We start from the raw sequence: 144,179 nt of genomic DNA, 5'->3' as shown, positions 1-144,179 counted from the left end.
AAACTTGACTGAACCATTATTTTTTGTCTGTAGTCTCCATGTTCTCATACATGGAGTAAGGATTTATTTTTGAGGTTTCCTGATTTGTGATTTGAGAATTCTCAGTATGTAACTATTTGAGATATCTTGTAGCACAGTAAGTGCTTGAGAGAGCTGGGAACATTTCTTGGCTTCTGCTATAATCACATACTTAAAAATTAATTAATTTGTGTTGCTGGCTGTGTTAGGTTTTTGGCTTTTGTCTTCAGGATTGCTGAAAAGCTATGGAGGAAGGAAGCTCTGAATTTTAATTTGGACCTCAAGAAGGTCTGAATTTTAATTCTGTCATACCTTCAGCTAGGTTAATTCTCTTTTCTGTTTCACTTCTACAACTGAATTAATATCTAGCTACACTCCAAGCTAAATTTTAGAACAAGGAAAACAAAAGCTAATTTCCATAGTTGTGTGTCATTGTACACAATTTGTGCATTGCCACTGGATTTCTTTATGTGATTTAAAATTGATATGTAACTAGTATTTGAAGGGAATATAACTTCAATTGGGTCCAGAGCCAGGTAAGCAAAGGGTTCAGCTATTTGAGGATATTTACTGAGTATCTTGGTTTTTAGGTGAAGATAACAACCTTTCTGGATATAAATAGAGAAGTATTCACGTCTTTCTCAGCTACATATTAGTCCAGCATTCTGTGAGGGTTACTTTACAGCATGTTTAACAGGTTGGGGAAATGTAAGGTTCCTGTCTTTGTGAAAGAATAAGCTTATCAGATTAAAAGCCTATTCGGAAATCTCTATCAGACAGTATAAAGAAGACGTTCGGGTGACTGACCTATTGAACCTATTGCAGAGCACACATTTGACATTTTTTCTGGTGGAAAAACTCCCTTGGTAAAGGAATCACACAACCCTATCGGTAATTCAACAAATCCTAGATTTTGAAGGATGACAGATTTCCTTCATGATTGTTTGTTGGGGAGGAAAACAGAACTTTTAGCATAAAATACTTCAATTTGTATTTAAAAACAGTACTCAACCTGGGCTGAAGAAACTATGTGATAGGGAACCCAGCAGAGTAGTGTCGTAATACGACACGAAAAGACGACACGGACACTGCTGCTCTCCAGGTGAACAAAAAAAGGGACCTTTATTTTCTGACTCCAACATTTATAGTTTTCCAAAAGTGACAGTGGATTGGAGGGTGACAGTGCCACCTCTCCAATGACACTGGACAGATCAAGAGTCCATCAATTCTCTCCTCCTCCATGAAAGAATGCAAAACATAAGTTGTTTACAGAACTGTGTGTGAGAAAGTTCGTTACAAGAATGAAAACATCAGAAGGCTTAGCAAAGTCTTAGAAAATCAGGGTGACAGAGTAGCTCTATGATCAAGAATTCTCACAGCTCACACAAGATTTCCCATTGAAATTTTCTAGATTCAGTTTCAAAGCCTGGTATTTATGAGTGTCAAAAAAAAAAAAAAAAAAATTCCTCCATGCTGGTAATGAAGGCAGTGAGCTAGATAGAACTTATGAGTCATGGTGTGCATGTGGGGACAAAGGGCATTGGTGGACCTCAAGCCTTGCAATGCATCTTTGATGTATCTTTGCACACTGCTTATTCTGCAGAAAAACTTTTAAAAATATCTGTCAAGTAATAACCTCAGTATGTGATGATAATTAATGAAAAAGTACTATTTCCTTATTCTCTTTGATCTTTCTCTAGTTATACATGCACAGACTACATTTACAATCTTAGCTAAAACTCTGCATTAGGAACCCGTGTTGAACTGGTTTTTTTCAAGGGATTAGCCTTTATTCGATTAGGATTTTTTCTTCTGTTGATAACCACATATCAGAAATAACTGTAGCCAACAGGAGCTCTAACTATAGCTTATCCATGTGAAAATCAAGGTTTGAAGGTGTCAGTTGAAAATGTAATTTTTTTCCAAAAATATTGATTTTTTTTGTATAGTCTACCTTTTGTGAATGCAAATTTGAGAATAATATTGATCTTTAGAAAAGCTTGGCTTAATGGTTGGTTGAATGCTTTTTTATGTAACTCACTATCTCTATTAAATTTAATTTGAGATGTTCATGTAGTGAAGCTGCTGATTCTGAGCTTGTTTTTCAAATAAGAATTTTTAACTTTTGAAGAAAACTTATACATGAAAAATGAAATCAGTTGTACTAGCAGAATATTACATAGATCAGAAATTTTCTGATTTGGGGAGTGCAATTTTGTGTTCTCCATGCTGCCTACCCTTGAGCATCTGGTTCAAGATGGGACTTTCTCTTGTCAATTTCCCTATTTTCATGCATGCTTACCCAGGCTGAAGAAGCCTGTGAGGCTGCTAGCTGGCACAAGATCTAGCTCTGGAGAACTGTGGTGTTTAGGACAGGACAGTTTGATGTTCTGACACAGATACCATATGAGCTGGGGCTCACCCATTGGCCTTCCTGGGCCCTGAAATGTGCTTTCTCCAGGAGCGCAGTCTCCTCCAGCACCTGTATCCAAGGGCTGTTCAAGCAGGCTGCTGACAGCCATGCATTGAGTGACAGCCTGCAATCATCAGACAACTGATGTGATCACTCATGTCTAGCATCAGCCCTGGAAAGCCAAACAGGAGACAGGAATGGAGGGAAGAATTCCTGGAGTGTAACTCAGACTGGGCTGAGACACTTTCTCTTGCTTTTCCTGCAGAGCAGATTTTCCTTCCCACTTCAGCCGAGCAGGCTCCCTTGGACTGCTTCTCTCTTAGCTCTGTTTTGATTCCTTGCTCTTTCTTGGCTCATCCTCTACTTCCAATATGATTTTCCAAGCCTTCACAGTTATGATTACTTGTCTGTGAAGTTAATGAATGTTTGTATGTCATTGTTGTGGCTATTGTTGCATTCATTTATTATTTTAGAAGCAACCTATATTTGATAAGAATGTCTGTGAAGTGTTAGTCTGTGCTAGAGCTCGTAAAAAATCGAATACATCAGTTCAACACTGACTGAAGATCCTGATCTTTAAAGACAGCAAAATGAAGTACCATGGTCCCTTCCTCATGGAAGAGATTCCACGGTGTGTCAGTTCAAAGAGAAAATAAGCAGTGATAATTCATTAAATGTTTTGCCAAAAAAATTCTCTCATTCAGAGGAAGTTTTTAATGGGGCTTTCCATGAAAGGAAGTGGCCACAGAGTAAGTTCTCAGCCTTCTAATATGGACACAGCCATTCCCTCCAGATAATATAGACTTGTCCTCCAAACAATGAAAAAAACAGGGAGCATATTGTTTGCAACTGATATGACTTGGCACTAAGAGAAATAGGAGTCAAATGATCTTTTATTTTTTCAGGACACAGAATTTCTCAGATCATTGTGATCCTCTTCCTTTTCTATGTTTATCACTTGCAATTCTGCAACAGAATTTAAAAACTCATGCTTCTATAAGATTTTTAATTAGTGTGTATTGGACATATGTGCTATACACTGGGAGAGGTAAATTAGGAACTGAAGTATTAAAGCATCAGATTGCTTTTTTAGGTAGATGACCTTGTGTCTAACACTGGATGGCTCTGAAGTACACACTATGGAGCTAAGTAGGGTACAGGAAGTGGCCAAGTTCCATTACAAAGCTTCATTCTGCATGGAACTAACTGGATAAGGGGTTTTCATAGTATTAGCCTTTCCCAAAATAGTATATCTTTAAGGTGCTATGCAAAGAGGATTTGTAAGTCGTTTGTGAGGTCTGATTCAGAATTTATCCTGGTGGTATGACAGAAACTTAGCAGGCACTTGATATAGTGACAGTTTAAAAATTTATATTGAGACTTCAAGGCAGAGTGCAAACTCTATCCTGACTAAATGTAGGATAAGTTTCTGTCTGGTTTCCTGTGAAGCTGTCTTACCTACTGACTGACATATGTAGTGAGAGATGAATATATGCCTTCTGTTTAAGAGGGATATTTCAATGTTCATTCATATGAATGATTTGCAATGGTGCAATCTAGATGAGGACATGACCTGAACATGTGCTGAATTTTAAGCACACTAGAAGTTCTCTTGCTTCAGAGCTGACCATATGAGAAGGATGAAGAACGAAGAATGATACTGCAATGCAAGCATCAGATGCCTGTCAAAGTCTCCTTCCTGCCTTCAGGTATCTGTGCCCACTGTGTATTCTACAGAAGAAAAGTCTCAAAACATTCCATTTTGGGGTGATTTTGAAGAAATCACTTTAAGTTTTGGTTTTTCTTAGTCTTAGAGTTTCTGTGTCTTCAGAAGTCTTGTATTTAGCAGAGTAGTAAAAGGGCAGGATCCTGCCTATTTCATACATGTCAAAGACCTTGTCAAGTTCCTTGTCATTTGCTAAGACACAAAGGCAATCTGCAGGAGCTAGGCTAATTCCTTCATGTAACTCCCTTTAAAAAAATCACAATATTTCTTGGTGTTGCAAGGAATACAAGTATGTTCATTGTTTTATTGTTCTTTTTGAAACCATAATGACTAATTTTTAGTCTTTTCCTTTACTGCGTGCTGTTAATTTTGATGCTTGTACTACCTTGGAATATGATCCTATATTTTGTCAGAGATACATAAAGTATCAGAGACTGCTCAGTTCATACAAAAAAATATTTTCTTCAAACAGTAAACATAATGCAGTAATAATATTAAGATTATAATTTTTATAGCAATCATTACCTGGATGACGTCTTTTGTAACAACTTTTCAGTGGCCTCCAAAACACCTTCTTCATTATGACTTCAAAGTGGGGGTGTTCTGAGTTGGTAACATAAACAAATCAAAACATAATTTTACTATCATTGTCCACAAATTACTGAGATCAGTAGGATTTTAACTTGTGTGATGGAGACTGACACATGGCAGCAGCATCTGGAACCGTACTAGCATCAGCATCTGTCTAGTAATTAATATTTAAACTCAATGACTAAAGTCAACACACAGATGTAAAGTAGTAGAAGGTCTATTAGTGTTCATGTCTTACATCCAAAAACTGAAATTTGGCAACAGGACTACTATGTCCATGCAGAGGTGTGTAATGAGTCTGTTGTAGTCCAAGACAGACATAAAAATCAGAGCTGTGTTTTCCAGTGCTGCATTACACCAGCCTCAGATCATAATAAGATATGAGAGCCTGTGGAGTTCTTCTTTCCAATGGGCACCCACACTGCTTTTCCTACATTTTAATTCTCCTGTTATGCTGTGTTGTTGCAGCCTCCTGTGCTGGCAGGTTGTACATAGATACCTAACCTAGAGGACTAGAGATTGCTTCGAATCTGTGATCAAAGAACTAGAAGTTTGTGCAGGTGCTGTGGTAAGAATGGGAAAACTGTCCAACAGGGAGATGAATTTAGAAACACTTTTTAGTAGTTAGGAATTTGTCTCTTACAAACAGTTCCAAGAAAAAAAAGCACAGAAATATAGAATATGGTTTTAAAATATATATATTTATATAATTCATAAAGTGAGAGGCACACACATCATAACATAATTTTTTATTATCCAGCAATAAATTCTAACATCAATGTCTCATTCCTTCACTTCCTAGTCCTTCAAAACTTTTACAAAGCTTTTTTGACAGTGGCAAGTAATGTCACTGCTCTATTCTTTTGAAACCTGCAGACTGAAAAAACAATAGTGACTCATTGTTCTAGTGTGTGATTCTTTGCTGCACAATATTCTTTGATAGTGTGTGAAACGCCACATCTATAATTCGAAATAAATATGCCTCTCCTTACGGTCTGTATTTTGAAGTCATAAATCCTGAAACACTGCTAAAACTACAGTGTCTTTCCTGTGAGTAAAAAGTGTCTCACCTTTTCATCAGCAGCTGATGTCCCAAAGTAAACAATTACTTCCTCTAAAAGGAAGTGTAGATGGATAGAAAAACAAGTCTTCCTTCTTGTGAAATATCCAATGGCATTGACTTCACAGGGGTTACACAGAAGTCTATCAAACCAGGGAAAAGAAAATAAATCAATTGTAACATGTCTATAGATTGTGCCACAAAATAATCCTGATCGATGCTCATGAAATTTTCAGTGTAGTTCAACCCTGAGAAGCCTTAAATTGTTTCTGACATTGCAGTGGTTTATATATCATTTTTATTGGCTTAATGAAATATACATGTGTACATTCTTCCTTGCCTGCCCTTGACTCTTCCTAATGAGCTCATCTTTTGTTGCTTTCATTTGCCATAACAACCACCTTAAAGCAAAAGGAACAGCATAAATAACTTGCTAACTACTGGGAGTTAAATTTGATATTAAGATGTATTCTCAGTATTATATGTATTCTAGACTTTGTACAGTCGCCCATTCAAGATATCTGTCCTAACTCTGCTTTTAAAAAAATTGGATTTTGTTGATTAAAAAAAAAATCTTAGATAAAATTATTTGACCACAATTATGTTTATCATCTATCTTATTATTTACTGCTTACTAGTATTTATATTAAAATTTTATAACCCACTGTAAACTCAAGAAAACGATCAGCAAGAAGAGGCAATTTTTAATGAAGAATAGGACTAAGCTTTAGGTGTTGATTCCTAATCAAACTCAAGTCACAGGATAAATGATTGTGTTCATTTTGAATATGGGATAATGCTGAGATCTTTGAATTTAAGGAACCAAAAGCAGCAGTGTATACCTTGCTGGTTGATCAACCCTAAAATGATGTTCATTTACACCATGGCTTTGATACTAGAGATATCAGAAGGGAATAGTGCGAAGAACATAATTAATTTATTTAAATTCTGATGGTATTGCAACATTAGGGTAAACTCATCACTTTATTTTATTTGCCTTCTTTACCATACTTTCTGTTTTGCTATGACACTGTTTTTGCCTCCATGTCTGATGCATGAGTGCCACAATTATACAGCCTTTTCCATTGACAGAGCTCACCTGAGCACATATATGTACAGTGAACATGCTTGGCTGATATTTGTAAACTTAAAAAATTTATTTCTTGGTTGATTATCTAGGTTAGTGAGAATTGAGAGAGAAAGAGGGAGCAAGAGGAAGTTACTTGATCAAGGTATTTGATCTTCCCAAGACATTGCCAAATGGGATGGGGCCCTACGTGGGAAGTGGTGAATGAATTCCTGGTTTTGATTTGTATGTGTGCACAGCTTTTTGCTTTACCTATTAAACTGGTTTTGTCTCAAGCCATGGCTTTTCTCACTTTTACTCTTCCAATTCTCTCCCTCATCCCTCAGGGTGGTAGTGAATGAGCAGCAGCTTGGGATTCAGCTTCCCACCAGGGTTAAACCTGGCACCTCTCTTCTTCAGATATTGTTTCTTTTCAAATTGGATGCTCAGTTAGAGAAGTGAAGTCTTGCGTAGCTTCATTACAGACTCTGACTTTCTGCCCCTGACAGTGTCTTATTGTTCTGTCAGAAATTCATTGTGTTCACCCCACCTCACCTAATCCATAACGTCTCTGAACTTCTTGTCCCAGAATCTTCTCCTGATCTGCTCTCTCAATAATTATTCAGTCCTTCAAAATCATAAGACTGTTTCTTTTTTCATGAGGTTAGCCACATGCTCTTTTTTGGACTTTCCTTAAAATAGAACTTTTTTCTTATATTTCACTTTTTGTATGAAGTACTATTGTCTCTGGTTGCATAGAATTCAGTTACCATTGCCAAACAACTAAAAGACATTTAATTTATCATGTGCTTCAAAACCAAATATCATCCTTAATTCTCCTTGCAAAGTGAGGTTTTGTTCCAACAGCCATGTCTACAGCCCCAAAATCTGTACTCATCTGTACAGATTTTAAACTATATTTGGGGTTTTAGCTGCTCCATCTTTCCAATTAGGGTTTCTTTCCTCTGTGATGACCAGGCAGTGTAGTTCTACAATCTCCCTAAACCAACAGAATAACTGGCTGCCATTAAAGGTAATGATTTCTCCGTTTTTTCCCTGCTTTGGCTGCACACCCTGCTACTGTCTGTGGCCTGGTGCTAGCACCTCTCTAGATAAATGAAAACTCAACCTTTTTTCTTTTCTTTGGCACCTTTTCAGCTGTGTAAGTTTCCTGATCCAGACTGTTGTACAGATGCAGAAATCCAGCCTGTCAGAGAAGGCCTGGGGAGGAGGAAGTGTCCGAAACTTTATGTCTTAATCTTTCCACTAGAAATCTATTTACCTTGTATTCACCTTGTACAGCAATATGCCCCATCCAGATTCAGATGTAATACTGAGCTTTGAAATTTCAGGATTTTCTATGTGGCAAGAATGAGAAAATGGACTAGATTCTTCTGACAACAGATGTAAAATCTCTTTTGATTTAGATATAACACAGATTTCACTTTTGGCAACACAGAAATCAAAGTAGTCCTTGTTGGTTGTTGTGTGCCTAACATCTTTCAATCTGTTTGGGCATGTTTAGACTGTGCAGGTGGGAGAAGATCCTGCAAGCATAATTAGGAACCTGTAGAAAACTAATTTTTATGTGACATGGTCAAAGTAGTACAGGCAAACTGGTTCCATTGTTAAAATACTGAATTTTATAAACATAGCCCTCAGTTTAGCCTTTGATTGTACAGATGGCTCCACTTCTGATTCAGACCTTGTGGCTATGTCTACACTGCTGATTTTATAGGTCACCTCACAGCAGTGTAATGGTGTGCTGGGGGTTGACTCTGGGTGAATACCTGGTGCCCTCCAAAGTTGCTCCATCATTCCCCCTCCTCAGCTGGACAGGAGAGAGAAAATATAATTAAACTCTCATGGATTTGAATCAGGATAGAGAGAGATCACTCACCAATTACAATCACAGGCAAAATAGACTCATCTCAGGGAAACTGACTTAATTTGTTGCCAATCAAGTCAGAGTAGGATAAAAAGAAACAAGAACAAATCTTAAAACACATTCACCCCATCCCTCCCTTCTTCCCAGGTTCAACTTTTCTTCACTTTACCTCTCCCTAAGAGCAGCCAGGTGCACTGGATATGGAGGCTGTGGTTAGTTCAAAACTCTTCTGTACAGTTCCTTCCTCCTGTCTCTTCCCTTCCTCCAGTGTGGTGTCCTTCCCATGGGAGACAGTTCTCTATGAACTTTTTCAACATGGATTCCTACCACGGGCTGCAATTCCTCGCCAACTGCTTGGTGTGAATCCCTCATGATTTGCCATCCTTCAAGAACAGGCTGCTCCAGCATGGGTTCCCTGTGGGGTCAAGAGTCATGCTGCATACCTGCTCCAGCCTGGGCTCCCTTCCATGGGGTCACAGCTTTGGTGTGGGATTTGCATCGGTTGTAGCTGAGTACCTCCTCCACTCTGGAGCACAGCTGACTCAACATGGTCTGCACCACGGGCTGCAGGAGAATCTCAGCTCTAGTGCCCAGAGCACCTCATCCCCCTTTTCTCCACTGACCTTCGTGTCTGCAGGGCTGCTTGTCTCACATGCTCTCACTCCTCTCTCCAGCTGCAGTTGCTGTTGCACAGTTTGATTTCACTCCCTGCTGTGCTCCCTCTCCCACCACTTCATAAAAAAGTTATCTCAGAAATGCTGCCACTGTCACCAGTGGGCTGGCACTGGCTCTGTCAGACAGGGACAGGAGCTGGCAGTTTCTCAAAAAGTCAAAACCAGCCAAAACCTTGCCAAGACAAATGGGAAAAGTACAGCAGGAGCATCACAAAACCTTCCATGTGCCTTCTACAAGTGTTCATAGAAATGCCTTGTGAGGTCCAAGTCCACAAAAGACAAATCAGTCTTAAATTTAATAGAAAAATTGTTGTCTCCAGGAAGTTTTGGATTAAGTAGTATCCAAAGTGCTATTTCAGTAAGTTGTTAAAATAGTGACTGCATCATTTAAAAAAAAAAAAAACAAAACAAAACAACAACAAAAAAAACCAAGAAAAACCAAACACAAGAACAAAAAAACCCACCACTATTGCCACAGCAATGTTAAAAAGTACTTTGTGACATGGAGTTTCAAAATTTTTTACTCTAACAGGACAAAAAAAAAACCAAACCTGTTTGTATCTAAAGAACTTTTCTTCCTTTCAAATCCATTTTCAAAACACCTAAGGAGGGCATAATTTTACTTTTCTTTTTCCTGGAGAAAGATATTAGAGTGCCAGAGATGTACAAAGAGTTCACACCCTCACTGCAAAGATCATAACGCAAAGGAAGAGTGCGCCTTGAGGTTAGTTAAGGATGTTGTAACTACTCTTAATTCAGCCAGTTGTTTTAATTTGAAATCTGAACACAGGACACTGCTGCAGAATTTGTAAACATACAGGCAATAGAAATGAAGGAAAAAGATTCTTCAAATAATTGTTTAAAAAGGCAAATAGAAATGTTTTCTTTCTCTATTTCTGGTTGAAAACCAAAGATGCTTATCCACTAATGACTAGATCATAGTGGATTCAAAGTGCTCAGTTTTCTCTCTGGAAACTTCATACAGATAATGATCATGATCATGGCACTAAGCAAAGAGGAGAGCACTTTGGGAACCATCCTATAATTCTGTCTTTCCTTTGGAAATGACTCACTCTTACAGAGATAATATTCTATTTCTTATATTTAAGGAAACATTTTGCAGTATTTAAAATCCCTCATTAATCTTTCTCTCATCCAAAATAAGGCAATATATGAATTTCTATCTGAAGCCTTGGCTTTTACACTTAGAATTAAAAAAAATATGTTGGTAACTATATCTGATAGAAGCACATACATTAAAATTTTACTCATGGGATGAGTGACACCAGACATAACAGCAATCCACTTCTTTTAGATGATAAAGTGTTTGGTGTCACTAATGCTACTCCTTTATCTCTCAAGGAACCATGAACACAGGCCATTATTTTTAAGGCCATTATTTTAAGGCCATTATTTATTTGATGACTTGGACATTATTTTTTCTAGTTTCTTCTCTACCTACTATCAGAAGGAAAGACATCATCCCAGGAGCATGTAACTTCCTACTGCATCCTCATGACTGAAGGAAAAGAAACATAAAGATCCAAGATGGTGTACAGATGAAGTAAAATCTGACATATAAATTGGAGAGCAAAACAGCTGGCAAGAAGAATCAAGACAAAAGTGTAACAGTGCACCAAATAGATAAAATATGCAGGGAAAGAACAATTATGAAAGAACAAAGAAAAAAAAGACAGTAAGAAAATAGTTTAGTGAAGGAGGGTCAGGAGGAAATACACAAGGGAAAACAGATTTCATGGTTGTGAATTTGTCAATGACTGCTTTGAAAACATATGTGAGAGACTGTTCCTTGAATGATTAATACAAGTTGGATGTCTGATATGATGCACATTTTTATCCTCTTTCTACAGTGGCATAACTGAAACTATCTAAACATGTGATAAAAATAATGCTAAAATAATGTAGTAGATTGATCACACAGAATAGGAATTGGAAAGATTTGGATTTGGGCCTCTTTGTAAGTACTCCATGGAATAACAATTGTGCTTGGTCTTTTCCCACATGCTACAAATAACTTCTGAAATCACGATGTTGAGACTTTGGAAGTGATCTAAAATACGGGTTTCTTAATAGCTGTAAGAACAAAGCTGAAAAATTTTTAGCCTAATATTCTTGGAGCACATAATTACAATATACAGTTTCAGTACTTTATTGTGCTGTTTTTTGCTTTCTAAAAATGTCTACTAATTGTGATGATAAGAGAGTTTAATGCATTGAGGGTTTTTTACTGTAAATGCTAATCCACTGACCTTAAGCAGCTTGAACTGAAGATATTTTTAGTTTGGCACTGTCTGAAATCTTGGATGTTGAATGGGAAAGCAGAATGTGCTTCCTTCAATTGTTTGTTTCTGACTATCAGCTTAGACTCTTGGCATTCCATCAACATCTAGGAGCAGGTGGCCTGTTTTGTCTTGTATTCACTAATGTTGCTGAAGTATTTAAAATTACATTAGTGAGAATGGTGTGATGACAGCACTGTGCTATATGATCTGTGATCCAGGGTCAGTTTCCAATTTTCAAGCATTATGACAGAGGCAAGTGCAGAGCAGTTCCGCTTTGAGCACTTCTGAAGAGCCTAGAGGGCTCTGAAAGACCAAACAACAGATGGAAAGGAGCATTTAAGCATTTCTCTTTGTAGCAGGCCTAAGGCAAGTCTTCTTATTCTTTTTCATTGTTCTTCTTCAAAAGAAAAGAATTAATTTTTAATACTTGGATGAATTTATTGCAGAATCTGTGGAGGTTTTTTGTTTGGTTGGTTTTGTTTCTTGTTTTTTTACATTTAACTTCATGAAACCAAATGAAATTTTGGGAGATAAAAGTGATTCTGCACAATTTCTATCTCCTCTGCAGCAGGTCTGACTTTCTCACTAGTCTTAAATTTCAGTTTGCAAATGTAACTGTCCACAAAAATAGGGATTCCTAAAATACGTCTTACTTTTAATATGGATGATTAATTTAAGAAGTATAGACCAATACATAGTACAAGAGTTTGGGGCAGAATATCAGTAATATATTATAGCTAATGCACTGAGCAAGGACTGCACCCCTGAAAGTTTAAAATCATATTTCAGAAGGTTCTTCAAGTCTGCATGGAAAGATAGTCCCTTATACTGGATCTCCAGACTCGCATACTTGGAAAAAGGAGCTCTCTGCAAAAAGTTATGGACACTTTAAATGTACCAAAACCTGCCTGATTTTACCAATGTTATTCTTTGTTCTAACAACCTACCTATAAAATATGGTCTGTGTGCATTTCAACAAAACATCATAGGTACTTAATTAAATACAATTTACCTTTTCTGTTTATGTTCATGTCTTATGGAAGTTTCACTGGGATTTCAGCAAAGCATGCCTCTGTTTGTTTAACTGGGAGAGGAGATACCTCCAATGTTAACCAGATCTCGCCTTCCTTCTGTTAGTTTACCTTCCTCATTCCCACATAATATTTCATTTAGAAAATATTTTCAAAATAGTTTCCACCAAAGTTATTTTTTAAAAATGCAAAATGTTTATACCAGCATATTTTTATTGATTTTGGGGTATTATTTGGCAGTTTAACAAAGCCTCAGTGTAAATTGCTGCAACATTTAAAAGACAAATTGACTGATTGCAGTGAATGTGCCATTACTAACAAAGAGGTTATGTTGCAAACATAACAAAGTCACAAATTATCTTTCTTTCAAACCATGAGGAAAAGAGATGATTAGAAAGAGATTCTTGCTTCAAAAAGTGTCATAAATTTTTAAGCTATTGTCTTATTTCAAGATTTTTTCTTCTAGAAGGCAGTCTTGCCCCTCTAAACTTACTTATTCAACAAGAAATAAAGTTATAAGTTAAAAAAAAGAAATAAACTTATAAGTTAAAAAAAATCAAACAAGTGGTTTGCTTCAACAATCAGCTGCAGTCTTCTAATGGGAAATTATGAACAGTATCTGAAATAGATGCAAACTAAAACAAAAGAAGTATTAATGAAAAAGGGGGAGGAAATTTCAGATTACAAGGATACCTCAAATAATATAAAATAGGCAACTCAAATTAAAATGCTTCTGCCTCTATTTCTATAATTAGCTCTTCAGTCTCTTTCTTTTTCCATCCATCATTATGAGGTTTTCAGGTTATTTTTGTAATGAATTAAATAATCTCTTTATAGTAGTTTGCAGTCTCTCTGGGAAAACAATAGCATTGGGAAAATCCTGTGGACTTAACAGGTAAGCAGTGAATCCTCTGCCTTGAAAACCTAACATTATCTGCTATGGGAGTGTCAACAACTGGTTTAGTTATATAACCTTCAGTTAGTAAAAAGTGGAAATATCTGTCTATATCTATCTCATTGTAACACTCTGTCTTCTGCATATCTTTTGTATTTTTAATACAATAAACAAATGTACTTCCCTCCCTCTACACAAGAGAAGAGTCTTCTACTCTGCCCCTAGCGGTACTAGAATTTGCAAAATGCCTAATTTTAGGCATTTAATCACTAAAGAGTCCCCATCTAAGGTGACAATCTAGTTATCTTTTAGAGACTCTTCACAGAATGGAAGGCAGTCCTGTCATCTGAAAACAGACAGATGAATCAGCTAACTTCCGATTTAGAAGTAGATCTATCTCTTCGTTAATTAAATAGAGAGATACAGAGATAGCTTAGATGTATCCTCAGTCACTTTGCAGATGACACCAAACTGAATGATGTAGTTGATACTTCAGAGGGAAGAGATGCCATCCAGGCTCACAGTGACAGGCTTGAGAGGTGGGCCCATGTGAACCTCATAAAGTTTAACAAGGGCAGTTTTAAGAAACTGCATCTATTTTGGGGCAAACCCAAACACAAATTAAGACTGGGAAATAAGTGGGTTGAGAGAAGCCCTGCAGATGACTGGGGGCTCTGATGGAAACAAAACTGGATATGACCTGTAAATGAGCACTCACAGCCCAGAAAACCAGTTGTGTCCTGGGCTGTATCCACAGCAGTGTGGGCAGCAGGGGCAGGGAGCGGACTCTGCCCCTCTGCTCTGCAGAGACCCCACCTGCAGTGTAGTCTCTTCATTCAGCTCTGGCACCTCTGGCATGAAAAGGACATGGAGAAAAGGACATCTGTTGGAGTGAGTACAGAGGAGAGCCACCAAGCTGAGCAAAAGACTGGAATGCCTGTCCTGTGAGGAAAGGCTGAGAGAGTTGGGGTTGTTCAGCTCAGAGAACAGAAGGCTGGCCTTATAGGAGGCCTTATAGCAGCTGTCCAGATCCTGAAGGAACTGGAAAGCTGCTCTAAGGGGGCTTACAAGAGAGCTGGGGGGACTTCTGACCAGGGGAATGGTTGGAGTAAATTAGATGCTAGGATTAAATTCTTTACTTGTGAAGTGGTGAGGCACTGGAACAGGTTGCTCAGAAAAGCGGTGGATGCCCCATCCCTGGCAGTGTTCAAGGCCAGGCTGGATGGGGTTCTGAGCAACTCGATCAAGGGAAAGGGATTCCTGCCCATGACAGGGGCTTTGGAAAAAAATTATCTTTAAGGTTCTTTCCAACTCCATATATGATTCTATGTCTCTCCTGTATATCTCTAAAGCTGGGTGAGGACATTATTATTCCTCTATATTTACAATTTATATTTTTCTTGTTTTCAATGCAATTTGCTTACAGGAATCGAGAAAGTTCATTTAGTTCAAAGTTCATTTTGTTGCACCGTAGGGATTTCCATAGCTTTATATACTGCAGCAGTTTCATGTAAATCAGAGTTGTACTAAAAATATAATATGGATTTAGCTTGGTGACATTGCACTTGAACACAAAGTAGAGGAAAGCTACTTTTATTGAAAAACTGGGAAAATGCTCATGAATTTACAAAATACTGTCTCTTTGGCCTGTATTTAATGCACCAATGACTTGTAAAAGACACTTTTTTCCCCAATTTTCATTTTTTTTGTGCAAGGCTTGGTGGTTCAAATATCATACACAAGACTACGAAGGAACAGAGAAATGTGATAATGGCATGTGGAAAAAATGCATAGTTTTCAAATAACAGGTGGAAGTGGTTCTGAATTCCTGCAACAGTTGGATATTAAACCTCTGGCATAAGAACATCCATGAGAGCTAGCTAATTTCTGAATTGTTGTGTAGCGCTATCACTCTCTGGGATAAAGATGATTGTTGTGGGTCTATATGTTGGAGGTAAAACAGGAAACAAAAAACTGTACCTAGTGGCTAGAATGTAGAGAGGAAGGAATGAAAAGAGCTAGCCTGTGCTTCAAAGACACTATCGCAGAATCCCAGAGATGATGTAATAGTATAAAATATTGTCTAGGCAACACTGATGACCCCTTTAGGATACTCAGATAAAGATGGGTTGAGGAGTTTGGAGAGGGCTCAAGATTCATTCTTTTCTCATTAATATTGTGCTCCCACTTCTTGTGGGGCATTTATATTTATTGCATTTTAAATGCTAAAAGGCTGAAGCCTTTTTGAATTGTGCTCTGACAGGAATCTGCTGCCTGCTTTTATGATGCTCTGTCTTGCCTACAATGCAGTGCAAACTTAGAAGAAACACCAGGAACTTTGCTGGTTTCACCTTGTCTTGCCTTCTGAGGTTGCATGGAGTTCCTCATGCAGGTATAGAAAAGGTTATGAGAAAATACAGCTTGATAATCCCACAAAATTTTTGTGAGTTACTTTGTCATGTTTTTGGGAAAAATGCCTGAGAGGCCTGCAGTAAAGAAGCACAAGCTACAGAGAAGAGACAAGTAATCTTTGTTTCTGCAGGGTAAGACTGGTTTTTGGGGGTTTTTTATAGTCAGTAGAGCAGAGGGACTTGTTTGTTATCTATTTTGTGTTTGTAGAAGCAGAAAAATTAAATCCTTTTTCTTCTTCTCTCTAGTTTAAGCATTGAGGTTAGTCTAAACAGTGGTTCCTAATTGATTAAAAATTTTTAAGGCAATTTCATTAATCGTATGATTTCACTCTAGCAACTGGAGAGGCTTTGACAGTCAATTCGTCACTTTCTGTACAACTGTACAAACTGTTGCAACTCAAGCCCAGTCATATAAATGATGGACAAAAAAACCTACACATGAATTCTGAAAGTCCCTCTTGTGTAGGGAAGAGACAGAATATTAATCATCTTGATAGCTGAGAGAAGTGTACCGGTTACTTAATTAACAGAAAGGAATCTATAAAGTGAAAGCTGTGTGGGTGATGCCAGGCTGTGGCTTGGATGCTCTCCCTGTTTCAGCTTCACTTACTCAGTGATAAGATGGAAACACAAGGCTGGGAACCTGGGACATTCTATGCTCATATTAACACTGATGCTTGTACAGTAGCAAGCCTAGAAAGGGTAGAACAGACCACTTAATAAGGGCATGATGTATGCAGAATAAGAAAGGCTTCTTTCTTTCCAGCTTGAACATCAAGGCTAGAGAACTCAAGGCACATGTGCTTGTGGTTGAGGTCCCTGGCTCAGTGCTTGCCTGGGATCAGCTACATGGTGCAGTACATAGCACAATTAGATAATAATAATTGCAAGATTTTTAGCGAAGCTCTTAATCTTTACATAACTGGTGGAAAGAAAAAACAAACAACATGAGCTCAGAATGCAACATCCAAAGCAACAGGTCAAAATCAAGATGTTCTAGGATCATCTTATTTCAGCTGAAGCAATTGACTGCACCAATCACTCTTGCATTGTTTCTGTTGTCCATTGTCTGGCCTTTTTGATCCACTCAAAAGTCTCAGAAATTATTCTGTAATTAGGTCAAATCCATGTTCATTTCAAGCTTGTGGAGCCATGGACTTGCTGTAGTGTCTTAGCTCTGCTCTTTCAGTAAGGACTGCAGAGAATAGGTCGCAACATCTGTGAACTTTGTTGCTAATCTCTGTCAAGGGTAACAGATAATTCTTCTCAGTACACCAAATAAGCACAGATGGGGCAGCCTCTAAACCCATGGACAGCAAGATGACCAACTGGACACAAGACTGACAGTTATTAAATATTCAATAGTACAGAAAGTCCCGTTGGTGCCCGAACCTCACACAGATTTGTGCTAATTGAAACACAAGTATCTGGGCAAGAAATTGTCATGACAGAGGTTAATGGCACATCAACGAACCAGAATTCATTGCTTCAGTGCCTGCTGCAAACCTAAGAGATCTGTTTGTTATTTAAAGCTCATATTCTAATATAATTTGTTGTAAAACTTTGGCTGTTTCATGCTGACTGCACTGGCTATTTGAATCTCTGAATATTACTTTCACTGTAATGAAGTCCCTAAAAAAGAGTACATTGGAAGATTCTGCATTTTCATCTAGTATTTCTGTGATTGCCTCCCAACACAACTTGCCTGTAATGTTTTGTCCTTACTAAACCACCTATGTTTCCATAAAAGAAAAGAAAATTTGAAAAGTGAGCAGAATCATAGATTCTGTTTGGATTAGAAAGGACCTTAAAGATCATCTAGCTCCAAATATCCTGTGATGGGCAGGAAAACCTTTTGCTACAGCAGGCGGCTCAAAGCCCAGTCCAACCTGGCCTTGGACATCTGCAGTAATGAGGCATCCAAAACTTCTCTGAGAAAGCTGTGCCAGTGTCTCACCACCCCCACAGCAGAGATTTTCTTTTTAATGTCTAATCTAAATCTACTACTCTCAGTCTGAGGCCATTTCTCATAGTCCTCTCAGTACATGCTCTTGTAAACAATCTCCATGTTTCTTGCAGACTCCCTTCATGTACTTGGAAGGCTGCAATTAGGTCATCCCAAACCCTTCCCTTCTCCTGGCTGAACAATGCCAATTCTCTCAGTCTTCCCTCGCACAAGAGGTGCTCCATCCCTCTGATCAACTTGGTGGCCCTTTCTGGACTCTCTCCAACAGGTCCATCTCCTTCCTGTGCTGGGACCCCAGAGCTGATGCAGCCCTGAAGGTGAGGTCTTACCAGAGCAGAGCAGAGGGGCAGAATCCCCTCCCTGGCCCTGCTGCCCACACTGCTTTGGATGCAGCCCAGGACACAACTGGCTGTCTGGACTGGGTCATGTCCAGCCTCTCATCCCTCAGCACCCCCAAGCCCTTCTGGGCAGGGCTGCTCTGATCTGTTTATCCCCAGCCTGCATTGACACTGGGGCTTTCCCTGACCCAGGTGCAGCACCTCGAACTTGGTCTTGTTAAATCTCATTACATTACCTTGGCTCCACTTCTCAAGGTTGTCCAGGTCCCTCTGGATGGCATTTCTAGTGCCCTAAGATGTTTTTTTCAACAAGTCGAGAAGAAATGGCCTGTCACTGATTCTCAGGCCTAACAGTCTCAAGAGCCAGAATTTTCTTTAGAAGGTATGCATTGGCTTGTGTTAGGTGCTTGTGCATCATAATGAGACAAAGAGAGTAGGCTAAAGTATCTAAAGGTTGAAATACTTAGAAACATCTCCACTGGGATTAAAAATCAAAGTAAATATAAAAAGTCATTTCAGTACAACTGGAATTACAGCACAGAATTGAGAAACTGAGTTAGACTTTTTCAACATGAATATAATTGTGATAAGTTCTCAGTCTGCATGATCTCTATCTGAACATATTGTTGTTGTACATCTATATGTAATGAAGCTGTAATCAGGCAAACAAATGAAATATATCACTATGCCCACAACAGATTAAGCCATCTGAAATATGTCTACCCTTTCTGTCGTGCTTTGTTTATGACAATCTTGCTGATATGGTGTTGCGGGGAACTGCTTACCAACACAGAGATCAGAAGGAGCACTCATTAATTTAATGAAGAACAAATGATGCTTACCTTTTCATGTGCTCAGTTTCCCTGGAGCTGGGGATGTGCCCGTGCTGGCATCTGTGCAGCTTAGTAGCTCATCATCTGTTGCAAGGAGACAAGGGACAGAACATAAGTAATTTAGCCTAACTGTTCTGCTGATTAAATTTTTTGATTCAGAAATCTAAGTTGGCTGATCACCTAAGGCATGCTTCTTGCTAGAGGGGGAAGTAATATCAAGGGACACGGTAGAGGTGTGGAACCAAGAGTTTTTAAGATACTCACCCCGTCCTTTCTATTATAGAAACCAACTTTAGGATGGCTCACAAAGCTCCCAGAACACCCCTGATACTCCTCATCTGCGCCTCGCTCACATGGGTATCTGCAGCCTGGATCGTTCAGCAGCCGAAGGAAAATATCTGGGTCACCCTTGCAAAGTCCATACAACAGGACAGCTTTTGCATGGCCATGGGAAAAGTGGACGACCCACTGTCCACATGCCTGGTGGGAATGCCCCTGTCCCCAAGAGATCATCCATATGCTGGTAAGGAACCCAACCCTGTAGACACCTGGGATGAGTGGACGAGGATCCTCCCGCATGCACCACAGGAACCCCAGGAATTGGACTTACTGGGCTCCTTCCCTGCCACTTACTGTGTCAACTTTTTCTATAAACCAAAACAAGAACATTGGCACATGATTGGACAATCTCAAGAAAAAATGGGAAAAATAGAAAGAAAAGATGTGTCCCCTTATTCCAGAAAATATACCAACTGGTGCAACTATACCAGCCACAAGGCATCTGAATCCACGTTTACTCCCAGGTTGCTCCCCAGAGGTGTGTTCCTTATCTGTGGGGATAGGGTGTGGGCAGGGATCCCATCTAAGATCCAAGGGGGTCCCTGCAGCCTTGGCCAGCTCACTACACTCACCCCGAACAAAACACAGATTCTGGATTGGAAAAAAGACAAACAATTAACGAGACAAAAACGTGCGTACACTCAATTCGACCCTAAATGCGATGACCAAATTTATGATTGGAGTGAGGGCAAAAGGATCGCAGCATCCATCTTTCTGCCATGGTACGCTGCTGCGAAAGCCCTCGGGGAGCTTTCCCATCTGGGGTGTTGGTTGAGTAAGCAGGCCAGCGCTACTTCAGCCGCCCTGTCCGACCTTTTGGCGGATGAAGAAACCACCAGGCACGCAACCCTCCAAAACCGGGCTGCTATTGACTATCTTCTACTCGCCCATGGCCACGGGTGTGAAGACTTTGAAGGACTCTGCTGCTTCAACCTTACCTCCAGAAGCACCTCCATCCACGAAAATATCAAAAGGATCCAGGACCAAGTATCCACCTTACTTACAGAGACAAAGATTTATGACCCTATGGACCGGGCGCTGGCGCAATGGGGTATTCCTGGGTGGGCCACTTCCATCATCAAAAGCCTAATCTGGGTGCTTGTCATTCTTATGATAGTTTCCATAGCCATCATGTGTCTTAAAAAGACCATAACTAAGGCATTCAAAAATGTCTTTTTAATTAATAGAAAGGGGGGAGATGTGGGAGGTGGGCTGAGAGAGGCATCGGGGATGCCTTGGGAGGAGGCGTGTGTGTGAGGCAGTCCCCACCTGTCAATCAGTGTGCCACTCACCTGCTCCCCACTCCTTCGTTCTAGAAGGTTCTGTTGTCCTCTGTTCCCCATTAGTCCCCTGCCCTGAACCACTCCCTACCCTCCTTCCCGTTGGTCCGTGCCCTGTCAACCCGCCTTAACTCCTCCTCACTCTCCGCCTTTACCCCCCTCGAATATATACCCGGACCCCCCCGAAGGTCGACGCTTATTTGCCTCTGCTGCCCTTCGGGGAGGGTTGTACCCCTGCTCCCTTCTATTCCTTTCCTGAAATAAACTCCTCCGGACTTAGCAAGCAAAGAAGCCCCCCTGCGCGTTATTTACTGGTGAGGCGTCGATACTATCCGGGCTTGGGCGGAAGGTCGGCTGTGGGCACCCATCCAAGGGACCTGTCGGGACCTGCCCAAGGACAAGACACCCCCGCACTTGCTCTTATGTATGCACACAAAGGCATATGTGTGCATGCATCTTGTCTGCACTAGAAGCAACCTAAAGATGTTCAAAATCCACTTTCAGGACTTCTGGCCTATTAAGACACCAATGCCTGGACAATGCATCAAGGATATAAGCAACTGTGTAAGGTCCTCCAGCTTTTCTGAAATTGATCTAGGTTATTCTGTGCTGCTAGGTGCCCTAGCTGTAAACTGGTGTTAAATTTAGTGGCCAAAGACTCTGTCTTCTCTGCAGGTATTTTTCTGATATTTCTTGGCTGTTATGCTGAAGTGGCTGCTCCTACAAAACATAGCTAAAAATTCCTATTTAAGAAATGAAGGTGGCTGAAAATTAAGTTTAGATGTGATTCTTAAAGATCTATTTATTATCCAGACTAGGCAGTAGTCAGTAAATGAGGGCTCTAACTATTTAATTTCTATTAACTATTTAATTTCTATTAACTATTTAATTTAAATGAGGGCTCTAACTTATTTAATTTCTTGCAAAATTGAAATTAAAGGAAATTTGAAGCTTGAAAAGAACCAGTCCATGCTCTCTTCATAGCTAATGGAGAAATAAACAAAAACTTACTAGCCTACTGCTGGTGGTTAACACAAAGATAAGATTCATTATCGCATTGTCCTGCATTTTTCAAGTATGTAATTATAATGGATGAGGCATGACATTCACACAGGACAGCAGGATTAATAGAACACCTCATACAACATGGACTAGAAGTAAATATGTATCTTTGGGAACAGATAGGACAGAGCTCAGCAATAATCTTATCAAAAGTATCCTGTCAGAAAAGGCTCTCATCGGTTAAGACAAACGAAAAAGTGCTTGTTACTTAGGTATGATGGAAAACAACACAGACCTTGTTTTCTTTTGATCACGGGGACAAAAACCTGTTGAGCTTTAAGGAACAGTGTTTGAGGAAGAATACTAAGAGTAATGGTATTGTATCCAGTCAAGTTTTATAAAGAAGAACTCTTGGACATTGTAGGAAATCTCATCTGTTGATCATCTATTAAGAAAGAAAACAGACATTATAAATTCATGAGACTGGAGATAAATGATTGGGAAGGGTGAATCTACCAAACCTGGATAATCTATGGGATGCTTGAAACACAAAAATTCAGCTGTTCAATCTATGTCTACTGTGGTTGGAAGAGTAATAATACTTAACTGATAAGAACAATGCTGTTAATCCTTCTTAATATTATTGGTTTATGTGAAACAAAATTAAAGGGTTCTTGTACTTAAAACAAAAGGATAGGGGTTATTGATATTTTTCTGCCTTGATTCTTTCCTTGTTAGGTGTTTCCTTCTTCCCTTGCTTAACAATGTTAATGTAACTTATTGCCTATGTTTTGTGGATGTTTTTATCTTCATAAGCCAACAAAATATTTCCTAATCAGTGAAGGAATAAATTTTTTAAGAGATAATACAATAACAGATTTTTTTGTTTGCTTCCTTTGTGTCTCACACTTACATGGCCATCTTTCATCCTTTTTAAAAGTAAGCATTATTTTAATGCTCATGCAATTATTCACTGCCTGCTGTTTTACACATCTTGGATTTAGATGTCTTTGCCAGCTGATCTGTAGTCGTGTAGCTCAGATTAGATTTCAAATGAGGGCTCTGATTTTTAATTTCTGGCGTAATTTCTGACTGAGATACACAGTTCCTGATCAGTTGTGGGTGATGGACCAAACCTTCTGTGGAGCCTTTCCTATTCATAAGGATGTTTATGTTTTTCTGTCTTACTCAAGTATTTTGAAAATATCAATAAATATTTCATGTAAAATTATTGATTTAGTACCATACAGAGCTTTATAAACACCCAAATTCTTCCCTGCTAATGAATGAATGCTCTAAGAATATTTAGGATTTTTTTTTGTGTGTTACTTACCTGCAAAAATTTGTATTCATAATGCTGTCGGGTTTCCTTTTTTAGTTTTATTATATTTACCTTTGGTTTTCAATGTGGTCTTATAACCTGAGTGCTGAACAGAGTGATTTGCTTCCACTGCAATTTCTTCAAGGACTTGGCATCCATGCCATCTTCTCCTGGAATTAGTTTTTTGGTTTTGCAAACACTTTTTGCTAATGCTTTAATTGTACTTTTAGCATTTTATTTTATTTTGGTAGGCAATTTATCAAGTAGATTTTATTATGCTTTACATGACTTTGTGCGGTTGAAATATTACCTACATGCTTTTTTAAAAGAAAAAATCTAAAAAGCTAAAATTGAAGTATGAATCAAATTCTTGAAGCCCTATCGAAGTGAATATTTCCATTTTTCATTTATAATTAATAATTATGAAATTTCATTTCATAATTAATTTAGTGAATTATTTCACTAAATGACTGTCAGAATGAGTATGCAGTTCTAAATTTGCAGATTCAACTGTATGTTATGAACTATAGTGATTTACAACCCAATGTCATAATAATCCATGAAACAAAAGGACTAGGCTTGCACCTACAAAAGTCTTTTTCTTTCCTGAACTTGATTATTTCTTGCAGCTGCAACAATGGCAATATTCTTAAGTTATTGTTTGAATTTTTCTTTCCATATGAAATACAAAGAAGTGCTTACCTATCATACTTATTCATTTAAAAATGGGATTTGGATTTAGAGGTATAGATCTCATAATTGCACAAAAATATTTTAGAATCAGTTGTGATACATTGTAGGCAAACATTTGTTTTCTGCTATAGTTTATTAAAACCAGAAGCTGTCTCAGTAAAGCTGATTTTTAGATTCCTACAGGAGAAGAAATCACAAATTACATGATATACCGAAGAGCAGTCACTAAATTAATTTCTCTTTGTCCAAGAACTGTCACTAATTTACATTAAGGGTTTTAAGTCCATTGACACTGATACACACGAATTGTGCTTTAACTAAGATTAATAAAGATTTCCACTCCCAGGAATATAGATATTCTAGAAGAAAAAGAAAAGGAAAGTGTGAGCAGAAGTAGAAGTATCTGATTAAGCTGTGAGAATGCACAGACAGTAATATCGCTGAGTCAGGACATTCAACTACAATTTGGGCAATGATTTAGCACCAGGTATCAATTCAATCAACAGGCAGTGGGAGCAGCAGGGTTTCTTATATCCTTGAAAATGAGGGATACCTTGTATCTCCAGCTCATCACCCTGATACTGAATTTGGTGGACATTTATATGTCTATTTATTTATTATATATTTATAAATTTTTCACATAAAATTTTTAGTGGACAGGAATGTATACTCTTTTGAAATAGCCATCAAAAGTTAGATCCTGAAATGTTACCATTGAAAGCCAGTTATTTAGTAACATAAAAATATATTCTTAATTTTATTTAAAAAATTCAAAATTATGGCATTTATCATAGGTTTACTTTTTAGTTCTCTCTGTGTTTCCAGACTGAATTTTCCTTTCCCAAGTACTAGGTACAATGGGAGTTTTCTATTAAAAGCACAATGGCTGGCACAAGAGACTCCCACTCCCTGCCTAGTATCTCCTTATGGTCTTATTTTCCATCCTTTAAAACCGTATTACTACTAGGGTGGATGGAAGTGTTTCTGTGCGGATCTGCACCTAGGCCAGAAAGCAGTGCCTCCTACTTATGCTCGGGACGAGGTAATTACCACCTCCCACTCTCCAGTGAGAAGAGAGGTATTCTTACTTTGCCATTCTTGACGATGAACAACTTTGAGAATGCTTCCGAAAGCACTCACAGGACTTCCATTTCAGATCCTTTTCTTCACTGCATGTAACTTCCAAGACCCGCACTGTATCAGCGATCTGGAGGCCTGGCTCTGCCTCTAGATGCCCAGAGGTGTGGTATCATCCCTTCCCCCATATCTGGTAAGGCTGAGATGGCACGAGTGCCTGAAGACTGCAGCAGTGCAGCTTGGTGAGCTGCAACAAGCCTGCGAGGAGCACCATGGCAAGCCCTCACAGAGTTTATAAACAGCTTTAGGTGCTTCCGAAAATGCTAACTAGCTCAAGTGATGAGTGTTGTGATGGAATTAAATGCCAGTGTAGCATGGTTGCCTTCAAACAGCTGAGGAGCTGTGAGTGTGCATCTCCGCTGTGCTAATTTGCAGCACACATATGCAGTGACTGGTTCAGCCTGCAGAGAAGGATCATTGTGTTTGGATCACATTGCTCATATTGTTTAGTCTTTTGCTGGCAGAGCCTAATAATTGCTAATTACTGTTCTGCCAGTATTTGTAACACTGAACTGCTAAAGTACATGACTTTTATCTGGGTGCTAGGCTTTTACTCTCCAGCCAACAGCCACACCAGAAGGCTGGAACAGGCAAAATTTATAAGTGCTTTTCTATGCATCACTGACAATCTGACGGGAGAAGAAAACAGCACTTAGTTGAAAGAATCCCAATTAGCCGGGGTTTGACAACCAACTGTGTGCTTCAGCGAGGCACCATCAGGCCCAAATAAGCTGACGTGGCCAGAAAGGTTTTTTTTTCAGAAAACTGGCCAACATTTTTTTTCAGAAAACTGGCCAACATTGACTCCGCTACTGCTTTCCTCTCTTGCCCCCATTACTGCTCCGGCAATTTCTTTTCGGGCTCATTTCCGCGGATGATGTCCCGCGGGGACGAGCATCCTGATCCCTGCCGACAAGGCAGCTGAGGCGAGACCGAGGTCCGCGCAGCGCGGGGAGAACGGAGAAGACCTACGCCTGCGACCGGGACCGACGCGGCGGGGGGCGGAGGCGGGTGCCCATCCCGGGGGTGTCCGCCCCGGACGATCGCTGCCTGCCGCGGGCGGGGCTGCGGGGTGCGGGTCCCCGGCCAGCGGCCGTGCGGCGGCGGCGCTGCGGCGGCGCGGGAGCCCCGCGGCGGCCCCTGCCGGCGCACCTGCGGGGCGGGGGCGGCCGGAGGCGGCGCGTCCCGCCCTGACGTCACGGCGCTCCCGCACCGCCGCCGCCGTCTGACAGCCTCCGCCGGGCGCGGGTGCGGCGCGGGCAGGCACAGAGGCTCGGCTCGGCTCGGCTCGGCTCGGCTCCGCTCGGCTCCGCTCCGCTCCGCTCCGCTCCGCTCCGCTGCTGCTCCGCGCGGCTGCTGCTCCGCGCTGCCCTCGCCATGTCGGTGGCCGGGCTGAAGAAGCAGTTCCACAAAGCCACGCAGGTACCGAGCCCTCTCCCCGCGTGTGGAGCGCGCTCGGCTGCGGCTGGCGTGTGCGTGGGCATGCACGGGTGTGCGCCGTGCGGGGTCGTGCGCGGGTCTCCGTTCGAGTGAGTGCGGGGCGAGTGGGTTTGCGCGGATGCTGTGCCCGGCCGTGCGTGATGAGTGAGCGGGCGAGGGGCCGTGTGTCTGGCCGGGTGTGCGCGGTTGCGTGAATGTGCACGGAGGGTGGTGGGTCTGCGGGGCTGTCCATCTGCGGAGGGCCGGGGCTTGGCGGGCCGCCCCGCCTCCCCCCACTCGGCTCCGGCCGCGTTGCGGCAGCGGGCAGGGGCTCCCGGGTGCGGGAGCAGCTCCTGGGCTGCCCTGACCTCCGCGCTTGAACCCGCGGGGGCAGTTTCTGCAGCAAATACCCGCCCTGGGCTCGGACCTTCCCCGGCGAGGTCTGTGCACCGTGTTTCCACAGGCGTTTTTTGTTTTAGCCTGACTTTGGGAAAACAGCAATAAACATGACCTTTTTGTTTCGTGGGTCTAGACCACAGCTGAAATCCGAGTAATGAGGTTTGGTTCTGTTGCTTTAGGCATGGTGTGATATTGCAGGAAGGTCAGGGTGAGTGTTTCACCAGTAGTTGAGTTGTTTCATAATGCAAAATCCGTGTGTGACAGTCTGCAAGGGTACAATTTCTGACTTAGTGGGCTTTAGGGCTAAATCTAAAATGGTTTCATAGAAGTCAGAGGAACTGATTTAGATCTAGACAGCTGACACCAAGACCTGTGCAGTGTAGGTGGGTTTTTTTTTTTTTTGTGTGTTTTGGGTTTTTTGGTTGTTGTTTGTTTGTGTGTTTTTGTTTTGTTTGTTTAATTTTTAAAATTCTGTTTTGTTTGTAACTAAATACAAAATCTCCAGTTATTTCCAATTGCTTGCCATTGCAGGCATCTTCAGCTAGGAGTCTTGATCACTGCAGGCGATCTGTAGATCATGGCACACAAGATACATTCAGCTGTTTGACTTTTAAACACCCATGTATTTCCCCTTCTCATGCATCTCATCTCTTGAGCACTATGGGGATATATTTCCTGAAAAAATGGTCCTTAATCCAAATATTTGTCCAAATTCTGATTTTCCATACTTTGTAGTTACACCAGTACGCATTATAACTCTGAATGCAATGGTTTTATACCAAGTCCTGCATGGGTGCATGAAGGCATTGAATAACACTGTGTCTCACCTTTCATGCCACATTGTGCTGCATCATTGGTAAAGCCTTGCAAGAAAACGGCTGCATTCAAAACAGATGGCAGAAGGAGCAGGTAAGGGTGCCTGAGCCCATCCAGCAGTGCCCATCTGCTGCTGCTTACTTTGTTGTTTCTTCCCCTGCTGCCCATGGTGCTATGAGCAGCCCAGGAGTCATCATTACGGCAATGAGTTCTGGTACTGAAAATAAGAATTTTAGTGTCTGTGCTGTCTATGTTTTAAGAAGCGGGCAAGATGAAGTTCACTTTTAGTACTGGAAATCTCAGTTCTCCATTTTTGTAAGCTAATGAGCATGCATCTGCAGCAGCAGAGGTAAACATCTTTTTTTGAGGGAGCATGGTGTGAAAGGTCTGTCCATGCTGTTTTGTCCTTCAGATGACACTCTCGCGCTGATTGTCAGCAGTACTGTCATTTAGAAGGAAGGCAGAGTTTTAGCTGTCTGGAACAAAAATATTTAAGTCTCTGATGCCAGATTTAGCAGCCTGACATCTGATGACCCAGGGATTTTTGGCCCCAGCCTTGACTTTCACAGTTTGTTTTCATGCAGGCCATGAAGACACATTCATGTATGAGAATGACTCACAAGTATGTTGAAGAGTGATCTGCTTATTGGCTTGTGTGCATTATGAGTGAGAAATCCGCGACATAGTTGTGCTGACCTTGCTCTAGGGAGTAATCCTTTTGACCAGCAGTTAAACACCAGGTGAAATACAGATTGACGTTGCTGGCATGAATGAAGCTTTCCAGATAGGACCAGACAATTAGGAAGTTTTAAAAAATTCTAAATTTTTGATTTGATTCTTATTCATGTTTATTTATATGTGCTGTTTTACTAGAGTCCTAAGTCATATCAAGAGCACATCTGGATTGTTTTATACAATGCAAACATTTTCTTTAATTTCATTTATTGTTTTCCGACTTGTGAAATGTCAAGCTAACCTGCATAAAGTACTGCCAGTTTAGCAGCCATGCTGAAGAACTTAATGCTGTCAACTTTCATGGACCAACTGCAACAGCAGTGAGACCTTGAAGAGCAGGAAGATACTTTGCACCTTCTGGAATGAGTCGAGTGTTCACCCTTTTGCCTTTCAGAAAAACTAATGGTTTTACCTCTGTGCAGCAGATAAATAAAGTTTAGAGAAATCTTCCTGAGTTTGTAAAAGCAGGATGAGTCTGGAAGTCCTGACATTAATACACGTTAGACTGACCAGTGTGGAGCAGGTTAGGTTGTTCATTTACCTCTAATATCCACAGGGCACCTAAGAAGGAGAAATTACCCCATTTGAGTGTTAACATGCTGATGCAGCTCTATCATACATCCTGAAGCTAGGAAGATCTAAAGTGTGTTTTTTCCCAGAAATGGGCAACAAAGTGCTGTGCCACCAAATGGTCCCTTTTTCTTTAGGCATGCAGACTCCTTTGCCAGTATTGTTATGCCAGTGTGACCAACAGAAAATTGCTTCCTCCAGGTTTATGTACAGTTATAAAACTACCACAGTCACTTTGGGTAATACAGATCTGACAGTCTGGGGCATTTAAACTGAGTTGTTTTAAAATAGCGCGAGCTTTGTTTCCACATGACTGCATTCATTGCATAATATGGTTCTTGTGAGGCACAGTCAAAATTAAGCTTTCAGAAAGTAATAATTTCATAGGGAAAGAGATTTTAAAAAATTCTGGGAGTGGCCACATCTGATGTTCCATTTGAAACAACTGAATAAATGTGACTGACATTTATATAGCAGTAAGAATGTGGTGATTTGAACCAAAAGCCTGTAGTATGGTTTCTTTTCTACCACTGTATTCTGCTTTCATGATTAAATTTGTCTCAACACCAAGACCAGATTAACCAGTTTATACAGTTTTATAGAGATAGAGAAAAATAAAAATGTTTGATACTGAAAGAAATATCTGAAGAAATGACTTCTACTCCACTCCACTCCTCATTGTCAGTAGCTTGTTAGATGCCATTACTTTAGGTGGAAAGTACTATGCTACTGTCTTTAACTATGCAACTGTGAATAGCACAGTAAGAGAATGACTCTGCTGGTTAATAAGAAGCAAATGAGACTCCTGCCTAGCTATGCTGTTGTCCGCAAAATTCTGTGGTCTTCCTAGGAATTCTTTGCTAATTCAGAGCCTGTCTACACAGGTTCTCTTGTGGAAAAGAGAATATTTGGGTTCATCTGCCAGAATGTTTTTTTTTAATTCCTTGGTCAGAAGTATGTAAAGTGTTTTTCTCTGTAATGTATGGCACAGTCCACTTACTAAATAAACTGCAACTAACCAATTTTTACTGTTCATGTTGATATCAGTATTTTCCCTAATCTCTAGCACACTCTATTCATAACATGTTCCTGACTGTCCTGCAGTGTTGTGTGGAAGCTGTGTTTGCTTTTCCAGTGATAGGACATCACCTGTCTTTTCCAGCTGACTGTGGTTGAAGCTGGACTCACAGTAGGTCTGCTTTTCTCCTTCCATGTTTTCTCACATGTAAAGGTACGTGTGGGAGTTGGTCTGGAAAGCTGGGCAGCATGTTTTCTTAGTGCAAGCGCTGCGCCATGTGTTGCTTTTGTGAAACTTAATGATCTCCCTTCTCATGCGGTGAGGAAACTTGTGAGCAGTCTGAGGAAGGTGGAAGGAGAGTTGTTTGCAGGGTGGTGTGGTTCTGAGGACAGAGCCCAAACAGGCTGCTAGAAACCTCTGCCCAAGAGGTGTGCACTACTGGCAGTCTGGTGGTTTCTGTCAGTGTTGAGCACTACCTTTTGAGATCAAGGAAAGGGAGCAAAATTTTGATCTGGAAATAAAGACTATTTTTAGAAAACAATACTTAGCTGCAGAGGGGATTATTTCCACAGCAGGTAGGGAAATTCCTTCTGTTTGTGCACTCTAGCTGATTGCCAGATACATTATTCACATTTGGCATCATTCCCATGTGTCCTTTTATTGATATTACATAATTGAAAGGGTGAAAAATTGACTTTAATCTAAATTGCTCTTTAGTTGGATACTGTGTAACCCTTTGAGTTGTTGATGGCTTAAACAGTCTGCACCAGTTTTAAACCCTATTTCTGAATCTGATTGGAGGAATGGCTGCTTTTTGTACTAAAAAGATCATGGCTTTTTTTTTTTTAATATTTCTCAAACATCTATTACTGTAGTAACTTTCCAACTGATGGATACCCTTTATATTTTTAGATGTGTATGTAAAAGTTGGAGCACAAAATGACACCCATCTCTAAGTTTTCTCCCAGTTATGTCTGGAGGCAAAGAATACCCATGGATGCTGTGCTCAAAACACAGCATGCACCAGATTTTTGTTTCATATCTTGACTGTCATCTTAATTGGAATTATTACATAGCAAGGAACAACTGGACGCTCTTGGTCACTCATGCAAAACAGTATTTGCATTTTAAATGTGTCCTCATGACTAGCATACTGATAGATAGCATGCTGCATCAAAGTGCTGGAGCAGCATAACCAATTTTAATTGAGGAAGATTTTGCAGAGGTTACAGCACAGAAAATTCTGTACTTCTATGTAGCTCCCAATTGCAAATGGAAGAGAGGTGCCAGGTTGGTCTGTCATATTTCTTGTGAAGGATGGAAGCTTGAGGAGCTTGAACATTGACTGTCATGACCTAGTAGTGTACCAGTGAAGTCTTTGGTTTTTAAAACCTCGACAAGAGGGACAGAATTGCAAATCTGCTTTGTGGGCCCCAAGGAGCTGCTGCCACTCTGTGAGTACATGTGAAGAGAAACTGCATGGACAACATTTAGTGGGAAGTGCTCTGATGAGGCAGATTCATGGCCCTCTTACCTGTGAAAGTCTGTGGTATGTTCAGGGACAGCCAAAACATCCTCCAAACCTCTTACCTTAGAACTAAAAGGTCTTCCTTCTGCTGCTTTCCAGAAACTTCTGTGACTCTGATTCTCTTCTCAGGCAGTGGCCCTTGATGGACAATGGTGGCGCTTATCCTTTCTTAAGTGTATGTAGATAATCAGACCAAAGAAAATAGAGCTACAGCATGGTATTATTGCAATGATGTTTGCCACAGCACAATTACCTGGCTTTCAGTGCTTATCTAATCCTGCACTTAATCTTGGAGACAAAATAGTAGTGTTTTTATAATCGGAGGTTATAGCACAGCACAGGAATCCATCCAATCTGTCATAGAAGTGCTAGAAGTTAAAATTAATTATTTTTCCTCCCAAAGTGGAGAAAAAAGAGAGAAACTGCTATTTACTGTGCTTACATTTTTAATAAAATTTCCCATTATGGAGGCTCTACAGACTTGCATGGTAGAAAATTGAAAATTAGGAGTGGTTGTTTGAAGTTCAGCATATTTTTAATTTGCCAGTAGATGGAAATCACTGTGATGGACCTGTACAGAATGATTTGTGGGTATGTAGTTGCACTTGACGTAATAGTGATGATGTTCTTGTGTCTGTGATGGAGGACATATGCTTATAAATAAACATATTTCAATTTTTTAAAATTCTGTACACTGAAATTGGACTGACGTAGTTGTTGCAGCATCATATGGTTCACACTGAGTGCAGCAGTTTACGCTCGTCTTCTTTTCCCATCATCATTTCTCCACAGAAAGGGAGTGTTATTGGATGTCAGTAAAGGTGCTGCTGAGGCAGCAGCAGCATAACCTTGTGGTTTGGTGTGATGCCAGAAGACTTTCTGAAAGAACAAGAAATTCAGCCACTCATTTGGCTATTGCACCTCTTACTGGAGGAGGGCTGGAGAATCGAATGCATATCTGTTTCAGAGTAGACATGTGCCACTAGCTGGGATCCATGTCAGCATTTACGTGATTTTCATCAGGCTGTGTTTTGGTCTTGTGTTCCTTGGATTCGTCTTCACTGTCAAAAGGGGCTGCTATGCTGAATCCTTTGTAAGCAGAAATTCTAAAATAGAGAAAAAATACTGGCTTTCCCTGCCTTTTGCCCCTCAATTCTATGGCAGCAGAACACTTCACAGTGTTAAAATGTTTATATTCCCCTCTGTCTCCATCATCTTTTTTTGTGGATTTTGTGGATTTATTAATAACTTGTGTTATTGTATATCAATTGTTACTCTTTTTGATTGCCTAATTTCCAGTTTCTATTGGCTGCAAAAGGTCTTTACATGTGAAAAGAGTTTATCTAAACATTTTGATGTAGAGCTTGCTTTTCACCTTTGGGTTATGAAGTTCAGTGACTGTTGTGCAGAAACACCAGACATACTGTTTATCTTTCAATTTAAAGTGCCATTATCACTAGACATCACTTTTGTTCTGCGTCTTTGGGAAAGAGTGCAACTACAGTGAAACAAGGTGGAAGGAGAACAAGTTTCATTACAGATAAAAACCTTTTTTTTTTTTTTCTAGAAAGAAAAATTTCCTGCAAATGTTCATTTAGTCTTTTATGACTTTCAGTAGACTAACAGGATTTGCTCTTTTAAGCAACACTTAGACAGACAGATATTACTGCTGAGTTCTTTTCCAATCTGAACACTTTTCAGCTTTAAGGTCTGTGCCAGAAATTCCTTTTCATGCAAAATCAATCTAGATGCAGAAAACCAATTAATAATTCATAAGGTATAAATGTCAAAAATAAATGGTGTTTGCCTTCCCAGATGAGTCACTTAGAGCTTGTCTGCCTTGGAAAGTTATGGCGTTGTAATTTAAGGCCTGAATTGGAAATGCTGCAGTTTTACAAGTACTCTGCAATGGATGGGTTTCTTTCTGCTTGTAGAAGAACAGCTTTTCAATTTAACTGGTTTTGGTTGTTTTTTTTTTTTTTTTTTGTTTTTTTTTTTTTGAAAAGGGAGTTGAGGGCATCAGACTAAGGCCTATCCTTCCACTACAATGAAGGTGTTTGCACAGAACTGGCTAAGGCATGAGAGGTGACTAGCTAGTGTATTTTTCTCTACTATTTCACCATATTAATTTTTTTTTCCTCTGGAAATGTTATCTTTGTCATCCAAACACTGTTAGCTAAAACTGTTGGTTGCTTCACTGGTCACCTGTTGGTTGCTTCACTGGTCAGGTTTCTTGCACTGGTCAGGAGTGGATGGAATTTGGTTTTATCTTCTACTGTTATGAAAGGAATTAAGAACTTTTAAAACAGAGCTGAGGCATGAAGAATGTTCCAACCAAATGCAAATGTTTTTAGGAATCAGAATGTTTAAATGTGGAAATGTGCCTTGATGTGCAGAATAACCACAAATTCACATTTACTGGCTAGACTCCATAATCCAAGGAGCCTTTCGCTAGTATTAACAAATGGAAGTTTATCTTTCAAGAAGAGTGGTTGGATCTTATCTTATTATTTGCAGTCGAGATTTGGGTTTTAAATATGCACATGGTATTCTGAGGCTGGCAGGGAATCTTCCTGTCTCACAAAATTGCTGAAAAACATATTGCCAAATATGAGGCAAATTCACCACTGTCAGAAGTGGGTATGACTGTTGCAAGTTGTAAACATAACATCCCTTCTAGACCCCCATAAGTATAAATAGGTAAAATATGAATTTTGGAAGCATGGGAAGATGTAATTGTCTCAGCTGAAAGCTGAGGCAAGCTTAGGTAAATTATATAATCTGTAGCTTTTCAATGCAGAAAAGTATTTTTTCCTCTATTAGACTCTTTCTGTTTTGTTTCACCTATGTAAGCTCCTGCAAAAAAAAAGCATGTAGGAACAAAAGTTAAGCTTTGCATGGTAGGAATGGAATTTTCTTGCTAGAGAGAGTAAGAGCCAAAATATATATAAAACATCAAAACACATAAAATATCAAAAGATAAATAACTTTTTTTGTTGTTTCATAATATTGTCATTCAAAATATATAAGTCAGGGTGATTTTGGACCTGTAACTTTTCACAGGCCTGAACTGGCATGTTTTAGGAAGGCTGCACTTTTATGGCCAAAAATCTGTAACACTTGGAGTAGAATAACAAAAGCTCTACAGCTTCTGGAAAGTATCCTATTCTTTTATTTAACAGTAGACTTGGGCAGGAGTAAAATATTAGAGAGGAAGATGAGTGAGGATGAAAGACTGAAGAGGTCCACAATAGGGATCCTTGAAAACTGAGCAGAGGTAAACTGTCTGCTCTGGTATGTATGGGTGGGTGACTGACTAGAGGGAGAAGGAATGGCAGATGTTCATGAAGGAAACTAGCACTTGCTGTTTCCTGCTTCATTAGCCTGCTAGCTCCAGCATTCCAGTTCCTGATCTGAACACAGTGATAATGTGTATTGTTCCAGCCCAGGAGCAAAGACAACTGCTCCCAAAACTCGTACAGCTTAAGTATCACCAATGGGTTAACGAGGTCAGCATGGATTTAATTGCGTCCGACAGTATAAGTGGAATTGAATGTGACTAAGGAGAAAAAGCTAACATTGTTTCTAAAATGACAACCCCAGCTGTTACAGATTTCCTGTCTCACAGGGAGAAAGAATAAGGAAAAGGCAATACTCTTCTGCTGCTCTGATTTCAGGATAGTCTTTTAACAAGAACTGCTGGACAGCCACTAAAAAATAAGCTTTCCATGACTTAGTGCTTTTGTCTTTCCCTAGGGAGAGTCTGCTGTTTTGAGTAGACTGACAGAGCCTTTATATTTTGTGTGTGGAAAGTTTCCCCAGCGCTGGCTGCCAAAGGTTCTGCTAGGTTTTGATCAGACTGCATCAAATTGGTGACTCATTCCAACAGTCCAGTGAAGCTCAAAACCCTCCTGGGCAGAAGCTGAGCTCTGGGCTAGTGTGTTCCTGGCGCTCCCTGCAGTGCCACGCTGGGCTGAGGCCCAAGGTGTTCTCAGTGACTCAAAGTACCCAGCCGGGCTGCAAAGGCAGAATACAGTAACAAATACTGACTATGCAGATGTACAGCTTTTTGGGATGAAAGGCAATATTGTCCCAGTGTGTCTTCCTTCTCCATAATCATAAGGAGGGGGAAGATGCTTGTACTTTAACATGACAAAGCATTGCTTCAGACTCCTGAGATGATTTTCAGTATATCTGCAGAAAAGGAGCTGTCCTTTTTGCATGTCTTAAGTGACTAAACCACATATGATCTCATTTGACAGAAGAACATAAGTCTCTGGACATGTGTGCAGTTGGGGCTCTTGAATTCTAGAGAGTCTCGAGGGCAGGAGCAGGGGTTTAGCTGTCTTGTTTCTTAAGTCACAGCCTGAATGTATTAGCCAAGAAAGGAGATGAGCATGCTTGGGTTGAGCTTCTGACTGGGGCTTGCTGGTTCCACTGCAGAATCTATTCTAATAATAAAAATAAGTTCCTGAGATAAAAACAAGTTGAAGTGTGGATGGACTTCTATTTGAAAATGTCTGCCAGACTATAGGAGAAAATTTCCGTCATGCCCAAGGGCTGACCTTACACTTATTTCTTTTGGGCTGATAGTATAAATGCTGATTTACCCCTCTCATCTTAAGAACAAGACCACTTCCCAAATTATGCATTAAAAACAGCTCTATGAAATTTCTAGCAACTTCTATAAAATGCAGGCCGTCTGCCTGAGCAGATTTGAAAGCTTCTCTAGAGACATACAGACATGGTGCTGTTATATCTTGCTCCTTGTAAAAGACTCTTTCTCTATTTTCTTCAACAGCACATTGGAGCAAGAGAGATTTGAAAATTTAATGAAGCTGCAATAAAACAGCCTATTCTAGTTCCATATTTTGCTCATTTCTGTTTGCAGATTAACTACATGTGTGCTCAGGGAAACTTCTTGATCTACAAACAGATTGACTGCTGTAGACTTTTTTCCCCTGATTTCCTCCTGATATTTCTTTAAAACCATTGGATAGTATTGTTACAGTAAATTGCATTTCCTTTAAATGCTATATTAATTTTCTTGCAGTAAAATTAAAGTTGGGAAGGTAAATTAAGCAGCTGAGGGAGAAGCTGTGGATGTCAAATGAGCTGTCTGTTAAAGAATGAAGACTAGATCAGGAGTATAAGTGACAGCCTTGTGGATGGCTGAGCCAGATAGGGCTCTTTGGAGCCCTTTGAAGCATGTGATGGAGCAGGTAACAGGGAGCTACAGTAAGTGGGGAGAGTGGGATCATGTGTTGTCTTTGTGTGCTGTGTTTTAGTAATTTTATTAACACTACACTGAGGAAGAGAATGTGATTCCCCCCCCCCCCCCCCCCCCCCCCCCGCTATTCTCTAGTGCAACGTTATGAATGTTATAAATTATAAGTCATGATACCACAGCACACCATGGCTGTATCACTATCAGAAGTCATCAGGTGTCTGGTATGTCCCTTGAAAGTGACTGGGTTTGTGGTTATAGGTTTAAGATGTGAAATATTGAGGCTTTAGAAGCTTTAACAAGCACGGTTGACATAATGCCAACTTGCTCCTTAGTATTTTCAGGTGAGAGATAAGGGTGCTTTAAAATGCTGTTGCCCTGTTTTTGCTTTTGGTCTTGCCTTTGAGGTTACTGCCTATACATTGAAGAAGAAAGTAGTAGTCATTTCTGGTGCCTATGCTAAGCTACAGGGAAGAATTGAGAGAAAGGTATAGGAATTCCATTCTATCATATCACAGAGAAACCTAAGTCTGACAGAAAATCCCAAGGAAGAGTGGAAGTGGCAGGGGAAAAGATAAATTAAAGTATGTTTACAGGTGCTTGGTTTCCTGCCACAACCCTCCTGAGCCTGAGCCAACAAGGAAAGCTCTGCAGTGCCCTCTTCTGCAACCATTCCTTTTCCCACATCTCTGCTGCAAAGTGACCAGGACAACAGAAAAAGTGACTTTTTGCTCTTTTTCTGTGCCATCCTTTAATAGCTGAGGAATTTCTGGTAGAGTTTGCGGGCCTAGTTTCCTCTGCAGCAGGTCAGGGTGATCAAGGAGCTGAGACTCAAGCAATTAATTTAATGTTTCTGTTATGAGTCTCCATGAGTCCTTGGCTCTGAAATAATGTATTTGATTAGCAGGCTGGAAAAGTTGGGTTTTGTTTTGATGCCTTATTTGTTTTTAAACAGCAAGAGTCCTGGCATTAACTATTGCTCTAAATTATAAAACAGTGTAGTGTAGCTCTTAATTATTTAATGTAATATTTTAAAAGGTGTATAAATCAGTTAAGGGAAGCAGAAAGCATTTATGTATTATCACAGGTTTTGTAAGCAAGTAGTGCATAATCAAGATTTACCCAGTATTTTGTTCCCAAAAGAGACTTTATACAAATGTACAATGGAGATGACCTTGTTTTTAGTATGACACATTCACTAATGCATGTGGTCTATGCCTTTACTTAGCAGCAAGAAGACATTCTGCAGACTAAATTCTGCCTATCTGGATATTTTTGCTCATTTATCTTAAACATTCAGAAATAATTTTTAACCAAGATTTTTTTTATTATTATTAATAACTGTATTTTAGCAGCATATAATCCCAAACATTAAGGAGGAATTACAGAATCAAGGTGTTTTAAAATTAGTAATGCATGAGCAAAACGTAGAGTTTTGTTATAACTGCATGGTTATAAGACTTAAGAGTTTTGAGGGGGAAACCACACCTAACAGCAGAGAAATGACAGGCACTGCAAAGAACCATCAGTATTTCCTCTGAGCCATTTTGTCTTCTTAAAGTTTACCTCCTTTGAGAGCTGTTCCAGTTCAAAATGTGTTCCAGATCTTTGACAGTGTGTGATTGTGCCCCTCCATCATGCTTTCTTTCAGACAGAGTGAGGTAGCAGCTGACCTGAACTTCTGAGGCAGTGTCTATATTGGAAAGTCACACAATGCAAAAAGCTTGTGAAAATTGCAGGCAATATTCCAGTTCCAGACAGGTTTTTCTATGTCATGTGAATATTTAAAAGTTTTTTTCAGACAGCTGTGAAGAGCTCTCTGTTCAGCTGATGGGTTGACTTGAGTTTTAAATTTAGTAAATTGGTTGGCTACTACTAACTTCCTTTGCAAGCAAGGGAGTGGGTAGTTGCCGAAGAAAAGTAACATCATCCACGCAGAAAAGAAATCATGTGAATTTATGGATCAAGAGGGCATTTTAAGAAATGTTGTAATAATTAACAGATGTGGCAGAGCAGGTTTCTTTACCTTCATCTCATTTTAAAGAACTAGATTGTATTTTCTGAAGCACAGAAAAACGGGACTTTAAAGAGACCAGGGTGGAACTCCTGAAACACTCCCTGTGATCTCTGGTGGTCTTGGTAGCCCTACTCATTTGCCATCTTCAGGAAATCAGAGGTACTGGGTACCCTGCTGCAGCACTGATTGTTCACATCTCCAAGGTTTGAATGATGCAAACCAGGAGGCTGCTGAGGAACCACTTCTGTGCTCCATCATGAGTTTTGATGTCTGCTGTAGCTGGCCTTCACTAAGAAGAGAAGGATCCTTAAACACTTTCTTTCTGTGCACCCAGACACAAGCTAGGCAGTAAATAGTTGTAGTAACCAAGGGATCTGCACTGGCAGTGCAAGCTTTGCTCAGAATTCCTCTCCCTGCTTTGCATCACTTTTATCTCGCCAGTGTGCAAAAGTTGTGACAGTGGAAAAGTAGCTGTAAACTCATGAGGAAACTGTGAATTCATGATCTCTGAGTATGCCAAAGAGGGTAGCTATTGTAAATGTGGTCCTGAAGGCAAATGTCTATTTATTCTGCTTTTTTTTGCTTTGTATTTCTTTGTATTTTCTCATCTGAGCCAATGACTAGAGTGGTGGATGATCTTGACTGATGCTGGTCTTGGTGAAGATACATGCTGTGTAGTTCTGACTTGCTAAGTTACCCCAGTGTGCAGTGCTAGTGAGTAATGGTACTGCTATACCTGTTAATTGTCAGTGGTTTGAAGTACGTTGTTTTAAAACCTCATTTTGCAGACAAAGATACACCTGTGATTTCTCCTTGACATGAAAACTTTGATTTTGCTGTTGATCAAGTAATCAGTGGGACTGGAAGATCTGATGGATTAAATTCATCAGATTTACACTCAACAGGCAAATCTCATTGTAGAAATTGAAATATTTTAGGTGAGTGTGGGAAAACCCCGGATTCTGCATCCCTCTGAAGAGTCAAGAATATGATGCCTCCTGGCTTCTGCAGGCTTATCTTTCCAGATACTTCCAGTAAAGCAATGCACTTCATCAGAGCCATATGCCATGAATTTTTGATCACCTTCAAATTCTTTATTTGCACCTCAACCTTTTTTGGTGTGTGGTAGGAGAAAGATGTATATTTATGTTACTTTTAAGGTCTTTTATTTAATTTCTTTGAAGAGTTGAAGATTTAAATGAAGCAAGTTTATTTGGAAAGGTAAATTTTTTGCACTGATAATGATAATGAGTTGATCATAATTCATCATCTTTTTTTAATTTGGGCTGTTCAGCTACACTTCCCGAAGTTCACACAAAAGCTTGATAAATTGTAATAAATACCTTTTCTCATGAATAATACTTGAATCAATCAGGGAATTTATAGTTTTGCTAATATATGTGGGTGAGAGCCATTCTATATTTAAACTGGTTGGTGTACCCCCTATTTAATCATAGCTTTGCTCATGTCATTGTGTATTTGTCTGGTTCTGTAGAGTCATTGTGATCTCTGCAGTTTTGCTTGGTAGAGGCATGTGCATGGCAAAACTTCCAAGGCTGCATGGACTTTTGAAGTTTTCAGAAAGCCCTCTTTGTTGTTATGGAGAGCCGTCATGTAAAGTGGATAGTCTGGCTTTTTTCTCTTTAAGTCTTCCTTAGGCAAATGTCATCAGTGGTGTTCTTCACTGTCATGCTGCAGAAAGAATGCTTGTCTGTACTTATGCAAACAGCCTTTGTGAGAGCTCTGTTCCTTCTGTTTACTTGTGTTTCTAAGGCTGTTGCAACTTTTCTTCCTATAAGACCTAATGACTTCACTAAGTGGCATTACAAGTGGTCTTCATCCTTTAATATGAACTAATCAGTAACACAAAATTGTCCAAGGAGTAGAGCACAACGTGAATAACCCGTGTTGTGTTTTTTCAGTGTATCGTTCAACAGCATTGCATGCAGCAAGGTCCAAGATCATGTGTCTAAATAACAACACAGAAATTGCTTTGCCTTTAGACTGCTATAGCTGATGCTGCAAGTGACTGTGAAGATTGGTGTATCCCAGTTGAATCCTACATATACACTCAGCCCTCTCTACCTGTGTACTTGCTGCTGTGAGGACAAAACTAGATGGTGACAAACTTTCTTTATACACTTTCTTCAGACTGAACATATGTATATATATATATATATATATATATATATATTTACTAACATGGTATGCACAGTTTTATATTTTGATTCCTTGAGTGACATCATGAAAAGTAGCTGTCCCCCTGCGACTAACCCAGCTCTGCCTGTGTTCAGATGTCTTTGTATTTGTCTGCCTCTGGGGTGACATGTATGTGGCAATTGCGCTTCCTCTCTTCTAGTCCTCACCCTCTCTCAGGCACTCTGAAGCTCTTAGGAGCCGTATAAATACATTACTTTACTTGCTTTTTTACACTATAAATGTATTTGGGTTTGTGGCATTTCTTCTGCCCACATAACCTGAATTTTTCCTGCTAATTTCACATATTCATTCTCTGTGGAAAGCCCTGTGAGTCAGTCTTTGCTTTTCTGAATTTGGAGATGAATTTGAAATTCTTGAATCCAATTAGAGTCTCCCTGTAGACATGCAAGCCTTTTTCATTTCATGTTCTTCTGCTTTACTTGTCCTTGTGGAACTAGCAGTGAAATTATTATGGAGCATCCATATTCACATATCTGTATATGATTATGTATCAAGCAGTCCCAGCCATTACGGATGTGAATCTAATGCTCAGAAAAAGGAGACAGGCAAGTTTGTGTATGGTCCATATTATTTCTGTATCAGCATAGGAGATACTTAGATATAGACACCCTACCCTGGTAATCTGAAGTTCCTCTTTAGATGATGAAGTAGTATGTCAGAGAAAATTACTAGCTATTTTTAACATCTGACCAGAGCAAAATATCTGAAAATGGTGCATGCATTATGCATGCATATATGTGTGCTGCAAACATAAGCGAAAGGGAAGATGTAGATACTAGTAGAAAAGGGATCATCAAGCTTTTTGTAGCCATCTTAAGCTTGAGCATTTAAATTGAGGGATGAAAGTGCCTTCTGAAGTGATAATTAATATTTTATGTTTTATATCAGATGAGAATATCATGTTAGTTTTATTGAGACAAGCAGTATTATTTTTACATATATAGTGTAATCAGCTGTGAACATTTAAAAATCTTTAGGTGGGCCATTATGATACTGAGAAGTTGAATTGAAAGCATGATTTAAAAAAATATACCAGACTGAGTTTGCATTGTTCTTGATTTGAAACTTTGTGTGTTCATGATTCCAAACCTTTCAAGACGTTCAGGGGCTAAATGTTTAGTTTAAAACTCCATCAAGTAGATATTTTCAAGTAAAGTATTTGCCTCCAAGTTCTGAAGCTTTTATGAAAATAGTAAATAAAATTGCAGGGTTTCAAAGTTTAAAAGTCATAGTCATTTCATAATCAAGGTGAATTCCTCTGTAGACTAAATGTAATATGTGGTCTTTTCTTCCCAGTGTTGGCATTGGGATAATAACCTTCCCAATAAGTGACATCAGCCGCTCTTTGTAAGTCTTTCTCTGAAGATCTTTCACCCCCCTGGTCACCTCCCACTGGACACACTCCTTCAACTGAGTTCCTAGAACTGCACACAGAACTTGAAGTGAGACTACACCAGCACAAAGAGAGACCATAATTTCTCTTGCCCAGCTGGTGATGCTGTGCCTGAGGGGGACCCCAGAACACCCCAGTTGCCTTCCTGGCTCACAGGGCACTGCTGGCTCATATTCAACTTGCCATCAATCCAAACTCCCTCTTATTTTTTCCATGAGGCTGCTTTCCAGGCTCTTGTCCCCCAACTTTACATATAACCTGGATTACCCCATCACAGGTAGAAAATCCACCACTTGCTTTTGTTCAATTTCATGTAGCTGACGATTGCCCACCTCTCGGGTTTTATCCATATCTCTCTGCAAGGCCTCTCCACCTCTGAGGAAGTTCACAGCTTCAGCAAAATACTTAGCATACTTTCAATTTTGTGTCCAGGTAAATTAAAATAAAAACATCAAATAATGCTGGCCCTAAAACTGAGCCCCACGAAGCCCGCTGGTGACTGTCTGCCAGCCTGATGTGATGTGATTTACTACCCATCCGTCAATTTCTCACCCAACATGTTATAGACTTTCCTAGCTATGTGCTGGACATTTTGTCTAGTAGGTTACTGTGAGAGACAGTATATTTATCATGCATATGAATGCTTTCATTAAGTGCTGTACATCGCATCTTCTCCATTATATAAGATCTCTTAACTATTTATATTCACAACAGAATGTGAAACCTCTTTAGCCAGTTCTTAAGACTGTTAAATAAAGTTTTCTTGAGTCCTCTATAAAATTTGCATTAAATCTCACCTCTTCTAGTTCTACTCTATGAATTGTTTTCCTATGTCTAACACTGCAGAGATGACTCACCCGTGCTGGGTGATATCTTGACCCCAATGAAGTAGTTTTATAAAACGAAAAGTATTGCATTTTTTTTACTGCACTGAGACAGGTGCAGGTGCTCTGTCTGTAGGGTGTTGTTCAGTGACAGGGGGAAAGAGAGGCTCTAGCAAACAAAGGGTCCCTGTATCAGTATGGAAATACTAGTATGTGGCACTGATAAATTGTGATTGCTGTATTAAAAACATGCTGGTATTACAGCCATTATGAAGCTCTTACAAGTGTAGAAGAAGAAATTGCTTTGCTGCTTCTGTGTGAATGGCTTCTTTTGGCAGAGATCTTTTGATCCGGAGTCAAGTCAGTTCCCAGCCAACACTTAGCTGTGTTAGGGCAAGTATGCAGTGTAGATCTGCCTGCATGCTGGGTGTGAAAAAGGAAGGACAATAGTGTGGTGACATAGTGTTATACATGCTGGCCAAAGAGCCTGAAGCAATAGTGAGTTATGAGACCAGGCTGCAGGAGGCTGCTGACAGCGATAGTGTCAGCCTGTGTCATGGAGAGCAACACAGATCTTCAGGTTCTTGGAGGATGCAGGGCCCGGTCTTCAGGTACTGTGTAGTTAACAAAAGAGAAGGCTTTCTGAAACATTCTGTTCTGCTTTCAGATTTTTCATTTAGGTTTAAGATTTTGATTCAAGGCTAGGATGCAACAATGAAGTACAACAGATACAACAATGAAGTAAGTAGAAGCTTGTGGCATAGATATTTATACATAACATATCAAAATTTTATGTATAGACACTTTCTCTAGCTTAATTCCAAGTGCAGATAACATGTGGATGTTTTAAGTTCTTAGTATCCTTATTTTTATTATTAATTTATTATAATATATAATAGGACTTCTGTTTTACGTAATTGGGGAAAGAAGATACATTATTTTTCTTACTCAAGTTCTGCACATTGATTTTCTTTGAACTTTAATTCTCCTGTAAGTAGTTCTTAAGCTACTTCAGACATGTTAAAGAACATTCAAAACCCAAATACTTTCAAAATTTGGTGAGAACATGAAATAATGTGCCCAGTAATGATGGCAGCTATTGTGATTGTAATAGAAACAACTGTCTGTGGTTCTGACAGAAAAGATAAGTTAAACAGAAAGGTTTATGACATCTTTCACTACTAAGTGATAATTGAACAATAGTTAAAGCCTCGTTATCTTGTGGTGTATTTAAAGCACAGATAAGTGCAAGAGATTAAGTGTGTTTTTTATGTCTGTGAGAAATACAAGTTGACTGTTAAGTTCCTTATTCAGTGTTTCTTTTTCTGGTGGAGCCACTAGCTGATTTGTCTTGTAGAGATGGTTCTTGCTGATGACTAATCACATCTTACAGGAGTAATGATTTAACACCATCTGTAGAATGAAGCAGTTTTGTTAAGAAATACAAATTATCACAAAATTTTTGACAATTATTGATAAACTGCAACATTTATCAATGAGATGTAGAGGATGTAGAATAAAGTCTGTACAAGAATTTTATTGGGGAGCAGAAGTTTCTGTTTGTGTTTCAACCAGTTTGTAAGCCAGTGTTTCACCAATTTTCTGCTCTTCTTTCTTAAGCAGCTTCAGTTACTTAGAGTAGAAGAGGTAATTTGTAAGTGAAAGGCTCTGAAAGCAAGAATGACCTCCAGTGATACAGCCTACTTCTGAGCAAGTAGGGATGTAGTAGTATTGTAAGACAAGAGAAACTTACCTGCTGAAAAATTCTGTCTCTCTTTCCACACTGGCAAAGAGGACCATATCATCTGGACCTTTGCCTGAAGTCTTCATGCTGCTGCCATCAGCAAAGTCAGTTTTGCTTCAGATGTCCAAGTGAGGGAGCCCCTCACCATTAGGGATGCAAGTGGCAGCAGAATCACTGTTGGGAGAAAAGAAGAAAAAGGCTTCATGGAGTATCACTCTGGAAAATACTTGTCAGGAAACAAACCAGGTTAATGATGAGCACAACAGTGAGGATTAGTGGACAAGGCTGATTAATGAAGCCTCATTGGCATTTAAAACTAAGTAACGGTATTTATTATCCTTCTTCTCAGCACCTCATGGGGAAGCTCTCTAGTTTTGCAAATATGAGAACTGGGGATTTAATTCTACTAAAAAAGAGATATTGAGTAAGCCCTTTCGTGTAAATAATGGCTTTTTCATAGCAACAGAAAAAAAGACCTCTTTAAAATTTGTGTTTTCATTCTAAGCTGACTAAAAGGGCAACACAAACATTCTAATGACAAATTCTGGGATTAAAAAATGCATTTTTTGGAGTTGTTTTGAGGGAGGAAAAATGCTAATGCATTTCCAAATTGGAATACAGTTTTATAGGAACTTCTGACACATCACAATAATCCCCTTAGTGTTACATTCACACAAGTAACTTTAGGAAATGGTAGTAAACAATTAGTTAAGAAATGAGTAATGTGTGGTAATAGACAAATAGTTTTGACTGTATAGTCCAAACTATACTGATAACAATTAGTCTTTCAATAACAGTCTTGTTTTGTGTGGTAAGAGTGCCTTTGTGATGTGATGATGGCTAAAGTTCTGACACATACCAGCCTTTGCAACAGTCAGTGATGCTCTTTATCAAAATGCCACAGCGCAGCTAAGCCACAGTGACTGTTGTACTGCATGTGTTACTCTGCAACAGGCCCAATCCAACTTAATTTGGTAAATTACTGTAAACTTCCTTTGAGTACCCTGCAGAATCAAGTACTGTCAAAGGGATTGTTTAAGGTTCCACTATGCAGAAGAAAAATCTTCAGAGGAAATCTGAAGAAAGTAGATCTGGATGGAAGATTCAAGATAGCTATGTTTTGTAGGAATAGCATATCTAATTAAGACATAAATGGAAATACTTTGTGGGGTGTTTTGAATGTTCAACAGCATAAAAAACTAATGACTTTGTAATTGAACTATATATAGAAAATTCCATTTGACATTTCAGTCATATTCAAAATACCTAATTCTCAGTGTGCAACTTGAGATTTAGGTAGTTGCCATGCCAAGTAGAGGAATTATCAGTGAAGTAAAAGTTAAATGAGCTCTGATTTATTGTAGTCCAAAAGTAGAGGAACACTAAAAACAGTTACCACATTTGTCACAGGAGTTTTCAAAAAGACAGTAAAATAAAGTACATTGATTTGTTGGCTTTATAGACAAGATTATAAACATAAGAAATTTTTATTTTGAGCTTTGGCAATTGAGAAATCACTGCAAAAGATATTCAGCAGAAAAGCCAATACTGACCTTCAACTTGCATCATTATGGTAATGATCCCTGTCTGTGGGACATTTCAAGATCAAATTTCTTCTAGGCTTCCCCAGAACATTGCTGATTTGAAAATTGAGTCTTCCACTGTTTTTCCCTTTCTGCTTGCTTGTGCAGACGTCAGTGACATTGGAGCAGTGATGCCTGTTCTGGCACTCCCATCAAATCTGTGGTTTCCAGAATAGAATGTGCTATGTGTTGGAGTCCCAAAGCATATTGCTCCCCTGTGACCTCTCCTTCAAAGAAGCTTCACTTACTTTCAGCTCCTGCTTTTGTTTATTTCAGCCTAAGGAATACTTCTCTGTGGAGAAGTTTGTCTTTAGTCTACTTTTGGCTTCCTTCCAGCAGAACACTATTTTACATTCCTTTTCCATTCAGATACATTGAAAATGTCCACTAAAATAGGGACACTCAAGGAACTGCTGTCTTATATTTCTCTGTTCCATCTTTCCTTTGAACTCCCCTGACACTAGTCATGAGGAGGCGGGGAGAAAGTACTGATCAGCAGGAGACATCATGTGCTAAGAGAAGAAAAGTCAGACTTATTGAGAAGTCTATCTAGACATAATAATGTTGCAACAGACTGGAGCTGACTACAAGAGTGGCTAGTGCTTTGAACAGCTGTGTGAACTGGGGCTCCCTGAGGGAAACAGTGACATGGTCAGTGTAAATGAGTTGTTCAATATTATTTTCCATTCAAACCTCACGCACTTGCAAAGGCATAGAAAATTAAAAACACTTTGCTGTTCAGACATGGAATTTTCAGGATACAGAAAAAACATCTACATGTTATGAATGAAATCACCAATCTAATTTTTTAATAATTTGCGAGAGCCAAATTATGATGTAATAACAAAGTACAAAATTTATTTCGCATTCAAATGACAAAATTTTGGTTAGCCACGGATCGGACAGAGTCTAGCCCGGGACTAGACCCTGGGTGACGCACTTACACAGCTCTGAGCCCCTGCATGCATCAGAGTGGTAGTGGCACACCATGGCCTTCTCGAACCTAGGTTTTATCCTCTTTTTCTTGCCGCGGGCTAGGAAGTCCATTGTCCTTTTCTTAATCAAACAAGTCCCAAAGGTTTCTCTGGTCTAGTAGAATGCTATCTGATGGAAGATGGTCTAGTCCTCCATGTCTTCGGGAATAATTCATCGACTTCTGGTCTTGTGCTAGACAGGACTCAAACAATCATGCTTACAATCCACACCCTTCCATACCGAGAGAGATATTCTTGTTAACATTATTCATTCCTTACTGGAAGTCCCTTTTACAAACTAAGAGATTTCCCAGAAGCAGATTACAAATTTGAATAGTGTGAGCTCCTTCCCTCCGGTCTTGAGTAGTCAGGTGTGCTGTCGATGGCGTAATTCTTTGCTTAACTAAAACGTCGAAACTCAGAGTCACTGCTGTGCTTCACATGTAAATGTAGCCTATTGGTGAGGTATGTGTGTGTGTGCTGGTTTCTCAATCCTGCCGGCCGTTTTTCCTGGCTTTTCTGAAACATGTCCAGATGCAATCCCCACATCAATTCCAATCCTTTAATATCTAAAACTACTTTTAATATACTTTATACTACCTTACATTTGCTTTTTACCTAAATAAAATATGAATTTTGACATTCATCCATAACATACAGGTCCTTATCCTTGCTATCCCTTGACTTGCTTGGAAGCAGAAACATTTGGAAATTTGCAGATAAACTGGTTCCAGCAAGGTGTCACTAAAGTAAAAGAAGTTCTCTGCAATACTTTGCCTCTTTGCATTTCTGGCTATAAATGGATGAACACCACATTCAAGACTATATTTTGAAATGAAAATATCACTTTTTCAGTGTTAAGTGGTCAATTAATTTTATATGCATCTAATCAGAAAGACTTACTACAGTCTCAGCCAGAAACCTTGGCTCTGACTCCCGCTTAAATGGTGATTACTGTTGTGGCTGTCTGGTGGGTGACTAAATAAGGAACATCCGTCACTAAAGGTGCAAGACGGTTTAGATTAATCTTGGATCTGTAGGCTCCTTGTCTGGTTTATTGTTGGTTTACATGATGCAGAGATAGAGGATAGGAAGGAGCCATTGTTATTGGATCAGAGCTGATTCATTCTGTTCATCCCTTCAAAAAAAGTTGTAGTCTTTGTGGCTGGCTCAAGCCAGGATGGTGACAACAGAAAAAAAAATTGCCATTGTGTTTCTAAAAGGCACAAGTCATTCAATTGCTGATGAACTGTTCTTAAAACATATTTCTTCTGTAAAGAGTTTGTCAGCATCCTCATCTCCAGACAGTCAGACATGCTGTTGAGGCTGTGTCAATAGCCTAATTAACATGTTCTCTCCTGCTAGGAGTTACAGCAACTATGCTGAACTCTTTCAAACTCATTTCTCGAAGACCCACATTGGTCCATTTTTAGAGAGTTGAGCAGCACATCAGCATTGTTAGGAAAATTTTAAAGATGGCACCTTTGGTACCTGCAATGTCTGTGCCTGTATAAGGTGTATTTCCTGTGTTTGGTGTGAGGAGAGGTGGCAGGAAGCAGGGGCTGATCGCTGGGGAGTGGCACTGCATTGCCTGGCAGCTGGGAGCTGCTTAGTGACTTCAGCACAGCATTGGTTCAGGCCCCCACTTAACAAATTTCAGTTATCATCAGTTATGAGCTCCTACGAGGGAGAAGGGGGGCACAGGAGACACCCTTCACCCTGTGCCTGGCCTTTTCCAGTTGATTTAAGAGTATTACAGTGGTTATATAATGCAGTGTCCCGGGGGGCATGGGCAGCAGATTGCATGCAGGAGGTTTCCTGATCAGAGAAATTCTGGCTTATGAGCCATTGTTGGGCAGCCTTGTCCCCTACCCTCCTGAACTGATTTATTGTCAGCTCACAAAGCAGTATATGCTACTTTTATTCTCTCAATTTGTCTGATAGTATGTTAAGATTGTATTTAGTCACAGGGTAGATAAGCTCTATATGGCTTATCTGTAGGTTACATAATGCTCCACAAACACAGGCTGGGGTCTCAGTTGGTCCTGGGCTGGCTGTGTAGGGCTTGTGCTGCAGTACTATTATCATGGCCCATGTTTATCCATTTGTTTAGAAATAGCTCATCCATTTCATATGATCTTTATAAAAGATGCTAAGGACAACTCTTAAGAAGCCAAGGCATCTGGAATAAGTCCTTTTTCCATTTTTTTAAGCTATAATGCTACATAAATAGAAAGTGAAAAGGTGATATAATGAAATAGTTGTTCTCAGTGTTTTGCTATTCCTAAACTTTGATGTACCTTGGTGAGAGCCATTTTAAAATATTTAAGAGCATCTTTGTTACCGATAGCTGATACAGTATTGAGTAATAAAAACCCGAATTCTTGAAGAGCTGAACTTAAAGATAATTTTTGAAATTTAACCCTGACATTATTGTTAAGCTGTTTTCTTTGTCCTTTTGAGCACTGCTCTTTGACAGTTAAAAAAATCTGTTTAATAAATGTGAACTCAAGCCAGATATTGTTGTATGTATTTATAAACTTTGTATTCCTTCTGCAGTTCATATATTTTATTTTCTTTGTAAAGCACTGTTTTTTAAGGCAACTTCAGTATTTCCTTAAAGTACTCAAAGGCTGCTTAGAAGGCTTTTGTTCTTAATTAAAAGAAAGCAAATAATAGGTATGGAAAGAGAACAGTAGTATTGAGAACAATGATATTATACTGTTTGGATATTGTTTAAAGACATTTTTCCTGAAAGAAGCTTGTATATGGAAATGTTTTTCAATACGTATTTTTCTCCAACCTTGTACACACTGCCTTATGATTGTATACCTTTTGAAATATCACTGTTTTTGAAATATGTTTCTTGCAAATACAGCATCTTATGACATAGCAGTACTGTAATGACGATGAGGAAGAGGCTGTGGATGTTGTGGATGTTGTCTACCTGGACTTTGGCAATATCTTTGACACCGTTTCCGACAGCACTGTCCTGGAAAAGGACAGGTGCAGCCTTCATTTTGTTGAGATGGCCAGGCGGGACTGCCTCGCTGAGAGTGGTGGTGAACTCAGTTTGCATTCAGCTGGCATCAAGGCACTGGTGGCATTTCCTAGGGATCGGTGTTGGGCCCAGTCCTGATTAATATCTCCTTCGGTGATCGGGATGAAGAGAGCGAGTATGCCCTCAATAAATTCATGGACGACACCAAGCTGGACAGAGGTGTTGATGTGCTGGAGGGCTGGGAGGCTCTGTGAGGGGATCTGTTTAGGCTGGAGAACAGCACCATGACGTTAATCAAGGCCAAGTGCTGAGTTCTGCTCTTTGGCCACAACAACTCCAGGCAGTGCCACAGCCTGGGGGCAGAGTGACTGGAAAGTGGCCCAGCAGAAAAGGGCCTGAGGGTGCTGGTGGCAAAGGCTGAACATGAGCCAGCTGTGCCCAGGTGGCCAAGAAGGCCAATGGCATCCTGGCCATTGTACAGCAATAGTGTGGCCAGCAGGAGCAGACAAGGGATTGTCCCTGTTTTCTTGGCACTAGTGAGGCCACACTTTGAATCCTGTGTTCAATTTTGGGTCCCTCAATTCAGGCTGGAAACTGAGATACAGGAGTGTATCCAGAGAAGGGAAATGGATCTGGTTTGGAGCCCAGGTCCTGTGAGGAGTGGCTGAGGGAGCTGGGTTGTTCAGCCTGGAGAAAAGGAGACTCCGGGGTGATCTTGTCTCTCTAACTACTGCCTGCGTGAGGGTCAGCCTCTTTTTCCAGGCAATTCCAGGACGAAGGAATGTAGTTCTAAGGTACACCAGGGGAAGTTTAGGTAGGGCATTAGGAAGAAATTCTTCGCAGAAAGGGTGGTCAGACATTGGAGTGGGCTGCCCAGGGAGATGGTGGAGTCACTATCGCTAGAGATGTTTAAGGAAAGACTGAATGTGGCATTCAGTGCCATGATCTAGTTGACCTAGTGTTGTTCAGTTAGAGGTTGGACAGTGATCCCAGAGATTTTTTCCAGCCTAATTGGTTCTGTGACAATACAAGTATCACCCCTAACAGTGTCCTTTTAAATCTGGTAACTCTTGCCATTTGCTTGAGTAATTTCTCCTGTTCCTAATCTACTAGAAAATGATGCTTCAGCCACAGATCACAATAGCAGTGTGACTACTGTGAAAGATCAAAAAATTTAAGAATCTGCTACTGTAATACAACCAGTTAACCAGTAGTCAGCAAGTTCCTTGTGGGCAGCAAACATTTATTTCTCCCAGGATTATTTCCATTGCAGCCATGAGCAGTGATAGAGCAGTGGCCCTTCTTGCAGCTACTTATAGATGGTGAATAATGTTTCAAAAGCTTTCAGATCTTGTAGAAGTTCTTTTCATCAGGTTTTGACAGATGAACTTTTGATAGCTGTAATACTAGTATGCATTGGGAAAGTACAATATTTAAATGGAAGTGAATTGCTTACCTTTGAAGGTTTACCTGTGAGCTTTCTGTGATGTAAGTGCTTATTTATGTTATGCATATACTGCTTTCTGTCTGAAAGAGGATGTTCCTGTGTTGAAAAGCTTCTGTTATGCAGATGCTGTTAAAATCATAGTTTCCAGGGAAGTGCTACTAGAATTTACACGTGAAAAGTAAGAATTTGTGATAAAAATTATTATTGTCCTCTAATTTAAATCATTCTCAGATTCAGACCCAGAAACCAATACAGGAAGGACTACTTGTTTCCATTTCTGAATATATGGAAACTTTGCAAACTGCAGCTGCGCTAAAGTGACATTCTAACTTGTCACGGACTCTCTACTCTGATTCTTAGGGTACTGGCTTATTAATTAATGTTATTAATTGATGCTTTGAATACAAGTTATCAGTATGCAAGCATGGAGATATAAGATTTACAAATAAGATATTCCAAAAGTAGCTGTCATGATTGCATGAAAAAGTGAAAGATGAGTAAGCAGTGAAGATGTGAAAAGTTAAAGAAGAAGCTCAAGATGTCACAAAAATGTTCTGTCCATATTAGAATAGGTGACATCACGTAGGCATTGATCAAGTTACAGGAGCCACATTTTTGTGCGGAACTGTTGCTTTAGCCATGCAATAGTTTTATTCAGTCACTCCAGCATTTGTAAATATCTTCTGCAAATAAATTAAACTGCAGTAACACACTTGGATATTCTTGGAACAGTATTGGTACTTTTCTTTCTTTCTTTTGACTTTTCCATGTCAAAATATTCTGAAGTGTTACCTGTGACAGGATGAGGACTACACACTAAAGTGGACTCTCGATAAGTTAAAATGTATAGTGAAGATAGACATGTGGAAAATATTTGTAATCTAATATGAGTAATCAATGAACACATTTTACCATGAGCTATTTCTGCTATTACCATGAGAATTCATTTTACCATGAGCAGAATCTGGTATCTTGCCTACTGTATTAAGATGCTGAAAGACAAATCTCGCTGAAATCAGAAGATTGTTGTAAAAAGTTGATGGACTCATAGCAAACTCTAGGACTTGTACTTTGAGCAAAGATTTTTTCAAATATCCCACTGAAAATACGACAGTGAATCTTCTGCTGCTTTTGTGCAAGCCAGTGTATAACCTTTTGAGATTTCTCACAGGGAAGGATGCAATAGACATTGAAATTGAGAGAGCTAGAAAATGGAAGTACATAGATTTGGAGACATCTATTTTACTTGATAGAATACGTGATGATTATAGAGCTTGGGATGTGTCTCAAGTAAACTCATTTCCTACCAGAACATATTTTTGATCTACATAAGAAAAAAAAATATACCATTGTCTATAACAATTGCTCCTTCACAAAGTCTATTCACCATATACATTGATTTTAGATGGGAAATAACAGTTACAGAGTAAAATATAGACAAGGTGTGCTCTACAAAAGTCAAGAATGTAAAATTTCTGTGCTTTTAATTGCCTTAAGAGAGATTAAAATGGGCGTTAAGAATGGTAATTATTTTTGATAAAGAATTGTTTAGAAATAGTGTCTTTTTTCCACGGTAAAACAGTAGTCTTTTAGAAATATTTCCTTAATGTTCTAAACAGAAAAAAAGCTGGACATATCAGCGGGGCTCAGTAATGGCAGCAGTTGTGGCTTTCACCAGCCTTACAGTGGTTATCTTTTTGCGTGTATGAGTAATCTGCAACCTAAATTGAACCCAGCTGTCTTAGCTTGTTATTTAACTGCTGCAGCTTCTGGAATAAGCATGTGTTCGGCAAAGGCTTCCTGGGGATTATCCATGCCTGTGAAAGGGAAATTGCAAAACTCTGATATGTGCCTCACAGTACTGGAAAAATTAATTTTTGATTAATGATCTGGGCCACATAGGTAAAGTTAATTCAATGGCCATCTAATTTTAATGTGTTATGATTTTGCCACTCATCTTGAGAGCTTTTCTTTACATGCTCTCTTCATAGGTCCTTAGTTTTTTGGTTTTTTTTCCTTAGGGAATAAACTTTAAAAAATTCTCCTCATTTGAAAAAAAGAAAAGAAAAAAAAATAAGAAGATGAAAAAAGAAAGGATAAATTTTGAAATCTCTGCAACTAGCCAAAAACAAAATTCTTGGAAAACTGATGTCTTAAAGATGCCATTCCCTTCCCTCTCTGGTTCTCTGTGTCTGCTGGTATCAAAATGGAACATAGTCTCCAAATAATTCCCATTTTTTTAATTAAAGCACAGATTTTGAGGAATTCCAGAAAGTCCATGTTTTAGAATAATTTTGCAGGCTTTCTAGACTTAAAAATGTAAAAGCTTTTTTTATTTTAATTTTTGAGTCCGTGAAATCTACCATGTGTATAAATAAATGTTTCTCCAGCCTTCTCATATCTCACCTGCAGTATATGCAGTTTAAAAGAACATTCCTTTAGAATGGTTTTTGTAGTCTTCCTAAGCTCCTGTCTGTTAATTTCTTGAAAGGATTTTTCCCATGGTTTGTCTTCATTTTAGATTTCTCAATGGAGCTTCATTTTGAAATTATGTTTTATAGCAGGAACTCTGTGGATTGCATGTCAGTCCCTTATCAGTTAGTGATGACTTCTAGTTATTGGCAAAGTTTGACTCTTCCACTCTGTTAAATTTTTAACCTGCATATAAATCAGGGCCACAAGAGGATGTTTTCCCTTCTTATTTCTAAAATTCCAATTTGTGTTTCATCATAATTAAAACCACAGCCAGAGGAGAAGTTAGAAGATGATGACTCATACAGGTTTTCCACTTTACGGTAGTACAGTTTGTGTTCTTTACTTCAAAGAATACATGGTGATTATAGAGCTTGGGATGTGACTCTTTTACAGACACAAACAACTTTCTTCAAGATTGGTTGTTTTGGGGTTTTTTACCCCCCTCAGCATTTGAATAGAGGTTGTATTTTGAACTTTTGGCTGGTGGGAGGGCAGGAATCTGTTTTTGTCACTTAGTGCAGGGTCAGTGATCTTCTCTGGAAGATAATTTACAGACCATCTTCAGTCAAGCTGGTAGATGGGATCAAGCAGAATTGACGTACTTGTGATAAACTCCATTTCTGCTTAAGTTTTTTATTTTTCCTAAGACTAAAACTCTTAGGTAAACTTCACTTTGACAAGAACTGTCAGCTTTTGAAGTAAAATTTTAACTTCTTATATTAAATATAAAAAATTATGATCAGAAAATTTCAGGGAATTTAACTCCAGGAGGTATATTTCAGATCTGTTTTTTCCTCTATGGGCTAAGTTCTCATGTGAGATTTAAGTTGTGTGAAAATGGGTATGGTCTGGTATGCTGTGAGTTACTTTGCTTAAAGGGCCTTCCAGAGAAGGTGGGGCTGTATGAGGCTCTTAGATTTTATTTCTTAAGGACACCATAGCACCTTTTTTGAGTTTTCTATCTAGAAGATTGTGAAGATATGACTATATTTGTAATGATGCTACTATGAAAATTTTAAGGTAATTGTCAGACAGTAAAAGTAGCTTCATTCCTCAAGTCTACTAGTTCTATTAAATTCAAGACAGGGAAAGATGAAGATGATACTTTGAAAATTATGCAAATGTTACTTCTTAATGAAGTCTTTTGAATTAAAACACTAGTAAATATTTTTTTTCTTTTTGCAGAGTAATGCCTTTTATCAATCTTTATACAGAAAGCAGATCAATTTGCTTCAGTAGAACCTTGCCACTTAGTAACTGAGAAAAACTGTCGACAATTTATTTATCCGAGAACATGCAACTCTGAGTTTAAATCACCTGGTAAAGTGGTGAAAACATCACTTTTGTGACATAGTATTTTACTGTATTTTCTTTTCCTTGCTGCTGATTTGTTTTTCAATATATGCAGACAATTAATGACTGTGTCATCTCTGCTTTCCTAAAACATAATAGCTGCTAAAATAGTGTGTCATGCAGATGTCTTTCAATGTCTGCCATCCTGTAATTTCTGCATTTATCTTCTGCACAATAACAGAAACAGAGACATAAAAAGAGACTAGCCCATTTTTTTCTTTTACACGATGGCTTTGGATTTACCTGCAAAAGTCACAAAGTCAATGAGTGTATCTTTCACCTTTGCATTCCCATACTCAGGTCAAGTGTATTCAAGTACTTGGAAACATATTTGGATGTTGGAACCTGGGTATTTTGAGGGAATGTAGTGTTATTTTGAGTACAGAATTGTTTAAGTTACCTGGATGAAGTGATTTGAAATCTGCCACGAGATATATCTATCCATTGCTTTATTCAGACACAGGTAAGAAAAAACCTCAGCTAATGGGAAAAACTTCTTTTCAGCACTTAATATTGTAATCTATTAATAGCATGCTGCTGATTTTATATCCAAGAGCAAACCAAATCATCCATCTTTTCCCCCACTTTCCCACTTGTAAAACTAGTGGGATGACAGTTGTTCATCTTGAAATCCTATTTGCACTTATGCTTGGATGTCATCCACTGTACCTCTAAAATGAGTCTTTTACCACTTTCTGCAAAGAAAAATATAGACAGAAGTAATACTAATGAAATCCCTCATTATATAACATAATGTGATGAAACTGTGAAAACTTTAGGGAATACTGCAAGATATCTGCTGGATAAGTAATTTTAACTGCTTAAACAACTAAGCATAAGCTTCTTTGTAGTTCCTGAAAACTATAGAAAAAACTTTTGGGCTTTTCTATCCTTAATTTTTTAATTTTGTAGGTTATTTGTTGTTGTTGTTTGTTTGTTGTTTGTTTTGTTTTTTGCTTTGTTTGCTTGTTTGTTTTTTAAAGGGGCACTGGAAACATGGTTATTTCATTGGGCTTTTTGTTCAGACACAAATCATAATTGAAAAGCAAGGAAGAAATAGACATTTTTACTGCTGTGAAGTATTGTGAAGTTTACAGATTCAAAACATCCTTGTATCATCTGATACAGTCTTTTCTAGGCTCCTTTGAGATCCACACTTTCTACCATTTAGAGACTTTGGTAAATGTTCATTTTGAATTAAGAAAAAGGAGGAAAAAGTCTGAAACATTAAGGATACTCCAGAACAGATCTCTGTGCTCTACAGTAAGAAACTTTTTGCCATGGCTACTCTGTTAGGAGGGAAATGACTTACCATACTTGTAAGTTATATCAGAGAATCCATCACTTGTTATGAAGTAATTAATTCTTTTAGACTAAAATAAAGTGTGGTTTTTAGATATTTAGAGTTTTATCCAGCAAAATAAAAATGTGCTGTGGAGAAGGTGATATGGAGTTTATTGCTTGGCTGATGGCAGTATTTCAACAAATAAAAAATAAATTTAATTAAAATGTTGTAACCCACAGTAAATCATTGTCTCACTACAAACTAGCATGTTTCGTCTCGCTAAAAGCTTTCAAGTTTTTTGTTAGCTGCTGTGTTAAGCAGACAACAGCTGCTAGCTGGGATGCATATAGGTCTGTACTTAGGCTTGTAACGAGTCATTCTGAGTATGCTTACCTTTGGGTTACTTAAAATAAATTATCTCACCCGTTTCCTATTTATTCCTGTTTCTGACACTCATCTGCTTACTATACCGTTTCTTAAGTCGGAATTTCTCACTGGAAGATACATTATAATGGCCTCATAGCAATGCATCTTCTTAAATTGTTGTATTTTTCATTTCAAGGGTTAAATACTTATAATTCTTTCTCTATCTAAGTTTTCTCCATCTAAATTCTTTTACCATCTAAGATGGTAAAAATACTGCTTTCAAACTGCTAATAGAGCAGACTGTCCACTTAAGCATAAGGTTTGAGTAAAAATTTAGGATTTCCTAGGAATTTGATAATACACAATGGTTTATAATGCAGATCCAATGGAACCTGAAGCAATACATACTCTGGATGTTTTGGTATTGAGGACTAAGAACAGAAAAAAACCCTGTCTCATTCATTAGGCTGGTTCCCCTTTGATTTTTCCTGATCTTTCTGGATGCAGTTTGCACTGGTCTTGGACAATAGGTCATCACTTCTTTTGGCTAAAATCATGTCACTTTTTCTTCCTCCAGTCAGAAGATGAGTCAGCCACAGTTGCCTGACACTTGATGTTTGGGTACTTCTTAGAGTAAGGTCAGTCTTATTTTCTTTGACTGAAGAGCATGTGCTCAGGCATTGATGAGCACAAAGATCAGTAATGAAAAAAAGCCATCTGTATTTTTCATTTGGAGCACATCAGGGATAACAGATCATTAGTTTATAAGCAAGTTTTATTACTACACAGGTTTATCCTTCTCTGAGGGTATGGAAGTATCTTGACATTCTCTATATAATAGGACTTCTTGGCTAGGTTTTGGGAAGGTGCTGCGTGACGGTATTAGGAGATGCTTACAGTGCAATTGTTGTTTGACTTTGTAAGGTAGCAAAAATTATCCTTTATAGTTTGGATTTTTTGACATCCTAAATGCAGTGATTTTTCTTACTTAAAAATATCAGGCTTTTTTTGATAAACTGAGACAGATTCGCTTCTGGAGTACATACAAACACGCGGTAATGTTACATGTTTTGAAGGCCATTTGCCTTTGCAGCTGTATCTGAAAGCAGATGTAGCTGAAAGCTGTCTCTAAAATTTCAAAATTTAAATCTTAAAAAATTCTATTCTGCCTACTCCTGGGCCAGAATGCCTGCAAAATTTTACTGGCTTTTAAATCCTTGTCTCACCTAGTCTTTAGTTTATTGACTACAGTCTGTCAGGGACTTTGATTCTGTTTCTACAACCAACCAGCTGAATTCTAAGCTTTAGGCAATTTAGTCACTGAGCACTTTGCTTATAATTCTATAATTCAGAAGAGCAGGGGTTAAAAAACTTGACTCTTGTCTGTCTGAATTAGTAAATGCTTCATGCCTTCCATGCAGTAAGAAGATTTGGTCTCATACTCACTTTGGGAATGTCATCTTTCTTTTTGTAGTGGATTCCTTGGACCACTGGTCTTACTAGGACCTGAAACACTCATTCAGAAAATGAAAGAATTCTTCTTAAGAGTAGTAATGTTCATTGTCTTTACCTCCTATTTTTTGTTAACAGTCTTTCAGTCACTAGAGTGGGAATATTTTACTTTATTTCTGAATCATGTCTTAAAAACAAACAAGTGATCTTTTGAGTAACTGGAGACATGGTTGTGAGATGTGATCTTCTCCTACCTGTTTTCTCCATATTGGATTTGGCAGATTTGTCTAGGGACTGAGAGTAGAGCAGTGAGTCAACATTTGTAAGATCTCTGGCTTAAGTTATTTTACTGCCATATAAGTTCTGTTATACCAAATTTTAATTTAATGCTAACCAAGACTCTGCAAACGGTCTTATGGGTTAGTATTATAATTAAAGACCTGACATAAACCATAGATGTGCACAGTTACTGATTTTTTTTTTCTGTAGTTCCTTCCCTTAAACATTCTCTGAGAGTTTGGAAAGCTGCAAATGGAATAGAACCCTGGCTGTAGGTGGACGGTGACACGCGGGAAGAACAAACAAAAATTGTAGTTTGAAAATTGAGCTCACTCTGGTGCATATGGGTGTTAGTGGAGCTTCAAGTGGTCTCCAGATAAGTGAATCAGTACATTTTCCTCTTCAGTAAAGCGCTATAAATAGTTTATTTCACAGGACACTAGGGCCTACTAGCATCTGTAGGGGTAAAGCAAGCGGGTTTTAGTAGTAAGTGCTGAGGTTTGGGGTGGGGGGAAGGAAATGGGATGTTTTGGCTTCCTCACAACAATATTTAAATGCTGACTGTGTCCTAGGCCAGCTGTCGACAGTTAAGCCTGTGCATTTAGAGTGATTAGGTCAGACATGTTCTGGTGATATCTGCTGCTGTATATGAGCAGGACAGTGAGACAAGGAGGGAAGTCAGTTTACAGAATATGCATCAATGTGTCCAGATCCTGTGGCCCAAAAGGTACCCTGTCTGTCAAACAGTCAAGCAAGGAATATATATATCTTTCCTATGCTCTTTTATCATGCTGGTGTAGCAAGGCCTCAGAAGTAGAACTCGACTGCTTTTCCTCTTTTTCTGAGAGGAATGTGCTGCACCACTTTGCAAAGTTCTAGAAATCATGTGCAATCGTTTTTGTAAAGGCTGTTTTTAAATAATGAGAAATGTGGAGAAAATGGCATCAAAGGAGACTGGGAGATTTAATTGAGCCAATACTCTTTCATAGAGGAATAGTACTTTTCTCTTATAGGGCCTCCTGTGACAGTGTCTAAAAGATTTTTACCTCTTTTCAAGGATGAGGAAACTGAGGCAATGGTATAGGCTATTTATTTGGCTCTCCTGTGCAAATATCATTTGTATGGGATGTGCATTTTAAATGAGTAAAATCAAAAGCTATTTTTTTAATGCTTTTAGTGGGAAAATGGGTCATGCAGAGCTCTCTTAGGATTTTGGACACAGCCTTACTGAGATTAATTTATGTGTATGTAGAAAACCCTAATAAACATGGTTTGCTTAGTAAAGGTATATCATTGCTGCTGATGTGCAGGCAGTGAAAATGCTTCTTATGTAGTTATTGCTTTTACAGTTTCATCTGTAGAGTTAAAAAGCAGAATAGGTTAATGAAAGAAAGATTACTAGCCTGCCAGTTTTACCCTCCTGGACTTGTAAAGAACTTAACAGGGGAATTGATGTTGCTAATAATGTTTCAACCTTCAATTTAAAGAGATTGCATATGGAGAAAGAAAGAGAAAGGAAGTACTCTTACTAATTCCTGGTTTTGTTAAAAAATTGGGCTTTTCCATTCTGATACTGTTGTCATGATCACATAGACAACCTGCGCATTTATCACTGTTTCAGTTAAGCTGCATAAACTTTGCACCAGGCATAATCACTCTAACAGAAGTTTTATTTAAAGAGTACCATGGGCCTGATAAAATCTGTTTTCAGAGGAAAGGGACAGACATAAGAATGCAAGTGGAGGTGTGATTATCTCTCAGCTACTTACATCTGTGTTAATCAAAATCCCTGGTAAAATGTCCAAACGCTCTTGTTCCTTTCCAAATAAACAGACGTTGCGTGTAAGTGAACAGCTTGTGTTAAGAATGTCAAGCTGCTAATTAAATTCTGTAATACTCTTCATGTTTATTTCATTTAATCACTGAGTGAATACAATCCTAAGAAGTATCTTCCAAGAAGGAAACTGTACTTTGTGAAACTTCATGTCTCTGATAGAACCAAAGCAATGAATGGTTCTTGACATCCAGTTATCTCCCCACCTGCTTTAAAAAAAATAGAATTTGCAAGTACCTAACCTTACATTTGATTATTCATGTATCATCCATTACAAACAGAAGCAATAAAATATGTCCGACTTGGATGATTCTTTGTAATATTTATAACTTCTGAACCTGGTTCCTACCTTAAAACTTTGTAAAAATAACCATTCAACAAATGAAAGAAGGACCACTCTCTTTTCTCTGGTTTTTCTTTATGATCATGAACTGGATCAATGAGTTTGCAATTAACTAATTTAGGCACTGAGAACTCATTAAGAATTCAGTCTCTTTGAAATTGAACATGAGTAATGTCTACCCCCCTTACGGACTGTGCCACTTGAGGGTGGCAATGACAGACTATGATCATAGGAATTGCCTTATGATGAAGACATAAGGCTGTGTAATGGAAGATTGTATCTCTGTTTCTCTAGACCACTGGAGAGTATCAGCACCTGTTACCAAAAATTTTTACTTGTTTTTTAAAGAGACCAAATATTCCTAAACAAATCAGTTGAGTAATTTTATCACATGGAATATCACAGGAGAGCATGGTATGAAGATAATGTAATGCAGATAGGGAGTCTTGATAAGTATTGTTTCTTTTGGATCTGTCTTTAGCAGAAAGATTTAATCTGTTTCTTTTCAAGGAAAAATTAAAATACCTATCTTCTGAAAAACATTGAGGACTAGGAAGTGGTGCTTTTTCACATCTTGCTGTTACATATTATGTCCTTATTTTGTTTTTCCCCTATTGCACTGTATTTTGAGTGTGTTACTCCACAATAAAAGGAAATTTATGGGAAATTTGAAAAGCATCTTATGTCTCATCTTTTAAATGCAAGTGAGTAGATAATGAAAAGAATATCTGCTGTTGTGGTGTTGTATTATATATCATAAATGAATTACATTTGTACTTCAAGCACTGGCTTCCATTTTGGCTGGCTACTATGATGAATGGCATATTTCCATATGGAGCCATTAAGAAAGAATAACTGTGAAACAGGTATTTTGTCATTCATCCTTTATAGAGGAGGTGATGACATCAGATCTCCTTTGAGCAAGACATCCTTGGGAGCTATATCACACCAGTGTAAGTACAAGGTCTTTCTAGAGCTGCAAAGCACAGTGCCCTACTCCTGCAGACGGCAGATGGCTTACCTAGATGGCCAGGAATGTTTTAATATGTATTTCAAATGGCTGGCTGGCTGAAAACTCAGCTGAACAGCAGTCAGCATCCTTGAAGCTGACTCTGGATTTAGATGAGGAGGACAGCAGTTTGCCTGGGCTGCATGTCGCTAGATTCTGCTACTGGCCGTGAGTTCCAGCTGCTGCAGCACTTTGCTTTGTGGTGGGTTTTTTCCTTTAATGAGGACAGGGACCATGGCCAATATGATCTCTTTCTGAGACAGTTTGCCTCAGCTGAATTCTTGACATTTTTAAAAAAGATAATGTAGGTGTGAATAATAACAAGAAAATGCACATTTCATGGAGTAAGTGCAGATCTACCCACAGCCTTACCATCAATAATAGCCACTATGAACTGGCACATTTTTGTCCAGATAATTGCGTCTGGAAAGAAGAACTATTTTGGTGATGGCTCTTCCTTGTCAGGACATTCACAGCTAATTAGGATGCAAACTCCTCTTATCTGTTACATAGTGAGTATCTGAGTTAATGTGTCCCAGAGAAGTTAGTTTGTTTTTGGGTGCCTTGTTCATGTTTGTTCTGGCGGGATCCTGAGAATGACAGTATCTCTAGGTCGATATGGTCTTAGCAGATTGAAAAAGCAGCTAAGATTTTACTGCTGCAATGGGACATTTGGGACCCGGAAACTCTATTGCACTTTACAGGAGCACCCAAGCCAGACAGTGGAATGGGACATTGCAGTGCAGTTACTTTCACTAGGACCAGATGGAGCTGCATAGTCACACTGCAGTTGCCAAGGGTAACTGCAGTAAAGGCAAATTCAATCTCTGGGGGCCTGAGTTCCAGATCTCAGTATTCCCATGGGGTGTCTGGACCCAGTTTGTCTGCTGTCCTCTCCCTCCTGTGATCTATCAGTCACTTCCTGTGCTCTATATTCTTACAAAGTAATGTTTTAACTCACTGTTATAGTCTTTCAATGATATCTAAAGGTATTTTGCACTGATGTGAGGAGCAAATACCAAATGATCATTTAAGATAATGAATGAACATAGTACAGTGCTGCTGAAGTTGTAAAAAACATTATGGTCAAAATCAACTTTGCGTTGTACCCTTTGCCTTCATCCAAAGTCAGGAGTAGCAGTTGAAGTTAGCTCTTAGGATTCTCATTTGCTGTTTGTATCAGGAACATTTACATGCCTAGCTTTTATTAAAGCTGATCAATCTGAAGATAGATGTATACTGAACAGGCTGCCCTTTTGATACAGTTGGTAACTGCAACATCCTGATCAGAAATTAAAATGTGTAAGTATTAAAATTTATCAAGATATAAGATGCTAAGAGTCCTAAACCAATGAAGAAATATGCCTTTGCTGCACCTTTATTTAGTATGTCTCTTTTTCTGTGCTTTTGAGCATTGTCTCCTAAACCAGAAGAAAACAGAACAAAAAAGGAAACATAGCTTCTGCATGGAATAGTTTCAAGCCTCCACAGCTTAAAAAAGCAACTAGTACAAACATTTTTTTAAAAGCATACTGCATTTTCAGGTTAATTGTTCCATTAATCATATCATAAATCATATTCAGAAGTGCAGCTGCTTTTCAGCCTTTTAATGCTGAAGTTAGATAGTTCTGGTAGACCTTCCTGTAAAGTCCAACATGCATCTACAAATTTAACAAAACCTTGACCTCAAGTGATTTGTTTTCACCTCAAAATGTTCATCTTTGTTGAGTAGTATCCTCTGGCTTTTCTGTATGTTAATATTCAATATGTCTCTAACAAAGATAATGGTTACTGCAGATGTCTAGCAGCCATAATATCCTAACACGTTTCAAAAATTGGTAGTTTTGTGCTGTACATCCATTGAGTAATAATTATTTATGTAAATTTCCTGCAAATTATATATATGTTTAGTCACAGATCCACAATATTTCTGGAAAATACTCTCTTTAAAGAAAGGCTTGTTTTGGTTTGGTTTAAGTAATTGTAGCTCAGCTAGTTTAAAATCCCATTGAATATTATAAATACTGCGGCCACATATGGTAGACAGACTCTTCTTAGAGCTAGATAATCATTTTGATTTTGGTTTGGAAACCACTGCAGACCAGGAAGCAGAGAAGAAATGTCTTGACCTTTCCTTTAATACTCAAAGATAGCCCCCCAAAACTCACAGAAATGTTTCTGCACGGCTCTTACTCATTGTTCTGCAGAACATACCTTCAGCAGGAAGGCAAGGGAAAATCTCAGCAAGGAACAAAAATAAAATAGCATAAATAGTTACCAGCCTAACTGAAAAAGTGGGTTTAGGTTCTCTCCAGCTGAGACTTTGTTAGAGTTCAACTGATGCAGAAATAGTACAACTGAAATTGGTATCACAGGAGATGGAGTCTCACAGAACTTCAGCTGGGAATTGAACTCTCAGATTCTAAACCCTCAATTTACTGACTGTGGATGCGCTAATAATACCTTTAAGAGGAAGAAATGTGCATTGAAAAGAGTTGAAGGTAAATTAGGGTCAAGACGTAGGATAGAGTAATGTACCTCAATGTTGTAGTGTGTAGCAAGCTTTTACGTATTCCATTAAAAGGTAATGAGGGCTCCAAAATTGGCAATTCCATAAGGGAGACATCCCCATGACTCATCTTGCGTAAGCAGAGTTGAGTCCTCATGCCAAAAATAGAATAAAGTACTCCTATTGTATGAAGTGAAAGCAACATAGTTGAGGAAATACAATTTTTTCCCTTTTTTTTCCTTTTAGCTTTATTTTAGTTTTGATTTTGTTGCTCTCAATTTAACAAGATTTTCACAAACTCATAAAATCTCAGTATGGCATTAAAAAAAAAATCAATCAGATGTTCTTGTATGTGTAAGTAATTGTTACCTTAACCAGATCATTCAGTACCACCTATTTTAATTGTGATAATTTTCAATTTAGAGGGCATCTTATTAAAAATGGACATTAACTGTGAACCATCATGATTTTAGAAATTGTGTCTTTTTAAGGGCATTAAGGAGTGCTTTTGTTAGATGCATGGAAAAATAATCCAAGTAAGTTTTTTTTTATATTGTATGACTGTAAATGGTTTAGAATTAAAAAAAAAAAACCACCATATTTTTACTGTGTTTTCATACCACTATGCCCAAAGATGTATTTTTTTTATCTCTTATATATTTTGTCACAGTATTATTTTTAAACATAAGATGTTAGTCATAAGAAGTCAAGACTTTTGAAGTAGCAGTAGCCATGACAACCTTCACTCTTGGGGGTGCAGTACAGGGTCTGTCGCTGTGTGACTGGACGTACACTGCGTGTGACTGGATGAAATATTAATGTGTATGGTAAAATTACTTATGACTTCATTAAAGACTACTTTTTCTAGGTCATGCAACAAATTAGCTGCAAGCTGCAATTCAGGAAACTAGTTGTCACTGCTGTGCTTGTTCCATCAAACAGTAGATAAAGACACTGCTGTGCAAGTAAGGTCTATTAAACAGGGCATGTTTTGTGAATTATTCTTTTTATTTCTTTCTATTTTCAGTTTTGTTTTCTCATTCTGCTTACTTTTCTTTATTTTCTCCCTTTCTTTTGCTTATTTCTCTGTTTTTTTTACTTTCTGTTTCTCCATTTTTTGCTCCTGATCATCCTTTGTACTTAGAACTGGTGAATTTGTAAAACAACTAAATAGACTTTTTTTTTACTTTCTTGAAAGATGCACATGTTTTTAACCCCGTCTGAGTTGTTCTGATCTTTAACTGCATAGTTCTCACTGCAGTCATTTGGAATAATTGAGATGTCTTATGATACCTATCTTTAAGTATTTCAGAATTAAATTACGCACATTTTCTGAAGATGTGTTTTCCCTGACGACATGTGGGGCAGTATTTAGATGAGTGATGTTCTCTTGAGCACCATCAGTATTCAGCAATGCAGTTAGAAATGTCTGAGTGAAACTCTGAAGCCCCTGTCGCTACTACTGTACAGCAAAAAAAACCCTAAACATTCTGTGAGCAGGGTTTAAGCTATGTGCATAACAGCAAAGGTGTTTATGATCATGTATGCTTGCCAATCTGTGAATACCAGATTAAAATAATATCAGGACTGTGTTTAGCAAGTATTTAAAAAAATAGGGTTTTCTACAGAGTTTTTATCAAAATAAATTCAAACATGCTTTCAGGTAATAACTAATATGGTAGGAAATGATGTTTTGAAGAATTTTATCTTTATGCAGGTTATGGTTTTGTTGTAAGACAGTTCTGTACAGATTGCATAGTAGAGCAGAAACAAACTAAAAGCCATAGGTTTTTTAAGGTGATGCTGCCCATTCTATATAGTGAATAAAAAAATGATAATGAAACTGCAACTAGTTCAAAAATAGTAAAAGTTTATATGCCTTAGTGATATATGCAGAGAGAATATTAGGAGCTAAATTAAAATTACTTAGAAAAACTAATTGTGCCATGTTTTGTATTTTTGAATGCATCTATAAAACCTTCCTTATCTGCAAAACAATTTTATGCATGTGGTTTAGTTTATGTTTTTATGTCTCTGAAATATAATTAAATAGTACTTTAACAATAACTATAGTGACAGTATTTCAGAAAAAATTTTAGATTGCAAATAACTTATTAGAAATACAATTTTATATTAAAAATTCATTATGGTTATATACTATTATAAACTTACATACTATTATAAATCTAAAATATTTATTTAATAAATTTAAATTTTTATTCATATATATCAAAGAATCATATACATATAAATCAAAGAATACATATCTTCAAGTTAAGACAACTGCTATATTACTTAAGAAATTTTTACTTTTCAGTTGGACAACTAGAACAAAGCTAACCTAGATTTTTTTTAAAGTTGCTTGGGAATGAAATAGGAAAAAATTGTATCCAGGCAACATCACCTTAATAATTTTACAGCATCTTAGATCTACTTAGTATTGAAACCAATTTCTGATCAAAAAAGAACAACTCACATAAACTACTTGTTTTGTATGTTGTTCATGTGTCTGGATTTCTGGTAAATATGGGAGTTCCTGCACATTAATACACAGCTAGCAAGAAGTTAACTGTTAGTTCACTTGTGCCTGTATTTTCACAGGCGTATATGTCAAGCTGCGCTGACAGCAGTGTAAAGTGAGATGTTTTGACAGGCAGTGACCTCTGTACTTGAATGTAAATATTACATTGGTTTTCAAATGGTAGGAGGAGTTTAGTGTAAAAACTGTCCTCCCTCTTAAGAATGTGGTGACACCTGCTTCTCAGGGAAACCAGTGGGAGTATGTTCTATTCTTGCTCTGTTGAGGTAGCAGGGACCTGGGGTCTCCTGTCCTTCAGCCTGTGCGTGGTGACCCTGAGTGCTAAGAGAGAGGACGGTGGGGCATTTGCTGTAGTCCCCAGAAACAGACTTGGAGGGCAGGGGGCAGGGTGATCATGCACTGTGGGTCATGACATTTAATAAAGTTATGTATGCTAAGCAAAACACCTGTGAAATGCCAGACAGGAAGGGAGAAAGAATTTGGGGAAGAGTTAGGTTTCACATTATGTAGTGTGGGGACAGATTGGGCGTGGCAGCTTTTCCCCGAGGGAAATGAAGGAGAGCCTGGCAGTTTAGGGTGCTGCTGTCCCAGAGCTGTCAGTACCAGCTTCTCCTTTGGCCTGGTCGGTTTGGTCTCTAATGCAAAGAATAACAGAGGTGACAATCTTGCTTGTGATCCAGCATCTTCCACTAGTTTGCTTTTCATTTTTGTTTATTTGTACAAATTAAGATATAAATCTGGTCCCAGGAGAGCTTCTTGTGATCAGCACAGAATATTCTCATGCACTGCATTGGCCAGTTACATGCTGCATGTTTGTATCTCACTTGACAGTGTGAGCAAACTGACCAATCAGATGATAATAGTGTTACGTCTGGCATGTTGAATTATGTTATAAGCCCTACTTCTTTGCTGAACTTGGACATAGTTATGTCATGTTCCGGTATGTTTGACTTTTTACCTTCAAGATAGATCAGTAATTTCTGTATTTGAAGAAAATCTTTTCTAAGGTATACAGTACTTGAGCATGTCGAAGGTGAGCATGGACTACATTATGTTTACTCTAAAAGATGGTAGTTGGATTTTTCTTCTGATTTGTGGCAGATGTGACTACTCTGTTCCTTTTCTTTGGCATTTGTACAGATCAGAAAGTCAGTGATAGCCCATGTGTAAATGTATCTGTGATAGAAAGATCAAAATTCTGATATTCCAATATTGATTCCAGTGATACATTTTGTGAGGACTACCCACTTTTGGTGTGTTTTTTTTGAAACACTTAGATAAAGTTCTATATGCAATTTTTTTCAATACAAGACTGTCCCTTGAATTTGGAGGTAGTAATTTTTAATATTTTTTTCCTAAACTATAAATCCAGCTGAACCAGCATAAAAGAAACCTGTTTCATAAGCCAAAAAGAGCATCAATCTGGAATGCAAAATGTGGAAAAGGATAAGTACAGGAATATTTTGAGATCCTATGCTTTTTCATGGTAAAAAGTTCATTATTTCTTGAAAGGAATACCGTAGGGGGTTTTTTTTAGCCTTTATTTTTTGTTGCTGTTTTTTTTAAAGTTAATTTATTGAAATAAAATGTTCTGAAATTTTTCTGAGTGTTTTCTGAACTCAGGAAGCTTATTTAACAGCCTAGAACAATGCTGGGGTACAACAGTAGGGGAAAAAAAAAAAACCCTGCTCATAAATAAATTATATTTGCTGACGGGAAGTCAGTGTACTTCTCTGTAATGATTCTAGCATGATAATGCAAAGTATCCTGTAGTTCTTAAAGGACACTGGAATTTTCTTTTTTTTTTTTTTAATTTTATAGCTGCTTGAAAATATCTCATTTTGTAAGAATTCCTTATTTTGGAAGAATTTATTTGTATCTTAACTCTTGTGTGAAATATTTCTTTTGAACTCCACCTCTTTAAATGCTTATAACAAAGCCACACAGTAAATTTAAAACACAAATTATTTATTAATTATCAGGTAATGACTTCTTTTTAAAAGCTGATAAAAACCTTTTTCATAGCACAACTGATAATGTTGAAGTTGCATGTCTGTATAGACATATGCTGTGTGCTGCACGCACCAATCCCGTGTTATTTATTTAGAATAATTTGTAGAAAAGAAGGTCAGTGAAGCTGGTGAAGGGTCTGAAGCACAAGTCCTGTGAGGAGTGGCTGAAGGAGCTGGGGGTGTTTAGCCTGGAGAGGAGGAGGCTCAGAGAAAACCTTATTGCTCTCTAGAGCTGCCTGAAAGGAGGATGTGGTGAGGTGAGGGTCTCTTCTTGCAGGCAACCAGAAGCAGGGCAAGAGGAAACAGCCTCGAGTTGCACCAGAAGAGGTTTGGATTTGATACTAGGAAAAACTGTTCACAGAAAGCATGATCAGACATTGAAAAAGTCTGCCTGGGCTGAATCACCATCCTGAGAAGTGTTCAAAAATCATGTGGATGTGGTACTTAGGGGTGTGGTTTAGTAGTGGACTTGGCATAGCCAGGTTAACTAGTTTGGACTTGATGGTGGTGTTTTTTCCAACCTAATGAAATCTATGATTGTAAGACTACCTGTGAAGAAGATGTATTTTTAGTAGTAATTTACCTATGAGCATGGAAAATTGTTGCTAAAAGAAGGCTATCCAAAACTCAAAATTGACTTCTAGGCATCTGTGCCTGCTTTCTCACTGTTTTGAAGGTGTGAAGGATCCATCATGGGACAACATTTGCTTCAGAGACTCCCAGTGCTCACCTACCCTCTCGCTCACCTACCCTCTCTGCTTTGTATCTGCATGAGCGACATTGCACTGCACATCACATGAGATTCAGGCCTGGTGGATTAATTCTCAACTTTAGTGGGCCACATTCTTGTTTTGCAATGTGTAGAGCTCTAGAGCAAGAGCTTACTGTATTCTATATGTTTTTTTTCAGATAACCTACTTCCTTGTGACGTGTATGACTCCTAGGAAACTATGCAAAGTTATGAGGGAGATGTGGGACCTCCATAACTGATAATATCACAAGACAATGATTTAATCTTAAAGAGAGTTCAAAACTTCAGCAGAAAAGAGAGAACAGACCTGACTTGCTGTTCCTGGTGAGGAGCTGATGAGCTGTATCATGTGTGACTGGGGCTTTTGAAAGTCCCTCTGAGCCTTGCAAATACTGAATTGTGGTAGCAAAGCTGAGAAATAGCAGGCTGTCAAATCACTGTCTCAGGACAGTGCCAAATAGGCACCACAGCTTGAAAGCATTCTGCAGTTGATTAAAGTGCTCTGCTCAGTGCTATGCTAGAGAGCTATGAGAAAGCAGATACTTCCTGAAGAAAACAAAGCAGAATTTAAAACCTCTTTAGGGCTCCGAGTTCAGCATCCTTGTTATCTAAGTCAGAAAATTTTAGAAGGTGAGAACAGGGACCGAAAGTTTATTGAGGCAAGAATCTGTTTGATATAAAGAAAAGATGACTTAAGACTAAAAGTCTATACTATAAAGAAACAAAAAATGCTTGTCTGCTTTAGCTTTTATGTCATCAGCAGTCATAGTGGGTGTCTGTAAGCAGAGTAAGTACATTCTGTGTATAACGTGATCATAGTTATTGCTCTTCTTTTTAGATAGTGGTAGGAACAAAATTGATTTATGTTTCTGATTTTGTATTTCAGGAAAACACAAAGGTTTTCATTCATACACTGCTACAGAAGCAATATTAATTTATAGTATATACAGGAAGAAAATATGGAAAATTGTTCCTATAAGTTGAATTGAAGCTTATGTGTTTGAAGAAATTACGTCAGGAAGGCTATGTTATGGGATGATTTTGTGTTCTCTAAAGTGGATGTAAAACAAACCAATTAATGTAATCTAGGATGACATATGATCTGTGAATATATTGTTATATGAGTTATTAAGGTAATTAATGACTTGTCTCAAGGTGCTTAAATAACTCAGTACCGGTAATGAGGTTAACAATAAGTCACCAGCTTGTATCAAGATGAATTGTGTAGGTGGGGCTAAAAGTAATGGTGCTCCAGGCCTAATGCAGAGCAATCCACTAGCCTGCTTTAAAACAAAACTGACCATGTTCAGGGAATTGGTCTTCTAACTCCCAGGGATGTTGCTGTGAACACTGTGTGACGTAGCATCTTCTAAACAACCTTCAGCTGTTACCAGTCCAGGAATTTATGGCCCCAGAAAAAGAAGAGTTTCTCTGACAGTTTATATAAATTTTCAATTAAATAATAATGAAGTGGGTTTTTTTTCTAATGGATTTTGTTTAATAATTTCTCTGGAATTGTGTGTTCTACTGTGTCAAAAATATTTAGTGCAGGGTTTTTCCTGGGCTTTGTTAGAAATAGAATGGGGTAGTTTAATATAATTTCATGGCTATTTGTGGCATGAATTTGTTTTGCATGATATATTAATGTACCATTATATCAATAACCTGATTCAAAATCTACAGAACAAGGGCACTGTTTTTAAAGTTATGTTCCCTCTGGGCCAGTTTCATAAATTGAAATTGCTTGCTAATGACTTGACATTTTGTGGTTTTTTTACTCAGCGATATTGTATATAGATCCAAGGTTTCTCTGCTATGCAAACAGATTGGTATTAGCCAGAAGCATATTCTAATCTTTTGTTTACACTGCAGAACTCAAAATATATTGTTTACTTTTGGACCTTTTCACATAGACCTCCTTACATTTTTACCTGTGGATAGAACTGACCCTTGCTGAGTTAATTGGTAAGAGAGCCAGCATTTGCTAGACTTATTCCAACAACTGGACAATGAATTCTCATTAGAGCTAATATGATTTAGGAAAATTAATCCAACTGTATATTTAGTTGCCAAAATACATAAACAAGTTTTAACCTTAATATTTATAAATGAAACTGAAGCTATTCAGCTTTCAGTAATAAAATACCATTAGACCCTTCCGAATTGGAACAGAATGCTCGTACGAGAAAACTGTGGTGTTGGTAGATGTGATGTGTGGAGGCACTGCATCATTTTGTCACAAAGGTATCTTTTTACCAGTCAGTCGGTGAAGGAAGTGTTTATTGTGGCCTTCAGTTTCCTCTCATTTTTTTGTATGAGCATAGCAAAGTGAACAACAACGTTTATTTTCTGAACTGAAACCCTATGGACTTGCAAACTGATACAGAGGTTGCAGGAGCTTTCTGCAAGACAAGTGATGATAAGGCCAGTTATATAGGTCATGCTTCAGAGTTATTTAATGGGTTGGCAGTCGGTTGTTTTGGGACATTGGTATGATCTAAACTTTCCTGCTAGCATACTCTGGGATTGAAAATACTCTGAAATATGCTATAGGAACTATAGGAGAGTTGAGAGGTTTCAAGTACGTAATGGAGAAAAATTTGAGGAAGGTTTTATGGTGTAATAACTCTGGGTTGGCATCGTTTCAGTTCTACCTGCAAGCTGCATGCTGTGCTTTGTTTGTGAGGAAACGTATGCTCTAGTGAGCAGCTGTTGAACTGGTACGTGTTAGCCTGCTAGTTAACTGCTCATCACAATAAATGCAAAAACCAACCAAAGATAAGAAAAAGATCAGAGGAATAATGACAGGCTCAGGAACCCTTCTAACCTACTGCAAAGTACACTGAATGACTTCTCATCATAAAATACCAAATAAATACCATCAGAGGGGAAATGTTGGATCATTATACTTAGTGCAAAATCTAAGATGATTTAAAGAAAAAAATACCTCATTTACTAATTGGGGGACATTCCCCATGTGGTTTGAACAGACAGCAGAGAGATCCTTTGTTTGGACAGCTCTTTCAAAACTTAGTTTGTTCCAGTCTATGTCCCTTTGAAAGATAACACTTGTTTCTTGGACCTGGAGACTTTCCATCCACTGCATACATAATTACCCCTCTTGCGGAAAGTCTCTGAAATCAGCTAAAATGCATTGCTAAAACCATTGCCAAATGCTTAGATGAAGGTAAGACTGCAAATGTTGAAATACTCTTCCAGTTCATGGTCTTGAAAAATTGTTTTTATTGCCAGAAAGCTGTCTTCCACCGTAAGAAGAAAAACAACAAAACATTTTTATAGTGGAAAAGAGCTAGATGAATTTTCTTTCATACTCAAAAGCGAAAATGTTGTATGTAGTGGTTTATTTGATTATACATCCAGTGCAGCTACAGCAATTACTTTGGTAATTTCTCTATGCAAAAGTCCTAACTTTAGTACTGCAGAAAGACACTGTTGTAATGACAAACACCTTTTCTTGCTGTTATTCAGCCAGCCAGTGCACATGGACATAAATCTGAAGCAGAAACAAAGTTGAATCTATTCAGGATATTGAATATTTGCTTGAGATATAATCCTTGCCCAGTGGCATTAGATACTGCTCAGAAAAAAATGGTATGAGTTAGTGTGAGACTGAGGAAAAATAGTAATTCGAAATTTGGTTTAAGTGGTTACTAAGAGAGGGTGAGAGTTCCGTTAAGAGCATTATAAAGCATTTCAACACAGTATTTATTCCTTTTAGGTCCAAGTTAAAAGAATTAAATAATTGCCATTTCTCCAACATGTACTCTGTTGTATGTGACTACAGTAATAGCACAAAAAGATCCTGATCTTTGTGGTTGTGATCCTAGAGACCTAGGGATTTTTAAATAATAAAACTCCTTATTCCTGACTCTCTGTCAACACATACCTTTCCCTTTTATTTTCTACTTAATAGAATTATTTTAATTCCAATGGTGCCTCTCTGGCAACCTTAACTCAGTCACAAATGAAAACTGGAGTGTGGAGCATGTGAAAGATTCACCTCTGTGGTTCTTCCATACTTTTGAAAGTGTTAACTCATGAAAGTACAAGCACTGCATCTTTCTGTAGACATGTGTGACTGGGTCACGGCTGTGGTGCTGCAGGTCTCAGGTCTGGCTGCTTGGACCTATTGCTGTCTTTTTCTAGCTGAATTCCAGCCATTCCATCCTCACTACCAAGGCATTTTGATGCCTGCTACAAAGGTGGATTTAGCTTCTTACTGAGTAAGTTGGAGTATTAGTGTTAGATGATAAGAGTGTGGTGAACTTCAGATGAATCAGTGGTAAATCTGAGAGTTAGAATACCCACCACCATCTGTGATGAGGAAAGAGCTGTGTCTTGATTATGAAAAAAGGCTCAAAGCTAATATTCTCTGAGTCACAGCTCCATCAAAGTTTGTATAGCTGGTGTAGTTGAAGCCAAACTGTGTACAGAGATATATCTACAATTTTTTAAGTGAAGGATTAGGTTTGCCCGGGTACAAACACAGCATCTTGCAAAACAAAGCTGGAGCATAATTCTTCCTGAACAGTCTTCAGACATAAAGACTTCTAACGTGTCTCTAATATATACATTGGTCAATAGCAAAGTATGATCTGTGTCTCTAAAATAATGAATTTAGAGCTTCACATAATGGTGGTACTGTCCAAGAAAAAAAGATCTTCTCCACCATCATCTTGAATATCAAAGAACACTTACAAGGTCTCCCTGTTGCTCATAGTAACTGGCAAAATTGACAACAGCCATTACAGACTGTACATCCTTACTATGCAATTTAAAGTTCAGTGAACACAGAGTTATTTTGAGGAACTGTCTGTAACACAGATTCCTTGTAATGGTGCCCCTGTAAAGAGGTAGGAGTCAGATACTACAGTCCTGAAGAATGTGAATCAGCTAAGAAATAAAGTTAGGCCCCTGAACTTAAGAAAAGCAGAATTTAGCTCTTCAAGGAGATAGTCAATGGGATCCCCTGGAAAACTGCCCTCAGGGAGAAGAGAGCAGAACAGAGCTTGCAGATCTTTAAAGAAGTTTTCCGTAGAGCACAAGAGCTGGCAATCCCCAGGAGCAAGAATTCAGGCAAGGAAGGCAAGAGACTGGCATGGCTGAGTAGGGAATTTCTGTTCTAACTAAACGAAGAGAAGCAAATGCAGACAGTGAAAACAGGGACCTGGAAAGGGTATAGAGATCTCTAGGTTCAGTTGGGTAGGGACGGAGTGAGGAAGGCCAAGGCAATGCTGACCTGAAATTGGCAAGGGACATAAAGAGTAAGAAGGTGTCCCTCAGGTATGATAACCTGAAGGAAGTGGCGGAAGGAAGGAAGTGGCGGAAGGAAGGAAGTGGCGGAAGGAAGGAAGTGGCGGAAGGAAGGAAGTGGCGGAAGGAAGGAAGTGGCGGAAGGAAGTGGCGGAAGGAAGTGGCGGAAGGAAGGAAGGAAGGAAGGAAGGAAGGAAGGAAGGAAGGAAGGAAGGAAGGAAGGAAGGAAGTGTCGGAAGGAAGGAAGGAAGGAAGTGTCGGAAGGAAGGAAGGAAGGAAGTGTCGGAAGGAAGGAAGTGTCAGAAGGAAGTGTCGGAAGTGTCGGAAGTGGCGGAAGTGGCGGAAGGAAGGAAGTGGCGGAAGGAAGGAAGGAAGTGGCGGAAGGAAGTGGCGGAAGGAAGGAAAGTAAGGCCAAAGAAGGTGACCCCCTCCCCCCCTCATAAACAGTGCTGGAAAACTGGTAACTATGGATAAGGAGAAGGAATTTTGAGATACTCAATTTTTTTTTTTTGCCTCAGTCTTCAATGGCAACCTATCTTCCCATAGCTCTCAAGGGGATGGACAGCAAAATGGGACTGGGGGGGTCTAAGTTCTCCCAGCTGAAACTAAATATCAGTTTCATGATCACCAGAGGAACCTGAATATATGTAAGTCTGTGGGACTTGATGAGCTGCATCCCAGAGTCCTGAGGAAATTCACTGATGTAGTTGCCAAGCTGCTCTCCCTGATACTTGAAAAGTTGTGGTAGTCAGGCAAAATCTCAGGGCACTGAGTGAAATATTGAAAGATTTTACCTGGCTTCAAAAAGGGTAGAAATGAGAGCCTGACAACTTTCCCTCTGTACCTGTGAATATCATGGAACAGATCCTCCTAAAAGCTGTGCTAAGACACAGGGAGGATCAGGAGGTCATTTGAGATGTTGAGCATGGCTTCACCAAGGGCAAGACCCCACGTGGATTGCTGCGTCCCGCTCCGGGATCCCCAGCACAGGAAGAATATTGACCAGTTGAAGGACTGCCACTAAGATCATCAGAGGGATGGAGCACCTCTCCTGTGAGGGAAGGCTGAGAGAACTGGGATTGACCAGCCTGGGGAAGAGAATGCTTTGGGGTGACCTAACTGTGGCCTTCCAGTGCCTGAAGGGAGCTGCAAGAAATATAGAGAGAGACTCTTTACAAGACCACGTAGTAACAGGACAAGAGGAAATGCCTTCACACTGAAAGAGAGAAGGTTTAGATTAAATATTAGGAAGGGATCTTTTACTGTGAGGGTGATGAGACACTGGCACAGGTTTCCCAGGGAAGTTGTGCACGCCCCATCCCTAGAAGCATTCAGGGCCAGATTGGATGGGGTTTTGAGAAGCCTGGTCTAGTGGAACATATCCCTGCCTTTGGACTTGATTGAAACTGAGAAACTAATATCCACAGGTGAAAGAATATGCCAAAGCAATGAATGCAGCACTGATGATTGGCTGAGACTTGACACAGGTATTTAAATATTTCAATGCCATCTTGCAATAGGTTTCCTGAATTTCCTCTATGCACATGTTTCATGTGTAAAGCAAACAAGTAGAGTGATGTAGTTTTGATAACTAAAGTTGCTGGTTACAGCATGTTTGATGCCTACTGTACATGTAAATGTTTCAGATATACAATTAATATGTATCTTTTTATGTTAATTTATTATTCTTTCTATATGAAACTTCTTTATGTCAAGCTCTGATTTGATAAAAATCATTCTGTCACATCTTTGCAACTGTCTATTTGGTGTAAATCATGTATAAATATGAGCAAACTGCACAGCCAATCTGAGGATTTCAGTGCATTTCCTTCTGTATCATAAGAGCAGCAAATTGCATATTTGGAGTGTTAGTATTTGTGATTTCTCTTTCTCTGGTGTCATTTCTGCTGTACATAGGTTGTTCACCAGAAGTGTAGTTAGTAAAATATTTCAGTAGGTGAGATCAGTGGCAGATAATAATTTCAGGGTTTCTTTCACGCATTTGTTTTAGGGAGAAAGACATTTGAGAGGCTGGGAGAGAAATGTCTGCAGTACAGGGCAGCTGAGATTCCAAGAAAGGAAAAGTAAGCATGTGGAATGGCTGAAAATAGAATGGGTATGTGTGAACAGTAAAAAACTACAGAGGAAACTCAGGGGGAAGACTAGAGTTCCACAAGCACTGGACATTGGATTATTATTTTACCATAGGCTAGTGGTACCCTATGAAGAGCTAAGGGAGCTGCCTATAGCTAAAACTTTATGGAGGTGAATGTCAGGTATTCTCATAGTACCTGCTATCTTGCCTCTTCTACAAAGATACCTTTTAAAAACAACCTGTGCCTCCTGCTTGGAGTAGGAAAAGGTCAGAAAACAATTACTTCAGCAGTAAGTTTGTGTACAAAAACTATTCTAGGATCCATTTTGTATCAGGACTGGGACTGTTTCAAGGTCCTTCAAAAGTTATCCACAGAGATTGAGCATTTTTCTGCTTTTTTTCCCCTTATCCTGTTTTGTTGGGTTTTTTTTCACAGCACTGTATAATATCTCCCTTATGACTCATGGTTTATCTGACATCTTCCCAAACAAAACTACAACAGCTGAGGCTGACCTGATAATAAATTGGACTAGCTAGTAAGAAATGCCACTTGTGTGGGAAGTGAGAGCGTTTGTATAAGACTGGATTATGGTACCTCAGAGAATATCCCTCAAATCCAAACACTGGTGGGAAAGCAATGTCAGAATGAATGTATAGCTGACAGCATACCTGGGACTTTTCTGCTCTTTAGCTGCCATTGAGAGTGCTTGAGGAAAAACAAAACCCCGTTGTGGTGTGGATAGTGGAACTAAGTCCTTATACTTCAATATCAGTAGTATGTTTCTTCTCTGAGAGAGTAATATTTATAAAGCATAAAATTGTACAGGTGTAAAATGTGAAAAAAATTTTGAGTGATGATACATTTTACTTCTGAGTTGTTACAATAAAACTCTATGCTGAATTCTGTGCAGTAAAGGTTATTAAATACATGGCAAAAACCTCTATATGATGAATACTGTCTCCTGGCTTTGCAGTCCTAACTTATATCTATCTGTGAGTGTTTTGTTATTGTTATGGTTTTTTAATATAAATTCATGAGCTGGGATGCAGCTCATCAAATCTCACATTTGAATTAATATATAAATTCAAAATTACAGGTAGATTTTGAAAATAGAGCACATGTCCACTGCTTTTCTTGAAAAAGAATGTTTACATGATTTAGGGAGCTTTCTGGTCAAGACTTCACCATTTCTTAAAATAATTAGTGCTCTTTTAAGAAAAAACATGAAAAAGTTCACTCTTCACTCATTTGAGGGACCTGTCTTATCTCCTAGGGTTTACAACAGGCATCAGTATTAGGAGTACAGCTGCTAAAAAGGTGGTTGCTTTCAGGATTTTTCAATGCCTATAATTTTGGATCCTAGAACTCCTTTTTTTTGTTGCACCCTCAATATCAGTAAAAATGTACTGTGTTTCTAAAAATTTATATTAACTTGTAGTGCTTAGTGATTGTCAGCCTTGAAGCCAGCAGATTTCTTTTTCTGCATGCATTTTGAGGTGATGCTTTTGTAGCTCTGCATTGCAGCTGGGGCTTAGTTATACACTGCTTTCTTAAAATTTCTTCTTCTCTAAATATTTAACTTGATAAAAAGGTGGTGAACAGATGGTGAGCTTCCGGGACAGCCCCTTGATCGTGTCCAATTGTTATCAGCCTATAGGTAGAGTATGAACTATTACCCTGTGAGACTGATGGTGCCATTTTTTCATTCATCTGCTTGATCATGCAGACATTACTGGGATAATCTCAAAAAACATCAGTACCAAGATTAGGAATGCCAAGCATTCTGGCTTTATCCACACCCTTTACAGTTGTTCCCACCCTGTTAAGCAAGGAGTCTCCATTTGTCTCTTTATTCTAACACAATGAAAGAAGCTTTTCCTGCATCTCTTGGTGTTTTTTGCCAGTTCTGGCTTCAGCTGAGCTCTGAAGACTTCCATTGCTGTCCCTGTATATGCAGTCAGGATTTATACATTCCTTCTTTGCAACCTCTCATATTGCCACATCCTGATCATAGAAGCTCAGCTGTCAGTGCCTGTTTAGCCGAGCCAAACCCCTGATGTGTTTGCCTGTTCTCAGTATGGAGATCCTACTTGTGCTCTGAGGTGGCTGCCCTTCAAGGCATGCCAGGCTTGCTGCACTCCTCTGCCTTCCTATACTGCCTTCTGTGCGATCACATCTGTCATACCGTGACTCTTATTGATGAGCCAGCTTTCCCAGAGACAGTTGGGTGTATTTGTCTTGGGGCTACAGTGTGCAGTACAGACATACATGTGTGCCTCGATGGTGCCAAACAGGTTATGTTTGATACTAATTTCAATTTTGCAGCTTTGTCAACACCCTTAACATCATCAAATTTTGTTGCCTCTGTTGGTGCAAGTATTTCCATGGGTTAACTAGGAATATAGTAATGAAAAGAAAGCATGGGAGTGGTATGTCTAGACACAAAAGTTTCACTAACTGACTTAGTAGTTAAAAATTTTTACAAATACTGCCTGTGATAAAACCCAGCAATCCTTTGCACTGCACTGATGCAATTGTCTCAAATATCCATGAAGCAGCAAGACCTGTCTGAAAACCCTTATTACCATTTTCTCCCTTGAGAAGACTGACAGATTTAATATGAAATTACCATTATTACGCTACCCTTTATAAAAGTAAAACCTTTAATTAGGTAAGCAGACTACCATGCAGTAATTTTAACCTTTCAGTACTATTAAAGTACGTAGCTTTTGGTTACATACAAAAGAAAGTAAGATTTGCTGTGTCTTAGCAGCAGCAAAGTCGGTAATGACAGCCAGAATGCCTTTACCTGAGTAAGAATGGTTGGTAATTTAACTCATCAAGAGCTATAGATGAATAGATTTTTAGTATTCTGAGGCAGCAAAGAAATTTTATGGAAAAAGCTGACAGCAACCTACTTGAATATGTACTGTCCATGCGAATTTCTCCTGTGCACTAGTTGATCCTAATAATTTCTTTCCGACCTTCTCCACTTTGAGTTCCTTCTTCCCTTCATTTGCTTCAAAATTTTAATTCAAACTATTTGAGAAATTCTTAAACATACCTAAACCTACTCTCTACACTCTCTAGTGTACTGGCAGCTGCTATTTATAGGTATTGTTCAGATGCCCTGAATTACAAAAATCTTTCTGCAGTTATTAATGGTGCTGATCTTCTGGGTTCCTAATGTCTTTACAAAGGGCATCTGAATCAGAAGCTGTTACATAGAAGAGATGCAGGGAAGAACAGAACATCATCATGCTGTATCATTTGATCTGTTTGAACAGTGCTCAGAACAGTCATCTCCTTGATTGTATCATGTATCCATGAGATGGCCAGTCTCAAAAAGCTTCAGTTTTATTGCTTTTGTCTGCAGCTTGCAGGAGGCTTTATAGCTTCATGAGGAACATGAGAGGTTTTTAGACGTATCCTTTTGCTGCATTTTGTATGTCAAAATTGAGGTGTACCTCTTCTCAGCACTAGTGCCTCAGCAGTGGCAAGCATAGATTGAACTGACAGATTGAACTAGCATGATGATGTATATACTGTGTTTAAAAATAGTCCCAGTGTTCCCCAGGCAGACTTACAGCTCCAGGATACGAAAGAGAGAAAAGTTGAGGAAGTAGGTACTACTCTTCACACAAAGAACAGTGACATAGAAACACTAGCAGACTCATTTCAAGAAATGATTAGCTCTGTCAGTTTGTAGGTTAATACATCTGGTCCCAATCCTGCAGTATTTGGAGGTAAAATTTCTCAGAATTTTAACTATTATTTTTTCCTGTGTCAGGATAACAAAAATGTAACTTGATATTGTTTTGTGCTGATTTGTTTTTACAGTTTCAAATTTTAGGATGATTGTTAAATTTTTTTATCAATAAAGCTATGTCAGGGCATAATGTCCTTATTTTAGGGTGTTTTTCATACTTACAATTTAGGGGATTTTTGCTTTTTTTTTCCCTGACACTCCACAGTATAAGAGAAGAGAGTACTCATTTGCAATTCTAACCATTCATTTTGCTGTGCTTGACAGAAGCAAGATCGTGTGTTAAGAAAAAGTGTTTTGGAAAAAGCCCAACTTCACAAAAGAACTTTATACAGCAAATAAGAATTAGAAACTTATCGGTTACTCCTAAAGATAAGTAAAATATTTGTTGTAAGAGCAAATTACATATTCTTTTCCATTAAGCACAGTAATTCTTTCTTCAATTTCCTCAGTAATTTAAAGTAGCATTATTCCTCAGAATGGCTGTGCTGTGGTGAGATAAGCTTGAGAATGAAATATAAACTGTAGAGCAGAAAAGCCTTTTCATCACCCCACTTTTCCACTAAATAAAATGGGTCATCAGTCATGAAAGTGGCATGCACTACCAGGTTATCTCAGCAAAGGTTGTACTGATGCTGAAACTGTACAAAACCAAAGTCAGGGTAGCTTGTGACAGAACTAATGCATGAACAGATGCTATTGTGTGTATAGTGATCAGAAATAAAAGCAAATGGTTGGGTGGCCACCAGGACAGGAGCTTGTAATGATTTTTCTGACATGTCCACAAATAGATGCTGCCTCATGTTTGTGAAGTACAGGAGATAGTGTATAGCTGGGAGCAGCTTTTCTTCCCTTAGAAAACAGACTTTGGGCTGTGCATCATTTGATATCTTTAAAAGGAGATCTATTTAACTTTGGTTTTCTTAATATCACCCCACCCTCCACACACACACACACGCATACCACTGTCCCCTTTCACAAGTGTAATGGAAGAACAAGTTGTGCATTTCTGTTGTGCTGGAAAGAAGTCTTCTCTAAGCTCCTGTTTTCCCACCACTGCAACAGCCACAGCTTGCTTTCCCATATGTCTCTTTTGAAACTTCTAATACAAGCAGGATTCAGTGGATCATGGCCCACCTTGTCATGGTCCACATATTCATAGTGGGGAACCTAAGGGATGAAGAGTAAGAAGTAAAAACCTAAGGACTGAAGAGTAAGAAGTGAAAAGTAAGTCTTGAGAGCAGCAATAGTACAGTTATCCATACAGTTTTTTGCTCTGATTTGTCAGATTGTGTTTATCAAGCTAATTTTCACAGTGATGTTCTTTTAGCTTTTGAAAAGTGCTGCTAAACCTGTGTGTCAAGAATCTCTTTCTGTACCTCTTGTTTGCATTTGTCCATGTTTATATTGGCATAGAGTGTCTGGATGTGGGATTCTTGGACCATAATCAGGAGGCACAACATGACAGATTTGTAAATCCATCACAACTCCTGCATATTTTAAGAAGATATAAAAATGGTTTATTTTTCTGTATCTTGCCAGTCACAGAGTAGCTAAAGAATTGGTTCAAAGTGAAAATGTTATTCACATTTCATCCATATTCACAACATAATTTATTTATTGTACACCAGCCTACACAATTTCAAAGTGATTTACATGTTAAGCATAAGTGGATTATGAAAAATGAGATATTGCAAAATCCAGTATGATTTATCTGTCCCTGTACTTCCTAGTTTCATTTCTAGATCATTTTCAACCACTAAAATTCCTCATTTTGAATTGCCATTAGCTAATGGCGAAAGAGAATACTAGTACTTATATGTCTACATTTATATATATATATTTTATATACTATTCATGTATTTTTTATTATTAAAAAAACCCCATTCATCTGTATTGATATGTATCGTAATGCCTGTATTACTCTGCCCCCAGCCTGTGGTACTGCCTGGGATTGTTGTAACCAAAGGGTGGGACCCAGTACTTGGCCTTGTTGAACCACATCCACTTGGCCTTGGCCCATCAATCCAGCTGTTCCAGATCCCTCTACAGAGCCTCCCTGCCCTCCAGCAGATCAACACTTCTGCTCCACTTGGTATCATCAGCAAACTCACCGAGGGTGAACTCAATCCCCTCATCTGTCATTAAGATATTAATGGCCCCAGTTCTGAGCCCTGAGGAATATCCCCTGGTGACCAGCCACCACCTGGATTTAACTCCCTTCACACCATTGTCTGGGCCCAGCCATCCAGCCAGTTCTTCACACAGTGAAAAATGCACCCATCTGGTTTGTTCCAGAGAATGTTGTGTGAAATGGTGTCAACGGCTTTACTAAAGTCTGGGTAGACAACATCCACAGCACAACATCCACAGCCCTTCTTCCCCCATCCACTAAGCAGGTCAGATGTTTAACACTGCATCACGTCTGCCGCTTTCCTTTTGTAAACTAGGTCAGAATTTTTCTTCTGATCTCTGTGGTAGAAGGTTAGTTCTTGCAGCTACAGCACTTTTCCTAAGAAGCAAATTTTGCTAACTTTCTGCTGAGAAAATTTGTACTTCGCAAGCATTCTAACTCCAAGATGCAGTGGTGACTGGGATCCTCCTTAATCCATCCTTCTACTGATGTGGTATAGGGAAGAATGTGTATGTCCTGAAATCTGGTTGCAAATGATTGCAGGACTTGGCTTAAGTTATGCTCGTTCAGTGAGTACCGTACTGTAAAAACATTCCAAACACAGTGGCACCCATCCACATACGAGAAGAAGTGGTGTCTTAAGATGTCTGTAGGAGTACAGTTTCAGGTGTAATACAGGGTTTTGTTTACTGGTTTTCTGAAGACTGTGAGGATAAATGAGTTTAAAATATTTTTTAAATTATGTGTACATGGGACACCATCACAAGCAGATTACAGTGCAAAGACTGCTCTTCATAGACTCAAAAGCCATCAGGTGGTACTGTAGAAGATGCAAGGGGCTTCTGCCTGTCACTGAATGGTTTGTGCAGGCTGGTCTAGGATTTTCTCTAGAAGGAAGGTGCATTAAGGCAGTTCAAGACCAACAAAGCATATTAATATGTTCGAAGCTGACCATCTCGTGATATAATTTTTGCTTGCATGTTTCTTTCAGAAACTAATTTGAATGTAGTCATTTGAAACAAGAAACAACAGTGTAAAACATTTAGGACTTCTCAGGAATTTCTTCTTACTTCAGATTGTATGTACTGCTGAGCAACTTCCAAGGCAGAGTAAACCAGTGAAGTATTTAGTGGCCTTTCTATCTCTGTGTTTCTTTTATAGCCAGCTACATGTCTCAAGGCTGTATAAGAATACAGTCCAACTTATTCTTCCCCTCACCTCCACAAGATGAAACTGTTTGCATGAAGTGAAAATATTAATTGTCTGCAAAATGGACAGCAGCTCTGAACACATTGATAATTAGGCTGATTAGTCTCATTCATTAATTGCATCAAGAGGCTACTGCTGTATTTTTATTTGCGGTTGTGATGTTTAAATTCTGACATTTGAAAACCTCATCTGGTTTGCATTTTTGTTACTTTTTGCTTTTACATGACCAGAGAATAACGTGTGGTTAATTTCATATTGAACTTAAATGTTCTCTATTTAATTAGCAGATTAACATAAAGGGTCATACATGCTTTGATATCCCATGCAGACTTCAATGTGTTTTTATCCTAAAATTCATGACATATTTTAATACTTGCCACTATGGAAAACATGGGGAGGACAGAGGGAAGAAGAAGTTCCACTTTTTGCTCTAGTGTAAGGTGATTGTCTTCTAAAGCATTTCTCATTAGTTTATTTCAAATGGAAGGGGAATCCTATGCATTTCAGATCTTTATTTTGCATGTCCCTTTCATCTTATTCTGTAAAGTACAAATACTCTTTTTGCTGAAATGTAATTCCTCTGGGATAGAACCTGGAATACAGCAAATCAGTGCCTGGCAACACAATGTATATGTTTTTAAGAAAACAGATGAAAGAAGAAGTGAATCTTCCACTGATAGGACAGCATAGAGCATCTGTTAGAATAACTTGTGTTATAAAATGGAACCTGATTCCTGTGTGTTACACCTACTGAAGGGCTTGTCTCCATTATGCTCTGGTTTCCTTGCTTTTCTCACATGCCCTCTTATCTCCTGAGGTAGTACTCTTTTGCAGGTAGCAGATAGTAACCTCCACTACAGAAGCTGTAGTCTCTGTGCCTGTGGCAAGGACTGTATGACATGTCTTACATCAGCTGTATACTGCAAAATGGAGTAAATAGGTGTCAGTGAAGTGCCTGTAGATGTGGAGGCAGTCAGAGTCCAAGGGCATGGGCCTTTCCAAGTCTCAAAGAAAGATGTGGTCTTTCTAAACGGAATAAAATAAACTAAATAAACTAATCTGAATAAACTATTGCTGTGTAACTGAACTTGACATGAATATGCAGCTCTCTTTCTAAAAAGAAAGACTCTTAGGATAGCTCTTCATCTGCATTAAATGCTGAGAGAATCAGGTGGGTTTTTAGCACCAAATAGTATATTCCATTTCTGGAATATACATTTCTGCACTCCTAGATGAGAATATTGTTCCCTTTATGTAGGTAGGGTTTTAGTCAGTGTGCACTGTCTAAAAGGCGATTGCTCATTTTTCAGAGGAACGTTCTTCTGGTGTGGTTTAGGATGAAATGACAGCATTTATAAAATATTACCTTTATTTTTGTGAAGACTTTGGTATTTTTCAGACTTATTTTCTCTCATTTTTGAAAGTAGCCTATTTACAGGTGCACGTGCACATAAGAATCTACTTTGCTTGTTATGTTTTCTTCATGTGCTAATGGAGTTTAAGAATGTTTTCTTTATGGAGTTTAAAAACATATTCATTGTTGGTGATGGACTTCCAGACACTGAGGGCAGGCAGGGAGTGGCCATAAAAATGGATTAACTGTTAAAGGCAATTTCAAAAAGAATCTGTTGTCACTCTTCATATTTTTGTAAAAATTAAGAAATGTAAGCAGTTTCACATTTTCATTTTTCAAGTCAGTTTTTAAAATTCGAAGTCCACATATTTTAGTGAGCTTGCACAGCCAGGTCTTGAAGACTTCATAAACTGCCACTGTTTATTCTCATAAACTGTTAAATTTACAGGGGAAAGGCAGAAGGCAGCAACTGAATTTTTACATGAAGAGAAACATTATTCTTTTCTGTGAAACTTCAGGTACGTCTTTATTTAGATCTGCAATGGCTCAAAGGTTTGACTGCTATGTAAGCATGAAAGACTGATTGTAGAGGACTGCAAATATCTTGAGATACTCAATGGTGTAAATTTTTACAAGCTTTGAGCTGGCCACAGATCCTTTGAGCAAGGACCTGTGTCCTGTGTTGTGTTTTTTTTAAAATTCTGGTTTGGTTTTTTTTTAAAAATCACATTTTCACCAGGATTCCATCAAACAAATTGTGAGCTAACATTAGCAAAAATGACTTTTTCATTTTATCTCTCAAAAATCTGTATATCCCTTCTAGTAGTAAGACTCTGCTTTTAAAATTAGTTTAAAACTTACCAAAAGGTTCTAATTTTCCTTTGTCACAGTTACATCAATATCTTGAATACAAGCTAGAATGATAGATTCATTGCTGCAGCTGAGGCAGAGTTTGTTGGTTGCATTGTGATCAGATGTGACAGTAGTCATGAACCAGTCAGTGAGATCAATGCTACTGTATAATTTATTTTCAGGGGGATATTATGGTCATCTTTCTCATTTCTTTGGTGCCTCTTGGAGAGCAGTACCCATCACAGAGCAGCAGACTCTCAGCTCTGCTTTTGCTTAAAGCAGATATGTTTGTGTAGCTGCATGGATATCAGAGGTGCTTCTGGTGGGTCTCTTGTTTATTTATGCAAGTTTAGTTTCCATACATTTTAAAATTACCTTTATCCTCATGTGTAGCTGATACGCACAGTGTTGAAAGGAGGAAAATTATCATCTTCTAATTTAGATATTAATGCTGAAGGCTGTGGTTATGCCTTCATTTTGGTAGGAAAGGTATACTCTTCCTCCATGCCAGGGATCCTGACAGGATCCCTCTGCTGACATTACTGCAGCTGCAGAAGAAAAGCTGCCTCTACTCTGTGTAGCATGCTCATAACACAATACAGTGTCAGGCTAAGTGTTGCCTCCAGTCATTTTCTTCTTTTATCTGAGTATGTTTCACCCAGTCCTAACTCGCTCAGTCCTCCTTCTCTTCTTTTTCTCTTGCATATATCTCAGAAGCACAAAAAGGCACACCACCATTTCAGCCCATCAGGGGGTCACCCCAGAAATGCCCAGTGGCTCATGGAGCTTTACTGTTATATTGTAGTGCTCTTCAGCCCCAAGGACGGGCCAGTGCTTTGGGATTTATCGCTCTTACATAGTGAGTTGAGACAGAGGACATCAGTTTAATGGGGACCTGTTCAGTTTAATTTAAATAGTTCTTATGTAAAAAAAAATAAAATTGGAGCTTAAAGCAAATCTCAGCAATTTCTAAATGTGCTGCTATCAAACTGAAAGTGTTGGATGGGTTTGGCTTGTTAAGTATGTAGTTAATAAGCTATCAACACTGCCTTCCAGCAACATAAGAAAATAGTTTGGACTGGCATTTTGCTGTGCTGTGTAGACTGCCTTTTAGATGTAGTGGCAATAGGAAAACCAGAAATATAATGTACGTCAGTACTAGCAACAGCTTGCACACAGGTTTTTCCTCACAAACTTCTTTTAATGTCTTCTCTTAGACTGATAACAATTAATTCAGTGAGAGTTTCCAACAAACTCTTTTCTAAATGTAGCAGGAGCAACTTCGCAATGGCAGAGTTTGTACGGCTGCTAAATTGATGAATCATATTTAAGCCATGTTCTCTTATCCTCTAGCAGCTTCTGAATGTTCCCTGCATTCTCACATTTCCAGATGTTAAAAGACTAGGCTAACTTTCACCCAACAGAAGGCATGTAGACTAATATACATTATGTAGAGGTGCAAAATATGCCGTAAATTTGGTTGCTGTGAATTTCTCATGCTGTTATTTTGCCTTTTTCTTTTTCTTTTTCTTTTTCATTTTTTTGTTTTGCCTGGTTATTCCCTATGTATTTCTGCTAGACTTTAATTCATTCCCTTATTGAGACAAAAATTACAAAGCTTTAACACTCTAGAAAAATGGGCTGTTAATTTGCCTAACAAAGTCATGTCTGCTTTACCAATCAATATTGTTCTGCATCACTACTTGCATAATGCTGATCAAATATTTGGACTCTCTATTGTGGAAATTTTAGCAAGCTGTGCCCTAGCACTCTTTACCTGCTATGACTGTTTTTCACTGCTTGTGAAATACTCCAGTGTTTTTCAAAGTTGATGTCTAGCACATATAAGTCTGCTGGATCAGTAGCCAAGACTAAACATTCTTCATGAAGAGTGAGCATGAGCTCAGCTTCCCAGCTGGCAGCTTAAACCACTGCTGCAGAAAACACAGTTTTGTGCTGAAATGGAGTAGGTGAGGACAAGCAGTCTGGTGACATAGTTTAAGAAACCATGGGATTATTTAAATTTCTTGTCACCTGGGCCTGGAGTTTGTCTGCATTGTGGTTAGGCATGTGCTAAGCAAAGCAGTATTATGGTAGAGATCATTGTTCTTGCTGAATTTAGAAGCTACATGGATGAAGCAAACATGTTAATGTGTGTAGTTTAGCTAAAATGGATCATGATCCATAAACGTGCTCCAGATTAGGATGCTCACTGAATGGATATCTGATCTGTGTTCTTTTCCTCTCTTTTTCCGTTCCATATACTGTCATACTGTACATGTGCCACTCATTTGCCCTAAAGATTGCTTTGGAGACATGAGAGAGGTATAGAAATTTGAGTGAATATGTCATTTTAAGGTGTACACTCTTTCAAATACAAACCCTATTTACACATGACAATGGAGCATGATAGGTCAGGAGCTGGCAACTGGTAGCATTCCAGATGAGAAAGCCAGTGCTGTGAACCTTTCTAAGAAAGAAACCTGAGAACTCCAGAAATTTTTAGTGGCTTTGGACTAGTTTTGCCTCTCTCTTAGAACTTTCTTACCACCACCCAGTGGAATGAGCTGCTTGCATCAAAGAAACAGGCAGCTACCAAATTTTTTTTGGCACTCTGAGAAATATAGCCCAGATGTCTTCTTTCTTTGTGGCAGTGCAGTGTAGGGCAGGGTTCCCACTACTGATGGGCGGTGAACTTGTAGGAAATGTGGGTCTGAATCCAGATCCCTTTGCACAAAAGTAAAAACATTGGGCATTTTATTGCCCAATGTTTTTGTACCAGTGACACCGGTCACTGAGAAGAATTTTTGTTTAATTTGTTCAGCTCTCAGGAAAAAACACATTGTGGGTGTTAAAATTAGGTGTCACTGTTGCAGAATTGGTAGGATGCCCTGCTTCCAGAGTAGTTATAGTAGGTTTACTATAGAGAATGACAGAATCATGGTACTGTTGTCATTGGAAGTAGGGATGTCATGTAGGAATAGATTCTCTGCTCCTTTCCTGTACTGCAAAAAAACAGAGATTGGCGTGTTTTCCAGCTAACACAGCCACCTTTTTAATACCAATTTCTTCCTTTTCTCATACTGGTGTCCTTCTGGGGACAGAGAGTGTTGAAAAAAGCACACAGTGTTCTGACTGTCTTCAGCTCTCTGTCAGCTTTTGAGCTTCTGCCAGCTTCTCTTTGTCAGCTCCCAAGGCCACTCTAAACTTCAGAGGTGCTGGGGTTGTGACCAGCTTTCTGGCTGAACTTAAACTTTGCAGAGAGCCAGCCTCCTGAGGTGTGTGTTTGGTAAACAGGCGAGACTTCAGTAATAAGTTTAACTATGTGAAATTAATTCTGTTATCATGGATGCATTGCAGTGTCTCTGCTATCAGCCCGCTTCTGTTGCTGGAATGCATAACACCAATTTCAGTTTTTGTTGGCCATAGGGTAGTACCTTCCTCAGTTGTCATGTTGTGGGTGCCTATAGGCAGGGACTTCCCTTACAGAGATACAGCATGGAGCAGTATTGCACCAGCGCTTCTTCAGCAGTGCCTTCCCTGATCTTAGCCTGTTTTATTTCACTTACCAGAGGACAGCCTCCAGTGTGATGCAGCAGCAGCATTGCAGCAGAGTCTCTGCAGTAGCTCCTGTCAGGGCAGAAGCTTGCGGCATACTTCCATATTGTGCACTAGCGCTGAATGTGAATGACTTCCCCTGCATTGCTGGGGTTGCAGAAATTCTGCAGTATGGTCCTTGGTAGTAGTTAGAAAGCAAAAGGCTGGATCAGATTGAAGGAAGGATTTTTCCAGCCACCCTCATCCCTCCCCTTGGAATACTCTGGCTGAAGATGAAAAATCAAAAAAGAGATTGAATCTAAATGAAAAGAGTAAGAACATGGGACAGGTTCACAATGCATATTTCTTACCATGTAAAAATGCTGAAGGTTGCAATCCTTACCTTTGTGTATCCTTCTTGAGGAGAAATAGTTCAACTGAGATATTTTGCTTTTGCTCCACACTGGCATTTCTGGACAGCCTGTCCCACAAGGAGTTTCATTCATGGTTTGACAGGCTTTAGCAATGGCCTGTCTTTCACACTGACAGTTCTTGTGTCTTACGTATGTCACACCTACAGCCAATTTCCCTGGCTTTCTGACCTGCCTTCAGGCTGTTAGTGGAATTCATAAACAGGGCTGTGGGCCCTACTAGCAGCTGTGAGGACTAGCAAGGCCAAGCTATTGTGTATATATATAAAGGGTATTTAGACGATGCTTTGTGAGAGAAGAAGGCAAGCCTTTTAGAATCCAGTCATAGCCTTCCCTGCTTGAGTTTCCAAAATTCAGTTTACTTCCTGGTCTTTGAATAGCACACTTTATTGTTCACACTCTGAATCCAGCAGCAGAGTCAAGGGAACATTTAAGGGTGAATAAAGCTAGCCAGCCTGTGGCTAGTTTGGTGTTGTGGTAGAACAGGCCAGCAAACAAAAATTTCTAGCAGGAAGAAAGTGATTTCAGTGCCATCAGGGGACAGAGTATATTATTCCCTGATTAAATATATCTACTGAGTGACAGAAGGGAAAAAGAAAAGATAATCTCAGGCTTGTCTGTCAGATGCTTACCTAAAATACATCACGAACATTTCTGCTAGATATGCTGCTGATGGCAAGCACTAGCAGGTGCAAATTAATGCTATTTTCCCATGTGCTTTCGCAAGTGCATTTCTTCATTTTGCTATGGAGTAAGCAAAGCCTCAATGGCATGATCAGAGTCTCAGTGAAAACAGGACATAAAAAATGAAGTTCTCTGGAGATTCATAGTTCTCCAAGTTTTTTTACTTTTGTCTTTCACACTGTCTTCATGACCCATTACACCTTCTGTGATAGCACAGGTGTCCATATGCTCCTCAGTTCTGTATGGGAAGGATCTTCTGGTGCTGAGCTCCAGCTGGCATGGTGGCCTTCCATTGTGGCTCTACAGCTGAAGAAGAGAAATTTACTAATTAAATGTAAATGGGCATTACTGTAACTCAAATGTATGTAAAATTTGGATCCTAATTTCATTTTACTACTAAGCTGGCTTTTTATATTCTCATGTTGTGTTCTATTGACAATCTCTATTTCACACAAGTTGTTTACATATTTAAAAGAAAAATAGAATAAAATTCAAATACTGTTAAATGCAACATTGAGTGTTATAAGCGTTCCTTCTGAAATCTATTGTGTTTAATGGAAGTGTGGGGTTTGCTCAATTTCGCTAACAAATAACTACAGTATGAGTCAAACACTTCTGGCTTCTTGTGAGATTTATCGCATTTGTTGAGTTTCCTGAAGCTTTCCAAAACTAATGATACTGGCTTGTAAATGAGGACTACCCTTATCTAGATGGTTATTCTGGAAAAATTGAGTGAGATTGCTCTACATCTGCTGAAATCATTTTCAAAGTATGATATGGTGCTGTGAATCAATACTGATGTTTTCTACAGCTTCTTAATATTTCTGAGATAAAGTATCTCCATACTAATCTGGAAAAGTAATTTTTTTATTCTATATATTAATGCCAGTTGTAAAAGAAGAAGTCTAAAATGCAGCTAATTTACATACGCTTTTGTGGTGGGTTTGTCTTACAGTTCCTATTCAAATTTATCTGAGTAAGCAGAAGAGCTCCTCTCTTGCTGACTGTTATGTCTGAGAATTGTGATTTGCCGTGAGTTGTTTCATAATGTACAGAGAACCAGGGTCATGATGATAAATCTAAATTACAGATGTCACATGTTTTCTGTGGTAGCAAATTCTGATACCATAAATACCAAACAGTGCAGGATTAGCCAGACACAAAGATTAGTCTGCAAGTGGCAGTTTTTTCCTTACTCTAGTGTGTGGAGTGACAGAATAAAAAAGAATAATAAAAAAAAAGATCTTGGTTAGAGACTGTGCTTTTTTTTAAAACAAATATGTTCCTTTTCGAATATTTTGTCCTGAAAATCCTGCAGTGCTGGAAAACCTTCACCATGTATACACAGACTTCTTCCCATTGAAATTTGTGAAATTTGTACTTCTTCCTTGTGTTTGAAAAGCTCACAAAGCATCACAGCATATTGGAGCCTATTTGAAAATTTTTAACTAACCTGAAGATAATTCCATAACTGTTCTTGCTTATTGTGACAGAAAAAAACTCAAAATGGCAAAAACAGCATGGAAGAACTGTAGAAATCTGTGGAAGAAATACTGAGCAATCAGGAATGAGAAATCAATAGGGTGACTTGAATTTAATGAGCATGAACTACAGAGAGCATTTTCTTTTTCCATTGTGAATTTGTGAGCTTCATTCATTAATCTTTCCTATAACTTTCATATTAATAAAAATTTTCTTTCTACCAAGCTGTTCACTGTGTGATAATTTGATAGGACACTGCTGTCAAGAGCCTTCCTTTGAGGAATAGAAAATTGTGTCATGGATATGTATTTGGAGTTAGGAATGCATGCAATAAGGAGACTGTTACTTTTCAGTCTTACTTTGGTATGACCACTTTGCGAACAGGGCATTCAATTTGCATGATATGGAAAGGCAGTGTATTGTGTTGGTAATTATTAGAAACAAAGCTGCTATCTACACTTGCTGCCAAACTAGTATGTCATTAAATTAATCAAGCTGCAAACTCAGGTGACTAGAGTCTAATGCAGGTCTTACTGCATTTTCCAGTTTGGCAGCATCATACCATAGTCTTCAGCATTTTCTGGTAGCGGGTCTTTGACCTGGGAATTGTTCAGAACTCTGGTACAATGCAGTGTCCTGGAATAGCTGTCCAATGCGTGTTTGATTTATATTAATATTTTGTGAATAGTGAGAGATGACAGCATCAAAGACGCACCTTTAGAGGACTACCATGTGAGATATTAAGTGATCATCCCTGTATTCTATGAAAGGTACTGGAATTTTCAAGATATTCATAGTGACTGCTCAAGCATTCTTTTATCCCTTGACATACTGCATTGTAACACAGCAATACACCAAAAAAAAAAAAAAGGGTTATTTGCACAAAAACATGAAAAATGGAACAAATGGCTTCATAACTATGACTTAACAAGTTTTGTTGTTTCACATGAAATCCATCTACCAAACCTCATTCCTGTTACTGTGGCTTATGTTCCAGCTCCTGTGAACATTCACCAAAATACATGTTCTTAATATTAGTTGCCGGGGAAATAAAAAAATTCCCCTAAGTGTAAGAGTCATGCCAGTTTTTTTGTTCCCACTGAAACCATTCTGACCAGCAGATGTCAAATTCATATTCTGCCTGGGTGGAAATAGGATCATTATAAAATTGGAATTTACTCCAAGGGACTATATAGCACTGGTTTTCAGTCAAATAAAGTATGAAGATACCAACAGTAAAACATGACATTATTAGGGGTAGAAGAAGTCTGTATATTCTTGATTCATAAAAATGTTTTCAGGATATCCCCTCATTCCTTTAAAAAGCCCAATTTTAGGTCTGTTGTAAAGCAAGAACCAAAATGTTGATGCCTTAAAATGACATGGCATGGAAGACTTTCAGTTTCTGGGTAGCTGTAGCTGTTAGCTGATGATGTTCCTGGGAACTTCTGAGATCAGATCCTGAGCTGATGGAAGCTGGCATGGCTTCATGACCTATGATAATCAGGTCTGACAATCTTAGATACTGATGGAGTGGTAGCCTGAGTGGAATGTTTTAACAGTTTATTTAGAGGATGAATATAAACAGGCTGAAAAATATCTCTAAATTTAGTCAATACTACTACAATGGCATAGATATGGGCCCTATTGCAAATGCCTTTCTCAGGCTCAAAGGTCCCACCTGACTACTTTTGATTTTGAAATTTTTTTTGATTTTTGGCATTGAAAAGGAAGTGTGGTACCATCTTTTGAGCAGATTATCCTCTTCTGACTCAAGGGGCAAGAACTGTTGAGGGTTTAATTTTATTTTATCCTTAAATCTGAATTCTTAATTTAAATTCTCATCTCTGACTGCTTGAGTGACTGTGGTCTTTAAGGAAAAAGAACAAAATCAAAACCAAACAGTACTTAAATTTTTAAGTGGGATTTTGGTTCAGCTAGGTTTTTTTGTGAGGTCTGTCAGTGTTTCTCCAAACCAGAGGTTTGTCTGGATAATGGAGTTGAGCACGGTTCTTTGAGGGCATGTGATGTAACTATCCTGAGAGAAGAGACTCCCAGCCCCAGAAGAGCTGAAGACTCAACAGCTCATCTCTCTCTCTCCTTTGACTCACTCGTTCGTAACAGTACTTGTCACAGAGCTTTACAAATTAATTTTCTGCTTAGCACATAGTATTTTTAGCCACCTTAAATGAGTGATTCTGGATGGTAACAGTGAGCCTAATATTGACAAGGTAAGCAAAAACTGAAAGCAAGTCTAGAAGAGAGGGGTGACCTGCCTTTTTGACTATGCAGTGACGGCTCCAGAAGACTGTTGGGCTGTGCTTTTAAAGTGTCATGCAATCCTCAGCTGGAGTGGTGATGAATGTGAAAGAAAAGAGCAATTGCTATAGTTTATAGATGTGAATTAGGATATTTAGGGCATTTGTGGGGATAAAAAGACATGTCTTTGCAAATCTTCATCAACCATGAAAATATTTCAAAATGATGAAATGTGGAGCTACAGCCAAAAAGGGCTGGGAGATTAATTATTTTTGAGTACTTTGTAGCCTTGGAGTTGAAGTACAGATATTAAAAATCTATTTTAAATATTAAAGTGCTAGCATGTTAGCATACTGTTATTTTCAGTGATGTGAAATCTTTATAGTAGGAAGCTTCTGTGCAGATTTTGTCGTATTATCTGTAGTAGGATATCCATTTGCAGAAGATTCATTCATGAAACTATTTAATAAAAACTTCTAAAACACTGAAATTATCCCTTGTCCACTACTCCTAACAGTGCTGTGTTTGATTCTTCTGTGGCACTTCACTTCTCTCTGTGGAGCACAACTTTAGTAATACAATCCACACAAATTCATTCATATTTAGATTATTGATGAGAGGCTGTCTGTATGGTTTTGCACATCCCTATTGTACGGGAAAGATTGGGAAATACAATTCCTTGTTTTTGTCATAGTATTGTTGTTTAATTAATGCACCATTTTGGCTACTAATTTGTGAGAGGCTGACAGAAAACAAACAGAGATGATAGCTATTTCCTATTGCACAGATAATTACAGCCTGCACTAGTAAGTGCTTGGCCATGATGCACTTACAGCTTTGTTGTAGGGAACTGAAGTGAATTTAAAATCATACAGATGTCTGGATTTTACTAATTGCATGTCAGTGACTGTGGGTATTCCTCCTCTTTACACTAAAAAAATAGTATAGAGGACTTACCACAGTAGTTAAAACCAAGAGGGGAAAAGTGAAAATGTTATTTTCTTTCTTCTTGTTTGTTACTGAAATCACTTCAGTGAAATCAGTAATTAATAACTTATATGGTGATGAATTTCTTATGACAAATACCCTCCCAGTGAAAGATTAATACATTCACTGAATAATATGCATCTGATTTAGTTGAAGGATTATAGCAGTAAAAGACTTTGTGACTGACAATGCAATTGTTAAAATCCATTTTGAATGGTGCTGGATAGCAGTTACTGTTCAAGTCTGTTATTGTCAATATTACTGACTGTAAAAGGAAACAAAGTTCAATGTATTACATTGTATCAAGCAGATAAAACAGTAGCACTATTCAATTTTCCAATTAGTTTTCAAACTGAATATTTTATAAAAAACCCAGAGTATTTGCTAAAGTCAAATTAACAGAGTTCCCTTTATTTCTTTCTATCTAGAAAAGTAAGTTAGGTATTTTATGTATAACTTACATAATACTCAAGCTATTTCATGGTGTGAATATAGGGGGTTTTTTAATCAATCTGTCTCTCTGTCTATCAAGTTTATGTAGAAACTCTTGATTTTTACTGGTGATCTACTTCGAGTTGACTCAATATCTGAAAGTTCTCAGGCATGGGTGCCTCTTGCCTTCTGAATGGCTTCTTACTGCTTTGTTCTTAGGTGTGGCTTCTATCCTTGGTCAAAGACTGAGTCTCTGAGGCTTAAGCAATAATATGTTATTCTTGAAAGTTTAACTTTAAAGTGTGTTTGAAATAAGTTTTTCAGGAGTTATAATCTTTACTGTTGTACTAACTTAACAGAAAAAAAACCTAGCATCTCTACAAGGAAATGTTGTAAATAGATTTTTTTTTCAGTTGTTGCTGAATCTGTTGTTCTTTTTTTTAATTGCAGAAAGTGAGTGAAAAAGTAGGAGGTGCAGAAGGAACAAAACTAGACGATGACTTCAAAGAAATGGAAAGGGTAAGTCTAAATACAGCATATATTCATTATTACCATGCATTTTTTCTTTCTAGGATAGGAATTTCTAAGGTTTTGGTCCCGGAATCACTCAGAGAATTTTGAAACACTTAGCTTTTATTCAGCAGGACTGTGTTTTCAGTTTTCTGTTTCTTTTTGTTTTCTAACCAAGGGATATGTAATGTATGGCACTCTATAAAGCAAATTCTTCATTCAGAGATTGGGGCTGAAGTAGCTGCAAATTAGCTACAAATTAGCTGCATTTAAACTTTTTAGAGGACCTCTGAAAACTGAGTCAGTCTACAAGGCACCCATTTCAGTGGGGAAGGGTGCTGGTAATTCTTGGCTCCTTGAGTATCAAGGCTCTAGGCATGACAGTGGCACTGGGGTATTCATTCACAGATTCAGGGGTCCTGTTAGGCAGCCTCCACTGGCAAGGTGCTTCAGGTAGATGGGGCTAACCCTCCAACAAGCTGTTTGGTGAGGCTGGCAGTGATAGCCTTGAGTGTCACTGTGGAGGGGAAAAAAGAGAAAAAAATGCCTCAGCTGTGTGTGGCAATGATAGTATTTCACCTGAAAGGATCAGTAGGGGCAGCGTTCTTTTCAGGCTTCAGCTTTCAAAGGTACTATCAAATCTTGTAATAAAAGCTTATCCTAGGAGATTTGTAAGGTATGTATCTGATACATAACTCTGATTAAGCAAAAAAGAAGCTTTTTATCTGTACAATTGTATAATGAGGTGAGGAAAAAAACTTGGATGGGAAATAAAGGGCATATACTTTGTACTTCTTACAAAGAAAGCACAGAGCTAGTTTCTTTCTCTCAGCTTCTGTTTAAGTGGGTAACCAGTACAGGCATTCCTACTGGAAAATGTTAACAAGGGTTCAGAAAACTGGGGTAAATTGGACATTGCAACAGCCAGGTGTGGGTCTCACATCATGCTTGTGGGGGGGATGGATTGGCAGCCCAGGAGACAGGAGCACTGAAAGCTGCAGAAGGAATGGAGTAAATCCATCAGTTGCCTCCACACTCCCCATCTGGCCCTGTGTCCACTGCCAGCTTTTCTGCAGGTAGTGGATGTGATCCTTCTGCACGTCCCTGGCCTTCTGTTCCCTCACCCTCACTATCCTCTGCAGCCTCCTAGCCATTTCTGTGTTCCCTGCCAGGCAGTTCAGCTACTTATTCACCCAAGTCTGGCAGACCTCTCCTGCTTCTCTGAGTAAAGGATAGAGCAAGACCCAACAGATGGCAAATGGCAACAGAAAACAGGAAGGACATGATGACAGCACGATGCAACCAACCTGTCTCAGGTGTTCTTTTTTAAAATAGGAACTTGCCATTATGATAAAGGAGTTCACTCTGTGGGACACAAGCTACCCTGCAGAGAAATGCAATGTGTCCTCATAAATACAGAGTACAGGATATTATGGGGATTCCCCAATCTGCCAAAGCAGCTTTTTTTCTCTGAGACCTGTTTCTGAGAGTAAGAATAATTGCGTACTTTGCTACATTCAGTCTAGGATGTGGACAGGGACTGCTTCCTAAGAAAGGAAGACTTCTGACTACAAAAGAAAGTAGAAGAAAGTAATGCTATTTAGTTCTAAGTTTTTAAAAATTCTAAATATGGGAATCAGCCAGGGAGAAATAAATCGTTAGTGCATTCATGCTTATAGGTTTCTTGAAACTGGGAACTGAGTGATATCTAGTCTTCCTTACCCCAATTTTATCAGACATTTCTCTGGAAGAGATAAACAGCACATTTTATTATTAGTGGTTGGTCTTGAGTGTCTTCTGCTTTCCTCTCATTTTGCCAGTTATTAGGGGATCAAAGATAGACAGTTCTCAAAAAAGCTGTCTGTGACTGTTCTATCAAAAAGTTTTCCCTATTGTGAATGGTTCCCATGGGGATATAAAGAATTAGCCCTGTACAATAATCAAATGCATCGAATGTATCAATAACAGTGTACCAAATCCCTAACCCATTCTGAGGTACTCTATGCTAATGGCCTTACTTGAGAATGGACGTGCTATAAACGGAAATGGTGGACTCATACTTTAGTAGTTTTCCGGGTATTACCACTGTTCTGGTACCAGGGCTGTTCTGAAGCACATAAAAATAAAATTTTAAGAAGAGTTAAAAACATTTATAAGAACAAAATGAGAGAAAAACTTCTTCCTTTTGTCTAACTTCCATTTTTCTTTTTGTTTAACCCTCTGTCCTCTAGAAAGTGGATGTTACCAGCAGGGCAGTTATGGAAATAATGGCAAAGACAATAGAGTATCTTCAGCCAAATCCAGGTAACCTAATTTCACAATTTCACAGTTTTGCAGCACATCTTGGAAAACTTCTTCTTATCAGTATGAAGTCTGACAGATTTCATCCTCACTGGTGCAATTAAGGTTGACACAAAATTGGCGAAGTTATGGTAAAGTAACGAAGATGAGTACAGGCCTCTATGTTACGCTGTCAAGGTGAATGGAGACTGGCTTTGGAAGACTTTGTTTCCCTTCTGAGCCTTCTTTCTTTGGGTGAGCAGGCAGCACATGCCCACAAACCAGGTCCACTTACTTGTAGGAGCCAGTGTGTCAGCATTGTGAGCCTGGGGCCTCCCCTGAGGCTGGTGATGGCTGTGGCTGCCCAGAGCAGCAGCACAGAGCCTGCAGCCAGTGCCCATCCCTCAGCTCCAGCCAGGAGCTGCAGGCGCTGGGGCAGCTACAGCTCTGGCATGGGTGCAGCCCTGGCATGGGGCAGCTGAGGCCCTGCCATCAGCCCACACGGGGGATAAGGGGAGGCATGGTGGGAGTGTCTGCATGAGGCAGCTCTTTCCTTTACCTTCCCAGTCATTTGCCATGTGAAGGAAAAGGACCAGGTGGTCCTTGCAGACCATGGAAAAGCAAAGTTCCAAAGCAACTTCCTTCATGGCACAAGAAGAGATACAACTTTTCCTCTGCTCCTTTGACAATTTCCCATCCTTGTTACAGAAGAGGGGTGGTGCGAAAGAGCTGTTGATGTCATACCTGGAGAAAAGGGCAGAAAATCAAGTGTTATCAGATGAGTCTAAATTGAACTCTCAAAATAGAAACTAGTGAGTCTTTTCCATAGGGAGATGAAAGAGCAGGTTCAATTGGGCTGATGGAGTACTACATGTTCCTCTTTTGCCAAAGGTTTCTCACAGGAAGGGGTGATCTGGACCTGCAATAAACAAGGAAACCATTACATTGAATATTACAGAGATTTCTGTAGTGATCTAGGAACATAAGTGTTTTGATACTAGCATAAGTCAATGCCAGCATCACTGTTAAGGTCAATGGAGTTAGCTTGTGATAAATCACAGAATCACAGAATATGCAGAATGGGAAAGGACCCGCAAGGATTACTGGTCCTGCACAGCACCACCCCCAAGAGTCATACCATATGCCTGAGAGTGTTGTACAAACACTTCTCAAACTCTGTCAGGCTGGTTCTGAGACCACTTCCCTGAAGGTAAAATTAGGCCTTCTGTCTACCATAAATACCTTAGAGTTTCATGGAACTACAGACCAAATTCACACATTTACACTGTGAAATTATAGTCTTAATAGCTAGAAATAAATTTGAACTGCTGTGAAATGTTTCAACTCAATGTTTCAAGTGTGGTATGCTGAAGGGGAATTGCCGCTACAGATTAATTGGTGATTTTTTGATGTTAGACCACAGAAGAGAAGATAATATTTTGATAATGCTGACAGAGGATTTGGAAAAAAAAAAAAGGGGAGGAATAGTATTTACAAGTTCAAGAACTGCTAGACAGAAAACAACGATGACCAGAACAGTTTCTATGTCAGCAGATGAAATTCTGTTTATGACTTGAGTCCACAGCTTCATTGCTCATCGTAATGTACTCTGCAGGAAAAGCAACAGGATTGGCAAACATTATGGGGATAGTGATAAAATTGTAACTGCTGTCAAACTGCTGTTAAGCAACACTGTGTAGACTGAGTAATAAGCTTTGGCTGTTTAGTGCTTCTCTGACTGCCTTCTTGACACATCTGAGTGGTTATGGTTGCTTTGAATCGTGAAACAGGCTCATGGTAAAAGCAGATGGCAAAATTTCTGCAGGTAGCTACAGGTGTGATTTCAGGCACACCTGAAATTTTAAAATATGCAGTGCTGCATGAAAGAACAGTTTCCATAGTCTAGCTACATATATCTTCATCTGCTTGTGACATGTGCAAGTAGAATCAAAAATTAACATCATTAATAGGCAGGGGAAAGATTCACTTTCGTCCCTATATAATGAGATCATGTTGTTCATTCCACAGGTAAGAGGAAAGGAGGACTTAAACCTTTTCAGCACTCACTGATCTTAGATGGTTTTACATTAGTTGCAAAAGGGCTTCCTATAGTGAGAAGAATTAATTTATTTTTTCAATAAAATAAAAATTTTTTTCTTTTAAAATTCTCCCTGCAGCTGTATTACCTTTTATGTGGGTCACAAAAAATGCCATCTTCTAGTATTTCCCATTTGCTTTCCCATTTCATAAAAATTAGGAATATTATATTGGGAAAAGGGAGGGTATTTACTTCACATTCCTTGATAAATAACATGTTCCTGGAAAACACTTGGATAACATAGTACTGTGATACTACAAATCACCTGAGTCCATAGTGTTTTGAAACATCAATTAAAGAAGTATGCATCATTGTCTAACTTTTGCTTTCTACTCTTACTTTGCTTTGTACAAAATACAGCCACTTCATTTTTTCATATTCCCTCTTATATTTCTTTCTTTAATTTCTCAAAATACTCCATTTGCTCCTGATTTAATTCAGCTTGCTGCCTCCACTCCCCTGACTAATTTTGTTTGTGCCTTGTTTTCTTTTGTGCTTCTGCATTTTCTTATTGCCACCATCATTTCAATGACATTTAACTTCATTAAAATGCAGTTTCTTATACTGAACAGTCAGCAAGTCTGCTGACTTTAGTTTTGTAGTGGGTAGAAACAGAAGGCATGAAGAAATTCAGACGTTGAAAAACATAATCTGATGGCACACAAGGGTAGTGGGAAAACTAAAAAGAAGATAATTACTAAATATTAAAAATACATTGCCCTTTCATAGCGGGTTTTCAGGCCAAATAAGTACTGTGAGACTTGCCTGATTATCCTGTATGTGTTTCCATGTCTGTACCTGTGTGAACAAAGGCTGAAAAGTGAAACATACTCCCCAACAAGATCTCTCTCGTGATATGCACTTTTAACAATAAATATATGAAAAACATTTGTTGACTCCAGTCTGCTAATATTTCATTTTGCTGAAGTAACTTGTGCAAGGCTGAGTTTTGACCAATGAAATCAGCACACAACAGTGTGAACTAATAATGTTTTGTCAACAGGAAAACTAGTTTTAAGAGCATCTTGCAAAGTCAAGTGTTTGCAAGGGAGAAGGGGGAATTCATAGCTGCCCTCCAGTAGCACACACAGTAATGTAGATAAGAAACATGCTCTGCGTCTGTACTGCTAGCAGTAGAATTTAGATGGAAAAATTTGAAGTCAAGTGGCATTACCTAATTCACTGTCTTCAGGCCATTCACATGCTGTAGTTGCAAAAATTCACTAAAGCACATCAGCAAACAACATAGTTCTTTTATATTTGCTGTCTTTGTTTCCATCGATTACAATATTTGTGTTGTGTCTTTTAATATTTGTTTTTCAGGTGTGTGTCTGAAATAAAATGCAAGCTGAAGTATGGTTGAAAACCTTAATGAAGTAGGAGTTTCCCTAAATCCCCATAAAAAGCAAAAAGTGTTGCAAAGGTTACAGCACATCATGTTTGGGGACATAGGCTTTCTTTTGTGTTCTACAACCAAAAAACTTTCAAACATTTAAAAAATGGGGGGCGTACCATACCACATTGTAATCTTCAGTGTACCTAGTCTTTACTTTTTCTTGAGGGTAAGGCTGGCTCAATCTGGTATCCATCTGGAACCGAAGGATTTTAAGATTAAGATGAATTTGGAGATATCTTAAAGATTTTCTTCTCTGTCACATGTCAAACATGCTCTCTTGGGAGTGTTCCTGGGTTTACATCTGTCCAAGTCATTTCAAGGGAAGATTTGTCTTAGAAGTTCAGGACAGAGACTCCTCTCTGTCTGCCAGCAAAATAAAAACAGTATTGACCAACAGTATTTCATTCCTTTGCTCTAAAAAGAATTAATGTAAAACAGGGCTTAGTCCTAAACTTACACAGTATCTTTAAAATAAGTTTTAAGTTGCTCAGATAATTTAAACACAAGAATGGGTTTATGCCTGTGTAGGCAAACAATTGCATGCTTGTAACCTCTGTCACTTGCCTTCTTCAGCTTCCAGAGCTAAACTCAGCATGATCAACACCATGTCAAAAATTCGAGGCCAGGAAAAGGGACCAGGCTATCCTCAGGCAGAAGCCTTGCTGGCAGATGCGATGCTGAAATTTGGCCGAGAACTTGGTGAAGAATGCAACTTTGGTAACTTATTTACTTCCCTTTCCATTATAATGCAATAAAAACGGTAGGAAAATTTCATACAGCTTTCATTATTAAAGGGCTGCACTCTTATAGAGGAAATACATCTGCAAGAAGCATTAGAGTTCTGCTTCTCTGCAACAAGTGTTAGAATTCTGCTTCATTCAACTTTTCCTTTAAGGTTGGCGTAGGCCTGTTTTTTTCTGTCTTTTGAAGATTTGACTAGAGAAACTTTTTGTATAAATGGAAGTCAAATTATTTCCATTTTGACCCATAGGCTTTAGCTCTCTGTCATAAATTGGGAAGCTCTGGCTGTGTTGGATTGAGATATGTACCTGTACAGAATTTGTATTATTGTCTATGCATATATAGAACAAAGTGCTTTTGTCCTCAGAATTCTTAAACCAGCTGTTACTGTTGTCATTGCAGGCAAGGAATAAAAACTAACAGATTTTTAATAGGCTTTGGCCTTTTTTTTCTGACCAAATTCCACATTTTAAGGCACTAATGAGCACCTCTGTCTTCCCTGTTAACTGCTCCTCCCTCCAAGCCCAAATGAGTTTACAGCTGTCTGAGTTACAGATGTTAAATTGGCTCTTAAAACTATGCTCTACAGTAGAGTTCTTATTATAAAAAGATGACATTACAACAGCACACTTTCTGTCTGTCTGTCTGTCTGTCTGTCTTTCTGTCCTGTTTGTGTGGACTTCTCTGTGGCCATTTTTACATGACAACACAAGGACCCTCAAATGGGACTGTGGAAATCCTCTTTCTCTTTGAACCATCATAAAATTATTTTCCTGACATAAAGACATATTGAATGGAAAAAGTACTTTCTTACTTGTTTTATGTAATTCACTATTAAGCTTGACAGATGTAGCTTGATTTGTGCTAAATACTACTGATTTTTTTAATTAGTTGCCTCTCATTTATTACATTTCAAATAAATTTTTAAAAGGAAAATGAAGAGCTAAAATAATCTAGTTTCTGCAACTTGCTTTATATTCTGTGACAACTGCACTACCATGCAGCAGAATAGATACAACAATTATTTTCACATTCTTAACTAATAGCATCTATTACAGCTATTTGTCATTCCTTGTCCAAATCTGGAAGGCTCTCTCATTTTGCAGTGTATTGCTGGCATCTGCTGCTTGGGAGACAAAGCTTCTGATTTCTCATATATTTTGGTTTTCAGACCCTTTGTATTCTTTGAAAGTGTTGTTTGTTTTTGTTTTTTTATCTCTAACCTATACCTCAAACCAGGAGGTATGTTTGAGCTTCTTGTTTTTCTTTTTATGGAGCAGAACTGAAACAGAGTGGTAGTTTTTGTGGCCCTCAAGTTAATCTTGGAGGAAATTTCAAAAGGCATTTAGGGTTAATGAAGTTTATGAGCTTCATACACCCACACTTGAGCAGTCTGTGTAGTAGACCTCTCAAGTTTAGTAGTACTTATGAAGTCTATAGTCTCATAAAAAAAAAACAAACTTTCATTAAAAAAAAAATCTGTGAAATTCTTAAGAATTTTTACATTTGGTACTGTCACCAGTCTCACTGATAGAAATGGGGAGACCTAGACTATTTTTTAATGCAGTGAGGTGATGATACCACTGATTAAATACAATTCTGTTCTAGCATATTTATTTCAACAGAGTGGGGAATGAACGGACAACGAGGGATGTGGAGGAGCCTGTCTTGACTCATCATAGAACCACAAATTAAGCTGTATTACAAGGCATGAACTCTGGTGTCTGCAGGAGTGTAAAATCTATGTTGCTCTTTCACATAGTGCATCATCTTCTGTTTCTTTCCTAAATTTGAGACCTAAAATGAAATACTAACTGAAGTTGCCATGAAGTCTCCATGACTCAGTTTCATTCTACGGTGATTTGAAACAAACTTATTTTGACTGAATATTTTATTTCAGGACCAGCACTTGTTGACGTGGGAGAAGCTATGAAGGAGCTTTCTGAAGTCAAGGACTCTTTAGACATGGAAGTGAAGCAAAACTTCATTGACCCACTTCAGAATCTCCATGACAAAGATCTGAGAGAAATACAGGTATTGCCCTCAATGCAGCATTCTAATAATGCCAAGTGTGTGGACTGTCTATGTTTAGAATTTTTGTTAGTTGTGTAATTTAAAATGGGGCATTCAGGTTTGAAATTACCTGATTTTTGTCTCTTTTGGCTTGAATTTTGCTTTCAATTCTGTATCTCTTGATGATGCTTTAGAAAGGGAAAGATAAAAATTTGAACATTTTTTGATGGCAAAATTTTCAGTCTTATGCAGGCAAGAGCACAGTACTCTCATCTTGCCATTTGAAGGCTCATTTCATAAAATGGATGTACTGATGTTTACATGCCATTTTCTAGTATATGACAAATGCTTATCTGCGTAAGTAGCTGCTCTTCTCAGATCAGTAAGTCTTTCATACTGTTAAATGTATGTGGATGAAAGATATCTTGGACTGTTTGATATAATTTGGAAAATGGGTAGTTATAAATATCATAGTGCATGATACATTGATTCTTCTGAGAGAAAGTAAACACCTGAAGTAATCATGCTCATGCTGGTAGCATTAACTTCTGTCCAGTTGAACGTGGCAGCAGCTAAACAAGTGAACATGAATGTTACCTCAGGTAACAATCTAGGAAATCTTCAGTATAAGCTAGCATTAAGATAATTTAGTGGTCTAGTAGAAATGATAAAAATAAATCCTGTGTTGCTTTGTTTATGAATGCTGTTACACAGACAAAAATGTAATAAGTTGTGCTTTTAAAAGTATTTCCTCCTGACCATCTAGGGAAAAAACATAGTGTTCAGGTAATTCTTCATCAGAGTTAAAAAGCAAGAAATCTGTGTATCTTTTATAGAGATGGCAATTGAAGTTGTCCATTCTGCCTGGCCTCTTACTAGTCTTGGTCTGTCATTGAGATCGTTGCTTCTTAAATGATATGTAAACCCACATATTCCATTGTTCTGTATTTCTTGCCTCTGGGAAAGGGTTAGTAGGCAACAAACAACATATGCTTCCAAGTGTGCATGGACTACCTGCTTACAATGCAATATCAGGAAGGTTGGGGAAGGTCCTTTATTTTCTGCTTGCATTTGTGTTTTTTGGTTTTTTAGCATCACCTGAAGAAAATGGAGGGTCGACGCCTGGATTTTGATTACAAGAAAAAAAGACAGGGCAAGCTCCCTGATGAAGAACTTCGTCAAGCTCTGGAGAAATTTGATGAATCAAAAGAAATTGCTGAGTCAAGCATGTTTAACCTTCTGGAGATGGATGTGAGATAACCCTTGTTAATCTTTGTCCAGAGTCTTAGAAAGATAGTGGAGGCACTTTCCTCCTTGTTGGACACAGTGAAAGGCTCAGAACCTATAGGAATGTAGAGCATGTTCTTGTAGGAACAATTTTTTAGGTATTTTATAGGTAAGTGAGCTAGAGAATGAGTCCTCTGTAGCATCATTGTGCTTCCTAAATGCAGAGCATTACTTACAAAAACAAAGTATCTTTCTTCTTAGAATTATGTAAATATAACTGTTTATGTTTACTTGTGGTTATAGGGTTTGGGCCAAGGCTTTTGCTCAAGTGTGTGGGCTGCTGAGAGGACTGTAAAGATCAGAAATTATGAACTCATAACCCTATGGTCTCTGCTGCAATCAGATGCAATAGTGAATAGAAAACCCAAAGTTACTGTGACTGTTCATATCTGACTCTGCAGAATATGTTTTGCTTATATATTGGTTCAGATTGAGCATTTTCTAGGTTTATCTAATGCTCTATTTGTAATTAATGTTGAATTTTTTTAATTAGTAAGAAAAAACATCTCTATAACACATCAGCTGAGGTTTGTCTTATAGAATAAGTAGTCAAAGGTAATCAATTTTAGGTATTTCTGTTGATGTGAATTATTTGATTTATTTTAAGTACACACCTAGTCTAACTCCTCATTTTGTTACCAGATTGCTGTAGAGGTGCTATAACAAACCTGAAAATATTTGCATATAGAACTTCGTATTTGCATAGGAAGATAGCTGCATTGAAATGAAGGAAATATAACAAGTTTGTAGTTTTAATCTTTGTAGTCACATCTACACCCATGAGTGCAGATAGTGCCGGCAAACATTACACCATTGTGGCGTTGTGCACTATGAAAACCGCTAGCAATTGCACTGCCCGCAAAGTGGAGATCTGGGTGTTTTTTCCCTCATGAAGTGGAATGCTCTCTACCCTCACCACAATTATTCTGCATCCCAGAGTCTGTAGTAACTTTCTGTTTTGATCTGCTTCATAGGTCAGAATACAATAGAAGCATGACCATAGTCCCTGTGGTTCTGCACCCTTCAAAGGCAGGGAGGGAGAAGGTGTATTATGTTCTCATTACAGTCTCGTTTTTACTTTCATAGTGTTTACTGAATGTGGTAGCTCTGTAGGCTGTTGTTCATGCAAATCAGCCATGGAGAGATGATCAGCAGAGAAGAGTTGCAGTTACCATTCCAGATCAGGTCATAATCAGATGTGGTAATGAATAAAGACTCATACGTAAATATTTACTGCTAACTGAAAAGATGAATCAAGGTTTTAGAGAGATAAGTTAAACTGCCTTTGCAGTGGACAGTGGTCTTCTCTATTGCCTGAGCTTTTACTATTCACCTAACATCTGATGTTTTGATGTTGATCCTCAGATTGAACAAGTGAGCCAGCTTTCTGCTCTTGTGCAAGCCCAGCTGGAATACCACAAGCAGGCCACACAGATCCTACAGCGAGTTACTTCTAAACTGGAAGATAGGTAATGCACTTTTTGTAAGTTTCTTGAATAGTTTGTTAGTTTTACAGAGGTAGAAAACCTGTGAGTAGAATGCAATGCTGTTATCCTTCTTGACTTGGTACTTGTAATTTTATGAAATCAAGGATCATTTCATTAGATGATTGCAAGCTGAGATTTAAATGTTTTGGAGGTGCATCTACTATCATCTTTTCCTGAGTTCAGGAAAGCACCTCAGCTCAGTAAAGCTATCAAACATGAGTTAACTGAAAGTAAGTGTTTATAAATATTGAACTCAGTGACACTCTCAACTTTGGATTCCTTACTATTTGTGCATGTATTCATAAAGTGTGCTCATTCTGAAAGAAGATGTTAAAAATTGATTTTGCGAAAAGGGTATCTTGTTGCATTCTTATCTACCTGAAAATCTTCCTGAGCCAGTACTGAGACCCTCATTATTAATGACTTTATTAAATATTCCTATTATCAGATCAAACTTGATACAGGACTTGAGCTATCTCTTCCATCCTCGTTTGTATAACTGCATGTGCTGTCAGAATTCCTACAACATCTTTTTTTAAAAGAGTTTCATTGTTTTTACTTTAGAATTTTTCTTTCCATCAAATCAAATTGATCAGCCTCTCACACACATATCCTTCTTCAAAGAAATTTGACATTCAGGGAAGGTTTCTCTACTAATATGGTTCTGGCAGACTCCTAGAAAAAGCTGGTTATAATTCCCAAGAGGAGATAATGTTCACATACTTAGCAAAGGCAGCTGTTTCCTGATGTCATTAGTATAGATCAAGTTGCTAATACTGCTGGGTCTGTTAGTATTAATTTTCTCAGAGCATGCATCCTGAAAACCTCATTCAGTTCTGGGTCTTGAAGTCTTTGTAAGTAGGAGCAGCACTTGTTTTGGTGGGTAGGCTGTTGTGCTGACTTTTCCTGGATACAGTTTACAGTACTGTCTAAACAGCTGGCAGAACAATTTTTAGCACTTGCAAAAGAGAACTTCACTTTCTTTATAAAAGCATTAAAAATTCCTCAGGAACAGGTGTTTTATCTGGTAGTCCATAAATTATGCCATTAAGTGAACATACATCTCTGCAACAGATTTCTCTTCCTCTACCAATTCAGATGATCCTTTGCCATTTTTAAATTTCTGCTAACTGGTCAGTATTTTTACTCCAAGTTTCAGCTGTGAATGATTTTAGCTTTGCGAGGACCTCTTATCAGAATGCTATGGTAATTTGGTTGAACTAAATCTTTTCCATCCCTAATTGTAAAGAGGCTGCTGGCTAAATCATACTTTATCCACACCGCTGGACACAAATTGAGCGCTGTGATGTGTTCACGGCAGAGATGAGTCAGGGATGTAGAGCTGTTACTATCAAAACTACTAGTCTTTCCCTGCTGGTGATAGGCGGGTAGCAAGTAATGCATAACCCCTGGGGTTTGGTTGGGTTTTGGTTTTTTTTTGACTGTACAGACCAGAAAATAAATCAGGATTTACTTTTAAGCTGAGCAGATTTGTTACTGTTCACTGTCATTGATGTCTACAGCCCATTTTCTCAGTACTCTTTGAAAGAGTGAATGGAACCTGTTCATGCTGGCTTCTGGCATGGACAATGTCTTATAACTACCAAGACTGTCCTCTGCAAAATATTCACAAAAGAATGTTTTAAGCGTATGAGATAGACTTCAAAAACTATGAAAAATTTAAAAATTCACTTGTCTTCTATTTTTTCTTGGCTGTTTAGATTAGACTTCAAGACTTTCTTCAGGAAGTACAAGTGAAAGAATTTCATTTCTTTTCTACACATTAGGCATAAATGAAAGGCATAAATATCCTTAAAATGCCATGATTCGAGGAACTGGGAAATATTAGGAGCTTGGCAAACATTGGGAAATTTTCAGTAAAATTAATAAAAACTGGAAGGTCAGCAAAGACTATTTTAAACTCTGTTTTTCACCAAGTGAAGTGGGGATGCAGTTTTCCCAACACAGTATCATGACAGAGCAGCTGGGAAGCAGGAATGGTCTCCTTGGAGGTATTTATTTTCTTAAGAAACATGGCTCATACTGAGCTTTTGGGTAATTTTTAGTAAGTGAGTAGAACAGTCACCTTATAGTTCATAATCTGAAAAAAATGGTGTTTCATGAAAGCATTAAGTGTAATACAACTAGTTTAAGTATTTCTTAAAAATTTTTACAGTCTTGAATTTTGCTAATGAGTGAAACAAAATCAAGGCTTTTTTTTAAATTTCACCACTTCAATTATTTAAGGGTTTTTTTTGTGGGTTTTTTTTTGTGTATGGGTTTGGTTTTTTAATGTGAAAGAAAAGCACTCTCTAGGAAGTGACTTATATTGGTATTTTGGATGGTGAGGAAAACCCTGTTATAGGGATCAAAAATCAGTAAGTTAGATGCAGATCTTTACAATAGATAAATCAAAATGTGCTACCAGCAGCAAATCTAGGGCAGATATAGAAAAGGTTAGAAAAATCAACTTGTCTTGTGAGTACAAATGAAGTGTTGTTTCATAAGTGGAATTAGAAATACATGTGGTAGTTGTTCTGCATAAGCTGCTCTGATTCTGTTCATCACTTCCTTGGATTTTACCCTGGAATCTGTAAATAGTCCCTTCCCTAGAAACTCTAGATTTCTCAATAAATTAATGATAAATAAATGGTTGTTTTGAGAGTAAGGAAGAATGGACATTTGTCCTTTAGTGAAATGAGTATTCCAAATTACAAATTAACCAAGTCTGCAGCAGAAGTCAGTACATGCACATGGAGTCTTCTTACAAAATGACAAGAGTTGGCATCAATCAACTGAATAAATAATGCTTGCAAGGATTAGAAGCAAAAAGTCATGCTAAAAATGGGGACAGGGATGTTTGTATAGCCCTTCTCAAAGCATCGATAGTCATGTAACAAGTTTTTCTTTATTATGAGATCTGTGTTACGTGAGAGGTAGATAGACAAATTGCTAGGTTTCTAAAAGGAATGAAGAATTAAGAGCTTCATGGCACAGTCACATTGGCCGGTTTTGGTAATTTAAACTCCTGTTGTAAACAAAAAACTACTCCAAATGATTCAGCTTGTTTACTATGGATGATTGGTGGATGATAATTTCAGCCTTGGAAATAAAGGCACTTGGTGCATCTCATCTGCTAACAAGATATTAACTCTTGACATTTAACCTTCGTGTTTTGGCAGAATAAAAGAGGCGTCATCTCAGCCCAGGCGAGAGTACCAGCCCAAACCCCGTATGAGCCTGGATTTCTCGACTGGTGACAATACACAGCACAATGGAGGAATATCCCATGCCACCACACCTAAGCCATCAGGTAATGTCAGAGTTTTGTGTCCTTGCAGGAGTTGCATGCTTTCTTCTGGAGATTAATTTTTCCATGAGGGAAAATGAAAATGGGGTAGTATATAGAAGAGAGATGTTTGAACTGCTGTTTCTTTGGGAAGTGCTCATATCCTCAGGCAAGAGAACAGAGATGGATTATCCACTGCTTTAAATGGGACTTTTGGTCAAAAATTTATTTTGTCCTAAAAGATTACCCTGAAATACAGATCTTTACAAAACTGGCATTTAGAAAACCAATATAATATTTGAAAGTTTTTCACAAAAATGCAGAAACCTAAGGCCAGCCAGACTCCATAATCATATCCTGCTTTTTAAAATCAGGTATTCTAACACAATGAACCTGAGTGTAAAAATAACTGAAAAGAAAAACTGAGCTATATGAGCTATTTTCTTTGTCCAGGTAGGATCGGCACAAGCAATATTAACCATTAGTATGAGTGTACATAATTACTGTCTTTAAGAGTGGTTTATTTAATATCAGCACATACCATGGAAGGAATTACATGGAATTCCATACCATGGAATTATTATTTGTTTCTTACACAACAATGATCTGTTATCCCATGGTATGGTGAGGGCTGGCCTCTGTTCTGACCCTGATTTTAGTTATTCCAGTTTACCTCAGTGACAATTGCTATCCCATTCCACCTTGCAAGAACTTGCAAGGTGTTTTTGACTAAATCTTTAGTCAGGATTTTCCTTCTTTCCATCACATCCTGATTTCATGCTTGATTTTCTCCCACGTATAGACAGAAAGAGTATTTCCATTTGGCTCTGACAACTTGAAATTATCTTACACAACCTTGCAAACTCTTAATAATCTCCTTACTATGCTGACAAGGAGAAGGATATAATAGAGATTCCTAGTGCATTAGTGTGGCTTGAGTCTTGCATGCTAGAGCTCTCCTCATTCCACCAGTAATTTTCTTCTTTACTCCTTTTTTGTTGTGTCATGAACAGTTGTCTGTGCTAAGCCAGAGCAGACTGATGTTCATGCATCTCTCCAGCATTTATATTTCCCTCTTCAGAGAGCAGTATTTAACATTTTCTTCAGTAAGGCTTTTTTTTTTTTGAAGTGTATATTGGTTTCAGAGGTACACCTTATTTGAAAATTCTTGTTTATATGTTTGGAGTGATTAATTCAAAGAGTTTATTTGCTAATTCTTCTAAATTTCAGCTGGTAGCAATGAGGATATCAAACATGCTGTAAGGCTTGTTGATGTCAGCACAGTAGTCTTCATGACAAAGAAACCAAAATACACTCTGAGCATTATTCAAAGAAAAGAAAATAAGATTTCACTGTAGAATTTAATAAATTAAGTCTGGTATTTGAAAAACTTGCTCTACTGAGATCTATAGAAATGGAAAGTTTTTGTTCTAAAATAACTCAAGATGGGCCTTCTAAGAAAATTGAGCACTCAAAACACATATGCAGAATGTTTAAATCTGAAACTTACTCATCTTAAAGCCAGTATTCATGAAAAAGTAGAATATATATTCTTAGAACTATCATTATGGTGAAGTGGCAAGTGTGGGATCATTTAGACCAATGAAAGTGTATGAACTTTTACTGTGGAAATTCAGGTGGGGATATGATTTCTTACAATTTTGTGCTGCTAAATCCTAAATATTTTGACCAGTAAGAATTTGGTTTTGGTAGGCTTGAAGCTACAGAGATTTCAGGAGGAGGGAAGAGGGAGTATATTTGTTAATTTCATATAACATATGAAAATCCAGTCAAACTAATGACTTATAGTAATATCCATTAGCTATCCTAAAGAGTTTATGGTCAGATGTTCCTGAATTAGCATATTAGAAAACTCTCAATTTCAAACTTCTTCTGAATCTATCCTGATGGCCCTGCAATAAAGTGTTTTGTGGGAATGGAGAATAAAAATCTTTGGAGGGGTGATACTAAAATTAAGAGGATTAGGAGCAGTGATATACCTGTACAAGTGAAATTTCCAAATTAAGGGGAAGCACACAGTTATATCTTCACTGTTGTTTTAAGCTACCATTTACACTACTTACCTGAGGTAAACAGACAAAACATCTCTCTGCCAATAAAGCTGGAAATATGTTAGGGCTTTTGCTTAATTTTTTGTGTTTTATTAACAAATAAAAATTAGCCTCCAAATTGATCATAGTTATGCTTTCAGGTCTGGGCTTGACTATAGCTTGGTTATTTTGGGATTCTCAGAATTCTACCAGCAGGCACTCAGAGTAACTAAAGACTGTCAGAAGCTAATAGTTGTCTTCTAACAAAGTTGTTCAGTCCAAATATCGGTATTATCGAAGAACTGTGATCAGAATATTAGTGAGAACAGAAACTGCAAAATCTGTCATTGGTAGAGTCATAAAATGGGTACTCTTAAGTGTTGAGGTTTTTAAGCATGTTGTTTCTGTGTTTCTTCTCCTCAGGTGTTCACATGGATCAGCCATGCTGCCGAGCTCTGTATGACTTTGAACCAGAGAATGAAGGGGAGCTGGGATTTAAAGAGGGTGATATTATTACCCTCACTAACCAGATTGATGAAAACTGGTATGAGGGGATGCTTCATGGCCAGTCAGGTTTCTTCCCCATCAATTATGTCGATATTCTAGTTCCGTTACCCAATTAGGAATGCTGATCCACCACCTCTGACACAGATAGCTGTGTCAGCACCACTGCTTTCAAAATGCTGCTTCTTACACCTTACAAGTGCAAACTGCAGTGGTTAGAGTTACCGATTCCTAATGAGCATCTTTGGTTTACGTGTTGTCATACTATGTGGTGGTGATGCGTTGTATCTTCTGAGCCAGCATAGCATGGATTAGTTTATTGACTGTGCTGGCCTGGTAGTAACCAGAGCCATTAGTGAGATGAAACGGGGAAGATGATGGCAAGCAAAGCAGGTAATTCATAGTGAAGTAGTAGGAAGTGAAGGTGGTGTTGGGAAGATAATGCCTATCACCACTGTTTTACTTTTTCAGTCTTAGTTCTCTATAAAAAGAGGGAAAAGTTCTTGCCATTCCATCTTTCCCTTCCTAATGATACAGTTCACACAGGTCTAACATTGACTAACCAGAATTGTATCTTCCAACCAAACTGGCTGGCTGTTCTCACAGAGAGAGCATAAGCGTAGATCCTCTGGTTTCTCAGAAAGTGAACCACTGTACTGTGTGTCCTGCTGCTCTCTGCTAAGTTTTATATTCTTAATTATTGTTAAAAGGCCTATTTCCCTCCAGAGGTAATCTGTAAGCTATTAAATGGGGATTCCTGTAGTAGAAATGTTGGACCACAAACCACCTGAATTTGCCCTTCAGGAACTTTTAGCATGCTCACCAAAATGCCAGTAAATGGGCAAGATGGGGAATAAAACTGGCATTTATTTAATGTTTCTTGTCAAGTCTTGGCACAAAACCTTGCTGCTTAAGCACCAGATATCCTTTGTAAACTCATTCACTGAGGAATACAGTAACCAACCAAACACAACCCTCATTTCATTTGTTTCAGTCTGCCATGTGTTCTTTGAACATCATTTGTGCATACTCTCTCCTCAATGAGGACAAAATAAAACATGTTATTTTTCTGTTGAGCAACTGAAGACACGTGGCTGTACATATAAAAACATTTCCCATCTGTTTAGTTGGTTCTCCTGTGTTCCTCCTTCCTGCACTTGGTGTGTACAGTGCTGTGCCTAGCTTCTTGGCATTCTTTTGGTAACAGTTGCAGAAGTTCTGTTAGTTTAGTTATCCAGAGTTCTATTTATCTAAATTGTACAGACTCTATCAGAGGTTTAATGTGCTGCTTCGAATGTGCCACTTCTGTACTGGATGATGTGAAATGAAGACAATTCCCTACTGCTTAATGTTTAAACTATATCATGGAAAGTATTGTTATTTCAAATAAATGCTGAGAGAATAACTAGAATGATGTTGTGGATTATTGCTTTGTTGCTTTAAAATCTGCTTTGATAACTTCATCTAACAAGAATTTTATTTTAGAAAGCATATTTCTCATTTCCTGCAAATGTGAAAAATCTTTCATTTTTTTGGCATTATCTTTTTCTTCAGTCAAATAAATGTCATACATATATCTCATGCCTTTATAATCAGGATGAACTTAACAATGACCACATTAAATTAGTCTCTCAGTGACTAGCATGCAGTCTTGTAGATACAAGTTATTGCTTATCAAAGAACCCTGGCATCCACAATATTAATGAAGCTTAAAGACTTGGTAACTTATGATTTATTTATGGTTTAAGTAAAAACAGAGATATTATTACAAGCAAAGTGGACTTGACTTGGAGAAAACTAACTTAAACCAATTCAAGTATTTTTTTTGCAGTGAAAACAAAAAGACTCACTTTTCCTGTCCCAGTTCCCAAGCTCAAATTCACTCCTGACTCTCCCCACCAGCTGCTCACTGGCATGGGTACTTGTAGGTGTACAGTATGTCCATAAAAGCTTCTCTCTGCTGCTTCTCCCTCCTCATTTTTTCCCCCTTTTCAGTGGTGAGTCAAGCACAGGACTCATTGTGAATATCTGCTGGTGTTTCACGGACTGTCTCCACCTCATTGTTCTTCAACCTTGGTGTTCCCTCTGCTAAGAGTGTTTCTCACTCTTATTTTCCCCTTCTTCTGCTCTCTGTCATGCATTCACATCCTAGTGCACGTTGACAGAGACTGACAGAGTAGAAGAGTCTTTCAGAAATGGCACCTCATTCAAGGCTCAGCTCAAGGTCAGGCTGGACAAGGGTCTGAGCAAATGCATGTAATTGAAGATGCTCATTGCAGGGGTCTTGGGCTAGGTGACATTTTACAGTTCCTTCCAACCCAAACTATTAAAAAAAATATAGATACAGATACAATTCCTATAACTTTTTATTACAGTTCAATCCTAAATCCTATGGCTGGCCTCTAAGGAAGTTTTTGCCAGTGATTGGAAGAAATCTGTTTCAAACTCAATGATGTGAAGCTTTTTTACAGATGCATTAATGGTGGCATACTACAGTTACTGTTAGTTAGTATTACTATAAACAGTTACAGAACTAATAACCATGTTAGTTATCAAGGCCTAGCAGTCATAGGTACTGCACTGGCATACCTCTGTTTTGTCAGATTATAATTCTGTAGTAGCACATCTGGAGAGCATGCAACCACAGGGCAACAACCTCAGAGATAAATTTACACGATTTAGAGCAAAAGGGTGGTTGGTGTGCAGTGCTGCCCCACCCTGCTGAGGGGCCCTGGTTTTTAAGGTGTAGGGAATGGCTTTCAACAAATGGGACCAGAAGGATTGTACAAAATAGTCATCATGATGACATGGGCCTAGTCTTGACATCTTGCAGAATTCTTGACACTTCCTTATTGCTCTGTTCTGTGTCTCCTGCAGGTAATACCTAAAGAATGCTTTATTCCTGAGGTGGTAAGATCAAAATCTGACTTGGCTAAGAGAGGAATTACCAGGGCTGATAAAAGTTTGTATCTATCAATACTAGAATAAAGAGGGTGATCCAGAAAAAAGCAGAAGGATGTTTGCTTTTGCACATCAGGTAGTTCAAAGCTTTGCCTATGGAGCTCCATGGCTCTTTCATTCTAGAATCACATAAGATACGTTGAAATCCTTTTTCTCTGGGAGACCTAAAGCTCCTGTCATCCTGCTTCCTAAGGTGTATGTTTTCAGAAATATTGTAAAAATACGACATGGGTTCCTAGTTACCAAACTTGGCTGTAGAACTGCTTGTCACAGAGGAAATTAGGAAGCCTGCCAGCACTGAGATATTAACTGCCAGATATAGCTAAGTGTTTTAGGTTTGATGTTGGTTTCTTTTTTTTTTCTGTTGAACTGTAAGGTTCTTAGCCTGCTTTATTTATTGCAGAGTGAATCTTTGTGAAAAACACAGCAAAATACCCCATCGGTTCCCTGAACAGTTCTCCATCTAAATAAAGAAGTGATTGAAAATGTGGGGTTTTTCTTCTTTTTAAATAGCCTCTTCCCTCCAGAAAGAAAGAAGATGGGAGTCACATCTGGAATTTTGTATTCAAATCTGGCTTACAGACAATTCTCCCTTTGAAGGTAGTCATACTGCTTTTCCCACATGAGCTACTGTGACAAAACTTAAAAGCTGCTAGGAGGACTTCTTTTCTAGTTTCACACTTGTAGGTCTTGCAAATCTTTATGGCCACTTGTATGCTGAGTAATAGTTCTGTTTCAGAATGCATCCTAAGCTTCTCGTCTTTCAAGGACTCAGGTGTGTGTAGGTCAGTGGAAATGGTTCTTCTTCCCAGCACAGGAGTAGGCCGTCTCTGTGATAGGCAAATGACACAATGAATTTGGGTGTATACTGTAACACTGTTTAAAAGCAAGTACATTCTGCAGATATATTTAATTTTCTGTAAAGCGCAGTAGGTTGTCTTAGACTTAAGCTCAGAATGTCTAGAATGTTCTGTAATTATTATTTTATAATTTTTAAACTTTTAGCACTCTGCTAGTTCAAGCACAGACTTGATGAAATTTCCAGAAGGCTTTTCTGTCCTTCCTTGCCATTTGATCTGATGTGTTGCAGAAGATGGGAACAGATTTGTCATACATATTCTTGCTGTGCACATAATATACAGAAAATTTCTAAGCTGTTTATCTTTGTTAGTATTTCCTTCGAGATGCAGCAGAGTGGAGCAGTCAAAGAAACAACAACTTCTGCTATGCCTTCCTAGAGCTGCTGGCTTGTGAAAGCTCTGGTAGCTCTGGGACACACACAGAAGACATCTCCCTTTCAGGTGCCTCTAGGGCAAACAGTGGACAAGCTGAAGTGCTTGGCTCTCACTAATCAACAGTGAGAGCCATCTCCGGGCCCACAGCTCATTTGGTGGGGTAGTGGCAGCCAGCCTCATGCTTCTTGTTCTCCCTTGAACTGTGCTTAGGGCTTGTGTCTTTTGCTTTCTCTCCACCTTTGATAAAACATGGAATTGAAGCACTAACAATGCAGGGAAAGATAAAGGGGTTCAAGATGCCCTGTCTCACTGTCACAGTCTGCTAGTACAAGCAGGGGTCATGATGGTTCATTAACTGATCTCAGAGTGCAAAAAACAACACAGAGGGAATTTTGATATTAATCAAAACAAATGCACCTTTTATTGAGTGCCCACAGCAAATGCAATAGAAGGATTAGAAAGGAGATAAAGGATAGAGAGAGAGAGAAAAAAAGAAGGAGAGGGCATAGCTACCAATGGAGAGAATAAATCCTTGTGGTCCAGCCAATAGATCTGTCTTGTCATGTTGGGGAGAATCTCAAGAGTCTTTGGTTAACTCAGGGGTCTTTTATAGTCCTCTGCTGGGAGGGGAAGAGGTACAGGACAATGGAGAATAAGTCCATTGAGCACAAGTACAGACAGCCCAGCTCGGGACACATTGTTTCAGGACTGGTTCCTATGGGAAACCAGTCTTGGTCCAGTGAACACATCTGCAGGTAAAACTTGGCAGACACCCCACCTCAGTCAGCCCAGCGTCCCTGTGTTAGAATTTTAAGGGTCTCAGTCTCAGTCCTTGTTGAGGAGAGGGTCTTCAATCTCCACCATTGACAGCAGTCATGAGGCAGATGAGGAATTTTCTGTGGGGGACCACCAAAAGTACCTGAGAAAGTTAGACTTTGTCTAAAGCAGGTGGCATCTGGCCAAGAGGTGGGGAAATTCATGGGCTATTGTGATGAGCGGGGATCATGAAGCAGGTGTAAGACGATGGTGACGCAGCAAGCACACCTGCAAACTATCACTTGGCGGGCATCCACCTCAACCAGGCCAGAACTCCAGCCAGGGTCTTCAGGGTCTTGGTCTCTGTCCTTGAAACAGTCGTGATGCAAATTAGGGAGACTTGAGACTGTCTCTTACACTCACCTCATCTGTTAATGGAGATGTTCCTGGAGAGGCTGGGCCTCTGTCTGACAAGATCTGCTTTAGCATTGCCTGCAGATACAACTATTACTTCTTTGGGTCACTGTCTGAAACCGGAGGATTCAGCAATTTATCCAACCACCATCAGGGACTTATCTAGGACTTATCTAGGCTTATCTAGGGACTTTCCTGTCCCTCAGCAGTCACTGACATGGGACATGTCCTGTGCTCAAAGCCTTCACATGGGCAGCAAGATCCTTCAGTAGGCACTGAAGCTGTAATGCACATCACCAAGACAGCTGTTTTAGTCGAATTTCTAATGAACATATATAAGCTGGAGATGTAGTTTTCCCAATTTTTAGGTTTTTTCTCTTTAAGAGAGGTTGAATTTACTTTGTTTCTGTTGGAAACAGTAAAATTGTAACATTGACTCTGTGATTGTTACAGCTATAATGGCTGACTCTCTGAAGTATTAGAGAGGTACTGAGCCACCTAATGGTAGATGTAACAATATACAACTTGCATAATTGCACCAAGCAGAAGAATTCCACAAATACCTTAGCAAAATTTCAAACATTTAACATGCATTTAATATGCCTGTATTTCAAGATTTGTTTCTGGAAGTGCCCATTGAGTTTTTACTTAGCTGAGTCACCATCATGGGTTTTGTTTGTAAGGTTCCTCAAGTATTTGTATTAATTATTCAGAAGCAATGAAAGCTTGTCAAAACTCATCTGTGACCCTTTGCTATTGATAAGCTAGATAATCCCCTGCCAATTCTGCAAGTAGAACTTAGTGCTGTATGCAGTTAAATTTTCTTGACTTATGTTGAGATCTATTAGGTGATTTGATTTGTATCTTCAATACATCTAAAATGTTGAGTCAAAATTGGAGCACTTAATCTAACTGAGCAGTCCCAGTCAAACATTTCATATCTGCACCTGCCTGGATCTTCCACAGATCACAGTAGGAAGAACCCAGAAGATTCTGGGTAGGAATGTAAGAGGTATCATATGCCTGAAGCTTCAGCTCGGATATGAGGTTGCAGGATGAACAATGCCTTTTTAGCTTTAGAAGAGGAACAAAGGAAGTTCAAGTTGCTAGTAGGAAGTTTCACCAGAACCATCCTCTCTTATTGCTGAATTTTCAGGTAATACTAGAAATGAATACTTCCTAAATTGTAAGGGAACAGCAGAGTAAGAAATAGAGGGAGGAATTTTATTTCTTTTCTGTTCTTCTAGATAAAGGATGTGTATTCCTGGAATTTCTCTAATTTTAGCCTGAAAGTGAAATATGATCAGAGATGATCTTAGAACAAATACCGCACAAAGAGAAAAACAGTCATAAATGGAAAACATTGAAAGCATAATTTAATTCTTAAGCTTGAGAAAAAAAGGGTGGTCTCTTGCAGTCCTTTTAAATTAGGCAGCAATAGCTTGTAAGCAGCTCCAGTTACTATAATGCAAACTTGAACCATGAGAAAAAGATACAGTATGATGATAGCATGATGTGAGTGATGATGTCTAGAGGAAGCTGCAGATGCATCAGCTTCATCAATCCTACATTGGTCTTCTGATCAAAAGTTGTACCCAGTTCCTCTGTGGGGTACAGGGAAGAGTGGTGCTAAGGCAGCAGATCAGTTTCTGCAACTCCTCTAATCAGGTGCTTTAAAGTGTTGTCTTCCAGAAGCAGAAAAAACTACAGATATAAAGTAAGTAGAAGGCACTTGGCACATTTATGCCATCATTTTAACACTTCTGATCAAGAGGATAAAAAGCCTGGTGCACCACAACGTCCAATATGACAGAGCAGAACAGGTATCTTGGCTATGTGGAAATCTGAGACAGCTGTTAAAAATGAGTAAGCTTCCAGAGGTAGGACATTATAGATCATTCCACCACATCCTCACCATTCCTTCTCCCAGAAACTGCTCCTTGCTTTCACTTTGGAGCATGATGAAGTTATTCTTTGCTTTGGGCTGGAAGTCTAGCAGCATCTCATGGGGTTCCCAGAATCAGAAGGTCACATGCTACCTAATCAGTTTTAGGTTCTAGGATGTAACTCAGCATAGATTTGATTTCCCAGGCTGATAGAGAACTGTTGCTTGGGTAGTGCATTTACATTTGATTCTCCAGCTGTGCAACAGGGATAATAATAATTCCATATTTCACAGAGTGGTTGAGGATAGATATAAATGTGCATAAACCTCTCAGAGTTTTCACTGTGGACTTGAGAAAAAAAAAAAACGAAAACCAAACCTGTTGTTTTCTTTGTAAAACTATGGTATTAATCCAGCCAAAACAAAATTTCTGCTTTTATTTAAGGCCAAACATTTTTCTTTAGACAGTTTAAGAATATTTACAAAGCATTAACACCCTAAACTTCAGCTGAGAGTTTGAAAACAGAATTAAGCTGAAGGTGTCTTCCAGTGAATTCTGGGATTGTGTTTGGCAAAAAAGAAGAAGTACTAATGCACTGCAATTTCATAGTTATCAGGAGGTCAAAGCACTAGCACTTCACTGGACTATGCAGCTGAATGGTGATGTGCTTGGCACACCTTCATGTCCAAGAGCGGGTCAAGTAATACTGCAACAAGCATCGGTGCTTCTATTTCTATTCTGATTCTCAGCTTGGAAAAGTAATAAATAATGCTGAGTTTACATATTTTTCATTTCTTTATGTCTAAAGGAACTTAACGCAATTCCAAAATTGCCTGTAACCCAAGAAAATCTCTCATTTCCTGCTTGTCTGCAATATTGAAGTATGAAGAGCGGTATCAAGAAACAAGTCTGCCTATCTGGCTTTTATGCTAACTTTGAGAGATACTAATATTAATACTAAAACCTTGGTAGAAACTGGAGTCACAGACACATGTTAAAATCTTCCTCTCCATGTCAGACACTGGATGCCGATGGTCAGCAATCAGCTGCTGCCACGTTGGAGCAAATGTTTCCATTTTGCTCAAGAAGTTTTTCACTTGATATCTGAGGCATCTGTTCATTTGATTTTTGTCTCCCTTTTGATAGTGTGCCATGGTCAATTTTTTTCCTAAGATTAACACAGGTCAGTAGCCCATTTTTGTCACATTTCCTGTGGGAAACTAGAGCAGTGAAAGTTTGAGCAGAAGCAGGAATTTCACAATCCTTGCTGAACTTTTAGGCTGAACTGTAGAAAATTTAACAGAACAATCCTTGCTTTCTATTTTCATAAAATGCTGGAAAGCATTTTGTCAATTGACAATGCACAGCCTTGCAGCCTTGTTGATGTATTATGATCGTGGCTCATTCTGACATGCACTCAGCAGCCACTGGAGAAGCCAGTCTCTTTCTTCAAGCTGTATACAGCCTATGGTACCACCACCTTCTCAAGACATGGGAGGGATGTAAATCTGTTTTTAACGAGTGCAAGACGTTTGAAATTAAATGCAGCAGTGGATCTTTTGGATTTTGGACCACGGTGCATTACAAAAGCCTGATTTTTGTTGCTGTTAGGTGCTACCACTGTGAGCCAGTAGAGGACACCCTGACATTTCATTTTAGTGTTACTAGCTTTACAATAGATACGCTGTCTTACTGAAATTTAAAGTTTTAACGGATACTGTTAAAAGACGTAGTGACTTCTGTAGATAATGGCTATTCTACAACGACAGTTTTGAAAGTCTGCTTTTTCAAAATCATCAAAACCTGAATATTAGAATTTTAAATTCCCCAAACAACACAGAAGCCCCAGCTGTGAAAATGGCTAAAGCTTACCTTATTTGCTTTCATCTGTCACATTTTCATAATGTAGGCGATTTTTTTTCATATGGACCTTCAGAATTAGTTAATAAAATATACCTAAGGATTGAAAAGTCCTGTAAAAGTTGAACAGCACCCACATCACCAATCTGTTCTGTAAAAAATTATTTTTCGCTGTCAGCTTGCTACAGATCATTCCAGCACAAAAATTTATTTCACTCCAGCACACACACACTTGGACTAAGATTTTTTCTCCCCTCTGCTCCATTTAATAATAGAATTGCAGATACACACCTTCAGAAAATATAAAATTTAAAAGAAAAATCTGAATAGGTTCTGAAATTCTTCATTCAAGCACAAACCATCTGTCACAAAAACCATCCTTTAGCTAGAGGGAGAGTGGCTTACTTGGGCCAAACTATCTCAAGGAATATATCAGAATGCGAATATTTTGACAGGTCATAGCATCTTTTATCTGAAGTTCCCTAAATATTTCACATATATTAATTGAGGTTCCTTCTAGTAGCAGAATTTTTATTATAACCAGTTTATATTAGAGCCCTTGAGAAATAAGTGATTAAAACCTCTTTTTGTAAAGTGTGTTTTGAAATCATTGTTTCAATGCTCACTGTGAGCATAGGGTAATTTCAAATGTGTTTTGTTTTGTTTGTCTAAAAATGCATTAAGAATAAGAGGAGGTATGGGAACTAATACTGTCTAAGAATTTAATTTGTAACTTGACTGCCAGATATAATTGAGAGAATAAGGAACAATAAGTGTTTTTAGGAGTAAAGTTGTATTCTCCAGGGACAATCCAAATGTTATTCCTATTGGTAAACAGCAAAGCTGAAAATACTACTTAAAAATGCTGAAATAGGCACTCTTCATGAGAAATCTTAAAACCATCCACATAACTAGATTCTAATAATATCAACCTTATACTGATGTGTAGAAGGAGAGAGTGCATGGAGCAAGAAGATAATAAACTAAGGCACTGGAAACATGGTATAGATGAGGCAGAGAAGAGTCAGGATTTCAAAGGTACAGGAGCAATGATGGCAAATCATTGCCATGTGTCCTGCATGACTCCACCTGAGATGTCATCAGCAGTGCCAATTGTCATCATCAATGCCAATGCTTTGTAAAATGTGTCTTTGTCCAGCATCACACAGAGAAACATTTTCCTTAGATTTTCACTATTCTTACTATCATTTTGACAATTCAGAATTAACTAAAAGAAAATAAAACAGTCTGACAAAAAGAAACTAGGTATTTTTATGTCCTTATTGGAACAGAAAAGTAAGTGAAGAACACAAGAGTGGGGATAGAGCTCCATGGATACAGGCTTCTGTTTCCACCAGCACACCACTGTAGGAGGGAAGGCTTACAAGCTCTGCTCCAGGGATGACAGTGTCAGCACATTCCTTGCAAGTATCATGAATGTGCAAAGTAGAAATGTTTTGTTGATGAGCTCTGGAAAATCCCTTCTAGCAACAAATCTTTGCTGTCTTTATCCCTTGGTCCTTTCAAAGCATCATTAGTGACAGCAATTGTGTCAGCTAGTTCTTTGTTCCTAAAGACCTAAGGGAATTCCCTACAGTTAAATCCATCTGGATTACAAAACACAAGGTTTCCAAGAAATGTGCAGTCTCAATGCCAAATTATTTAGATATTCTGTGCTGTGATAGATTCTCAAAACTTCTAGACAGTACAGATGGCAAAATATCTTGTGATGGCTGAAAGCAAATCCTTTTCATAGGGTGTTAAAATTTTAATTGTTTTCCAAGTATTTGATATTTTTGTCTCAAAGTATTTTTTTATTTGCTGCAGGATTATTGCAACCATTTCCCTAAGGTACTTAAACATAACAAGCCACAGGTGACAGGCAAGCAAGCAAGCAAGAACTGAGTGGAATGAGCCATAGTATGGACCATGGATCAAAAAGTGCCAGGAGAACAACCCCTGAAACAGTTGGAAAGGCCTAGATACCATTGTGTACCTGTTTGAGACAGCACATGGCTATAAACATCCTCAGCAATAAGAGCCTGAGGAAACTGTTATGTGGACATCTGGCACCATGAAGAAACAGAATATCCAGAATTCAACTGTTAAAGCATTGTCTGAGAAGCCCTCAGGCAGAGCCCATCAAGGAGCCACTAGATGCTGTCACTTTTCCTGCATCCTCAGCATTCTAGCATGAAACTCTGCACATGTGTACATGGGTGCAAAATCCTTTACCTAACACAGTCCATCCCGATGGTTTGGTCCACTTTAAATAAAGTAGTCAACTCATCTATGCTGTGTGATCTGGTGTTCTTGTTCCCCCATGAGATTATGTTATTATCAAAGAATATTTAAGTTACCATGCTTCAAAATATTTTCTCCCTTTTTGTGAGAGATAACTTTTTCTTACATTTAAATGTAAATTTTAATTTCTTACATGTAAATGTCCCAGCACTGGAGACTTTTTCTTTTCTTTGTTAAATTCATGCCTTTGACCCAAAATGGACAGTGAAAAGACTTAATGTTCTGCTTTCTTGTTTTTAAGTGTTCCAGTGAAGCAAAATGACTGCTGTTTTTTCTTGCCTATGCATTCTATATGCCATATTTTTCCTGTATTTCAGTAGAAAGAACAAACAAATAAACAAAACCCTTACAAAACTAGTATTTCTAGCTTTAGAAAAAGTGCTTAAAACATTTATTCTCTTCAGGTGTTTTACTCTGAGTCAGTATTCTAAGATAGAAGGCCACTGGACACAGTTTGTAACTAAATAAGTCATAACTTTCTCTGAGAAAAATAAGCTGTAACAAACAATTTTCAGTAGGCTCTTGAGTATGTCTGTAATTAAAGCTGTGACCAACAGCAAGATTTCCTAGACCCAGATTAAAATATATAGGGCCTTACAGAGCCATGGGATCATAAAATGTCTTGGGAAGAGACCTTAAATATCATCTGGTTACAGCTCTCCTGCCACAGGCAGGGACACGTTTTACTAGATCGGGTTGGTCAGAGCCCCATCCAGCTGAGCCTTGAACACTTCAAGGAATGAGGTACCCAAAACTTCTCTGGGCAACCTGACCCAATGCTGTGTCTCCCTCTGAATAAGGAATTTCTTCCTGACAGTCAGTCTTAGCCAGCCCTCTCTCGGTTTAAATATGTTGTCCATTTCCTGTCACTCTCTGCCCATATAAAATGTCCCTCTCCTGTTTTATTAGGCACTTTAGGGTACTGAAAGGCTACAATGAGGTCTGCCTGGAGGCGTTTTTATGCACACTAAACAGCCCCAGCTCTCTCGGCCTGTCAATATAGGAGAGTTGCTCCAGCCTGCTGATCATCTTCATGATCCTCCTATGGACTTGCTCAAACAGATCCAGGTATTTCTTGTATTAAGGACCCTTAATACAAGAACTGGACATAGCACTCCAGGTGGGGAATCACAAGGGCAGGGTAGAGGTGAAAATCCTCTCCTTTCACCTGCTGGTCACACCTGTTTGGATGCAGGCCAAAGACTGACCTTCTGGGCTGAAGGTGCACACTGTTGACCCATGTCCAGATTTTCATTCACAAGAACTCTCAGTCCTTCTTGGCAAGGCTGGTCTCAATGACTTCTTCTCCTGCTCCATATTTATATCTGGGATTGTCCCAAGCCAGCTGCCGGACCTCACACTTGGACTCGTCGGGCAGGGCAGGTGCGGTGACTCCCCCACGGCTGCAGGGGGCGCTGTGGCGAGAGCTCCGGGAGCACGCGGTTGTGGCGGCTCGGTGGATGGGAAGGGACGGAAGAAAAAGCTCCTTACAAACCCCCAGGGACAGCCGCTTCCCGGTGCCGCAGCAGGTCCCTTGGAAGCCGCAGGTCCCCTTGCCGCAGCAGGTCCCTTGGAAGAAAGGCAGCAGGAGACAGAGCCTGGCAATGGAGGCAAATTCTTCTCACAGCGACCGTAGCTTCTCCCCCCTCCAAAGGCGGAGAAAAAAGAGAGGCAGGAGCCGCACTCAACCCCTTTTTCCCAGCCCAGTTCTCCTGGTATCTCTGCTCTTTTCAGAGAAACGCCCAGGTAAAAAGGAAGAGTAGCCATCTGGAACCCTCCCCTGAGCTGGAACCCTCCCCTGAGCTGTGGCCACTTCTTTTGTCTCTCTTAAGTACCCGGTCATTGTTGTGTCCTAGCAACACATACGGGAGAAAATTCCTTGAGAGAAATAAACAAAAGGAAGAATCCTAAACCCCAACACTTTCATACAAAATATATTTCCAAAGTGTTGATTCACCAGCCAAAAGATTTTGTAAAAGCTTCTATCTGGATATGCTTAATATATTTCTGACATATTTTAAAAGGAAAAAAAAAAAAAAAAACCAACCAAAACCACCACCACCACCAACAACAACAAAACCTTGCTAGATTTTCTGACCAGCTTCTCCTATGTTACATCTTCAAAAATCAGAAATCTTTCCTAGTAATTCTGTGCAGAGGATCTTACATTTAGAGGAATTTATGTGAGAAATATGTGGTTGGTTTCAAAAAGGGATCAAAACTCAGTTCCTGGTATGTGCTTAGGCTATCAGAGCAGTCTGAAGATCTGTGAAGTTTTTCATCCCCCATCTTTTACTCTCTGTGCTATTTCCACCTCTACAATCTGTTGGTTCATTCACCGAGCTGAGAAGTGCGCTCCACTCAGAGTTGGTTTTCATTCTGGGCTGCGGTTAAAGGATAATAAACAGATCATAAAAACAGTGTCATGTTTTATACTGCTAAGCTGCTTCCAGCAATTCAAAATAAATCTGCACTTCCATACTAACAACAATGCATCTAACTTTCTGAAGTATGTAAATAGAGTAGTAATCAGTGGATGCAAAGATGCAGACTTTTTGTGAAACTGATGCCAGTACACTACATATACCTCTAACATCAACACCTACAAAAAATGAAAAAAAATTTGGGAAGATACTTGTTAATTGTTTGAAGGTGTGGGAAACACCCTAGTAAAAATCAATCCTTTTTTAGCTGACTAAGAAATAGAAATGAATTGATTTTTGTAGAAAAAAATATATTTTACATAAATGGAATAAAATAAAGAACATATTTGGTCTACTAAAGCTCATAAATGCAAAAAGGAAAGGCAGTTGGCCAAAATATAAAGGGGAAAAATGCATTCCTAGTCTGTAGGTAACTGCGCCCCTTCCAAAGTTCAGAGCACATAACAAGGCACAGTGAATAGATGAAATTACAAATGGGTTGAAGTCCTGAGACTTGAATAAATTTGTCTATATGTTTAAGAGCCCTTACCAAAGAAATTGACTGGGAAGAAACCAGTGGAATTGGGCAGTAGAGAAAGAAGTGAACACACTATCCAAAAGGATGTAGATAACAGGAAAATAGAGCAACATGACAGTAATGACGTCCTCTTGATTAAATTAATCAGCACTATTGGTTTACTAGTAAGAATTTGTGTTTGAAATATATGAAGACTGTTTTAAGTGATACATTATGCCAGGCTTTCTCTCTAAAGTCCTCTCTCCTTTCTTGAAAGGATGCTGAATGGGTCACTAACCCTTACTACAAACAAGTCAGACTGACCAGCAGTGTAGCCTGAGTTGGAGGGGTTAATATAATCTGAAAACCTGACATCTCTCTTGGATGCTGTCAAGATCGGCATACAAGCTAAATATTATAATCTTCAATTATGGTAGCTAGTTGATAAGGTGATGAAATCCAGAAAAAGTGTGTGGTGGCTTGACCCTGGCTGGATGCCAGGCACCCACCAAAGCCACTCCTCACCACAGCTGGACAGAGGAGAGAAAATATAACAAAAGGTTCCTGGGTTGATATAAGGATAGAGAGAGATCATTAATCAGAGTCTGTCACGGGCAAAACAGGCTTGAATGAGAGATATTAATTGAATTTATTACTAATAAAATCAGAGCAGGATAAAAGGAAATAATAGAAGACCTTAAGAAGCACCTTCTCCTCCCTGCAACCTCCTTCCCACCTCTACCTCCTTACCCCCAGCAGAGCATGGGGGCAGAGACAGGGAATGGGGGTTATGGTCAGTTCATCACATGTTGTTTCTCCCACTGCTCAGGAAGGGAATTCCTTCCCGTGCTCCAGTGTGGGGTCCTTTGAAATTTATAACTAGTTCCTCCTCACTTACACTTGACCTTTTCTAGTGTTCTTCAAAGTGAAAGATTCACACTTGTGTAGTTTAAAGAGAATATAGCATAAAAACCTTTCTAACATATTCAATCATGTAAAGAATTTTATTTGGTATTATAGAGACCACCAGCATTTTACCTCCACAATCCCTGTATTGAAAATTTACCTTACTTCATCCATTTTCTTTGATGACATATGTATGTTTCTATAGTACATGAAGAACAAGGCAGTTCCTATTAATGATAAATAATACAAAGTTTCTAATGGATGCTATTGCCCTATGTAGACCTGAACAATGTTCTTCAACTGTGTTTGGGTACTTGTAACTGCATGCTAAAACAGCACAGTGCAAAAGAAGCATTATCCCATTGAAAATCTCTGCCTAGCTGGCACACAAGTACTTTTTCTATTTTCTGTTATAGAAAATATTCCTAATGTCAAGCATTACTAGCACACCTCTGGGTTTCCTGCATATTTTTATTTTACAAGAGAAGCTGCATTGTCCTCTCTTTTTTTATATAACTACTGAAAGAGATTAATTCCTTGTGCAGTAAGTACCATACAATAGTTGAGTAACCTTTGAAATACATCAAACAGCTCCTTCAAATGGTGTGAATGAAGTATATCATGTAAGTCCTACAGAGGCATTTAGCTAGAGATACAGAAGACAAGCTGATAGATGACAAGTCGTTTAAGAAATTATCTGTGGTTTCTCTTTCCTGCATTAGGAAAGAGAAGGAAGGCTTTGTCTTACTTTCAGCTCTACAACAACTTTAAGCAATTTGCAACAGGCCAGGATAGATGCCTACAAGTACATTTAATCCACTGAGAAAGGGTTGCACAGCATTCAGGGAAACTGAGAACAATCTTGGTGATGAAGAGGGAAATGCTGTTTGCATTTGCAAGTGTTCAATATATTGCTTCTTCTTTTCACTTGTTCTTAGAAAGCACCTTTTAATGGATTTTTGTTTACCTTATCATTAATATCTTCAACTCAATGCATCCAAAAGTGGTTTGTGAAAAGGTAAATTTGAGTCATAAAGTTTGGAGGTAGAGAGACATCAACAGAGAAGAGGAGGAAAATAATGCCCAGAATTTTTGCCCGTTTTAATGGCTGCACCAAATTTTCTGCTATCTGTTGTTTAATAATTCAATATTGTCTATCTCTTTGAAAGATTTTTAAGTTTTTCCATGCATCTTAAAATCAGAATTCATATTTAACTGCATGGATAGTAAAAAGTAAAAATCCACATTTTGGCACATTGCCAGTTGATGTCCAAATTTTCATCTACCAACATTCACAAGATCTTCTTGGCAGGGCTGTTCTTTATCTGTTTATTCCCCAGCTCCAGCAGTATTGATACTGGGGATTGCTGTGACCCAGGTGCTGCACCTTGCTCTTGGCCTTGTTAAACCCCATGAGATTCCCACCCCTTAAGCTTTTCTGGGTCCCTCTGGATGGCATTCTTTCCCTCAGGCATGTCAACTGTGCCACTGAGGTTGGTGTTGTCTGCAAACTTTCTGATGATTCATTCAATCCTACTGTTTATGCCATTGATGAAAATATTAAACAGTACTGGACCCAGCACAAATGTCTAAGGGACAGCACTGATCTCCGTTTGGACATTGGGCTGTTGACCACTGCTCTCTGGATACAACCATCCAGAAAATTCCTTACATACCTAGTAGTCCATCCATCAAAATCTTCTCAATTTAGAGAGAAGGATGTTGTGAGGGACTGTGTCAGAGGCCTGCTTACAGAAGTCCAGATAGGTGACATTTGCAGCCTTTCCCTTGTCCGTGGATGAAGTTGCTCCACCATAGCAGGCAAGATCTCTCCACCACCATGTTGGTCAGGCAAGATGTGCCCTGGGTGAAGTGGTGCTGGCTGTCTTGCAATACTTTACTCCATGTATAAATTGTATTTGGCGACCAGTAGCTAGCAGAGTACCTGAGGGGTCAATACTTTTGGTCCAGTCCTATTTAACACCTTCATGAATAAGCTGGATCATGGAGCAGAGTGTGCCCTCTGCAAAGCTACACAAAGCTGAGAAGAGTAGAAGACACCCGAGGGTCATGTTTTCATCTCACATGGATTTCTTCTGGCTGGAAAAATGGGTTGCCAGGATCTTCATAAATTTCAACAATGAGAAGTACACAGTCCTATACCTGGGCAGTGTGTCATTGCAGTAAAGAAAATAAATGGGATCCTGGGCTGCATTAAGCAAGGGACTGCCAACAGGTAGAAGCAGACAATCCTTCTCTACTCAGCACTAGTGAGGCCACATCTAAAGTCCTGTGTCCATTTCTGGGTTCCTCAGTCAAAGAGAGACATGGATGTACTGGAAACAGTCCAGTAATGGGCAGTAGCAATGGAACTCTTGGTCAGCGCCTCATCAAGCCCTCTCTCACCCTATCCTGTGAATTAGTTGGACAACAACATAACTGGCCACCTGAATGTGCCTATTCCTACATTAAATTCAAAGGCAAATGAGGAAAGAAACATGGATGATGAGAGAAATAGTCCAAGCTTTTACCACCAAGTTGCACCCACTGGACTGAGAAATTACACTGGTTTTCAGGCCTCCTGCACTCAAGGGAGTGTAGTGTTCCTGGTGGAACTTCAAGGTTTAGACTTTGGAGTTTCCATCAGTCAGAGATAAATGGCTTTAGGTCCATTGCCTTGAGAATTCGCTGCTGGAGGACAGAGCAGAAGAAACCAAATCTCCCTGCCACAAAGACAGGTTTCTGTGTTTACAGTATTCAGCTGGAAGCTGACTGTGGTTTGGGTTTCAGGGTGGAGAAATGGCGGCTTAAAGACAAGCAGAAGGCAGAAGTGAAGGGTTGTGCCTGTCTCCAGACTTAAGGTGCCATCTGAATGGAATGGGCCTGTGCTTTAGGGATTATGACTGTCAAATGCTGCCAGGCTCTGAGAACTCTTTCCTGGGGTGAGATAGAGGGAGTACCTCCCATGCCAAAGGATTTTGCAAGGAACTTAGGCAGGGAAAGTGAGTAAAAATAGCATGGTCTTGTGTGCTACTACCCTACTATGTGTGCTGCAGGTCTGGAGAGAGGAGAAAGGCTCTTCGCATGGAGAGCTCAAGTCAACTGGAGGCAGCCCCAGAAGCATCTTGAAAGGAAAGATTCTTTATTGAGTCCCAGGGCTGCCAGGGTTTTCCAGAGCTGGTGACTCTAGGAAGGCAAGACAGCTGCTGTTGCTGCTTCTTTTGCTCACTGTATAGGACTGGAAGGACAGGGCAATTTACCCACGCATCTCCAGCAGTGACCTTTTGTGGGAATTTCCTATCCCAAAATAGCAGTAACTGACCTTTGGGTACATCCTTTATCTGCTACATCCATATCTGCATTGAGGTGCTGTAGCAGGTACCAGCTGTAATTCACATCACTGCCAGAATTATAAACTCAAATAAAATTAGGCTTTCTAATGATCCCTACACTGTCTCCTCTGACATCAAGATGGCAAGAGGTTGACTGAGGATATAGGGAAGTTGCACACAGAGAGGTTTTAGCTCCAGATAGAGACTTTCTCAAAGGGCCACAGGGCTCTGCACACCCCTGGTTTCTAGGCATGTTTGACATCCCACCATTTCACCTCCTTGCTAAAGTAAGCAGCATGTGTTTCCATGCCTCAGCTGACATAGAGGGGCAGCAGCTGGGAGTGGGAGAAGAGGGCCAGGCAGATCTCCTTACAGGCAGCACTGACAGCGTTGCCTGGAGAAGGAGGGTAGCATAAGTCCTGGGCTACCCCACAGATATTGTGGTATCCTGCAAAGACATGGACAAGGCAGCAAGCTCCCTTGCAGCAGGATGGTGCTGGCTCTTCAGGGCTGTCAGGCCCAGGCAGGCAGGCAGGCAGGCTTGGGGCAAACAAGGCAGCTGAAGAGCACCCTGCCTTCACTCCTTTCCTGCAGCACGCTTGCCCTTGCTGGCTGGCATCCTGGGACTCCTGAGACTCTGCCAGGCTGCTGTTGGCTCCTCTCTCTGCCCAGGCAGTTCCTTGTAATCTTGGAGAAGCCTTTCTCCTCCTCCTTGTGGGAAGTGAAGCTCTCCTGCAAGCTTGCATGCTCTCCCTTGGCCACAGAAATATTGCCTGTCTGGCCTGATCTCCTCCAGGAGGTATCCAAGAGAGCAGCGTATGACAGGGCTTCCTGTCTTCCTCTCAAATTTGATTTGATTTGCCATGCACACCTGTGCAAGATGTGTACTTCCTGCAATCCTTAATAGCTAATCAAATGTCATTAGTATTACCCAAGCTGGTAAAAACCTGCAGTTTATAGGATAGTTTCTGTAGCATTTATTCTTGCTCTGAGTATCAGCCTGATATATAAAATTATTTTGGTGGCTGTAAACCACAGAAATTGTTAAATTATGCACTAATTTATTAATTGTAATAAACAATTCAAATAAATTAATTAAAACAATTATTAAATTATTATTAAAAACGTAATAATACACAATTCCTTTGCACTATTTAAGGCAAATATGTGTATGTTTATAATGGTAAAATCTAAACTGAATCCTAATGTAGTGTTGCAGTTGGTTCAATAGGTGTATCAGAACTGAAATCCTGTAGTGGCCAAATTGATGACCTCGTCTATCTCCCGTAACTTTAAAAGGAAGAATTAAGCACTATCAGTGAAGTACTTGAAACATACTTAAAAATACCAATAAAATAATCTCCCATATTCTTCCAATCAAAATCCTCTTCAATCTGTTTATTATATTTCATCTTCTGGTTAGGCACAAGAACAAATAAGTGAAGAAAAATGCTACATGCTTCTGCCAACATAAATGAGGAAAATACTTCCTGTGTTTCTGTTCTGACCTGATAGAGTCTGAAAAGAGCCAGGATTACTGATTGTTTGTAGTCTGGCTTTGCTCTACTAATATGTGCTTTGAGTTTTCTGCTAGTTGCTATGAAGGGTAATTTCTTTGCCAAGGAAAGAAGACTCTCTTCTCCTCCCTCTTTCACTTCCTCCCTCCCTTGCCCCACTCAATGAACACTTAAAAGATTGACTGTTGGGCACTGTCAGACTTCTCTGAAGCACTGCACTGAAAATCAAGTAAATGTAGACCAAATGTGATTACTGACAATAATTTTTATCTGGTGTCTGACTGATGAGACAATTAATATCCTCATGATTTAACCAACTATGGGGTTTGGAGTAAAGAAATAATTTTTCTTTAGATAAAATAGGAACAAAAATTATAGTTTTTTTCTTTCTCCTCAGTAGTGTAAAACATGGTTTCCTGTTGAGGATCATCTGGGAGGTTCACCAAAGTAGGGGTCCATGTAGGAAGATATGAGATTTGTGAGTCCTTCTGTCCTTTCTGCTCATTTCCTATGTTTCTTTGTACTTGTGGATTTTCTTCGTTTGGCTTTGACTTTTCTGTAGGTTTTTGAGAAGTGTTGTGGGTTCAGTGGTGACACACAGAATAGAAATCCTATAGCTGCACCTTTTTTACAGTGCTTTTTTTTCTTTTCAACAACTAGACTAAGACTTAATATTGTCTTACTGACTTGCTGCAACCATGGACTCTAGGGCTATATCTAAGAGTGTGATTGAATCTTCAGTTACTAATCTTAAATTTCCACTAGGACTGTTGATTGATTTTGATTGTTATAATTGCTTTGGAACAGCCCCTTTGTTTAGCTGTACATAGCAATGTATCTTATTACCAGGCCTGTGAGATTTGAGCTTTTTATTTGACATGAACTGAAGAATTTATTCCTGCTGTTTGCTTAAAGGCTTCCTGTGATTATTTTCAAACAGAATTTATTCCTTTTCAAAATTAAGTGGCTGCAGAAATGAGAGACATTCATTCCCTGACCATCCTTCTCCTTTCTGTGTCTACCACAAAGCAAGCTAGGTAGAGAAATTTAGTGGCTAGTTACTAGGGAACTATCTGTTTTACCAACACCTTCAGTGGGCCAATATGAGGAGATCCCTGCCAGTGTAGACATCTGTTCTCTTACCTTGATTATAATTAATGATGGTCTGGATTCCACTTATCTAAATAAAGCTTCAGTGCAATAAGTGTAAGTGACATCCCATTTCCACTTCAGTGTGGTTATCATCCAGTCTCTAGACCTGACTGACTGAAAATCTTTGGAAGCTAAGTAGCTGGTTCATTGCTCTTTAAGTCTCAGGACTGTGACTGCATTTACTCACCTTGGCTCACACAAAAAGTTCAGTCTATATAAGAAGCCTATATTCATATAGAGCTCCACAACACTGGTTTTAAATATAACTCACAAGTGTGTGATGAAGGATCTGTAAAGATAAGGAAGGCAAGAGTGCGTTTATGATCCAATTTTGCATTGCTAATAAAGACGTCACCTTTCTATAATTACTGATAGTAGACACAGAGAAGTGAAACCAGAATTAAATTATGTTCATGGCTGTTTACATGGCATTTTTTCAGGTCTCTTGACCAGTGCAGTCAGAAGGCAAAGTTCATTTCGAGAATTTCTTGCAATATCTTCAGTTTCATTTAAAAAGCTCTAATACTTGTACATGACTGGGTATATGAGAAATGTTTTAAGTATGTCTCTTGCCCTCATAGAAGCTTAAAACACTTAGAAGATTTTCAAATTCTTTTTAGAGTATAAAAAAAAAAAGGGGGGGGCACAACAGCTAAAAAGGAGCATTTACACCAATAACTTTAATCTAATTATTTTTAAGAATCTTCTGTTTTTCAATGACATTATTTCAAATCTTCATGGAGTGCAGTCTGATACACATCTTTGAAAAATCACAAAAGACAAGAAAATACCCTCTATGAAAAGGAAATTCTACATCCCCAAATTCTGCACCAAGATTAAAAAAAAAAAAAAAAAAGAAGTATTTCAAAGACGCTTTTGTTGTCATGCTGCCCTTTCAACCTTTTGGGTGAAGCTCTCTATAAATAAACACAGATGCTCTGGGATTTTAACTGCAGCTGACTAGTTTTGGCAATTCATTTCTTCAGTGAAGGTGTCATTCAGCCCCCTGTAGAACAGAGAACAGTGGAAAAGGGTAGTTTCACTTCTATTTCTGCTACTACTGAAACATGCTACTTCTGAAACACAGGTTCTGGATGAGGTGAGGCACATGTACAATGTGTGTGGTACCTAAGGAAATAGGGCAAGGGCCCATGCAGTCTTGGAGAATACCAGACATCAGGAGCATTTGACAGATCTCTGGATTTTGACAGATGATTTTTTCTTTACAGAGAGAGGAAAACAGAGAGTGGTCAAGTTGGGCAGGTTATTTTTGGGCAGCCAAAAAAAGAGGGAGAGAAACAGCAAATAGTAGTATAAGCAGATGCTGAGCACTGTTTTGTGGCAAAAACTTAACCTTTTCTACTGTTCCTTTTCTTGGCCAGTTATTTAAGTCAACTCTTATTATTGCGTGCATCTACAGGTACAACATTTATTACAGTGGGGCTCAGACTTGGTTTTGCAATAATTATTCTCTGAAAAACTGCTGTCAGGTTCTTTTTGTCTCAATGTTTCCATCTCACATTATATATGGAATACTTTAAATATCTTTAAAAGCAGTGGCACTTGAAGGCCACAGTTTATCTTTCTATGGTACAAAATGAATATGATATGTGTGTGGCAAACAAGGAAACAAGGAAATGGTGCTTACTCTGATTTTTATTCAAACAAAAAAAAAACCCTCTTATCTTTCATGGGAAAATATTCTGATGAATACCAGAGATCTTCAAGATTTCCAAATGATTTAAAAAATGTTAAGAATTCTGAGTAATATGTAAGAAACCATGCTATGAAGAAGTGAGAAGTTCAATAGACGGTACTTAATGCTTATGAAGCAATGCAATACTCACTGCAAACAAAACTGATAAAAGGCATTTGTTGCCTCTTAAATGACCAGTACTTCTTTTTCACATAAAAGGTGGAACTTACAGACACATAGTGCATGTATATTTTATCTGACTATTGGAGAGTGCACAGTTAAAATTTTACCTAAATGAATATGTGAATAAGTTCTAAATAAGAAGATTTAAAATTAGTTGATCTGGTTCCCTAATATGGCAAAGCACCTCTTAAAATATATTTCAAAATGTTTTGGTTTTTATAGGGCTCAATACTTTTACTTGCTCAGAAACATGCATGCATTGTAACTCAGCCAGAACTCCAAACTAAGGCCCAAATCCAAACATCTTTAAAACTCGGATATGATCAGATCCAAAGTTTTGGTTCAGCTCATTATAAGACAGCTGCAAAATCTGGATTCTGATGCAGTAACTTCCTCAGAATTTGTAGTGTCCAGATGTTTGGTGGGGAGCATTGCTTGTTCAGGTCATTCCAGCATTTGTTCTTTGTCTTTATTATTTAATATATTCTTATATGTTTATATTAATCTTTTTTTCTGACGTATCTGTTGAGACAGTAAGCTTTATATTGAGTTTGAAACACTGAAATGTCGTTAATCTTGGTTTGCTTTTTTTCTTGTGTAATACAAGCAGTGGATAAGCATGATACTGTCTTAAGCATAAGACTGTCTTGCACAAATTTGTTGTGAGATTCTGCTGATGGACGCTGTCTTGGATTCAGCCCTTGAGTGAACCAGCGTATCATTTCAGGAGCTGGAAATTCTCAAGACCTTGCTACTTCCTTCTAAGACCAGCTAAGTTAATCACTGCAAATTTAAAACCATGGAGTAAAGTATTTTAGAAGTTTTATCTCACTAACACAGTAGTGTCATGTTCATACTCAGTTAATAATGTTATTTAGATTATAATATCCAGGACAAGTTGTTTTTAAATCCAGGACTGTATAGCTGGTGAAAACCACACTGTTTGTAATACACTGGTAGATCAAACACTTACATTTATTATTATTAAGTTTTGTGTTCCTCCTTCTGGAATTGCTTTACTCCAACATGTCAACTCAACTCCCCCATTGTTACTGATTTTTTGCTTTCTTTACATATGATAATCATTCCCATGAGTTGAAAAGTGACATTGTTCTTGAATTATTGTATCTTCTCTGAACTGTTCGTGGAAATGAACCTGGAGGGGTAATACTTTTTGATTTAAACTAATGATATCACTGAAGTAACTACCTTAGTCACATCAGAATATACTTCAAGAGACTTTGTTTTCCTTTCTGATGAAATTAAGCTCAGAGGCCAAAAGCAAGGATGGACTTCTAGGTGAATTTATCTAATTTAGAAAACAAATATCCTGTGACAGTAACTGGCACTAAAAATAGTGCTGTTCTCCTTACTGTATATTGTAGGCTGTGCAACGTGCAAACAAAACCTTTCTAGCATGGGCTGTAGGCAAAAATAGTTTGCTTGGTGATAAATTTATCTAGACATAAAGAGAAAATTAATTCTGTGCCCCACAAACATACTTCCGTTCTGCAACAGTGTGCTGCAGGTGGTGACCAACTGGTGGCAAGGCTGGGAGTACATCTCAGTCTGCTGAGAGCTGTAACATGTGACACTTCTGCATGTTCTCCCTGCTAACAAGCCCTGGGCTGTAAAATGGTATGTGTTGGGGTGGGGAGGGCAGGGCCATTCTTTGCGTGTCTCCTGTGCCCTACGATCAGTGTTCACTTGGAGTGTGCTGTGTTCAGTCAGTATGACTTCATTGACAGGGGACAGTTTCAGTATGTGAAGGAAGGCGGAGCAGTGCCTTCTAAGTCACAGGGATGTTGTCAAAGCTGAGCTGAACAGGAACAGCGTGCAGACAAATGTTTGGCACCAGAATTACACTTGGGCTCCAGCAGTTTAACTTCTCAAGTCCGGTTACGCTCTGGAGCCAAAATCAAAATTCTCTGATTTCCCGATTCATAGAGACTTTTGTGCCTTTATATTAAGCTTCATTCTCTGCTGAGTTTAATCTACTTCTTGTTATATTAGGAGGAACTACTTGCAGTACCTTGAAAAGGTGTAAATATTTACTTACAAGAACAGCAAAATACAGTGTCTTTTTCAGTGTATTTTTCATAGAAAAATTGACAAAATTACTGTATTGGGAGCTGAGAAGGACTTCCAGCTTCTGCAGCTTGGGAAGGTCTGAAAGTATGTATACTGGCTAAACTCCTACTAAACTGTCTAATAGCAAGAATTTTAAAGGGAGGGCTCAGGGGCTCTTTTGTGTGCCATCGTTACTGGCAATACTGTTTTATTTCATAAGTAGCCTTATTGATACCTGAGGTAATTCTTGGATGGTAAATTACTGTTTAAAACATATAAGAAAAGCAAAATTAGATCATAAAGCAAAGTTACCTTTACAATCATGGGGAATCAAAACAAGTGGTTTTATAGCGGGCCAAGGAATTGCTGACCTTTTTTTTTTAGATCTCTGTTCATCTAATCCATCTCAACAAGCAGGGCTCAGTCTCTGGCATTTAGCAACGGTGTCAGGGAGTGTACAGAGTGTACTTCCAGCACCAGAGAAGAAGTTGGAGGCTCCTCATTTGCTTTCTTTATGGTTTCTCCATAAACAGTGCTTCTAGTGTATCTGGCAATCTCCATTCACCTACATGTGGAGACAGAGGCATGTTGTACTTCTTCATCTACATTTTCCTGGCAATCTGCGCAGTAAGAATTTTTGTATTCTTTCTAGCACATAAACAAGATCAAAGGTGACATTTTCCTTATTTCTTAAATTAACTTTTAACTCTTGTAATAGCAGATGTTAAACATTTTGCAGAACAATCATACATGCATGTTAGTGCTATGAAAAAAGGATCCTTCCTTTTCCTGACACGTGTTAATTACACAAAAGAAAGGATGGCGAATGGCTTTGTGTGGTACCATGGAGTAGAGCTGCAAGTACTGGAGTCAGATGATAATAAAGGGAAATTAGCATAGGTTGAGCAACCAGAAAAAGTTCTTAATGAGTTCACATCCTGAGAGGCATAGGGAAAATTCTGTCATACGAAATGCTTAACATTTCATTTTTAACATTAGACTGCAAAATGCATTGAATGAGGGACTAATCCTGCTCTGGCAAAGGAAGGTACTTATAATACAACTAATAATTTCAGAGCCAAATTCTCTGCTTGCATAAATAAGCCAAACTCTGCTGAAGTCAAAGGAGACCCACCCTTTCATGCCAACAAAGGATATAGTCATGCCTGCACTCTGAATGCAGCAGAGTTTTGAATGGGGATCATTAATCCCCACGAAGCAAGAGGCCTAATAGAGAGTACTTGGCTTTCCAGGAGAGTTTTGGAGTTTTGGTTTAGTTCTGTTTGGGATTTCCCCCCACCCCCCACTATGATGAAGGCTTGAATAAGAAAAAGCAATCTGTGGCATGCTTTCTGTAACCCTCAGTGTGTAGTGTTTGTTGACTCTCACAGAAGTCTTTGTCATAGTTTTGTCTCATTTGGCTGTGTGATTTTTTCCAATCTGGTGCTGCAAAAAAAATTGCATTGATCAAAATCTTTAAATTTTTAAGAAATATGTTTGATGCAGATAAGGGCATCAGCCCAAAGAACCAGTATTCTAACTGCAGGCATATCGCTAAACAACCTTTGTTGTTTTGTTTTGGGGTTTTGGAGGATTTTTGGGTTATTTTAGGTTTTGGTTTTTGCATAGGTTTTTTGTTGTTTTTTTTTGCTTTTGTGATCCTGATCTGTCAGTGCTTATACTTAGTTTAAACAGCTAAATCTCTCTCCCCTCTCACTTCCCTCTACTTCCACCAGCTTCATTCCAACAAATAATAGGCTCAAATGTGGTATTAAGATGTACCCTGGGAGATCATCTAACCTCTCACTTTCAGACCTCCAAGTTTCACATGCCTTGCAGCAATTCACAATTTATTTTCTCTGCTAACTGCTTTTCAAAGCCTGAGAGAATTATCAAAACTCACAAGCAATTCCAGTGGAGAACTTTTAGGCCCAGAATCAGAGTTGCTGTTGTCGGTTAAAAAAAAATCTGATCAGAGTTAGTCAGAAATAAAAATAAGGATGGCACAGTCCACGATGCTGGACTGTGATCCCCATTTATTCATAAGAGCCATAGGCATTTAGACCCCATCAGAACACTACTTTAAACCCCAGAGTGAAAGAGCTAAATGTGAGTCTGTGCATCATGCAGGCAGAGGAAGCACAAATTTTTTGCAAGCACGTTAGTATGCTTTTACCTCAAGATTTAGGATCAAAATGGGCTTGACTCTTCCTTCTGTTCCTTTTCAGGCTGGGCAGGGCCACTGCATGTAAGAAATTAAGATAAATCCTGCCACAAACACCAGCAGCAATATGCAGAAGTGCCGTGCAGACAGACTTGATGGCAATTGCCAGTAGTAGCCTTGCAACAGGAGTTGAAGGGCACAGTTTTGCTGCTCAGGATTTTGGCATCCCTGCAAACCTTTTTCAGTGTGTGTATCTCTTGGAGTGTTAATGCAATGCTTATCTTCAAACATACTCTGTTCAGTTTCAGAAATGGCCTCTATCAGGTCATCAGAGGTAGTGTAGAATATTGCTTTCCATTGCCAGAAGAAGGACTGATTAACAGGTTGAGAAGGGACAGACCTTGTGACATCCTTGTGCACTGATAGCAACACAAAATGTCAGTCCAGGTTCTCTCTATTTACAGTTGAACACCAACCTGGTTTTTTTTGGGTTTTTTTCCCACTGTGTAAAAGGCTAGCTGCTCTGGCTGGAAAATAGTCTTTCTTAGTCGGAAAGCTTCTGGGCTAGAAACATTTAAATTATCAACCAGATACTTTTGTGATAACTATGTAACTTCTTCAAACACTTCTTAAAAGAACAGTGCTTTGCCGGATAAATCTGCCTAGGGGTGGAGCCGGGAGGTAGTCTCTGGGATTCTCAAGTAATACCATATTTTTTGTTCAGAGTGACTTTTACCCTGGCAAAAAAAAAAAAAACCCTTCTGGACACTGGGATTCCTGTGATTTGCATGCTTAGTAAAAGCTTCCTCAGTTTCTGCTCTCACAAGCAGAGTTCAGAGTTCATCATCAAACACAACCTTATTATTTTATTAGAGGGAAATAGAGGGTTGTTCCTGAGACTTTCACACGAGAGCTGGACAAATTTGATAAAAGCATATTTAGAGAGTAGTTCTGGCCTGTTGTTCCAATAACAGTCGGACTACAAGTAAGTTATTCTCAGGCATTATAAAGAGGCAGTGATTTCTGTTCTCCAAAAGACATTTTATGAAATAGATTTTCACAGGGATGTTAGGCCATGCCAGAAAAAAAAAAGGCTCTTCCAGCACATGCCCATGGTCAAAAACTGAAGGCTTTTAAAATATTGTTAAACACTCTTTGTCACAGACTACCTTCTGCATGTTCTGAAGGGTTCTATTGCTTACTTCTCCTCATTTCTGATGATAGAGCACTGCACTATCACACTCTTCTTAAGGTCAACACTGGCTGCATTTATAATGCAGTCAATCATAAGACACCTCAGTGCCCAAAATTTATATTTTTGCTGTTTGTTGCAGTTAGAGCGATATCATTAACCTTTAAAGAAGACTTGTCTCCAGACTGCAAGTAGCCATTGAATCTGGAGTCTGATGACACAAATTAAATAATGTCCTCATCTGGAAACACATAAATACTCCCTGAGCAGTTGCATCCAGTGCCCCAGGTGACTACTCTCAAATGTCACAGAATCTGTGCCATGATAAAGGAAGCAGTACTGCAGGGCATGTAAGACATTGTAAAGTTGGAGCCCTGATGCAATGATGAAGCACACTGTAAAAATGCTAGTGCTGCACTTCAGAATCACACATCCTTTGGCAATGTGCACATCCTCATTGGTAAAATTCACATGGGGATGCATGGCAAGCCAGAGAGGAGATAACCCTACAAGTAATCTGATTTTCTTACAATGGTAGTGTTGGTTTGGTTGGATATCTGTCTCAGTTTTTTTCTGTAGAAAATTTACAAATGGTTTTGAAATTTGGCATTTGGTAGAATTTTTCTTAGCATGATCAGGACACATCTTTCTGCCTTTAATCTGCAACATATTAGCCTTTTTGTCATCATCTGTTTATCAGGCTGCACAGCCTGAAGCTTCCTACTTCTGCTGGAAGTGTAGTTTTAAATAATCTCTGGAAAGACTTCTACCCAGTGATGAAAATTTCAAACCCCATAAATTTTACAGCCTTTCTTCAGAGACTTCTTAAATTCCAAGGAATACCAGGTACCCGTAAGGGCTCCTTCTCCATTTCTGTGGATGCAGAGGGTGTGGCAGCTTTCTTCTTGAGCATGGTGTAAGGGAAACAGTAGCTTGCCTTTTACCTTAATGGGAAGCACAGGGAGAAAGAGCCCATGGGGTGGGTAGACTTTTACTTTGAACATCCAAAAGCAACCTCTCAGGGTGTCAAAAACTAACTCCAGGGTGTTCTGGAGGATAATGTTTTGTTTGCTGGTGAAGAAGTAGAGGCTACCAAAATCTTTCTGATATATTTTTCTGTCAGTGTCTGGTTTGTATAAAACAAGAATTTTTTTCCTGCCACCAAAAATCACTTTTCTGGGGCCCAGCAGTGTGAACAGTTTGTCTGAAAGTTTTCTATGTCTGACTTTTTTCAGTGAACCTCTCATGAACAGTTTGGATCTGATGTTAAAACCTACCGTTTTCATGTAGTCCATCTTTCATTATGTTGTGTAATACACATATCCAAAGCTGTCCCCTTACAGAGTATTCC

At 38.8% G+C, this 144,179-nt stretch overlaps 1 protein-coding gene across 2 annotated transcripts; it reads left to right on the top strand.

The window, feature by feature from the left end:
- The first annotated feature begins 26,162 nt into the window (after positions 1-26,162).
- SH3GL2 (SH3 domain containing GRB2 like 2, endophilin A1) lies at positions 26,163-115,671 on the top strand. 2 transcript variants are annotated; one of them, XM_038125002.1, is made up of 10 exons: positions 26,163-26,289; positions 26,336-26,407; positions 97,055-97,123; positions 99,346-99,418; positions 103,462-103,605; positions 105,530-105,663; positions 106,735-106,893; positions 108,295-108,398; positions 111,599-111,729; positions 114,180-114,420. In XM_038125002.1, the coding sequence occupies exons 2-10, from the start codon at positions 26,363-26,365 to the stop codon at positions 114,377-114,379; spliced, it is 1,059 nt and encodes a 352-aa protein (XP_037980930.1). In that variant the 5' UTR covers positions 26,163-26,289; positions 26,336-26,362; the 3' UTR covers positions 114,380-114,420. The 2 variants fall into 2 exon arrangements, with proteins under 2 accessions (XP_037980930.1, XP_037980929.1); XM_038125001.1 differs by having other exon boundaries at positions 26,234-26,407; positions 114,180-115,671.
- Positions 115,672-144,179: the final 28,508 nt, after the last annotated feature.

Source organism: Motacilla alba, chromosome Z (genome assembly GCF_015832195.1).
Source record: "Motacilla alba alba isolate MOTALB_02 chromosome Z, Motacilla_alba_V1.0_pri, whole genome shotgun sequence".
NCBI lineage: Eukaryota > Metazoa > Chordata > Aves > Passeriformes > Motacillidae > Motacilla > Motacilla alba.
The sequence above is the reverse complement of the archived record's forward strand: the minus strand, read 5'-3'. Positions and strand labels throughout refer to the sequence as shown.

What these genes read in the sequence shown, in the direction of transcription:
- SH3GL2 (XM_038125001.1), top strand. Translation starts at nt 26,363, where the DNA reads ATGTCGGTGGCCGGGCTGAAGAAGCAGTTCCACAAAGCCACGCAG. An exon ending in TGGTGAAGAATGCAACTTTG is followed by an intron (nt 103,606 to 105,529) that starts GTAACTTATTTA and finishes ATTTTATTTCAG; the next exon opens with GACCAGCACTTGTTGACGTG. An exon ending in ACTTCTAAACTGGAAGATAG is followed by an intron (nt 108,399 to 111,598) that starts GTAATGCACTTT and finishes GTGTTTTGGCAG; the next exon opens with AATAAAAGAGGCGTCATCTC.